We start from the raw sequence: 144179 nt of genomic DNA, 5'->3' as shown, positions 1-144179 counted from the left end.
ATGCCTACGCTATTTTTAATATAGTTTTTATTTAATTATATTAACGTTATTAAGAACATATAATAGATACTTGGGCTATTATTATGGGTTATATACGTATTTATCGCTTATATAATAGTAATAATAGCTAGACTATTAATTAGTCTCGGCGAATAATAGACTAAAATCTATTGGTGATAATACTAGGTTTCGTCGAAGGAAATTATTTTAAAGTAAACGAAGCGCTGTCCGAGTACCGAGTAACCACCTTCTCAAGTGAGTGCATGGTCACTTTCATCTTACGCATAGATATGAAGTATTTTAATATAAATTGCGTGATGTGTGTGCATATTGTCTGAATACTTGTTGTCTATGTTGGGTGAAAGATTTTTATACATGTTTTAAATGATTTAAACTGTATATGTATTTTATATCTACAAAATGTGTTGGGTAAAACATGGGTAGATGAAATAGTTGTTTTGTGATAACACGATGGGAGACATCAGTGTTGTCAGTGATCCAGTCATCTAGTGGAGTATAGATGATGACTATGGACGATACTAGACGGTCCAGTGGAACGATAGTAGGTTCGTAACATGTAGGTATTTTTGAACTAGGTGCTCATTAGGTATTTTTGAACTAAGTGTGTTCACTACGTATCTTTGAACTGAGTGTGTTCACTAGGTATTTTGAACTAAGTGTGTTCACTAGTTACTTTTGAACTAAGTGTTTACCAGATGTTTCGGACTACGTGTTCACCAGATGTATTCTATAAGCCTTGGTAATGATGGAATTCTTGTCGATTCCTTAGGATGATCCTTAGGAATAAATAAACGAGGAATAGTTGATTCTTATGGTAGATCCTTAAGACTAAAGAAGATAATGGGGATGGGTAATTGGGTTGGTTGTTTGATTGTTTAAACATAATAATTATATTATTGTGGGTTGAAAACCCCATGTACTCACCAGGTTTCCCAACCTGACCCACTCAGTTTATTTATATCACAGGTGTTGATACGAAGTCACTTTACACTGAGAGATTTAAAGAGATGTAGATCACTAGTGTAAATAAATGTAAGTTCTGTTTATGTTTATGTTCCTGTATTGATGATGACATCCCAAACGTTTTAAAATGAATAAAGTACGTTTCTTCGGAAATGTTTTAATAACGTATTTATCATGTTTTTCTGGGAACAAATTCCGCAACATTTTTATTAAAAGAAGAACTCTGATTTTTATAAAGCATACACAAAATCTGTCTTTTCTGGCCGTGAAAATGGGGATATCACAAGCGATGTCCGCTGCATCCTTCGCGACTTCCAGTGTCATTTGGAAAGCTCTCGCCTTCGGCTTTGGTGGGATATTGGGCCTTGCTGCCTCTTTCTTATTCGGGAAGTCCCTCGAGATGTGCCCATCCTTATTACACCCATAACATACTTTCTTGTTGAAGGTACACTAATTGGCAAAGTGCCCAAGCTTTCCACACTTAAAACAATTTACTTCCCCGTCATGTTTCCCATGGTAGTTTGCTTTCATAATATACTTTGTAAGGTATAAAACAGGAGCATTAAATATGATTAAAGTTGATAGAGAAAGAAGAAGCTATGAAACTTCAATTTAATCTTTGTCACGAAGCAAACAATACATATGATGGGAATCAGGACTTTCATTCATTAGAGGGTCCCCCAACCAATCAATTTAAAATAAAAATTTTCACTTTTCACACCATTTTGCTTCGCCTCCTCCTCCTCTAGAACCAGACTTGAGAATTTACTTTTCTTGTTGGATCTCAAAGATCCATCGAACTTTCTTTTCTCACCAACCTTAGTTCTCTCCACACCCCTTTCCTTTAACTGGGTCTCACCTTCTTGGATGCTCTAATGGCTACCGTCAATGTGCTTTCCATTTTGATTGTTGGGCCAAAGTCTGATGGAAATCCGTAAGCAAATTTCTCTATCTTGGCAAGTTCATTCGACACCAAGTAAGGAAATAACTTCATCTTCTCGATGAACGCAATAGTATAGTCATCAATGCTCATTTCCCTATCTTTAAGTTCTAGAACTCATTGTTTAGATCTATCAAATATATTTTGGAGAAGTACTGCATTTTCAATTGCTCTATGAACGCTTCCCAAGACATTTTCAGAGCTTCTCCTCATGGCATCGTATCAGCTAATAACTTCCACCAGCTTAAAACTCTGGTCTTCAGTTGTCTGACCGCAAAGACGGTTTTCTGCTTGTCGCCACAGTTACAGCTTTCAAATACCATTTCCATTTTGGAGATCCAATCCATAATCTCTACAGGATTTGGGCTTCTGGATAGACTTGGTGGTTTGGCGCCCAAGAAATTATTATACATACGTCCATCTCTGTTGATTCCCCTCTCCGGGTCATTCCTTTCTGCCACTAGGGGTTCCACTTGACTGATAGTATCATTCCTCTAATTGTCTGTCATTTATTTTAGGGTTTTCAATAGGCATCAAATGTTCATCCCTATTATTCAGCAATAGTTGTCTCATCTCTTCCCTTTGTGCAGCCATCATTTCCCGAATCATGGCTTGTACTCCAGCCATAGTGACTGGCTCTTGTGCAGCTTCTACTATTGGCACGTGCTCAATCACTTGGAGACGAGGCTACTGATTCATGTTTTCATTTGCGTTTCCAGCTCCATTTCGGGTTCTTGCTATTTTGATCTATACACCAAATTAGGAAAATTTAGATCTTTATTCACGATAGACGTTTAAATCCTCCTTATCACTTCGGAATGTTACATGCTAGTTCTAATATCGTAGTCGTACGCTTAGAATCTTAAACAAATAAGGTTTCCAGATCCAGTCCACAACAGACCACATACTCGAAAAAATAATAGCATATACGACAATCATATAGCATTTAGCACATAAAAGCATTTTAGGCATTTTTCCTAAAATAAACTAGTGCTCGTGTCTAAAATATGGTAGACACTCATCTCACTATCATTGCTTAGCATTCTACGTTTAAGTCTAGAAATCCTACAAATTCCTAGTTCGCTTAAAATAATGCTCTGATACCAACTGTGATATCCCCATTTTCACGGCCAGGAAAACCAATTTTGTTTATCCCTTTATAATAAAATCAAAGTAATCTTTCAAAGAAAAGTGTTGCAGAATTTGTTTCCAAAACAAAATATGATAAAATTTTATCAAAGCATTTCTTAAAGAAATGTATTTTCATTATATTACAAAACTCGGGATGTCATCGTCAATACAGATCAAAAGCAAAAACAAAACATCATAAGCCATAAGACAAAATTGGCCTTGAATACAATATAGGCCTTTACAATATTCTATATATTTTCTACTGGCCTATAAATCCATAACCTCTCGTTAGATCATCCAACTATGCTCCTGCCACTACCTGTAATACAAGAAATTGAGTGGGTCAGGTTGGGAATCCTGGTGAGCATATAGGGTTTTTAACCCATAATAAATAAGTTTATTAATTTCATCAAACCAAACAAATCCTGATTACTCGTTCTCGTTATCCTCACTTTACGTCCCTAAAGCATCTATTAATAGGGACCTAGCCTAAGGATCATCATCGGGTGGACTCCACTGTTGAGGGTATTCCTCCGTCATAAATGTCCTTAAGGTAACCATGAGGGTGATGGAGTACACCGGTGAACACATCGTTCACAAACACTATAGGTAGCGAGCCTGCTAGCGTTCCACTGGACTGTTTAAAAAAGTCTGTGGTTGTCATCTATAATCCACTAGATGACCGGAACATTGTTAACGTAGAGGCCTCTCATCATTTTATTTCATCACAAGTCAAATATTTCATCTACGCATGTTTTACCCAACATATTTGTAGATTATATATATATATATATATATATATATATATATATATATATATATATATATAGTTCTGAAAAACGAAGTTTAAATCTTTCACCCGTCATACATCTCAGGTAAACAGACAATATATATACACATAACACGTAATTTATATAAAATAGTTCATATCTATGTGTAAGATGAAAGTGACTACACACTCACATGATAATATGGTGATTCAGGCAACACTTCGCTTCTTAAAATATTCTTCTTTGATGAAAAAGGGAGGTTTGCTTAAAAACCGAGCTCTGCGGGGGCAAAGTTTCTAAACCGAAAAACCCTTTTTCTTGGAGCCTTTGGGCGATCCGGGGCTTTCTTCTAGTGCTAGGGAGGTTCTGTAGGCTTTAGGGTGATTTACGGTGGCTAGAGAGAGAGTAGAGAGAGAAAGATGGTGTAAAATGTGTAAAGGAAGAAGGCTGCCTCGCGCTCCCTTTTATAGGGCCGAAGCCTCACTGTACGTTGGGCATACTTCGGATCTATGCGGGGCGTAGTGGATACGCGCCCGATATTCGGTGGTGCATCGTGGCTACTTCGGGACAACAGAATGAAAGGAGACAGTGGAGTGTACCAACTTCGTACGCAGGGCGTACTTCGATATACAGGGCGTACGCTTACACGTGAGGCATTCCCCTTTAGATAACCTTGAAATGCATACCTCTTACTTCAAATTCATAACTTTCGCATATGAGCTCCATTTTTTACGATCTTTATATCCACACATAGGTGAGACCATACTCTACAACTTTTGATTAGACTCCGTTGGCTAATTTTGAATTTATTTTTAAAGTTATATCTTTAATATGTCAGAACAGGAAAAGTGCGTTAAAAATTCGTAAGTTCTTTATCTGATGTCCGTTTTTTTGTCTTTTTACCGTTGAACTACTATTGACGAGATCTTCGATTCTCGTTTAGGTTGTGTTGGTTAAAAATGACTTGATCTAAAATTTGAACTCCAAGCTGCACACTGCTCTGCCAAATCTTAGAAAATTTATAACTTCCTCATAAAAAGTCATATTTGGATGTTCTTTGTATGCACACTCTTGGTTTAATGTATACTACGACTTTCATTTAGATCACTAAGGCTAAATAGCACTTTATCAAAAATTCACTTTTTACGTCACGCAATGCCGTATCGGTTCTGTCACGAAATTTCGACAGGTCATAACTTCTTCGTTATAACTTGGATTTCGGTTCTTTATATCTCCAGAATCCTTGTGACAACCACTACAATTTTTTTCATGGATATCAGGCTTATCTAACATTTTATTTTTTACTCTTATTTTTATTATATATTTACAAACAAGTATATAACCACATAATTCACATAATATTCAAGTAATTCGTCTTTTTTAGTTTAAAATAGGCTACAATGGTTGACCTAGACTTTTACATCATCATACTAATGCTTAGCATAGAAACACAGGCGTTACATGGGCTTAAACACCTAATCGAACACTTCTTTCAATGATCTCCATATTTATTCACCTTTTTATTTACCAAGAAAAAATATCTCCATTATAACTTTCCAGTGATCATACTCTTCAACAATTAGCAATGGGGAACGCGTTGGGAAACCCACGATATTTTTTTTTTTTGCATTGAATACATTTGTTGAGATTGATTATAAGCAGAAATAGAAGTTAAGATATTAGAGCTGAAGTGATATATAGAATAACTTTTATCCTTAACATAGAAATGATTGAGATACCAATGTAATCTACAACAAACTTTAATCTCTTCTTATGGATTCAAAGGACAGCTACTTAGGCTCTCATACCAATTAAGAAAGAAAAGAACAACACGGGCAAGGTTTGAGAACTTAAACCTTGAATTAACTTAAAATCAATGTCTACTAATGTGACAACCAGAAAAAAAGTTGCTTTGTAAGTCCAACAGTCAACTCAACTAAGTGTCAAACTCGACTCTACTATCGTTTAGTCTTGTTTAGAGTCTGTTCAAAGGTTCAAAGCTCAGTACATTCAAGCATTGAGTAAAGGATTGGATCGCGTACACTTTAAACACCAAAATCTAGCCATACACTACGTTTGAGGGAGTGTACGGCCGTACACCCACGTTGGGTCGTACACACCCCTCCCTAAGTATGTATTCCCTTCATTTTCAAGTCATTCTTCAGTTTCCCAAGTCAAGAACATCGATTTCTCTCTCAACTATCATCTCGTTCTTTAACTTGATCTTCAAAAAGTGGTAAGTGATTCTTACATCTTTCTTGTTACCCTTCCTAGCCTTGTAATCACGTCTTGATTCATCCATGAAAACATCTATTTTGGCTAGATCTTCAAGTCTCACCAATAACACACGCTTGATATTGGTGATTGTGAACCCTTTTGAGCCTACATATTGTAAAAACTCTTTCACAATGCTTAAATCTTGTTTAGAACACTGGTTTAAGCCCTTGAAAACGCCCAGAACTTATGATGAAAAGGTGTGTACGACCGTGCAACCATGTGTGGTCGTACACCCCTCAGAACACCCTCAAACACCCATCAAAACACCCCTAAAGGCTTCCATATTGTAAGTACCATCCCCTAAGCTTGTTACTTACTAGATATGAGCCTTATAAAACGTCTAAACCAAGTTCATCAAGGAGTTTACACCCCTTTGTTTAGTTCTTAAGGGCCTCCAAAGTTCCTTTCTAGCTTCAAGACTTGATGAGCAATTATCCCACAAGCATCCCTACCTTGGAAAATGTTATTATGCACTCATTACCATGAGTGTGCGGTCGCACACTCCTCTTATTGGCCGTACACTCCCCTTAGTTCAATCACATGTGATTCCAGCACTTGATCAAAGTGTTTCCTAGTCCCGTGAAGTGTTTCCTTGCATTTGGTTGTTTCTAAACACTATATTTATGCCAAGATATGTCATTATATGTCATTTAGGACTTGTTAAGTCTCGGGACTTCATTCGTGGAACTTCTCATCCTAACACGCTTATTCGTTTGAATCACCCACATCAGGTGAGTTCACACCCCGTAATTTATCTTTTAAACTGTTTTAAATACTTTATAATGGGAGAATACAAGTTGAACACAATGATAATTGTGTTAATGTTTTTTATAAATATCTTTCAAAAGATTGCTTATGTCTTTTATAAGTGGTCAAAACATTTCCAAGGCTATTTTCAAGTTACGATACTTTATAGTTTAACAAAACTCCATTTTTAAAGTACAAGCATAACTTAGTAGTAAAATGAGTCTCTTCAATAACAGTTCAAGTACATACTAGTAAACTATTATAGCTATAGCTTAGGGGTTCAGTTCATGCTATAACAGGTACAGAGATAAAAATGCGATAAAAAGTACAAAGAGGAACATATTATAACAAGTACTAGGAAAAACACATTAATATATCTTTTCGGGTTTACGTTGACACCAATATGATTTCACGTACCAGGGTTAGCAGACACGATGTGATAAAACTTAATAATATATATTTCCGGGTTTGCGTTGACACCAGTACGATTTCAAGTACCAGGGCTAGCAGGCACGAGGTGATAGTTATATCCAACCTAAGTTATTTGTAACAGGTACATCTGTAAAGTACCCAACGATAATAAACAAGATACATAACGTATTCGTAACATGAACATTCAGTAGAAAGGGACCTATAATGCTAACCTTATGATTCCTCAATGTATATAGTAAGGGATATATATTAATAGGATCCGACAAGTAATAGGATGTGTGCTTTCCGCTTCATTTCCTGTTCCTTGTTTGGTTGTGGGCTTAGAGCAGATTCACCCAGCCTATTATCCATTAGATCTTAGTTATATATATATTCCGTATACATTAAGTCATCATGAGGGGTAACAGTTATGGTTCAGCTCATAAGACAGTAACTCAATGCACAGTTTTCTAGTACGAAACATACTTTTCAAATAGAACTTATGATATACAAAACTAGAAACTTACCAGTAAAGGGTTTAATCCATTTTATTAGACCACCATAACTTAAAGGACCTTAAGTGGTTAACTCCATAATACCTTAGTGATGGGTTTTAGCCATAAGAACTTTCCTATGTGCGCATGCAAAACCCTAATGCTTGGATCTAGGCTTTCTAATTAAACATGCTTTGAATCCAAGACTTCTAATGGCTAATTAGAATAAATTACAACATTGAAATAGATCTAGAATCATACCTTTGGATTCCTTGTTGATCTTGTTGTCTTGGAGCTCCTAGAGTCACAAATGTCACTCCTCTAATGGCTTACAAACACCAATAGCAAGAAGGATGATTTAGGAGAGAGGAGAGGGGAGGAATTCGGCCAGAGTATCTCTACTTTAGATGATGTGTAGAATTCTCTCACCCCTAGGGTCTATTTATACTTGTAGACTCCTTAAGGATTACAGCTTTAACCCTAATTGGATAACTTAGACTTTAAGTTAATCCATATCCTTTCCTTGATAACCCTATGGACGATTTTGGCTTATCCAAGCCCTAGAAATCGTCCATCCTATCTTGGATAAGGATTTATAGTCTAAAGTGTAACTATCAAACAATTGACAGTTTATACCCTCTTATTTAATTAATCTCTTTAAGTCACCAAATTAATTCCAATTAATCTATGACTTATATTAATCAAATAACAATATATTATTCCTTATAATATTTACTCTCTCTTAACAAATCATCCATCAAGTTGCTATGGTGAAGGCAACCCAAAAGGACCATGCACAACCGGGTCAAATACTTGCCTAATATAGTTGTAGCCTTAGACACTATTCCAACAGTCTCCCACTTGGATAAGTCTAGTAAATATACAAGTACAATTCGGTTTGCAATCGTAGCTCTCAAAGACGCTATCAAACTCTGATCTAATCAATCTTGTCCTTTAGATAAGGGATCGTACAGTCCTCTGTTAGATATCATGCTGACAATCCTATGGAATGGTTAGTCTAGCATTTGATTTCTCGATCTCCGATTTATTTGACATAGAACTTAATCAAACACATCAATTCAGTTCTGACCGGGCCCGGCACATAAGTCAAATCAAATCATCGAGTGGCCAAGATATCTCTTCTACCCTCTTAGGATAAAATTTACAGATAAACTTCGACTTATATGCATTTACTTATTCATTAACCAACTATACACAACAATGCGTTTTATAACACCAAGTTACTGATGCGTTTTCGCATTATCAATGTACAATCAATTAACAAATAATAAACCATATATCTAGGTTTTAAGACTATATGATATTATCGTCTTGCGATCACCTTTTATATCGTATTCCATAAAGTGATTTCAGCAAGCGCGGGTTTGTTCCAATGCTCAAAACCAGTTCATAAGCACTCATGAACATTGCAGCAACCCTTGCTATGTCTAACACCATTTAGACAATCTACACACCAATTCATGACAATCTTCATTCATATATACTTCCAACATATGAACGATTGTGGACAATTTTGAATAATTCGATTATTCCTAATAAATTCAATTATTCTGGAAGTCAAAACATGCAAAGTGAAACAATAGTTAAACAATTAACATATGACAGTAACTTTAATTATAAATAAAACTCCTTTATTTAATCAATAAATGTTAATTACATTTATCTATTATACGTTTCTAATACTATCTAATTTATACTAATATCATCCTTCAGCCCAATACTCCTAGCATGCTGCAAGTGCTTAACCCTACTCAGTCCCTTCGTAAGCGGATCTGATGGGTTATCTTCTGATGATATCCTCTTAACTATGAGTTGTCCTTGTTCTACACGATGTCTAATGAAGTGATATTTTCTGTCGATATGTCTTGATCTACCATGATCCCTCGGTTCCTTGGTCAAGGCAACCGCACCTTCGTTATCACAGAAAATCTCCATGGGCTCCTTTATGGCAGGCACAACTCCAAGATCACCAATGAAGTTCTTTAGACATATTACCTCCTTCGACGCTTCGCTCGCTGCGATGTACTCTGATTCGCACGTTGAATCAGCTACGGTTTCTTGCTTGGAACTCTTCCAAGTTACTGCTCCTCCATTTAGGGTAAAGACCCAGCCCGACTGCGAACGGTAGTTGTCCCTATCGGTCTGAAAACTGGCATCACTATACCCTCGCACCTTCAAGTCATCACTCCCTCCAAGGACTAAGAACCATTCTTTCGTCCTCCGAAGGTACTTAAGGATGTTCTTTACCGCAATCCAATGTGCTTTGCCAAGGTTCCCTTGATATCTGCTAACCATGCTCAAAGCGAAAGCTACATCAGGGCGAGTACAAGTCATAGCGTACATGATTGAGCCAACTGCGGAAGCATATGGTATTCGGCTCATTTCTGCTATTTCAACTTCAGTACTCGGACTTTGAGTCTTACTCAACTTGGCATTTCCTTGTATCGGTAGTTCTCCCTTCTTTGAGTTTTCCATACTAAAACGTTTTAGTACCTTCTCTAAGTAAGTATTCTGACTAAGTCCAATTAGTCTCTTACTTCTTTCTCTTACTATCCTTATTCCCAAAATGTAAGAAGCCTCTCCGAGGTCCTTCATAGCGAAACACTTCCCGAGCCAGGACTTGACTTCCTGCAGAGTCGGGACGTCGTTTCCTATGAGTAATATGTCATCGACATATAGAACGAGGAAGCTTACTATACTCCCACTGGCTTTGACATATACACAAGATTCGTCTTCGCTTCGTACAAATCCAAACTCTTTGACTTTCTCATCGAAGCAAAGATTCCATCTGCGAGACGCTTGCTTCAGTCCATAAATGGACTTTTCAAGCTTACACACTCTATTTGGATGCTTTGGATTCACAAACCCCTCTGGCTGAGCCATGTAAACATCCTCAGCCAACTTTCCGTTAAGGAAGGCGGTCTTGACATCCATTTGCCAAATTTCATAATCATGAAACACAGGCGTTACATGGGCTTAAACACCTAATCGAACACTTCTTTCAATGATCTCCATATTTATTCACCTTTTTATTTACCAAGAAAAAATATCTCCATTATAACTTTCCAGTGATCATACTCTTCAACAATTAGCAATGGGGAACGCGTTGGGAAACCCACGATATTTTTTTTTTTTGCATTGAATACATTTGTTGAGATTGATTATAAGCAGAAATAGAAGTTAAGATATTAGAGCTGAAGTGATATATAGAATAACTTTTATCCTTAACATAGAAATGATTGAGATACCAATGTAATCTACAACAAACTTTAATCTCTTCTTATGGATTCAAAGGACAGCTACTTAGGCTCTCATACCAATTAAGAAAGAAAAGAACAACACGGGCAAGGTTTGAGAACTTAAACCTTGAATTAACTTAAAATCAATGTCTACTAATGTGACAACCAGAAAAAAAGTTGCTTTGTAAGTCCAACAGTCAACTCAACTAAGTGTCAAACTCGACTCTACTATCGTTTAGTCTTGTTTAGAGTCTGTTCAAAGGTTCAAAGCTCAGTACATTCAAGCATTGAGTAAAGGATTGGATCGCGTACACTTTAAACACCAAAATCTAGCCATACACTACGTTTGAGGGAGTGTACGGCCGTACACCCACGTTGGGTCGTACACACCCCTCCCTAAGTATGTATTCCCTTCATTTTCAAGTCATTCTTCAGTTTCCCAAGTCAAGAACATCGATTTCTCTCTCAACTATCATCTCGTTCTTTAACTTGATCTTCAAAAAGTGGTAAGTGATTCTTACATCTTTCTTGTTACCCTTCCTAGCCTTGTAATCACGTCTTGATTCATCCATGAAAACATCTATTTTGGCTAGATCTTCAAGTCTCACCAATAACACACGCTTGATATTGGTGATTGTGAACCCTTTTGAGCCTACATATTGTAAAAACTCTTTCACAATGCTTAAATCTTGTTTAGAACACTGGTTTAAGCCCTTGAAAACGCCCAGAACTTATGATGAAAAGGTGTGTACGACCGTGCAACCATGTGTGGTCGTACACCCCTCAGAACACCCTCAAACACCCATCAAAACACCCCTAAAGGCTTCCATATTGTAAGTACCATCCCCTAAGCTTGTTACTTACTAGATATGAGCCTTATAAAACGTCTAAACCAAGTTCATCAAGGAGTTTACACCCCTTTGTTTAGTTCTTAAGGGCCTCCAAAGTTCCTTTCTAGCTTCAAGACTTGATGAGCAATTATCCCACAAGCATCCCTACCTTGGAAAATGTTATTATGCACTCATTACCATGAGTGTGCGGTCGCACACTCCTCTTATTGGCCGTACACTCCCCTTAGTTCAATCACATGTGATTCCAGCACTTGATCAAAGTGTTTCCTAGTCCCGTGAAGTGTTTCCTTGCATTTGGTTGTTTCTAAACACTATATTTATGCCAAGATATGTCATTATATGTCATTTAGGACTTGTTAAGTCTCGGGACTTCATTCGTGGAACTTCTCATCCTAACACGCTTATTCGTTTGAATCACCCACATCAGGTGAGTTCACACCCCGTAATTTATCTTTTAAACTGTTTTAAATACTTTATAATGGGAGAATACAAGTTGAACACAATGATAATTGTGTTAATGTTTTTTATAAATATCTTTCAAAAGATTGCTTATGTCTTTTATAAGTGGTCAAAACATTTCCAAGGCTATTTTCAAGTTACGATACTTTATAGTTTAACAAAACTCCATTTTTAAAGTACAAGCATAACTTAGTAGTAAAATGAGTCTCTTCAATAACAGTTCAAGTACATACTAGTAAACTATTATAGCTATAGCTTAGGGGTTCAGTTCATGCTATAACAGGTACAGAGATAAAAATGCGATAAAAAGTACAAAGAGGAACATATTATAACAAGTACTAGGAAAAACACATTAATATATCTTTTCGGGTTTACGTTGACACCAATATGATTTCACGTACCAGGGTTAGCAGACACGATGTGATAAAACTTAATAATATATATTTCCGGGTTTGCGTTGACACCAGTACGATTTCAAGTACCAGGGCTAGCAGGCACGAGGTGATAGTTATATCCAACCTAAGTTATTTGTAACAGGTACATCTGTAAAGTACCCAACGATAATAAACAAGATACATAACGTATTCGTAACATGAACATTCAGTAGAAAGGGACCTATAATGCTAACCTTATGATTCCTCAATGTATATAGTAAGGGATATATATTAATAGGATCCGACAAGTAATAGGATGTGTGCTTTCCGCTTCATTTCCTGTTCCTTGTTTGGTTGTGGGCTTAGAGCAGATTCACCCAGCCTATTATCCATTAGATCTTAGTTATATATATATTCCGTATACATTAAGTCATCATGAGGGGTAACAGTTATGGTTCAGCTCATAAGACAGTAACTCAATGCACAGTTTTCTAGTACGAAACATACTTTTCAAATAGAACTTATGATATACAAAACTAGAAACTTACCAGTAAAGGGTTTAATCCATTTTATTAGACCACCATAACTTAAAGGACCTTAAGTGGTTAACTCCATAATACCTTAGTGATGGGTTTTAGCCATAAGAACTTTCCTATGTGCGCATGCAAAACCCTAATGCTTGGATCTAGGCTTTCTAATTAAACATGCTTTGAATCCAAGACTTCTAATGGCTAATTAGAATAAATTACAACATTGAAATAGATCTAGAATCATACCTTTGGATTCCTTGTTGATCTTGTTGTCTTGGAGCTCCTAGAGTCACAAATGTCACTCCTCTAATGGCTTACAAACACCAATAGCAAGAAGGATGATTTAGGAGAGAGGAGAGGGGAGGAATTCGGCCAGAGTATCTCTACTTTAGATGATGTGTAGAATTCTCTCACCCCTAGGGTCTATTTATACTTGTAGACTCCTTAAGGATTACAGCTTTAACCCTAATTGGATAACTTAGACTTTAAGTTAATCCATATCCTTTCCTTGATAACCCTATGGACGATTTTGGCTTATCCAAGCCCTAGAAATCGTCCATCCTATCTTGGATAAGGATTTATAGTCTAAAGTGTAACTATCAAACAATTGACAGTTTATACCCTCTTATTTAATTAATCTCTTTAAGTCACCAAATTAATTCCAATTAATCTATGACTTATATTAATCAAATAACAATATATTATTCCTTATAATATTTACTCTCTCTTAACAAATCATCCATCAAGTTGCTATGGTGAAGGCAACCCAAAAGGACCATGCACAACCGGGTCAAATACTTGCCTAATATAGTTGTAGCCTTAGACACTATTCCAACAGTCTCCCACTTGGATAAGTCTAGTAAATATACAAGTACAATTCGGTTTGCAATCGTAGCTCTCAAAGACGCTATCAAACTCTGATCTAATCAATCTTGTCCTTTAGATAAGGGATCGTACAGTCCTCTGTTAGATATCATGCTGACAATCCTATGGAATGGTTAGTCTAGCATTTGATTTCTCGATCTCCGATTTATTTGACATAGAACTTAATCAAACACATCAATTCAGTTCTGACCGGGCCCGGCACATAAGTCAAATCAAATCATCGAGTGGCCAAGATATCTCTTCTACCCTCTTAGGATAAAATTTACAGATAAACTTCGACTTATATGCATTTACTTATTCATTAACCAACTATACACAACAATGCGTTTTATAACACCAAGTTACTGATGCGTTTTCGCATTATCAATGTACAATCAATTAACAAATAATAAACCATATATCTAGGTTTTAAGACTATATGATATTATCGTCTTGCGATCACCTTTTATATCGTATTCCATAAAGTGATTTCAGCAAGCGCGGGTTTGTTCCAATGCTCAAAACCAGTTCATAAGCACTCATGAACATTGCAGCAACCCTTGCTATGTCTAACACCATTTAGACAATCTACACACCAATTCATGACAATCTTCATTCATATATACTTCCAACATATGAACGATTGTGGACAATTTTGAATAATTCGATTATTCCTAATAAATTCAATTATTCTGGAAGTCAAAACATGCAAAGTGAAACAATAGTTAAACAATTAACATATGACAGTAACTTTAATTATAAATAAAACTCCTTTATTTAATCAATAAATGTTAATTACATTTATCTATTATACGTTTCTAATACTATCTAATTTATACTAATATCATCCTTCAGCCCAATACTCCTAGCATGCTGCAAGTGCTTAACCCTACTCAGTCCCTTCGTAAGCGGATCTGATGGGTTATCTTCTGATGATATCCTCTTAACTATGAGTTGTCCTTGTTCTACACGATGTCTAATGAAGTGATATTTTCTGTCGATATGTCTTGATCTACCATGATCCCTCGGTTCCTTGGTCAAGGCAACCGCACCTTCGTTATCACAGAAAATCTCCATGGGCTCCTTTATGGCAGGCACAACTCCAAGATCACCAATGAAGTTCTTTAGACATATTACCTCCTTCGACGCTTCGCTCGCTGCGATGTACTCTGATTCGCACGTTGAATCAGCTACGGTTTCTTGCTTGGAACTCTTCCAAGTTACTGCTCCTCCATTTAAGGTAAAGACCCAGCCCGACTGCGAACGGTAGTTGTCCCTATCGGTCTGAAAACTGGCATCACTATACCCTCGCACCTTCAAGTCATCACTCCCTCCAAGGACTAAGAACCATTCTTTCGTCCTCCGAAGGTACTTAAGGATGTTCTTTACCGCAATCCAATGTGCTTTGCCAAGGTTCCCTTGATATCTGCTAACCATGCTCAAAGCGAAAGCTACATCAGGGCGAGTACAAGTCATAGCGTACATGATTGAGCCAACTGCGGAAGCATATGGTATTCGGCTCATTTCTGCTATTTCAACTTCAGTACTCGGACTTTGAGTCTTACTCAACTTGGCATTTCCTTGTATCGGTAGTTCTCCCTTCTTTGAGTTTTCCATACTAAAACGTTTTAGTACCTTCTCTAAGTAAGTATTCTGACTAAGTCCAATTAGTCTCTTACTTCTTTCTCTTACTATCCTTATTCCCAAAATGTAAGAAGCCTCTCCGAGGTCCTTCATAGCGAAACACTTCCCGAGCCAGGACTTGACTTCCTGCAGAGTCGGGACGTCGTTTCCTATGAGTAATATGTCATCGACATATAGAACGAGGAAGCTTACTATACTCCCACTGGCTTTGACATATACACAAGATTCGTCTTCGCTTCGTACAAATCCAAACTCTTTGACTTTCTCATCGAAGCAAAGATTCCATCTGCGAGACGCTTGCTTCAGTCCATAAATGGACTTTTCAAGCTTACACACTCTATTTGGATGCTTTGGATTCACAAACCCCTCTGGCTGAGCCATGTAAACATCCTCAGCCAACTTTCCGTTAAGGAAGGCGGTCTTGACATCCATTTGCCAAATTTCATAATCATGAAATGCGGCAATTGCTAGCATCACTCTAATAGATTTAATCTTCGCAACTGGTGAGAAGGTCTCATCATAGTCAACTCCTGGAGTTTGAGTAAAGCCCTTCGCAACCAATCGCGCTTTATACGTGTGTACATTCCCATCCACATCGATCTTCTTCTTGAAGATCCACTTGCACCCAACGGTCTTACGTCCGGGCACATAATCAACCAAATTCCAAACTTGGTTATCGTACATGGATTGGATCTCGCTATCTATTGCCTCTTTCCATTTCGCAGACTCTGGGCCTGCCATGGCTTCCTTATAGCTATTAGGTTCATCAAGATTTACTAGTGTACCATCACTAATATACGTGTCCCCTTCGGTAGTAATATGAAAACCATAAAACTGGGGATGAACTCTAACTCTATCGGAACGTCTAAGAGGTAAGGACTCGTCAATCGGTTCAACCGGAGTTTCCTCCTCGGGTTGAATGCCAGCGGTAGAGGTTCCTTCATCTATCGACTCTTGAATCTCTTTAAGTTCGATTTGCCTCCCACTGTCTCCTTGGCTTATGAGTTCTCGCTCTCGGAAAACTCCTCTCCTCGCAACAAAGACAACATTATCTTTCGGTCTAGAGAAGAGATATCTAAAGGATGTCTGCGGGTAGCTGATGAAAATACATCGCTCACTTCGAGGTTCAAGCTTGTCGTGAGTATCTCGTCTTACGAAAGCCTCGCAACCCCAAACCTTGATGTGTGCCAACAAGGGAGCTTTCCCCGTCCACATCTTGTGAGGTGTTTTAGCAACCTTCTTAGTAGGGACTTAGTTAAGGATATGGGCGGCAGTCTCTAAGGCATACCCCCAAAAGAAGATAGGTAGTGAAGCACGACTCATCATAGAGCGAACCATATCCAATAAGGTTCGATTACGCCTTTCTGTCACACCATTCAACTGTGGTGTCCTAGGAGGCGTCAATTCCGAAACTATTCCACACTCCTTGAGATAATCGTGGAATTCAAGACTTAGGTACTCTCCTCCTCGATCGGATCGAAGCATCTTGATTTTCCTGCCCAATTGATTCTCCACTTCATTCTTGAACTCTTTGAACTTTTCAAAGGTTTCTTACTTTTGCTTGATTAAATAGATATACCCGTATCTACTATAATCATCGGTAAAAGTCACATAGAAGCGGTTCCCATCCTTCGTGGTTGATCTAAAGGGTCCACATACATCGGTATGTATTAGGTCCAATAGCCCCTCACCCCTTTCACAAGTATTTGTGAAGGGTGACTTAGTCATCTTTCCAAGTAAACAAGACTCGCATGTGTCATCTTCCCCAAGGTCGAATGACTCCAACACTCCATCCTTTTGGAGTTGGGCTATGCGTTTCTTGTTGACATGTCCAAGACGGCAATGCCACAAAGATGCTTTATCCAAACTAGTGGAAGAATCAATATTCAAAACATCATTTCCTAAGTTATCAACAATCATAACAGTTTCATATATTCCATTACATGGTATAGCTTCAAAGTAAAAGACACTATTTAGATAAGCCATAATAGAACCATTCTCATTATTAAAAGAAAATCTAAATCCTTGTCTATATAAACCATGAAATGAAATGATGTTTCTAGCCATTTCTGGCGAATAGCAAAAATTGTTCAAATCTAAACATAAATTATTCCTAAGCACTAAAGAATACACTCCAATCTTGGTAACAGGCGACGATCATCTTTTTTCCCCTTGATTAGATTGATCCTTCCTTGCTCTACATCCCTACTTCTTCTTAGTCCCTGCACATTTGAACAAATGTGATAACCACAACCGGTGTCAACAACCCGAGAAATAGCATGATTAGAATCATTAGATTTAATTGTGTATATACCTGCGAAAGATGGCTTGATCTTTCCTTCTTTGATTGCTTGCAGGTATTCTGGGCAGCTTCTCTTCCAATGTCCTATCTTGTGGAAGTGGTGGCACTCTGCCTCCTTCGGGTTAGGATAGGGCTTAGAGGGATCAACTTTGGTCCCACTAGAAGAGGCACCATCTCGGGCTTTAACCTTGCGATAGTTCTTTGATGAAGCCTTCCTCTTCTTTCCCTTTCCTTGACCAATTGCCAAGACAGGAGCAGCAGATGGATTGGGAGTAGGTGCAACAGACTTGTCTTTGAAGTTGCTCTCAGCGACCCTCAAAAGACCTTGGAGTTTGCTTAGGGTGACCTCCTCTTTGTTCATGTGGTAGGTCATCCTAAATTGGTTGTACATCGGAGGCAAAGAGTGAAGCACCATGTTGATCACCAAGTCTTCCCCAAAGTCAACATTTAACTTGCGAAGGCGATCGACATACCTTTGCATCTTTTGCAGGTGCACGGTAAGAGATTCTCCATGACCCATCTTAGCGGAAATCATGTTAGTGAAAATCTCATAACGCTCTTGTCTCGCGTTTTTGTGGTATCTCTCCAATAAGTCTTGATGCATCTCGTATGGATACATGTCCTCGTAGGACTTTTGGAATTCGGAGTTCATGGTGGCAATCATGATGCAATGTACCTTCGTTGCATCTCGCTCATGAGTCTCAAAAGCGGTGATTTCGGCCAAAGTAGCGATTTCGAGGTTGATTTTCTCAAGCTTTTTATCGAGGACATACTCCTTATCCTCATAGAGAGCAATGGTGCGAATGTATCTTATCCATTCGCTAAAGTTCGTTCCATCGAAGGTGACCTTTTGGCAAAGGCTCATCAACGTGAAAGAACTCGCAGCAGCGTTGTTTGTGTTTGACATCTATAGAAAGGACAAAGATAGATTAGAATAAGAATCCCTAATTATCACCCAATAAAAAAAATTAGGGTTAGGATCCAACAATAACATTTTCATATTAGAAAAGGGATGCCGTAATCTAACATGAAAATAAATTGAAGGTAAGTGAATGACGATTCACTAATTCTCCATTACAAAACCTAGACTATTAGTCCTAAGTGTATTGAGAATTCCTAGGTTCGGATGAGATTCATTGAAACTATTCAATGGCATGTTTAAATCTCGATATGCCCCTCTTGTTTGTGACTGGGATGCCGAGGATCACAAAGCGGGTGTGAATTACCATGCAAATTCACATGGTGCCTTCATTGTAACGATCACCTATTCGATGTGCCCGTAAACCACACACGCTCCATCGAACTATGATAAACAATGAATCACCCTTTGCCACCTTTGCTTAGAACCAATTAGTGTGCCGGTAAACCACACACGCTCCATTAACTTCTTAGCAAGGGTGCAAAGTGTAATTTCATGGGATTGCATCAATTCACTTTTCCTAAAGTAACTAAGATTGGGAAATTTTTAAAACGTGTAGTTACTTTGTATTTCTTATTATACTTTTAATGAGAGGATGAGGTTGCCCTATCCTACCCGTTCGGCTAACGACCCTCCACCAATCAAGCAAGCGGTGGGTGTGAGTGTACACCCATTAAGCACCATTTTATAGGCCGCAACCTTATACCCACCTTATAGATCGGCTTCGTGAATGAGGCCTACTAACGGTAAGACTAGCATTTAGTTATACATATATATATTATTCTAGTAATATCATATTAGTATAAGGTTGTGTTTTAAACCTTTTAAAACGTAGGGTTTGAAATTTAAGTTGTCTAAATTAAAACTTTTAATCACAAATATAAATTTCAAAACTTGAGGGCAAGTTTTAAACATTTAAAACATGGAGGATCAAATAACAAATAATTCCAATTAACAATTAATATCCTAATTATCTTTATTTGATTTATCCAAGATTTCTTTTAAGATAATTATCAAAATAATTAATCAATTATCATATAAGTAAATTAAATATTTTATTAGATGATAAATATCTTTAATTAGATCAAGATTATAGTCATATATATCAAAAAATCGAATTAGGGTTGATCTAATATGATTAAGGTAAGTTTCCATAAGATAAACATGAAAAAATCCCGGTTTTGCCTAATCCTGACGCCCGGACTCGCCGAGTCAGGCCTACTCGCCGAGTCCACTTTGGAACTCGCCGAGTCCATGACTCAGAAACCCAAAAATCGAATTTTGCAGGTTTGTTTCAGTTAATCAAGCAACAATTTAAAGAAAACCAAGCTGGGCTCTGATACCACTGATGGGTTTTAGCCATAAGAACTTTCCTATGTGCGCATGCAAAACCCTAATGCTTGGATCTAGGCTTTCTAATTAAACATGCTTTGAATCCAAGACTTCTAATGGCTAATTAGAATAAATTACAACATTGAAATAGATCTAGAATCATACCTTTGGATTCCTTGTTGATCTTGTTGTCTTGGAGCTCCTAGAGTCACAAATGTCACTCCTCTAATGGCTTACAAACACCAATAGCAAGAAGGATGATTTAGGAGAGAGGAGAGGGGAGGAATTCGGCCAGAGTATTTCTAATTTAGATGATGTGTAGAATTCTCTCACCCCTAGGGTCTATTTATACTTGTAGACTCCTTAAGAATTACAGCTTTAACCCTAATTGGATAACTTAGACTTTAAGTTAATCCATATCCTTTCCTTGATAACCCTATGGACGATTTTGGCTTATCCAAGCCCTAGAAATCGTCCATCCTATCTTGGATAAGGATTTATAGTCTAAAGTGTAACTATCAAACAATTGACAGTTTATACCCTCTTATTTAATTAATCTCTTTAAGTCACCAAATTAATTCCAATTAATCTATGACTTATATTAATCAAATAACCATATATTATTCCTTATAATATTTACTCTCTCTTAACAAATCATCCATCAAGTTGCTATGGTGAAGGCAACCCAAAAGGACCATGCACAACCGGGTCAAATACTTGCCTAATATAGTTGCAGCCTTAGACACTATTCCAACACTTAGTTTATACATAAGGGTTATATATAATTAATACCCGATAGGTAGTTGGATGTGTGTCTTCCGCCTCATTTCCTGTTCCTTGTTTGGTTGTGGACTTAGGGCAGATCCACACAACTAACTATCTGTTTAATATTAAATTATATATATAACCAGTATAAACTAAGTGATTATAGAAGGAAACACTGTGGTTACTATTTTTATTATAACAAATAAGGGTTTTCTTAACGAATATTTTCATCAAATATAAAGGAACTATTATAGTTAACTCCGTGAGTACCAAGTGAATACACCAGGGTTACATACAAAATGATCTAACAACCAATGGGATGTGTGCCATCCGCTTCATTCCATGTTCCTTGTTTGGTTGTGGGCTTAGGGCAGATACACACAATCCATTGTTTTTTTACTCTGAGTTATATATAACTTTATCCATTTAGTACTCATAGAAAGGATTATAGAATCATTTTTACTTATCTTTCAACAAAGCAAGAAATATAATATTTTCTGGAGGAACATGCGAACTTTTCTGAACATAACTTACAAGTTACTAAACTTTTTTTACAACATACTTACATCACTAAAATCTTATAAACTCACCAGCTTAATTGCTGATAAACTCTTTCAAAATAACTTGTATTCTCAAGGAACTAGTAGACAGGTACTTGCGCTGGGAATTCAGAAGATGGAGCAGTATAGCTTCAAGTCTTGTTTTGTTATTTCCTTATGTAATCTATGTTTTGTGAACACACACTTTGTAAAAACTCTCTTTCTAATGAAATGGTTGTTTACACTACTAGAAAAATAACCTTTTACGACGTGCGAACCATGACACGCAGTGATTTATGATACGTAAAGGTGAGTGTCTAAAAAATAATGTCATCTCTTCCAAAATTTAAAGGATTTCAGACGCGCATTTTTGCGGGCCCTAAAATTAGTGTCTAAAAAAAAACACGGAGGGCACCTGCGTGTCGTCTACGACCGTCGCTTTATAAATTTTAATAGAACGCGCGCGTTCCATCCGGGGAAAATGAAATCCCAAAAACTTAAAATCCCTGCCTTCCTTTTTTTTCTCCCTCCACTTTAATTTCCCTAGTAGCTAGGGCTTTTTTTTTAAGAACTTGCCCCGATTATGCCCTCCTGTACTGCTCATTCTCTCTTCAACTTCCCTTTCTCGCCTTCTCACTTCGACAAACCCTTTCTCTTCTTCTCAGTTCTCGACGTCGACAGCTTCTCCCACCTCCGACGTTTCTCTTGGTGTTGGCGCCTCCCACCTCTGACCTCCGTCTAGCCCCGCCCCACCGTCCAATGCTTTCCAGCGTCACCCAGCCGATGGAGCCCCTCATCTCCGACAATCTCACCTCGCCTGCCCTTGCCAGCAACATTAGGTCTGGTGACCTAGACTGAGAAAACTCAGAGCCTTCGGAGGAGTGGTGGCACTACTCAAATCCCAGCGACGGAAGGAAACTCTCTATGACAGCAACAGAAAGTCAGAGACTGGAATGGGAGAAAGAGAAATAGAAATCGAGAAATCGACTTATACAGTAAATGGGGAAGAATCGATGATGCACGCAACATGTTTGATAAAATTCCTCATCCGCCATGGTCTTAATCTACAAGTCTCTCTCTCTCTCTCTCTCTCTCCCCCATACTGCTCGACAACCACCCAGGCACCCACCACCCTTCGTCTTCTCTCTGGTTCACCACACTTCTCCTTCCTATGTTTGTTAGATTCGTCATCTGATTGGCGAGTGTTCTGTAAAAAATGATTTTTCCGTTTCATATTTTATGGATACCTCAATCTTCTATGATGATTATGAATGTAGTCATAGAGTACTCGCTCCACTATCATTTTCAATCATTTTAGGGCATGGAGAGGTAATTTTTCTAGTCGGGGAGGGTTTCAATTATATATCTACTATATCTATTTCTAACTTTTTTACATAGGATCGTTATGATTTAGGTTTCAGTTTAGCTTCCGAGACACCTCACATGATAAGTGCAGCTGCTAAAGGCATAACTCCATTGAGTTATGAGTTTACTTATCTTGTATCCGTTGCTTTTAGTGTTTTTCAAGTTCTAGTTGTTGACAATTATCAATATTTTTTTATGTAACCCAATAAGTGTATTCCACCTGGCCGATAAATAATCCATCCAAAATTCAATCCCCCTTTTTTACCCGGGCTAATTCAGTAACCCAAGTACTCTGGGGACTGGGGGGTTCGCCACTGGAACAAAACTGTAGGGACAATTCCAATCTCTCATAAGTTTCGTTAATTTGAATATTTGATTTGTTGTGATGTGGCTTAGATCTTAATTACACTCGGATGCTCGCTTAGAAATAGATAATTTTTACAATTCGATTCACCCTTAATCTGTCATTTCGTTGTTGTAATGCGGCTTAGATCTTAATTACACTCGGATGCTCGCTTAGAAATAGATAATTTTTAGAATTCGATTCACCCTTAATCTGTCATTTCGTTTTTGAAATCATTGATCCATCGTGATTGGGCTTTATGTGAGCATCTTCGTTTTCTAGATTTGAACTTTGTGGAATATCTAATATTACGTTAGATTTGCCATTAATTCGATAATTTTTTGAAATTTCAATTAGGCTTAGCATTTTAGGGCATGACCGTTTGGAATCTGTGTTTCTGTTTGGTGTTTTGGTTTCGTTGCCTTTATTTGTTTCGTGTTTTCATGATGCATCTGAACTGTACTGGTTTTAGGTGTCTGATAATATACTGTACATATGAAGTGATATAGCTGTATTTTTCTTTAGCATGCCAGATGTGGCGTCTAATTTTATATCTAACTGTAACTTCTGTAATTGTGATTGATGATTTTGGGATTTTAGGCTTACCATCCGGGTTGATTACTAGATATGGGGATTTACCTAAGCACACCTAAAACTGATAAAACATCCGACGATGGTGAGAATGAGAAACTGAGATATGGAGTCTCATCCATGCAAGGATGGCGCACATCAATGGAAGATGCTGTAAGTCCCTAGTATAGGCTACTTGTTAGTTATATAAGCTATTGTTCCTGTTTGGATTTTCTATATTCTAAAAAGGTATGATAGTTTAATGCTCTTGTAATCTTGTTGAATTTTCTCTATATCTCTCTATGATACAACTTTCAGTCAGCCCAAACATTGATCACTATAGTAATTAACCAAGATTTTATGTGTCAATATGAGGTGTTTGGTAGCATGCTGCTTTACTTGACTTGGACAACTCCACATCTTTCTTTGGCGTTTATGATGGCCATGGAGGTAAGCATATGGATATAGATTATATACACACATGTTTGTTTCTTCATATATAAGGTGTCCTCACTAAGCTTTTTTTTTATCTTTCAGGGCAGACAGTCTCTAAGTTCTGTGCCAAGTATCTTCACTAGCAACTCCTGAAGCAGGAAGCTTATGCTGCTGGTGATATTGGAACTGCTGCCCAGAAATCTTTTCTCAGGTTACTCTTCTATGTTATCTATTCACACTAACCAAATACATGGCTGTTTTGTCTTGTCTGTTATCTGAAGAAATTGGTATCATTATGCAGAATGGATGAGATGATGTGTGGACAACATGGCTGGAGAGAGTTGGCTATATTGGGAAATAAAATGGATCAATTCAGTGGCATGATAGAGGGACTAATTTGGTCACCAAAGGGTAACGATTTAAAAGGTCTAAATGATAATTGGTCTACTGATATTGGGAAATAAAATGGATCAATTCAGTGGCTTGTTAAGCTCTTTCAATTTGTTAGGACATACAACACCTATCCAGGCTGGGTCCCTTCTACTTGTGGGCCCATTTCTTGATTACTGGTTAACTGGAAAAGAGAGTCAACATGTTTAAATATGATATTTCCTCTATGGTGAGTAAGAGTATATTTATACAACTAAAAACCAGTAATTGTTAACAGAATCATGGTTTTATTTGTGTAGGATTTCTTGGTGTTATTGATAGAGGATAAGGAATTGGTCGAAAATCCTATGATTGATGCTTGGTTGCTGACGAATAGAAAAAGTCCTTGGGTTGGGAAGAAAGAAGGGTTACAGGGATGTTGGATCTTTTATTGAACTCACTCCTTATGCATCTGAAGTGGTAAGTCTATTTGTTCCCTGGAGGATAATATTGTAATTGTTCTACTTGTTCTAAAGCTACATCCCTATCATATACACACAGTTAAATTTTACGAATTTATCCCAACCTAATACCCATACGCATATGTCCATTTTAACACACGCCTACATTCAACTATCTGCAATAGAAAACCATCATTTAGAATAACAAAAATATATTAAAATTTAAATATAAGTAAGCATATACCTGCAACCTAACTTCTAGAATAAATTTCAACTGTGTCTTGGGTTGGCATTACCTCTCACTAAGTTTTGCAAGCTGAAATTTTACCAGATGTTAATAAACCTAATAAAATACTAAAAAAAATACTTTTTAGTTTTTAATATAATATTACCAAAAAAAATATTGGAATTCTAACTTACATGAACTATTTGCATATGCAGTAAATCCGCAAGTGCTCCTTGCCTCGACTGTTAATGTGAAAAAAAGAATCAAAGTATTATGTATCAGAAACATAAATTTAAAAATATATAGAAAATTACAATTATGCCCTTGTATACTGATTGGTTAGTAGCCCAACGTTCATAATAGTGAGTATATCTCTCTAAAGAATTCTTTGCCATTTCACTTCTGTGTTCAGATTTATCATACTACAAATAGAAGTGGAATGAATTACAAGATTAAAGATTTGAGACTTTAAAAAATGAATAATTGTAATGTTTTATTGAATTTAGAGTAAAATACAATTAGTTTTATTACATGATGTTTATAATTCATGCATGTTTACAGCTGCATTTGCAACCTTGTTCTAACAACAAACCCACATGTAGTATTTAATTGTTTACTTACGGTTGTGCCCCTGAACTATTATGTATTAACATCCATAAGCCTTTTGTTCTCATGTTAGTTAAGATTCATAAAGATACTTATGTTCTAGCTGAATATAAATAAGTCTTTCTAGTAGCCCCACCCTTATCCTTAGCAACATAATTAATTACATTAGCATCTAATGTAATTCGGTTCTGCTTACAGTAACGAGGAAGAAGCAAGCCATTGTATCTAGTAGTTTTGGAGGAAACGAGACTCAAGAAAAAAGCAAACACACGGAGAGTTGTTGGCAGATAGTAAGCTAGATAATGCAATTGTATATTCTGCTTCTCTTGAGTTCATTTTTTTATAACATTTACTCACTATTGGAATAATTATTTGTATTTGACATATTAGTGAAATGAATTATCTTTGTTATTTATGGTATTTTATTTGTATGACATTAAATTTTATGCAATGGATTGTATTTTTTGTATATGATATTTATTTTCTATTATGAGACATTAAATACAAATTTAATTTGAAAATTAGTAAATCTGTAAATATTTTTCTTAAACATTTAAATTTATGATACGCAAAAATGTGTGTCATCTTCATTTATGACGTGGCCTTTCTTGACAGGGGCTTTCTTGATACGCATTGCGTGTCATTAACACGCGTGTCATAAGGTTACGACACGCGAATGCGTGTCGTCTTCCTTTATGATAGGGCCTTCCTTGATACGCATTGCGTGTCGTAAATGAGCGTCATAAATGCGTCGTCTATAGACGACGCGCAAAAGCGCGTCGTTTCTCTTTATGACAGGGCCTTCCTTGACACGCATTTGCGCATCGTCTGAGCCTTTTACGACGCGCAATGAGCGTCGTAAAAGGCTGTTTTTCTAGTAGTGTTATTAGTTTGATTACTATGATGCATGTCTTGTGATATTAAACATAACGTCTTCCACCCCCGAACGTTTCTGCCGTTCCGGTTTTGGGGTGTGCCAGATTGGTATCAGAGCATTGTTTATAGTGAACTAAGTATATCAACCGATAAAATATATACAACTATAAATACAATGAGGATTAAGTGCTCTGAATAATAATATATTTTAAGAATATAACAATAAGTTATAAAAATATACCTACTTGCTTATACATGCATACATACTGGAACAAGTATCACAAGAAGAACATAAAAAAAAGTATTTAAAGGTTGAATATTGAGGTCAAACCTGGGCAGTTATGTAAACGTGTCTAGGATCAATATATCATGATCAACTATGTTCATTTGAGATGTGACCGACATGTGCTTGGGAGTGATGTGGTGTTGCAACGATGTTAAAACTTACCTAACTCAATACAAAGGATCTATAGATCAGAACATGAAAGTTAGAATACTATGGGAGTATTCTATGACACTATAACATGATAACAAGTTTGAAACATACTAAGTACATTACAATAAAATACTTTAGGAGTATTTTAGGAACTATAAAAATAACTTGAGTGATAACTTAAAAGACCCTTACTGATAGGTCTATAATCTTGCAATGTATACTCCCAAGGTTTTATGTAATTGAGATTTTATAGAATTAGAATTTGTGATCTACGCTTCACTACCTGTTCCTTGTTTAGTTGTGGTTTTGGAGTAGGATCATTTATTCGAAGGTCTATTTAATCTTGAATCATATACAACTTGTATACATTGTATAATTATAGAACGACTCTGTAAGGATCACCCCATAAAGTTACCCTAAAATATCATAGATTCTTTAGACACCTCCATTCTCGCACGACAAACCCAGATATATGTAACCACTTCCTCATAGTAGCCAGCAGAAGAGTCAAGGAGGAACAAGAGCAAGTTCATGAGAAGTTTGCAAAGAAGGATCAACCGAAGTAACCAAAATGTCATATACATCACACTAATAAATAATAATCTTGGTTAGCTTAATGAGTTAGTGAAAACACTACTCACCCTATGTGTTAGGATTATTTTCTTTACATCCAACTAGTAACAGTTATTCAGGTCACATATATTCATTTGAGGATAGCCATTTCTAATTCATAAAGTTTATTCAGTATAGAATCTATTATGAATTGTTTCCAGAACCCTGTGGAAGTCAGGATCAGATACACTCAGAACTAGGATAAACTTATCTCTTAGCTTTCGATTTTATCCACTGCTATAGACTTATTCCATCTCATCTTTGTATTCTTAGCAAAAGATGCTTCGTGGTAGACCGGTAAGGCGCGTAGTCAACAGCACGACATAGAATCCGCCACCGCAGTTCGACGTAGCTTCTTTTTCAGGAAGCGGTAATAGTAGCAGTGGCAGCCTCCCTAACCCAAATTCATGCAAGTGGTATCAGTGGATCTAATAGCGTTGCTCACCCAACCAACCACGGAGATACCCATGGGAATGTTCGTATAAGGACTTCATGAGCTGCAAACCTAAATCCTTCAATGGAGATGGAGGAGTCAGCGCTCTGATGCGATGGTTCGAGAAAACAGATTCGGTCTTCGAAATCTGTTTATGCCCAGAAGGGAGCAAAATCAAGTTTGCTGCCTACATCTTCTCTGGCAGAGCCCTAACATGGTGGATGTACCAATGTAAATTTTCAAAAGAAAGTTTTCATTTAAAATCATATAAATCCTCATGACACATTTTATTAAAATCTCATTTGTTCAATCCACAAAACATAACTCCATGTTTTTGTAATTAAAAATCCAGGATTCTTATAACTATTTATCTGGTGTGTACAATCAACCGGTGCCGTCTCGCGATCCTGAGAACCTGAAACACATAACACATAACACGGTAAGCACGAAGCTTAGTGAGTTCCCCAAGATACCACATAAAACACATATTAGCCACTCGAGGCTATAACTCTATAGACCCTCTGGTCCTAACTCTGTGGACCTTTCGGTTCTAACTCTGTAAACTATGGAACACACACACAACATAAATCACATAGAAATAATGTAGTGCATCACATCATATATATATATATAGCATAGAAAATACTCTGCCACATAACTCTAATTACCACTCTTGGTAAAGTATAGTGAGAAGACTCACCTGGAAATCAGAAAGCATCTGTCCTCACACTTGAATCTTGAACTCGCCACTGTAAGATCTGAAGCTTGAAATGAAGATGAGATTGATCTACCAAATCTCCTCTGAGATCCTTGCAACTCCTTTGATCTTCTTCTCTAAGAAATGGCCTCCAAGAAGCCTCTTTCCTCTCTAACTCATAAATAACTCTAGGGTTTCTCTCAAGGGACGAAGACACTGTTGGGAAGGGGCCAAGGAGGCTATAAGTGCCTTTAAATACGTCCCAAACCCCAAAAATTAGGGTTTCTCTGCCCAACACTTACTCGGTGAGTCCCTCCTTGGACTCGTCGAGTCCACTCATTAAATCCATGGGAGAAACCCGACTCGACTCGGTGAGTTGGACCCTCAACTCGTCGAGTCTCTCCTTTAAATCACAAGATTAACCTACACCAGAATACCTATGAAAATCTGGATGTTACAGTGGAATGGTCATGTTAAGTCACTAACTCTATCAGTGGCTAACTCGATAGGCTAGGAAAACTTGAAGGAAATGATGATGGGAGAGTACTGCCCAAGGGGCGAAGTACAAAAGCTGGAACAAGAACTATGGGAGATCAAGATGGTCGGCTCAGACATAATGGCCTATACTGAAAGGTTTAGCGACCTGGCCATACTGTGCCCCGGGATGGTTACCCCGAAGAGCAAGAAGATAGAAACATACATCTGGGACCTAACTGCCCCGATCCAATGAGATGTGTTGTCTTCTAACCCAGCCACATTCGATATTGCCAAACGCCTGACTCAGCAGCTCATCGACCATGGAGTCTGCCATGGTATAGAAGTCCCAGTTCCCGAGCCATCAAAGCAAGAGGACTATGAACGGAATTCGGGGAACAAAAGGAAGAACAAGTGAACAACACAGGAACCCCCACAAGAGCAACAAACGAGTACTATGTATGCCACTACAATGCATGCTGCTCTAGAATCTGTCAGTCGATATGCTGGAACCCTCCCGAAGTGTGGGAAGTGCGACTATCACCACAGCAGAGTATGCTGGGAAATGCAATGTCTAAACCGCCACTGAAAGGGACACACAGTCCGTTTCTATAGGGAACCGGCTCAACCAATCTGCCAAGTCCTCGGAGTTAAAGTAAACCAAGCCTATTATGGTTGTGGTGAAACTGGACACTACCAGAAGGACTGTCTGAAAATGAAGAACTCAGGAGCGGTTGGACGAATTCTGATGATCACCGCAGGAGAATCAACCTCGGAGTCGCCTGCGAGCAGTGGTACGTTTCTGAAATAGTAATTATTTTAAAAATTAATTTAATCTTATATATAAGATTAAAAATTAGGGAAAATACTTAAAAGTAACTATAATAACTCACCTATGGAAACAAGTCAGAGGATTCAAGAGAACTAAAAGATCCATCCAGAGAAGCTATGATGGCTTAGCATATACATCAGGGTTGTGCATAGTTAAGATGTTGTAGAATTAGAGTGAGTGATTCCGTCTTAATTCCTGTTCCTTTTTTGGTTGTGGATTTGAGGCAGAGTTACTCAGTCGACTCTCTTATTCATCTTAATTATTCATAACTTATATATGACAGGCGATCGTAGTGGTACCAAGGAGGATCGTAGTATAAACTATCGATACTAGTTATCAAAGCACTTTCATTGTATGTAATCGCTCATCACGGTACGATACATGGAAGTGTTAACATCAAGGGAAAACAGAGAGCACTAAGAAAAGTTACAAAGAGTACATTATCGAACATACTAGGAGTAAATTGTCAAACACTCTAGGAGTACATTGTCGAACATGTTGGATTAGTGTCTAAGTCCGTAACAATATTTGGTATGTACTTGACCCGAATGTGCATGGTCCTTTTGGGTTGCCTTCACCAAAGCAACTTGACAAGGTAATTTAATATGAGAGAGGAGATATTATGATTTATTAATATATTATAAGAATAATATATTAAAAGAGAAATCATATTTATTTGATTAGTATTAGTCATAAATTAATTAGGAATTAATTTGGTGACTAAAAGAGACAAATTAAATAAAGGGGTATAAACTGTCAAACGTGTGATAGTTGAGTTTTGGACTAGGAAACCTAATGGACTAAGGGGGAACGAAATTATGATGAAGGATCATCATATTTTCGTCCAAGGCCTCATTCCAGAAGGTTCCTTGGGCTGCTTGGTGGCTAAGCTGTCCATTAGGGTTTTGACTGAAACCCTAGCACCCCATAGTATAAATACATACCCTATGTTTCAATTTAAGGCCACTTGATTCCAAGGAAACCCTAGGGCCGAAATTAGCATCATTCCTCTCTCTCCCTTAGTTTCCTTCTTGCTTCAAGGTGTTTGTGAGCCATTAGAGGCACTACAATTGTGGTGCTTGCTTTCAAGAGTTCAAGAGAGTTCAAGAGATCAAGGAAACTAGTTGTTATTGCTATATAACAACAAAGGTATGTTTTCTACACTTCTATGTAAATTTCGAAAATTATAGAAGCATGCCAGGGTTTATTTTGTGTTCATATAGTTGTATGTCTTATAGTGAAAACATAGATCCAAACTAGGGTTGCATGCACACATAGGATTGTTTGTAAAAAACATAACAGTGGTATCAGAGCCATTGGTTTTTTGTTTTCAATTGGATTTGATGCATATTATGAACTTGACAAATTAGGGTTTAAGGCAAGTAAACCCTAAGGCTTGGTGATTTTCGCAAATTAGGGTTGCAAAACCCTAGTTGGCGATTTTTTTGATAGGGTTCTTAAACTTTTTTTTGCCTAGCCTCCAAATTTCGAAATTAGGGTCATGAAACCCTAGGGATTTCGAAAATCCCTTGTCCCCAAGATAAGATCCCAAGATTTTAGGGATATGGATAATACTATCTTTGTGATTATCAATTTAATTGTTTAAACTAGATAATTGAAGATCTTGTATTATCTTTTCCATATATTTAAAAATAAAAGGATTAAATAAATTAATAGTTTAATTTTATGATAATCCCTAAAGATTTAATACTTCAAATTAATTGTTTGATTTTGATAATTATTAAATTAAAGATTTTTGGTGTTTAAAATTTTAAATTAAATAGCCTTAATTCCGAAAATTTTAAATACACATTAAGATACTAGTATTTTTGAAATGTTTTAAAATACACCCTTATACAATTATGATATTATACGATTAATTATTATATATGTATAAGAATAAGCTAGTCTTATCGCTAGTAGGCCTCATTCACGAAGCCAGTCTATAAGGTGGGTATAAGGTTGCTGCCTATAAAATGGCGCTTAATGGATGTACACTCACATCTACCGCTTGCTTGACTGGTGGAGGGTCGTTAGCCGAACGGATAGGATAGGGCACTTAATTCCTCATTAAAAGTATAATGGAAATATTAAAGTAACTACATTGTTTTACAAATTCCCACTCTTAGTTACTTTAGGGTAAAATGTGAAAATGATGCTAATCCATGGAATTACACTTCGTACCCTTGTCAAACGTTGATGGAGTGTGTGTGGTTAACCGGAACATCAATTTGGGGATGACATTAGTAGCGAAGGGTAACTCGATGTTTGTCATAGATCAATGGAGCGTGTGTGGTTTACCGGCACATTGATTAGGTGATAAAGACATTGAGTGCACCACGTTGATTCGCATGGTTATTCACAAATTTGTTTGCGATCCTCGGCATCCCAGTCGCAAATTTGAAATGCATATCGAGATTTAAACATGCCATTGAAAAGTTCAATGAATCTCAAAGACCTAGGAGTTTTCAATACATTTAAAACCTAAATTGCTTTTTCGTTTTTCATGGTGAGAATTAGTGAATCGTCATTCACTTACCTTCAAATTATTTACTTTTAGAGTACGGCATCCCTTTCTAAGTTGTAAATAATGTTGTTGGATCCTAGCCCTAATTACTCATTTGGGTGTTTAATTAGGGATTCATTTCTAATCAAACTTTGTTCCTTTCCTTTTTCAGATGTCTGCAAACAACAACAACAACAACGCTTCTGGGCCATTCTCGTTGATGAACTTGTGTCAGAAAGTGACATTTGATGGTTCAAACTTCAACGAGTGGATGAGGTATATCCGCATGATCACACGCTACGAGGACAAAGAATATGTCCTCGATGAAAAGCTTGAGAAGATCATCCTAGATGTTGCTACTCTTGAGGAATTGGCCGCCTTTGAGGTCCACGAGCGTGATGCCACGAAAGTTCACTGCATCATGCTGGCCACCATGAACCTCGAACTCCAAAAGTCCTATGAGGACATGTATCCATATGAAATGCATCAGGATTTGCTGGACAGGTATCACCAGAGCGCGAGGCAAGAGCGCTATGAGATCATTACTAACATGATCACCGCTAAGATGGGGAGTGGAGAATCCCTAACCTCTCATTTGCAAAAAATGCAAAGGTATGTTGATCGTCTTCTCAAACTTAATGTTAAGTTTGATGAGGATTTGGCTATCGACATAATCCTCCACTCCTTGCCCTCCTACTACAATCAGTTTAGGATGACCTACCATATGAACAAAGAGGAGGTCTCCTTGAGCAAGCTCCAAGGACTCTTGAGGACTGCTGAGAGCAACCTCAAAGACAAATCCGTTGCACCGTCCCCTGCTGTGGCCGCTCCTGTGATGGCGATAGGTCAAGGAAAGGGTAAAAAGAGGAAGGCTCCATGTAAGAGCCACCATAAGGGGAAACCCCGTGATGGTTCGTCCTCAAGTGGGACCAAAGTAGGCCCCGCTAAACCCTCTTCCGATCCTAAAGAAGCAGAGTGCTTCTATTGCCACCAAAAGGGCCACTGGAAGCGAAGCTGCCCACAATATCTGCAGGACATAAGAGATGGGAAGATCAAGCCCACATTTGCAGGTATGTATTCTATTAAATCTAATAACTCATCATTTGCTACTTCATGGGTTCTTGATACAGGATGTGGTTACCACATTTGTTCTGATTTGCAGGGCCTAAAAAGAAGTAGGGAGATGGAGCATGGGAAGATGAACCTGATTATAGGAAACAGAAGATCGTCGCCTGTGACCAAAGTCGGTGTTTATTCTTTAGTGTTAAGTAATGGGTTAGGAATAGATTTAGAGAATTGTTGTTATTCGCCAGAGATGGCAAGAAACATTATTTCTTTTCACGGGTTGTTTAGACAAGGTTTCAGATATTCTTTTGATAATAGTAATGGTTCTATTAATGTTTATTTGAATGGTGTCTTTTATTTCAATGCATTACCTTGTAATGGAATTTATGAATCAGTGATGATTGTTGATAATTTTGGAAATAATGTTTTGAATATTGATTCGTCTACTAGTCTAGACAAAGCATGCTTGTGGCACTGTCGCCTTGGCCATGTCAACAAGAAACGCATAGCCCAACTCCAAAAGGATGGAGTGTTGGAGTCATTCGACCTTAGGGACGATGACACGTGTGAGTCTTGTTTACTTGGGAAGATGACCAAGTCACCCTTTACTGGCACTTGTGAAAGGGGTAAGGATTTATTGGATCTCATACACACCGATGTGTGGGGGCCCTTTAGATCCACCACAAGGGATGCTTGCCGCTTCTACGTGACTTTTACAGATGATTATAGCAGATATGGATATATCTACTTGATCAAGCAAAAGTCGGAAACCTTTGAAAAGTTCAAAGAGTTTAAGAATGAAGTGGAGAATCAGTTGGGCAGGAAAATCAAGATGCTTCGGTCAGACCGAGGAGGAGAGTACCTAAGTCTTGAGTTTCACAACTATCTAAAAGAATGTGGAATCGTTTCATAATTGACGCCTCCAAGAACGCCACAATTGAACGGTGTGGCTGAGAGACGTAATCGGACCTTGTTGGACATGGTTCGTTCTATGATGAGTCGGACTTTGTTACCAATAGCTTTCTGGGGGTATGCCTTAGAGACTGCCACCCATATACTTAACTTAGTTCCCACTAAGAAGGTTTCCAAGACTCCTCACGAGATGTGGACAGGGAAGGCTCCCTCGTTGGCACATATTAAGGTTTGGGGTTGCGAGGTTTTCGTACGAAGAGAGACTCACAACAAACTAGAACCTCGTAGTGAGAAGTGTTATTTCATCGGCTATCCGCAGAAGTCTTTTGGCGACCTTTTCTATAGACCAAGTGACAATGTTGTTTTCGTTGCTAGAAGAGGAGTTTTCCGAGAAAAGGAATTGATAGGCCAAGAAGACAGTGGGAGGCAAATTGAACTTGAAGAAATTCAAGATCAAAGTGATGAAGGAACCTCTGACACTGGCACTCAACTTGAGGAGGAAACTCCTGTTGAACCTGTTGACGTGTCCTTACCTCTTCGACGTTCCTCTAGGGCTAGTGTTCCACCCCAGTTTTATGGTTTTCATATTACTACTGAAGGGGATACGTTTATTAGTGATAGTACACTAGTAAATTTGGATGAACCTAGCAACTATAAGGAATCCATGGTAGGCCCAGAGTCTGCAAAATGGAAAGAGGCTATGGACAGCGAGATTCAGTCCATGTACGACAACCAAGTTTGGAATTTGGTTGATAATGTACCAGGTCGTAAGACAGTCGGGTGCAAGTGGATCTTCAAGAAGAAGACGGACATGGATGGGAAAGTGCATACTTATAAAGCACGATTGGTTGCGAAGGGCTTTACTCAAACTCCCGGAGTTGACTATGAAGAGACCTTCTCGCCAGTTGCAAAGATAAAGTCTATTAGGGTGATGCTTTCCATAGCTGCGTTTCATGATTATGAAATATGGCAGATGGACGTGAAAACCGCTTTCCTTAATGGAAAGTTGGCTGAGGATGTCTACATGAATTAGCCAGAGGGTTTTGTCGATGTGAAGCATCCAAATAGAGTATGCAAGCTTGAGAAATCTATTTATGGATTGAAACAAGCATCTCACAGATGGAATCTTTGTTTTGATGAGAAGGTTAAAGAGTTTGGCTTTCTACGAAGCGAAGATGAATCTTGTGTGTATGTCAAAGCTAGTGGGAGTATAGTAAGCTTTCTCGTATTGTATGTCGACGACATACTACTCATAGGAAACGATGTCCCAACCTTGCAGGAAGTCAAGTCCTGGCTTGGGAAATGTTTTGCTATGAAGGACCTCGGAGAAGCCGCTTATATTATGGGAATAAGAATAGTAAGAAACAGGGAAAAGAGACTGATAGGACTCAGTCAGGATACATACTTGGAAAAGGTGCTAAAGCGTTTTAGTATGGAAAATTCCAAGAAAGGGGAGTTGCCAATCCAAAGCAATACCAAGTTGAGTAAGACTCAAAGCCCGAGTACAGAAACAGAGATAGCAGATATGAGCCGAGTACCTTACGCTTCCGCAGTAGGCTCTATCATGTACGCTATGACTTGTACTCGCCTTGATGTGGCCTTCGCTTTAAGCATGGTCAGCAGATATCAAGGGAATCCTGGTAAAGCACATTGGATTGCAGTTAAGAACATTCTTAAGTACCTTCGGAGGACCAAGGAATGGTTTCTAGTCCTCGGTGGGAGTGATGACTTAAGGGTACAAGGGTACAGTGATGCTAGTTTTCAGACAGATCGGGATAACTTCCGATCGCAGTCGGGCTGGGTCTTTACCCTAAATGGAGGAGCAGTGACTTGGAAAAGTTCCAAGCAAGAGACCGTAGCTGATTCAACGTGCGAATCAGAGTATATTGCAGCGAGCGAAGCGTCAAAGGAGGCTATATGGTTGAAAAACTTCATTGGAGACCTTGGAGTTGTGCCATCCATAAAGGAGCCCGTGGAAATTTTCTGTGATAATGAAGGAGCGGTTGCCTTAACCAAGGAACCAAGGGATCATGGCAGATCTCGACATATCGACAGGAAATACCACTTTATTAGACATCGGGTGGAAGAGGGACTCCTCGTTGTGAAGAGGGTATCGTCAGAGGATAACCCAGCAGATCCCCTTACGAAGGGACTGAGTAGGGTCAAGCACTTGCAGCATGCTAGGAGCGTAGGGCTGAAGGACGATATTAGTTTAGATTAGATAGGTAGGAAACTTGTAATAGATAATGTTATATTCAACAATGGATGGTTAAATAAATGAGTGTTATTTATAAGAAAGTTTCTATCTTGTGTTGATTATTTATCTATTGTTTCGATTTTGCATGTTTTGACTTCCTGAATAATAAGATTATTCGAACAGTCCACAATCGCTCATATGTTGGAAGTAGATATGAAGGAAGATTGTCATAAATTTGTTTGTGGATTGTCTGAAAAGTTTTAGACATAGCAAAGGTTTGCTGCAAAGTTTATGAGTGCTTATGAAATTTGTATTGAGCATTGGAATAGACCCACAATTGCTGTATCACTTCATGAATGTTGTCACAAGTGATTGCAAGATGATAATATCATATAATCTTTAAACATAGAGATATGGTTATTGTTTGCTAGTTGATTATACATTGATAATGCGAAAAACCGCATCAGTCACTTGATGTTATAAAACGTATTGTTGTGAGTGGTTTAACTAGTAAATGATAAAGGCATATTAGTCAACGTTTTTCTGTTCCTTTTATTCTATGAGGATAAAAGTGATATCTTGGCCACTTGATGATTTGTTTTGACTTATGTGCCGGGCCCGGTCAAGATGAAGTTGATGTGTTCAACTGAGTTTTATGTCGAACAAATCAGAGATCAAGAAATAAAATACTAGACAATAAGTATTGTTAGCATGATATCTAGAACAGAGGATTATACGATCCCTTATCTAAAGGACAGATTATTGGTCAGAGTTGACAGCGGCTATTGGAAGCTACGATTGCTATCGGGTACAGAAGTCATATGTGAGATATAGTTACTAGACTTATCCAAGTGGGAGACTGTTGGATTAGTGTCTAAGTCCGTAACAATATTTGGTATGTACTTGACCCGAATGTGCATGGTCCTTTTGGGTTGCCTTCACCAAAGCAACTTGACAAGGTAATTTAATATGAGAGAGGAGATATTATGATTTATTAATATATTATAAGAATAATATATTAAAAGAGAAATCATATTTATTTGATTAGTATTAGTCATAAATTAATTAGGAATTAATTTGGTGACTAAAAGAGACAAATTAAATAAAGGGGTATAAACTGTCAAATGTGTGATAGTTGAGTTTTGGGCTAGGAAACCTAATGGACTAAGGGGGAACGAAATTATGATGAAGGATCATCATATTTTCGTCCAAGGCCTCATTCCAGAAGGTTCCTTGGGCTGCTTGGTGGCTAAGCTGTCCATTAGGGTTTTAACTGAAACCCTAGCACCCCATAGTATAAATACATACCCTATGTTTCAATTTAAGGCCACTTGATTCCAAGGAAACCCTAGGGCCAAAATTAGCATCATTCCTCTCTTTCCCTTAGTTGCCTTCTTGCTTCAAGGTGTTTGTGAGCCATTAGAGGCACTACAATTGTGGTGCTTGCTTTCAAGAGTTCAAGAGAGTTCAAGAGATCAAGGAAACTAGTTTTTATTGCTATATAACAACAAAGGTATGTTTTCTACACTTCTATGTAAATTTCGAAAATTATAGAAGCATGCTAGGGTTTATTTTGTGTTCATATAGTTGTATGTCTTATAGTGAAAACATAGATCCAAACTAGGGTTGCATGCACACATAGGATTGTTTGTATAAAACATAACAAAACACACTAGGAGTACATTGTCGAACATACTAGGAGTACATTGTCGAAAACATTAGGAGTACAACATCGAATATCTGACGTTTCTTTCAAATCGGCCGAAACTTTTGTTCCGTAAAGAGTTTGTTACTATCATTCGTCATGAATTGGCGTGGTCCTCACCATACTAAGTTCATATGTTTCCAACGCCTCGATCGTCAGTTCGCGAAACCTTTGTCGTTCGTATCGATAGTCCGACCTAAAACTCAGTTTTTTCTTTCGTATTCTAAACCATGAAGTACTCACGCAAAGAGTACCTTGCCTTCTGAAGCCTTGTCACCTTATACTCCACAGGACTTTCCGAAATACCACTCGTCCAATAGACCAAGTTCGAGCACAGAGGCTAAGGATGAATACAGCCCACCTATCACTATTCAGTGTATACGTGAGGGTGGTATATGATTACAATTACACATATTTAGTATGTGTGTTTCCGTCCTATCTCATGTTCCTTGTTTGGTTGTGGACTTGGGGCAGAGTCGTACTTCCAACCGTCTAACTAATCTTAATTATATACGACTTGTATACACGAGGTAATGATAGATGGACCAAGTATGAATCCTATCATGGATATTAGGGCAAAGTTGCCAGGTCTACGAGTGAGTATCCTGCACATCAAAGGAGCGCAACCTTAGTAGTACTTATAAGAAAGCTAATTTCGGGAAGAAATTCATTCTAACGGAAGGATGATGTGACAACCCGAATTTTTTTTGCTTTTTAAGTCCAACAGTGAACTCAACTGAGTGTCAGACTCATTTCTGCTATCATTTAGTCTTGTTTAGAGTCCATTCAAAGGTTCAAAGCTCAGTAGATTCAAGCATTGAGTAAAGGATTGGATCACATACACTTTAAACACCGAAATCCAGCCGTACACTCCATTTGAGGGAGTGTACGGCCGTACACCCATGTTGGGCCGTACACACCCCTCCCTAAGTATGTATTCCCTTCATTTTCAAGTCATTCTTCAGTTTCCCAAGTCAAGAACATCGATTTCTCTCTCAACTATCATCCCGTTCTTCAACTTGATCTTCAAAAAATGGTAAGTGATTCTTACATCTTTATTGTTACCCTTCCTAGCCTTGTAATCACCTCTTGATTCATCCATGAAAACATCTGTTTTGGATAGATCTTCAAATCTTACCAAGAACACCAAGAGCACACATTTATTCTTGGTGGTTGTGAAACCTTTTGAACCTTCATATCGTAAGTACTCTTTCCCAATGCTTAAATCTTGTTTAGAACACTAGTTTAAGCCCTTGAAAATGGCCAGAACTTATGATGATAAGGTGTGTATGGCCGTGCACCCATGTGTGGCCGTAAACCCCTCAAAACACCCCTAAAGGCTTCCATATTGTAAGTACCATCCCCTAAGCTTGTTACTTACTAGATACGAGCCTTAGAAAACGTCCAAATCAAGTTCATCAAGGAGTGTGTGGCCGCACACACTCCATGTGGTCGTACACCCCTTTGTTTTGTGCTTAAGGGCCTCCAAAGTGCCTTCCTTGCTTCAAGACTTGATAAGAAATTGTCCCACGTGATGGGTTTCGAGCAATACATCATTCCTATGGTGTACATGCAAACCCTAATATCTTTTGGATCTAGTTTGTCTAATGAACATGCAGTTGAATATCCAAATCCATAAACCCTAGATCTAACATATTATGAATCGAAATAAGGTTTAGAGATTACCTTTGATTGTTATATAGCAATAACAATTAATTCCTTGGCTTCAGAAATCTTAGTGCCTCAAGTGTTGCACCTTTAATGGAGTCGCAAACACCACTAAGCAACTAGATGAAGAAGAAGGAAAGAGGAGGCACCCAAAACGACTAGAAACCCTAGAGGATTCATTCCCCATGTTTTTGGATCCTTAGGGGTCTTTATATACTTAGGTTATTAGGGTTTTGAACTTAGGAAACCCTAATTTGACTACTTAGGCCCTAAGCAGTCCATGGATTCCTTTAATTATATCCCTTGGACGAATTCCTTATGGGTTTCCCATATAATTCGTCCAACCTATATTATTAGGTGATCCATCACTACTAGAAAAACAACCTTTTATGACGCTCATTGCGCGTCGTAAAACGCTCATACGACGCGCAAATGCGCGTCAAGGAAGGCCCTGTCATAAAGAGAGACGACGCGCATTTATGATGCGCATTTACGATGCGCGGTTATGGCACGCAATGCGTATCAAGGAAGGCCCTATCATAAAGGAAGACAACACACATTTGTGTGTCGTAACCTTACGACACGCGTGTTTATGACACGCAATGCGTATCAAGGAAGCCCCTGTCAAGAAAGGCCATGTCATAAATGAAGACGACATACATATTTGCGTATCGTAATTTTAATTTTTTTTATAAAAAAAGTATTTATAGATTTACTGATTTTCAAATTAAATTTGCATTTCACGTCTCATAATAGAAAATAAAATACCATATACAAAAATATAATACATTGTAATACATTGATATTAAAGGGATCTGATTGTACACTGTTATTAAAAGGTTTTCCCTAACTATATAACCTAATACTACATTATTATAAAGGGCACCTTCTTTTTTAAGTAACTTATCATTAAGCTGTCATAAGAAGCTTTGAAACCCTTCATGTATCCAACCAATGATCATGTCTATTAGCTTAAATATGAATCCCAATTCTTAATGAAGAACAACACAGAAATCCTACACAATAATCATGTCAGTTGTACAATATCAATATCAATTAATTAATAATACACATGGTATGTATGTATGAGAGTGGAATCAAAATGATCTACCAATAAGAGTTGTGTATTGCCTTGAATCAAAGTATTTTTGATGGCCTCAAGGGCAACTCCCAAAGGACACTCCTTACCTGTGCCATCTTCCTTTGGAATTTGCAGGAGTGTCTGGCAGTTCAAATTAGAAAAGAAAACCAACCAAACCATTACACTTTTATCCTTGTTCATGTTAAAAAATTCCTTTCTATACATATACATATCTAGAGAGAGACAATTAATCAGCACAAAACATACCACCAGACCTGGAAGGCTGCCCTGGCACATAACTAATTGATATTATGCACGACTTGAATTCCATAATGGAGATGAGTAATTGAAGGGAACCAATAGTATATAAACAGCTCAAGACAGAAAACTTACCGTTGACGTGACAAAATATAATAAACCAAAGTGCCATATGCTTTAAGAAAGATTTGTAAAAACCTAATCATTGGTTCAAAAACAAAATATATTGAACAAAATTCATTTCATTTGATCACGAAATGAAAAGGGTCAGCAACATAAATACTTGGGAACCCATAATTAATTAGAGCTGATGATGGATTTTATCAACAAATTGTGAGCTTTCAGTTTCACACCTATTATTAACAACAACAATGAAATCAAGAAGATATAATATTTACAAATATAATCAATAATGAAAGAAAAGTAAAAACCTTTCTAAAGTACAAGTCCTGCCAGACTTTGAATGATTCAAGACTATAGCAGCCACAAGAGGTGCACTCTGTGCTACTGCTGCTTCTTTATCTGCTTGTGGTTTCTTTGTTTCTTTTCTGCTTTTTTCTTCAACAATAATACTTCCTTTATCATCAGTTTTTGGCAGTTTACTTTCTTTATTGATTAGGGATTCAGATGGGACAACTTCATCACTGAAGGAAAAACAGTTAAACATTAAATACTAATATAAAAAGAACAACAAAATTAAGAATAATTTGTAAATAAAACTTACAGGATAAACATCGACCTAGATTCAATGTCGCTTGTGGAATGTTTGCCAATAGTAGTAGCCTTCGAATTGGATGCTTCCTATAACAGAGAAAAGTTAACATTCCAAAGTTTAGATAATATTATAATATATATATATATATATATATATATATATGTATGTATGTATCTATCCTTACATTATTGGCAAATGAAGTTGAATCTACATCATGGTCCCTGATATCTTGAATTTCGTCATCATCTTGCACCTCCGTTGAATATGAACAATCGAACATTTCAGTTATAGTCGATTATTTAACAGTTACCATATAAAGGATGTAAATTTGAAAAAGAAAAAACAATATCTATGATAATTAAGATGAATACCAAGGATGCTTTGAATTTTAAATCTTCAAGGTCAAAAATCCAAGCACCAACACCTTGCTGATACTCACCCTGTTTATCATCATCAACAAGAAAAAAGAATTAGACACACAAAAACTATAATTAGATAAGAAAATAAAAAAAACAAAAATGATTCTTGTAACCATTGATATGATTTCTTGCTCGGCTGAAGGCATCTTTTTAAGTGCCAGTTGGGCAGCATCTTTTGGCTGCAGATGGATATTTATGAATTATATATAAATAAATGTGAAAATACAGTTTTATAAATTATACGGTGGATGCATACATGGGGGGCTTTGACACGATGCCAAAGTCGTGGCAAGTCACCAAATAATTTCTTGGTAGAGAGTTCTGGAGCTTTAGCTTTCTTAAAAAAAGAAAGGTTTAACAACTTCTCAACATTGCCACCATTTCTTTAAAATAGTATTTTTTTCACAATTGGGCCCTACTGGATGGCTTTGGAAGAAAGCTTCTTCAGATGCAAGTGCATCATGTATTCCACGATTAAGCTTAATATCCTGTGAGCATAGAAATGATGTTAGAAGATTGTATACAATTCACAACCTTTCTCAAATCATGTATTCCATGATTAAGCTTACTATGTTTTCAGAATTCAAATATATGGGGATTTGTTGTTTCAAGCACTAGGGAGATGACAACTGGATCTGCTTCTGTTTGGTGGTTTGATATCAAAATCACATATTCTCCCTAATGGTTTATTAATAATTATTAGGATTTGAACTAATCATATTCATATAATGTAGAATAATAGAAACAAGTATAAGAATGAGAATGAGGAACCTAATTAAGTTGTTGTTCTATTTTAGTGAAAAGGGAGAGTGAGTGGGCCCCATTTCAGTTATGACTTCATAGCTCTGATCCACATTGACTTCTGGTTGGACATTCCTTAGACGAGAACTTTCCTTTGTCATGGTTGTTTCCATCTGAGCAACATGAACAGATCCACCAATTTTTTCAGGCAGAGTGAGTGGGCCCCCGTTTTCTGCTATTTTTCACAATAACTCACCAATGCGGGGTCCATCTGTGATAGCATTCCATGCACCTGTAACCCCAAAAACACTTCAATCACACCAAAACTTTGATCTTTTGTATGTGCAGAGGACATAATTGCCCTTGTCATCAAGAGTAGTCTTAGAAAGCTTTGTAATTAAGTAAAAGAAAAAGGGCCAAATTAATTCCTTTTCATATCTTTATAGTGTTATCACAGGTCGCAAATTGTTAACATTTCTATAAATCAAAGAAAAGCTTCAAAAGCCAAGCTTCAATTTTCAGTGAGCCATCTTGAAAGACAATAATGAAACAGAATATTACCTCAAATTTAGCTCATCTTTCCTCATCATTAAGTTTAGCTCAGAAGCCATATGTCGCAAGACACAAGTCCTAATTTTTATAACAAATTAATTCCAAATCAAATAAATTAATTTGATCAGAATGTTAAAGAAGTACAAAAAATGAAGCTGAAATTAATAAAATTGATTATATATACTATTATTTATACTTACAAGAGCCTTCCAAAAGCATCAATTATGTGGTTCGCACCTCCTCCACCACCACCGTTGTTAATGGAACCCATGATTGATTGAGGTTACTTATCTAAATTTGATGAGTAGAGACTTGGAAGTGTAATGTCAGTGCATCCCATCTACTTCAGTAGCAGGGTACGAGGTTGCACCGTGTGAACTCAGGGATGGGGTCTGCAAGTCCAGTAAAGCTAACGCCACCCAGAGGCATATAAAAGTCAAACAAAAACATTTAGAATGTCATATATATATATATATATATATATATATATATATGTATGTTGTACCAAATTTAAGGAGATACAAGAGATTTATAATTATTAATCACAATGCATGATACTTATAACTCCAACTAAAAGTATCCATGATATTTCTCCCACTGAACACATTAACTAAATCTTGGTTACGAGTACTATCAGACATCACCTAAATTCAAAACGAAATTGGTATTAATGTTAGTAAACAAATGAAGTTAAATCTAGATTTCGCAAGTGTAACCATTCATCTGAAACAACAGTTCTCATTAAATATTTGAAGAAAGTTTCTTGTCATTTTTTCCATTAACCATTTGCATAACTCTCTTACTAAAGATATAATAATATTATTTAAAAAAAGTCACCTGCCCAAGCATTAAACTGTTGCCAAATCAACATGAAAATGAAGTCGATTTTCTACTACTCATGTCACAAGAGAATGATTTCCAGCCAAAACTTCAAAGGATGAAGGGGCTATTATACCCTTTGGAAGCAAAGGCTCTAAAATCTTTAGTTTTTGGATAAAGAAACATGGTTTAAAACATTCCAAGATATAAACTTTATTAAGGAAGTCACATTGACACCTATAGTTTAGTATCGGGGAAAGAGAGGGGCAGAAAAGTAAATTTAGTTGGGAGTTTTAATGGCTGCAAACAATGGTCAATGGATACCTCATTCATTTGCCAATAACTGTAATACAAAGTCAGCTTGCATCTCACAAGTTCAAATGGTGATCTTGTTAAGCACGCCTGAAGAAAACAGATGATAAAACACATATAATAAGCTCATGAATCGGGAAAAGATAAGTTGGAATGAATACCTTAATTGCCTTAGGCATTTCATCAAATGACTTATAGGCGGCCGGGGTTTGGATAGGCTATCACTGGCGGATCGATGATGGCTACTGCCGATAGGACTACCAGATAAACACTGAAAACATAAACATAAACACAGGATATTTAATATTCAAAATTTCATATGTCTGTCGAACTAGATTACTCACCCTCTCAGGAACATGAGAGCTTAGCAACGAGGAAATAACTCCTGTTATCTTCTCTATCCAATCCATCTGATCAAGGTCGTGTTCCCCTTATTTCCTGAACGGATGAAGAAAAAGGACCAAGGCTAGAAGTGCAACTGGACTAGGGTTTGTAAATTTGAGGAGTCGTTGTAGATGGAGTAGGGTAGAGGTGGAGAGGAGTTCAGTTACCAATTTTATGTTGAGATTATTGTGTCTAAATTTCGCCATAAAGATACGATCGAGAGAGAATGGTCTTCGGTTTCTGGAAGAAAGTGAGGGTGTTACAGAGAGGGGGTATCAGACTCGCATGGAGATCTAAGGAGGGAGTGAGCGGTCTTTGATCCGATCGAGAGAGAATCATCGCCATAAAGATACGATCGAGGAAAATCGTCTTGACAGGGGAAGTTATTTGGGAAGAACTTGAAGCATTTGAAACCCTAGATCTTGATTCGATGTAACTTGACAGTGGCCATTTAGATTGATAGATTGAAGACCTGGAGCGATCCCTTGTGAAGAAAGTTGCGCAATTACAGAGAGTCCTTGTTGACCGGATCCAAAGATTTTGTCAATGGCTCTATCGGGTTTGGTTAAATCCCTAATTTGGAATGTGCTACATCTGGTTCATGAACTTGCCAAGTCAATTAGGGTTTTTTTAATGAAAAATGAAAGGGGTTAATGGATTAGGATGATTTCGTACCTGAGAAAACAAAGAAAAAGAAGGAGACCTCGTAGATCAATTACGATTCACCTTCGAGGTTTACAGAGAGACGGGAGGTAGAGAATGAAGGGAGATCTAGAGGAGAGAGTATTAGAGAGGAGAGAGTGGATTGCAAGGATGAAAAATAGATAGAAGATAGAAAAAACAAGGTGGGTTTTCAAAATTTTGGGGATTTCGTTTCCCCCTTCATTAACTAAAAGCGTGTTTCATTAAAATTATAAAGTGACATGTACAAACGACGTGCATTTAAGATAAAGCGCCCTCCGTGTTTCTATTTTTTTTTTCTTGAGACACTAAATTAAGGGTACGCAATAATGCGTGACGTAAATCCTTAAATTTTTTGGAGAGATAACACTATTTTAAGGGCACGTCCTTGTGCGTATCGTTAATCAGCGTGTGTCATAAAAAGGGCATCATTAAAGGTCTATTTTCTAGTAGTGCATAGCCCAATTGCAATTATCTTATAATTACAAATCGAGTCCCCTAAGTTTAATTAATCTCTTTTAGTCACAAAATTAATTCTTAATTAGTTCTTGACCAGTATTAATTAAACTATATGGTTTCACCTTTAATATATTATTCTCATAATATATTAATAAATCATAATTAAACCTTTTTCTCCTTAATTCATCCTATATATTGCTATGGTGAAGGCAACCCAAAAGGACCATGTTCATAATCGAGTCAAGTACATACCAAAATAGTTATGGACTTTGACACCAATCCAACAGTCTCCCACTTGGATAAGTCTAATAACTATTTTGCATAACTTCAGAAGCTGATCAGTAATCGTAGCTTTCAAAAGCCGATGTCAACTCTGATCTTATCAGATATGCGTGTCCTTTAGATAAGGGATCATATATTCCTCCATTCTAGATATCATATAGACTGAGACGTGAATTTCGATCATTTTCTCTATACTATTTCCCGACATCCGATTTATGATGACTGACAACAAACTACAATTTAACACATAACTTAGTCCCAGCTTGACCAAGTGCTTAGGTGTCATCACTAAGTCATCAAGGGGCCCAAAGATATCCCTTTTATCCCACTTTGGGTAAAAGGAATGGACAAACTTTGACTCAAATGCTTGCTTGCTCTTACTCATAAAATCACACACAATAATATGTTTTATAACACCAAGTTACTGGTGCGTTTACATATTATCAATGTGCAACCGAATTGTAATTACAACTCACATGTCCCGGTTTCAAGAATATACAATATTATTGTCTCACAATCACTCGTGATAAAAACCATGAAGTAATTCAAGTGAGTGTGGGTTTAATCCAATAATATAATCTTATCAAAGCACTCATGAACTCTGCAGCAAACTTGTGCTATGTCTAAGCACTCTAGATAATCTACAGACAGATTCATGACAGTCTTCCTTCGTACCTACTTCCAATGTATGACCGACTGTGGAGGTTCGAATGACCCAGTTATTCTGGAAGTCAAAACATGCAGAGTGAAACGCAATAATAATATTTAATCCTATATGACCCCAAACCTTTTGAGCGTAAATAAAACACTTTCATTCAAACACCATATTGTTTACTCATTATTCATTGTTTACTGTTTTAGAAAATCAACTAATTACTTGAATTACAACCATAGTTGCCCATGCTCCAAGCATTCACACTATGTTTCCTATGGTCCAGGCTTTGTGAAATAGATCAATTGAAAACTTTTCCAATGATGCTCATTTCACAATTCCTAATCCTCAACGATAGTGTAAGAATACAACGTTCTTGCCATTACTAGAATATGTTAGATTCTAAAATTTTATGGAACGATCCTTTCGTAAAGTCATAGCACAAAAGTCACCTAGACTTTACCAATGAAAATACAAGGTTCTCTATCAGAAAATGTTACAAAACAATTCTATAGAGGTGATGTCTCTCACTCAAAGTACATTCCTTTGAACATCCTTTTATGCATTAAATTTTCTAATCTAGACATAAATTCTTAATTTACAACTCCCAATATCGAAACATTTCCATATTTGCCATACGACAACTCATTCTTAATAGAATCTTATCTATTCACAATAATGTCGATATGGTCCATCCAACACTATACTTCCAACTACTCACAAGCAACAAATCCTTGGTGAAACTTAGATCATCCTTTGATAGTTGTTTAATAGTTTCAGTCAAAAACCGTTCTAGTCCCTTTTCCCTCTTAATGCGCTAAGCATTTGGAAAATTTTAGAATGATCAAACATTATAGCATATGCAATCGATCCTATACCCGAAGCGTATGGGACACAATTCATAATGTCTTACATAAAGACGTGATACTTTGCTAATCTTTTGCTATAATATTTCTAATTGCCATGTTCTCACAATTTTGATTATGAAAAGGGATGTCGTAATCATAACCAAATTTTGAGAATGCAATTATCCTTTCCATATATATAATTTCCTAATGTTGAACTATTCCAACACAACATTCATATATATTTGACTAAATCTGATTAAAATTCCACAACCTAAGCCTTTAGATTTGAAATGAAGTATAATATTCTCTCCCTTAATTATAGAAAAACAACTTTTCAACCCTTGCAACTTTGCAAAGTATAACTCTTGTTTTCTATAATTAATATTGCTAACTTTCAATACTTACCTTAATAACCATGCTTCCACTAACATGATGATTATTTCCTTATTGGCATAACACTTATGCTCCCATTAGCTTTGACATGTATTCAGAAAACAATGGAACTTCCAGAAGATAATGCTTATTGAATTCCTTAAGTTCATATTTCTAATACCTGATGCTTTGATAAGCCTTTATCTAAGCTTCTTAACTTCATACACCTTTGGCTTAGAAAGCTTACATGTGTGTCTAAACAAATTCAGAACTTATGTTACTAAGTCCCAAATGTTCAGACTAATTGCCAAATCTCACAATTCGAACTATGAAGAGGGATGCCGTAATCATAATCGAATTTTAGAATATAATATACACAACTACCATCTCCTTAAAATCTCTCTTAGTGAAAGCATTTCCTCACAATCATTTTCATGAAGGAGGGAAACCTTATATCAGTTAGATTTTGTAGTGTGTGTGTTCCTATCCATATGAATTTTGCCAAAACCAAGGTTTGCGACAAATTTAAGCTCATATGGACTGAAGTTGTTCAATTTTGATTCCTTGCCTCATGGTAGCATGAATGCCTACCATGTCTTCCAAGCAACTCACCTCTACATATCAATGTACTTTCCATTGATCAAGGTGCATTCTCTTTATGCCTTCAAATGAGAACTCATATAACTCACATGCATAATTAACTCAACTGCAATGGCATAGAAATAAGAGTATGACATGTTATAAACCTCAAGTCACGTGTTAGTGCTGATCAACTAGGTTTACTCTTGATTTGTTCGTGAACCTTTTCAAGACCATTAAGACTCCCACTGACTCCTTGACATATAAGATTCTCTTGTCAAGAAGCATTCCTTGACAAAACAAATATTCAAGAGTTAGTGTAGCTTCTTATCAAGTCTAACCTTTTCAATTTCAAATGTACAAGAATAAGAAACTTTCTTATTCTACATTTGATAAGTGTTACAAACCTACTTCATACTTGGCACTCAAGTCACAATCTTGGAGTATGACTCTAAGGCTTGATTTTGGAACGAAGTATGATTGACTTCTTGATTTAACCATTTCCACAATTCTCGATTCCTCTTCTTAGACATACAAGTGCACTAAGACTCACTTAGAGGATCAATCGTGATATGGTTCTCAATCATTAAGACGATTATAAAACAAAAGTACTCTCCCTTCTTCTTAGAATATAGAAACTTTTATCTTTCTGCCTACTTGATTCTTCTTATTCGTTCTGCTATTCATTGAAACTCTTCCAATCAACGCAGAATTACACTTATTTTTATAAGTATAATCATATTTACTAAACTTTAGTAAATTATGATGAATATCTTTATCACTCTTGTGGTGGACTTGATCAACGCACAACCAAGTGTACTTGATCTCCTCGTCCTTCACTTGACACTTTGTCAAAGAATTAGTCTAATTTCCAAATATGAAAGTTTTTCATTCATCATACAATACATGTTGTATGATTCCAAGTTTCTGTCCAATTGAAATTTGGGTGATGAGAATATTTCCATATTTGGTAAATTCTCGACATTTCCACAAACAGCAAAACAAGAATCATATCCAACTCAACATTGCTAAAATACAAACATCCATTTTCACACATGCCATTGCAAGGATAAATAAATAAGATAAAACTCAAAATTTATTTTATTGCGGAAAAAATTGTCCTTACAGTGCAATTCAACTGAAAACTATGCTATTGCACATTCCTAAGAAATTTATTCCAACTCTAAAGTAGCAGCTCAAAAATCTGATCTTTGAATCTATGCGATTGAAATCCATTTCTTCATAATCATATTCAACACATTTCTTTCTTAAGCTTCCTTTCTTTTCTTCGATCTTGCAAAACATCAAAATGCAATCTTATCACATCATGTATTAAGAATCTAGAATAGGAACTTAAATGGAGCTAGATAGTGAATTTTACCTGAAGTAGAGCCATATACCATGACTATCCCATCTCTTAGATACCTCATGTAGTTTGTGCAGCTCCGTCTCCAATGTCCCTTCTCTTGGCAATAAAATCAAATGGTCATATTTGGCACATTACAATGTTGCTCAATCCTTTCTGGACAATCTCATGCTCAATCCTTTATGGACTTCCAATGTTGCTAGTGTCTATTAAATCGTTGGAGTTTGACTTACCAGACAAATTTTCTTGACCAGCACGCCAAACCATTTCTGATTCAGCAGCTATAAGCAAATAAGTGAGATCAATTAGGGCCACGTTGTGTCCTATCATATAGTACTCTCTTACGAACTCACTATATGATTCAGGAAGTGACTGGAGAACCCAATCAACAGCCAACTCACCTGAAATCTCGACTCCCAACATCCTTAACCTACCAATGTGTGACTTCATCTCTAAGACGTGTGCACACACATGTTTCTCATCTTCGTGTTTACTTACCAAAAGGGATTGAGTGAGCTTAAACTTTTCAAGCCTTCAAACTTGTGGGTTAGGGAGAACAATTGGAGGAGGTGGAGGAAGTGAAGCATGACTCTCATTTCCTTGATCATATCTTGGACCGTCATCTTCATTTGGAAAGCTTGTTCCAAGGGATTTAGGAAGACCATTGTAAGATTTAGACATCTACAAAACAGGATAAAATTCAAGTCAGTTGATAATAATCATTGATGTAACACCCAAGATCAAGGCTAGGATCCAACACAATACTCTACAACCTAGAAAAGGGATAATGTAATCTAGTTGCAGAATATTTGAAGGTAGGTAAATGACGATTTACCAATTTCCACCATGAAAACGAAAATGAGGTTTAAGTTTTAAATGAATTGAAACTCCTAGATCTTTTGAGATTCATTGAACTTTTCTACATTGAGTGACACTAACAATCAAGTTAAACTTTTCTACCCTCTATCTCATCTAAAGCATATCTCCTAGCATTTCTACATTGAGTGACACTAACAATCAAGTTAAACTTTGTACTCACTTTGGCCTTCATTTTCCTTATGCTCATTTTAGGGTTCTTCAGAAGTTGATTCTTAAAATGCATTCCAATCCATTTATATGTTATAATGGAACCAAGTTTGAAGACTCTTGAACAGTTATGTTCATCAACTAATGACTTAATTTGGAAAGACCTTTCACTGCTCATCCAGGAAGCCCACAGTCTAAAAGGACAAGAAGGGTTCTTGTTCTCTTTACAACATCTCACTAATAACCTCTGACTATCATTTTTCTCAAAATAAAGGTTGTACCCATTCTTCACTGCATAGTTAGTCAAACAATTTTTCAATTCCATGGGGTTAGAGAATCTCATACCTAGAATTGGCACCATTTTGTCCCATTTCTGGTTCTCATTATGGACAGGGTACACTAGTTTGTCATCTCCATTCTTGGTTTCAACCTCATCAGTTTCAGCCTCATCATTTATATCCTTACACATACCTGACACCCGATGTAAGAATTCATCACCAATAGTCTTGTCAAGAGAAGGAATGTAATCATCTGCTTCATGCTCATATGGAATATCATCAGAAAGTTGTGAATCTTTATCATCATCCAGGTCTTCCTCAGAATAATGCCCTTCATCATCAGCCCAATCAAGTACAGGTTCATTTTCGTGGTCTATATACACATTCATTCTTAGACCGGCTTCATCACTATAACCCGTTTTAATAAACTCAAAGTAGTCAGCATCATTCGTAATTCTCCTAATACCCTCTGCCAATGGTTCATTTCTAGTGCAATAATATACATTATCACAACTGCCTTCAATCAACTTTGCAATGAACAAGTTAAAGTCTTTGAAATCCATTGCACCAAAATCGACATCACAGATTGAAACAACAACAGCGTTCAAGTACACTAATGGTTTTGGTGCGAATAAACCATTATAATGTAAATAAACTGTTAAATACTTACTTTGTTTGGAATCGGAGGCCATCTTCTTCACTATAACACTCGCATTCACCAGTTCTCTTCAATTTCCTAACCGTATGCTTCGATTGAACTTTTTCTTCCCTCAATTAAAAAGAACCCTAACTGTAAGGACAAACGGGTGAAAGAGAAACGGTAATTAAATGTGTTCTAATTCCACGTAATAAGACATGTCATCTCTAATTAAATGTGGTAACCGGTAAAACAGGTGATAACTGGTCACGGTGGCTTTGGTGAGCAGGGATTATAACTTCAATGGTATAATAAAGACAAAAAAAAGATAAGGGACCTAATGAATACAAGACAAATACTTTATTACCCTCAAAGGTCATTTTCCCTTTATAAAATCCTCTACAAATAGTGCCAAATGGATTCAAGGCGGGATAAGGCTAAAAAAAACGGGTTCAAACAGTAAATTACGGATTCACAAGGTTGACCACATCTTTGACCAATATCATACACAATATAACATAATATCTCTGTTACCACAATTTCAATATCAAACTCAATACCTTGGCAATCAATTCCAACACAACATTTTTATAATTAATTTTAGGAAAATGACCTTTGAGGGTAATAAAATATTCGTCTTGTATTCATTAGGTCCCTTATCTTTTTTTGTCTTTATTATACCATTGAACTTATAATCCCTGTTCACCAAAGCCCTTGATACCGGTTGTTGTAGGTTACTACTTATGTGGATATTACGCGGCATTATGTGCCATAAACTGGGCTTATTAATTGCAAAGTTACAGTACTGCATCTTCTTGCCCGTTCTTGCCCTAGATCGACATGTCTTCTTCTTCTTCTTCTATTTCTTCCAAACAAAATGTTGAATTTCAACCTGAAAATCCTTGTTACTGTGGGTTACCATCTCGTGTACGAACTTCACGAACTAAAGACAATCCAGGAAAAAAATTCAGATTGTGCCCTAACTCCATGGTAAAGCAATTGTTTTTTACTTTTCATTTAATCTTCTTTATTTAACCAATTTGTTACTTTTTTCAAGAATGAAGGACCACAATGCAAGTTCTGGGAATGGTTGGAGCCTGAAACCCCTTAAAATGAAGTCAATTCTAGGAAGGACAAAAAAGAACCGTGCAATTTAACCCTCAAAGTTTCTATATTGGAAAACGAGATCAGGATATGTAAGATGAAGATGGAACAAGAAAATTTGGTTGTTAGACAAGAGTTTGAAAAACTCAAATGGAAGCTATTTACTCATAAAGTTGTGATGATTGTGTTGTTTCTGTTGTTTGTGTTTAAGAAGTAGTTTAGCCCTTAATTTAACCCTTAGTTTAGCTGTATTCAAAGACTAAATGTAATCCTTAATGTTGTAATTTGTTTGATGTATTATGACTAAATCTTTTTGATTAATGATAGTTTGATGTTTTGAGTGCTTTCCAAGAAGTATTAATGTGTTTAAAAGGTTAATGAATTGGACATGATGCATGGGTAAAATGGTCCAGATTAAATTTGGCAGTCAATGGTTATTGTGTTGATGTGATCCAAGGGTAAAATGCTCCAGATTAACCACATTGGATACATCAAACATTTCTTAATGTATTAAGACTAAATCTTGGCATTAATCAATTGTTAATGTCTTGATGTGATCCAAGGGTAAAATGGTCCATAGCCCAATTTCAATTATCTTATAATTACAAATCCAGTCCCCTAAGTTTAATTAATCTCTTTTAGCCACAAAATTAATTCTTAATTAATTCTTTACTAATATTAATTAAACTATATGATTTCTCCTTTAATATATTATTCTCATAATATATTAATAAATCATAATTAAACCTTTCTCTCTTTAATTCATCCTACATATTTCTATGGCGAAGGCTACCCAAAAGGACCATGCTGATAATTGGGTCAACTACATACCAAAATAGTTATGGACTTAGACACCAATCCAACACCACAATCATCCCTACCCCTGGAAAATGTTATTGTGCACTCATTACCATGAATGTGCGGCCGCACACTCCCTAACTGTACACCCATGGCCACACATTCCTCATATTGGTCGTACACTCCCCTTAGTTCAATCACATGTGATTCCAAAACTTGATCAAAGTGTTTCCTAGTCCCGTGAAGTGTTTCCTTGCGTTTGGTTGCTTTTAAACACTATATTTATACCAATATGTCATTATATATGTTATTTATGACTTTTTAAGACTCGGGACTTCATTCGTGGAACTTCTCATCCTTACACGCATCTTTTTTTGAGTCACCCACATCAGGTGAGTTCATACCCCGTAATTTATCTTTTAAACTGTTTTAAATGCTTTTAAGGGGGGGGGGGGGAATACAAGTTCAACAAAATGATAATTATGTTAATTTTTGTTATAAATATCTTTCAAAAGATTCCTTATGTCTTTTATAAGTGGTCAAAACATTTCAAAGGCTCTTTTCAAGTTAAGATACTTTATAGTTTAACAAAACTCCATTTTTAAAGTACAATCATAACTTAGTAGTAAAATGAGTCTTTTCAATAACAGTTCAAGTACATACTAGTAAACTATAATAGGTATAGTTTAAGGGTTCAGTTCATGCCTATAACAAGTACATAGATAAATATGCGATAACAAGTACAGAGAGGAACATACTATAACAAGTACCAGGAAGAACATGTTAATATATCTTTCTGGGTTTTCATTGACACCAGTACGATTTCACGTACCAGGGTTAGTAGACACGAGGTGATAAACTTAATAATATATCTTTATGGGTTTTCATTGACACCAGTACGATTTCACATACCAGGGTTAGCAGGCACGAGGTGATAGTTATATCCAACCTAAGTTATTTGTAACGGGTACATCTGTGAAGTACCCGACGATAATAAACAAGATACATAACGTATGCATAACATGAAAATTCAGTAGAAAGGGACTTATAATGCTAACCTTATTATTCCTCAATGTATACATAATGGGATATATATTAATAGGATCCAACAGGTAATATGCTTTCCACTTCATTTCATGTTTCTTGTTTGGTTGTGGGCTTAGAGCAGATTCACCCAGCCTATTATCCATTCGATCTTAGTTATATATATTCCGTATACATTAAGTCATCATGAGGGGTAACAGTTATGGTTCAGGTCATAAGACAGTAACTCAATGCACAGTTTTCTAGTATGAAACATACTTTTCAAATAGAACTTATGATATACAAAACTAGAAACTTACCAGTAAAGGGTTTAATCCATTTTATTAAACCACCATAACTTAAAGGACCTTAAGTGGTTAACTCCATAATACCTTAGTTTATACATAAGGGTTATATATAATTAATACCCGATAGGTAGTTGTATGTGTGTCTTCCGCCTCATTTCCTGTTCCTTGTTTGGTTGTGGACTTAGGGCAGATCCACACAACTAACTATCTGTTCGATATTAGATTATATATATAGCCAGTATAAACTAAGTGATTATAGAAAGAAACATTGTGGTTACTATTTTTATTATAAGAAATAAGGGTTTTCTTAAAGAATATTTTCATCAAATATAAAGGAACTATTACAGTTAACTCCGTGAGTACCAAGTGAGTGCACCAGGGTTATATACAAAATGATCTAACAACCAATGGGATGTGTGTCATCTGCTTCATTCCCTGTTCCTTGTTTGGTTGTGGGCTTAGGGAAGATACACACAATCGATTGTTTGTTTACTCTGAGTTATATATAACTTGTATCCATTTAGTACTCATAGAAAGGATTATAGAATCAGTTTTACTTATCTTTCAACAAAGCAAGAAATATAAGATTTTCTGGAGGAACATACGAACTTTTCTGAACATAACTTACAAGTTACTAAACTTTTTTTACAACATACTTACATCACCAAAATCTTATGAACTCACCAACTTAATTGCTGATAAACTCTTTCAAAATAACTTGTATTCTCAGGGTACTAGTAGACAGGTACTCGCGTTGGGAGTTCAGAAGATGGAGCAGTATAGCTTCAAGTCTTGTTTTGTTATTTGGTTATGTATTCTATGTTTTGTGAACACACACTTTGTAAACACTTTCTTTCTAATGAAATGGTTGTTTATTACTTTGATTACTATGATGCATGTCTTGTGATACTAAACATGACGTCCTCCACCCTCGAACGTTTTCGTCGTTCCGGTTTTAGGGCGTGGCAATTATTAATAAAGATCCATTCAAGTCTGGTAAACTAGTCTTGTCTCGAAATTAAGATAATAAACAAAGTGCTCAAAGTATAAATAATTAATAAGTATGAACAATGTAAAGTGATTCAAGAACAAAAAGAATGTAAGAGAGAATGGTTGACTGAATGACTCTTGATATAAGTGAAAAAGGTGCATATTCCACACTTTGATACAAAGATGACTACACCTTAAATAGTAAAGGAGTAACTACAAGACAAATCTGATAAAGTGTGCATGGACTGTGAGACTTATGAAGATGAATAGACTGACATAGTCATTGTTGTTGATCTTGTCTCTTATACTATACTATAAGACAATAAGAACAATACAAAATAGTACTTGCAATAATAAATGCATATTACAGACACAAAATATTTCAACACAAAGCATCTCGGACTAATATTGACTTCGGAATGGACTTCACTTCGGAAGGCTTTCACCTCAAACATGCTTCAACTCGGATTTCTTAAGGATCATTTTTCATGTTCTAACAAACATAAGTTCAAAAAAAATTTGGAACACTTTCTCCGGAATCCTACTCTGGCATCCGTAGTTCACTCTGGAATGCCCTGTTCCAGATATACTGGTAATTTTATAAAAATTAAAAAATATTGGTTATTTTTTTCAAAGTTTTCATTTATATGGGTTAGATTACTCAATTTCCCAATATATTAACCTATCTTCTTTTATCTTAATAAACAAATACATGAATCTCAAAACTAAAAAAAACCCTACTTGCTATTCATATTAATGGTTACTCCCTTGTTCTTGAGCTTGAATAGTTTGAATCCTCCTTATTCAAACAAGTTCTACAAGACTATAGGAATTCAATCGGATCACATTGCATCTCATTATAGCACCACATAATCAAATACATAACAACAATCCACAATATTCATTGTGACGTGTCTTTAACCCTCCACATCCTTTCCGATACCATATAAATGAGAAATCAACAAAGCTATTTGAATTTTCTTAACAAAAATTAAAAAATTAACAGAGTTATCATCTATCAGAGTAGAAAATAGCATGACTTCACAAAATCAATTTCATAAATAAAAAACAAACCTGGTGATGGGGAAAGAAGCTCTAGCGAAGTAAAAGAATCAACGCAGGACGGAAAACAGCAGCGTTGGATCTCACGACGAGGCAGCCGGCCATAACAACCAATGATGGAGAAGATGAAAGGAGACTGCAATGGAGGCTGAAAGGATATGCGATGAAGGTAAAAGGAAGCTTCGATGAAGGCAAAAGGAAGCAACGTCGGAAAGAAAGCAATAGCAGCGGTGGCTCACGACATGGGAGTTGGCATCGACGGTCAGTAATGATCAGGGTGGAAGGCTGGAAGCTAAGATGGAAGAGAAATGAGGTTGTCTGCGATAGTTCTTAGGGTTGGGGTGTCTGAAAATTTGAATGGAACCTTTTTGTGTGTTTGTCTATATATATATATATATATATATATATATATATATATATATATATATATATATATATATATATATTTGTGTGACCTTTTTTAGTCTAAAAGAATATGCGAGAAACATATTCTCGTTCCTAGACTTTCATATATTTCTTTTTGGGAAGAGGATGTGCAAATGTTTTAACGTACGTGGTCTTTTAAAAAGCAAGCGGTCTATGAGAATGTGCAAACATAAATTTATTATCGCTCGCAGACATAAATGTTTAAAGTAGTTTTTTCAAAAAAAAACAAACAAACAAACAAACACCACCTAATATCGCATATTCTCTTTGAAAGTTTGGTAACTTTTCTATATTTTACAGTCTCGCTAATAAAACAAAATTTGAAGAATTAGGTTTCTTTCGCATCATTATTATAAATAAATAAATAAATAAATAAATAAATAAATAAATAAATAAATAAATAAAAAGTCGTTAGTGTGTATTTAGCCACGACTTAAATACGATACCAAAGATTCATACAGCGAAACTAATAATGATAGTGTGTTTAACATGTTAGACTCATACCAATGGCGCATAAGACCTTCCCATTAAATATCCCATAGCGTGTGGTTCTAGATACATGGGACCTTCCCATAAATATGGAAATTTTATTATTCATTAATCCAGCAGTTTTCACATTCACATATAATGCATGGTTGCGAATAAACGTTATAATTTTGTCAAATATATATAATTATCGTTAAATGTTATATTTATATATGAATAAAACGTGTATTAGTTATCGTCATATCTTATATTCATATATTAATAAAATATTTATAAGATTTCTATAAGATTTTTTTACAGTTCATTTGTTATTCATATACAAAATAAGTAGTATGTTAAAAAAAAAAAGTGTTTTGACAATTTGAACTATTTATTCATATAAGAATAACAAATGAACTGTAATAAAATTATGATAAATATGTTCTTCATATATTAATATAATTTGTGAGGAAAATCAATACACGTTTTATTAATATGTGAATATAAATATGACGAGAGTTGATGTAACTAGTAAAGAGTTTATTATATATTATATTTATATATGAATCATACTTAATTTGTAAAATAAATCATATTTTTTATTCATAAATGAATAACGAATGTACTGTACTAAAAATCTGATATATTTTTATTCACATATAAATAACGATAGCTGAAAAAATACAAAAATAATATTTTTTTTTATTTTATCATAAACCTATATCAATATGGATCTCTATTTGTAGGGAATAAAATATCATGAAATTTGGTATATTTAAAATCATTTTTCAATAAAAATAGCTTTTTAAAAATTAAGAAAATGAAAAAAGAAAAAAAAAAAAAAAAAAAAAACTATGTTTTGTATATATTAAGGTAATGATTAGCTTAGTTTAAGGAAACATGTCTCACTTCTCTATTCATACGGGAGCCACCAAGATGTACTGGGATTTGAGTTTGAGTTACTGGTGGCCGTGCATGCAGCGAGAAGTCATTGGGTACGTCGAGAGGTGCTTGACCTGCAGGATGGTCAAGGCCGAACATCAGAGACCATATGGCAAGCTGCAGCCTCTAGAGATTCTCATGTAGAAATGGGAACATATCATTATGGACTTCATTACCAAGTTGTCAAGGACGACAAAGGGATTTGATGCTATATAGGTCATCGTGGATCAATTGACTAAGAGTGCCCATTTCCTGGCTATACGGGAGAGTTCGTCGGCCGAGAAGCTGGCCGACGTGTATGTCTGCGAGATCATTGCTTGCCATGGAGTTCCGGTCTCTATTGTTTCTGATCGAGATGTTAGATTCACCTCCTGCTTCTAACAAAAGTTCCACGAGGAGCTAGGCATGAGGCTGCATTTTAGCATATTATATCATCCGCAGACCGACGGCCATAGCAAATGGATTATATAGACCCTCGAGGACATGTTGAGGGTTTGTGTCATCGACTACGATGGGAGACGGGATTCCCACTTACCCCTTGCAGAGTTTACCTACAACAACAGCTATCATTCCAATATTGGTGCCCTACCTTTTGATTTGTTGTACGGGCGGAGATGTCGCACCCCGGTCTGTTGGGGTGAGGTTGGTCACAAATTGATGGGGGCAGACAGAGGTAGTTTTACAAACTACTAAGAAGACTCGACAGATTAGACAGCGGTTGCAGACTGCACAGAGTAGACATAACATCTACGACGACCGACGCTAATCAGAGTTAGAGTTCCAGGTCGGTGTCATGGTACTCCTGAAGGTCTCGCCATGGAAGGGTGTGATCCACTTCAAGAAGAGGGGGAAATTAAGGCCTCGTTATATTGGGCCGTTCAGGGTCATTGCTAGGGTTGGCAAGGTAGCTTACAGACTAGATCTTCCTGAGGAGCTCAGTCAGATCCACAACACTTTTCATGTTTCGCAATTGTGAAAGTGCATTCTGGATGAGGAGGCAGTAGTATCATTGGATGATATTCAGGTCAATGAGCACCTGAATTATATGGAGAGGCACGTGGCCATTCTAGAGAGGAAGGTGGAGGTTCTGCAGAACAACAAAATACCTTTGGTAAAGCTACAATGGGTGAACCGTAAAGGGTCTGAGTGGACATGGGAGTCAGAGGCTGAGATGTGGGTGCATTATCCGAAGATGTTCACTGCAGCGGACTTTGAGGACGTGGTCTAGTTCAAGTGGAGGAGAATTGTAACGCCCCGACTCTCAGGTATTAATTTTACATCTTTCTTTTTCATATTGAAAGGTCAAATCGACGAGTCGAATTTCGTGACTTGTCGAGTAGGAACGTTTTCGGCCACATGTTTTAGTGACCAACTCGACGAGTCGGAGGACACGACTCGATGAGTTGGAACTGAACAATGAAAACCTAATTTCCGGGATTTTGCACCCTATTTAAAGGATCATTTGCCTCCTTAGCCTCCCCTTACAACCCCTTGTGAGTCCAGAAACCCTAATTCGTGTGTGTGCTCCATTCTTGTGTGATTTTCAAGCTTGGAAGGTGATTTTCAAGGAGAATACATGAAGTATAAGAGGAGTAGTGCAAGAGGAGCTAGTGGATCTGAATCTTCTGCTTCTTGGCATCACATTGAAGGTAACAAGTCGTTACCTTGACCTTCCCTCTTTCTAGATCTCTTTATGTTGAAGAGTAAGGCTTTCTAGCATATATATATATATATATATATATATATATATATATATATATATATATATATATATATATATATATATATATATATATTAGCCAATTTTGGGTGTGGGCTAGGATCTGAAGTTACAACGTCATATCTGAGCTTATCTTGGTCTCTATAGCTATAAAGTCTCTAGTTTTTGCAAGTATGAACCTTCCCTTTTGAGTTAAACCTTATTATAAGCTTGGATTTGACATTCTAAGCCTTTAGAGCCTTGCATGCATGTAAAGTTTGCATCTTTACGTGATAAACATGCCTTGGGAAGCTTGATCTGCAATATGGAGCTTTGGAGTGGCTTAAAAAGCATATGAGTGGAGAAAGGACTGAAGGGACTCGACTAGTCCAATGAAGATTGTCGTGCAAGGATTTCTACATGGACTCGGTGAGTCAGTAGGATAACTCGGCAAGTCAACTAAGGTTTTCTAGACATTTGGACATGCATGAACTCGGCGAGTTTCAAGGAAACTCGACGAGTTAACTGAGCATTTCATGATTTCTCGAGTTCAGGAAGGACTTGATGAGTCGGTGAACTGCACTCGACGATTCGGGTCAACATGGACTGTTGACCTTGACCATTGACTTGGACTTTGACCAAAGGTTGACTAGTTGGGTTTTGGGGTATTTTGGTAAATTAGAAATTTATGGAAATGGTCTTGTGGTATATATAGGTGGTGGAGTTTGTGGCCGTGGTTCGAGAGTTTGAGTTTATCACTTCGATTCAACAATTGAGAGGTGAGTTATCCTCACTATACTAAGGGGCCGAAGGAACCAATGTCAGCCCATTGGATATGTTATCCTAGCAGTTGGTATTTTGTCGAGTATGAGTTAGTTTTGCATGCTAGTTGCTACGCCAGTTTGGTAGATTTGTAGAACTACTTGTATTATTATGTGATTATCTGTATGTGCCTTAGTTATGTTATATCTCGACATATTATGTGGGTTGGGTTGAGGTTATATTGCTCCGTGCGGTAGCCAACAAACCCTGGAGTATTCCAGATATGAGTTAAGGGTCGGACGGGGCATGCCAGACTCATACTGAGTACTCGGGAGCGTTCCAGATACGAGCTGAGGGCTGGGTAGGCCATGCCAGACTCGTACTGTGGGCTCAGGAGCATTCCATATACAAGGTAAGGGTTGAGTAGGGCATACCAGACACATACTTTGGGCTCGGTGGAAATCCAGATGTGAGCTGTGGGCCTAGAAGGCAATCCAGACTCATATTGTGGGCCTAGGGGTAATCCAGTCTGTAAAGTTGTGGATCCAGTACATGTTGTTATTTGTATATGTGTTATTTGCAGTGTATCGGTATTTTAGGGGAACTCACTAAGCTTTGACTTACAATTTCAGTTTTTGTTTCAGGTACATCAAATGATCGCGGGAAGGCAAAGACGTGATCGTACAACTCCTCTTATTTATGACTTGTTTCTATGATACCCTCATATTATACTATTTTGAAAACAATTTTTGTAATAATTAATGGTTTTGAAAAAGTTTAAATTTGGCATGATTTTTTTATGGATGTTACAAAATTAAATATAATATCTGGTTTAATGTTATTTATAGTTGTTGTTATTATTAATTAATTTTTTAAAATTTATTTGCTTAACGTTTTAATTTCTATCATTATAATTATTTAAAACAACAAACATTGTTTTTTTTATTTGAAATGTAACAATATAATCATTTATATAGATTTATTTTAACTATTGTTATTGTAACTTATTTTAAACTATTTATTTGAAAACTTTTAACGATTATTAAAATATCTTTAGAAACATTTTAGTTAAATTGAGATTATCATTTAGTTTTGCATTTAGCACTACAATTTATCATTTTTAGTTATTCACAAAAATTGATGAGGTTTTTAAGTGGGAATAAAATTTATATTTATGTTGACATTGTAATATTATATTTAAATTAGCAATTTAAGTCTTTTGTCCAAACTGTTCAAAAGTTGTGGCTTTAAACTGATAATGGTTTACATACAACAACATATTAAATATAACAAATTAAGTATAATATGTTAAAAGTTACATAAATAAATTCATAATTAGAAGTAAAGATATTATTTTAATATTCAAATTTAGTTTATTTGCAATTACACTTTAGGTTTGATATTTATTTAACCTTATTAACCAACTTATAATTATTATTACAAAGACACAATAATTTATCACTTTTAACTATTTACAAAATATTCTTGGGTTGTTTAAGTTAAACTAAAATTTATACTTAAGTTGGTCATGTAATGTTATATTCAAATTTATAATTTAAGTATTTTATACAAACTGTTCAAAAGTTGTTGCTTTAAAATGATAATGGTTTACATTCAACAATATATTAAAACCAATAAATTATGTATAATATGTTAAAGTTAAAAAAAAAAACATAACTTTATAAGCAGAATTAAAATTTATCATTTAATATTAAAATTTAGTTTATATATGATTACACCTTAGGTTTGATATTTATTTAATCTTATTAACCAAATTATAATCATTATTGGAAAGAAATTAAAAAGTCATGGAAGTTTCATATAAATGTGGTGAAAAAAAATGCATGAGAGTTTCAAATGAATGTAGTGAAAGAAAAAAATGCTTACTTTGAAATTGTGTGTGTGTGTGTGTGTGTGTATATATATATATATATATATATATATATATATATATATATATATATATATTATTCACCAAATTTTTTTTTTGAACTATAATCATCCAACTAAGAATAATCTTAGCTATCAACGTACAACGTACTCTTTTTTCGGAGAGCACCCCTTAAAACAATTGAAAAAAAATAAAATAAAAATCATAAAATTTAGTATAATACTAAATTGGATAGAAAATTTTCGAAAAAAAATTATGAATTATTAAAATTGAATCATGGATCATAAAACGTTAATCATGTATCATAAAACTGATCAATTATTAAATTTTAATGATTCAAAATTTTTTATCTAACTTTTTTCTCCAATATAATACTATGCTCCATTTTATGATTTCTATTTTTTTTTAACTTTTTAAGGTGTCCTCACAAGTTCTCACCGAAAAAAGAGTCATCAGATGATCCTGTTTATATATATATATATATATATATATATATATATATATATATATATATATATATATATATATATATATATATATATATATGATCATTTGAGATCATGCTAACTTTGTGAGACATGGGGATGCGGTCCTAGTAACTCATCCTGGAAATTAAAAAAAAATTATAAATTTCAAAATATAAAGAAAAATCCAAAAAAAAAAAGTTTAATGTAACATTCCAAGATTTTTCAGGTATTTTCGAATCTTTCCTTCATTATTATCATTGTTATTTTTAGTCCTTGGGTTTGGGAGGATATAACCATGAGATGCCCTAATGACTAATAACACAATTTTGGATCAGGAGGAGTAACCTACGCATACATAAGGGTACGTTGAGCATACTAGGCACGCCCTAGTACACTAGGCGTGCTCACGTCAGGAGAAAACCCTAATATTTAGGGTTTGGGTGCTAGATAAGTGTCCTTATGAACTTATCACCCTCTATCATTTCAGCCTCCGTAGCTTTGAGCCATTTTCCACAAACCCTAACCTTTCTCTTGAGTGTATGAGCTAAAACTGTGTGTTTTGAGTAATTGAAGAATAGGAAATTGCATCAAGGTGTTGGAGAAGTTAGATATAACCACAATATATAAGCAAACAACATGCATAATGAACCTTCAGCCTGACTGGACCACCTCGTAGGCCTTCAGCCTATCTAGATCGCTCTCCGAGCCTTCAACATGTCTGGACCGCCTCACAAGGCCCACAGCCTATCCGGACCGCTCGATGGGCCTTCGGCCTAACTGAACCCCTTTGGAGGGCCTTCAGTTTATCCGGACCGCCCTGGGTATGTTGGCCTTCAACACAAAGAAGGACCACCTCTACACAAACCCCAATCAACAAACATGTGCACATACATATCATACTCTAGCATTTATATTATAGTCAAACCGATCTAACAGATCACTAATTATAGCAACATCCTATTACTAGGATACAGACCTATCAGGTAACTAACATAGCATCATCCTTTATAACATAATACCGACCTAACCAAGTCATTAAGCATATCATCATCCTAACTACTATGATGTAAATCAATCAGAATATCATGCATTAAACCCATATACAAATCTGATAAGGGCCAGTATTGGTGCCTTCAACCCTGTTAGTATAGCGAGGATAACTCACCTCTCAACTATCGAATCAAAGTGATAACTTAAAATCTCAAACCACGACCATGAACTCCACCACCTATATTTACCATAGAACCTTTTCCATAAATTTCCAATTTACCATAATACCCCAGAAGTCAACTAGTCAACCCATGGTCAATGTCCAAGTCAATGGTCAAGGTCAACATTGCATGTTGACCTGAATCGTCCAGTGCAGTTCATTGACTCGTCGAGTCCTTCCTAAACTCGAGAAGTCATAAAATCCCCAGTTGACTAGTCGAGTTTCCCTGAAACTCGCCGAGTTCATGCATAGTCATAAAATCCCCAGTTGACTAGTTGAGTTTCCCTGAAACTCGCCGAGTTCATGCATGTCCAAATGTCGGGGAAACCCTAGTTGACTCGCCGAGTCACCCTACTGACTCGCTGAGTCCATGCAGAAGTCCTTTCATGACAATCTTCATTGGACTTGCCAAGTTGACCATGCAGCTCGTCGAGTCCCTTCAATCCTTTCTCCATTCAGATGCTTTTTAATCCATTCCAAAGCTCCATATTGCATATCAAGCTTCCTAAGGCATGTTTATCACGTAAAGTTGAAAACTTTACGTGCATGCAAGGCTCTGAAGGCTTAGAATGTCAAATCCAAGCTTTTAATGGGGTTTAACTCACAAGAGAAGGTTCATACTTGCTAAAGCTAGAGACTTTATAGACTAAGAGACTAAGGTAAGTTCAGATATGAAGTTTCAACTTCAGATCCTAGCCCATACCCAAAATGGCTAACATAAATATGCTAGAAAAGCCCTAATCTTCAACATAATGAGATCTAGAAGGAAAGAAGGTCAAAGTAACGACTTGTTACCTTCAAAATTATGCCAAGAAGCATAAGAGTCAGATCCAGTAGCTCCTCTTGCACTAGTCCTCTTATACTTCAAGTCTTCTTCTTGCAAAACACCTTCTAAGCTTGAAAATCACATAAGAATGGAGCACACACACGAATTAAGGTTTATGGACTCACAAAGGGCTGTAAGGGAGGCTAAGGGAGACTAATGACACTTTAAATATGGTGCAAAACCTTGGAAATTAGGGTTTCATCCTCCAGTTGCAACTCATCGAGTCATGTCTCCGACTCGACGAGTTGGTCATTTTAAACACGTGACCTCAAAATTTCCTACTCGACGAGTCAGAGCATGAACTTGTCGAGTAGACCTTTCGATATGAAAAATAAAGCTGTGAAAATTAATACCCGAGAGTCGAGGCGTTACACTAGGCAAGGAGTTCATTTATCCAAGCAGTTCTCCATGGGTAGCGCCAATTCTCTTTGTTAGGAAGAAGGATGGTTCACACCGGATGTGCATTGACTACCGAGAGTTGAACTAGTTGACGGTCAAGAACCGTTATCCCCTCCATGGATAGATGATCTCTTCGATCAGTTAAAGGGAGCATCTTGGTTTTCCAAGATAGATTTGAGGTCCAGTTATCATCAGGTTAGGGTGAGGGAGGAGGACGTGGAGAAGACCGCGTTCTGGACTCGTTATGGACATTATTTCGTGGTGATGCCATTTGGGCTCACCAACGCGCCGACAATATTTATGGACCTGATGTATTAGGTATGCAGGTCGATGCTCGATCGCTCGGTTATTGTGTTCATAGATGATATCTTGGTGTATTCCAAAACCAGGGAGCAACATGAGTGTGACATCCCCATTTTCACGGCCAGAAAAGACCGATTTTGTTTATGCTTTGTTTGAAAATCAGAGTAACATTTTAAAGAAAAGTGTTGCGAAATTTGTCCCAAAACAAAATATGATAAAGTTTTATCAAAAGAATTTCCAAAGAAATGTATTTCATTAAAAGACTCGGGATGTGATGTTCGATACAGATCAAAAGCATAAACAGTACAACATAATCCTTACTACATTATTTCGTATTTACAGGCCTATAATTCCTTATCTCTCATCCAAACATCTATGCTCATGCACCACTACCTGTAATGCAAGAAACTAAGTGGGTCAGGCTTGGGAGCCTGGTGAGCACATAGGTTTTCAACCCACAATAAATAAGTTTATTAACTTTATCAAATTAAACAAACCCGATTACCTATTCCCGTTATCCTCACATTACGTCCCTAAACACTTATCATAAGGGACCTAGACTAAGGATCAACATAAGGATGGACACTCCTGCCAAGGGGATTCCTTAGCAATAAATGTCCTATAGGCAACCATGTGGGGGATGGATTACACCTGGTGAGCACACATTTCAAATAAACACCTACATGTTGCGAGCCCGCTAGCGTTCCACTAGACTGTCCAGAATAGTCCATGGTCGTCATCTATACTCCGCTAGATGACTGGATCATCAATAACATCTATAACAAGGCCTCTCATTATTTTATTTGGTCACACAGTAACTATTACCTCCACCCATGTTTTACCCAACACATTTTGTAGATATAAAATACATATACAGTTTAAATCATTTAAAACATGTATAAAATCGTTCATCCAGCATAGATAGCAAGTATACAGATAATACACACACACACACATCACGTAATTTATATAAAATACTTCATATCTATGTATAAGATGAAAGTAACTATGCACCCACTTAAAAGGTGGTGACTCTGCACTTGAACAGTGCTTCGTTATCTCAAAATAATTTTCCCTCGACGAAACCTAGTATCAATACCACTAGGGTTTAGTCTAATGTTAATCGCGACTAATTAATAGTCTAGCTATTATTATTATTATATAAGCGTTAAAAACACTCTATATAACTCATAATAATAGCCTAAGTACTCGTTATAAGTTCCTAATAACGTTACTATAATTATTTAAAGGATATATTAAAAGTTGTGTAGGCGTAGCTCACTTACATCGGGTTTTAAAGAAAACCGGGCTTTGCTCGGAGCAGCGTTTTGAAACCAAAAGACCCTTTTTCTCGGGACTCCGGGAGCCTTGGGGCTTCCTTGGGGTGCTAGGGGTTCACCTAGACTTTAGGGAGGGTTAAAACATTTAGAGCAAGAAAGTAATGAGGGAAAGATGAGAGAAATGTGTAAGAATCCGAGCAACTTTGCATTCTATTTATAGCTTCCCAGCCTCGGTTACGCTGGGCGTTCGGATGAGGCTACGTTGGGCATAGTCTCCGGATAAGGATGCTAGCTCGCATCTAGTTGTCGCGCATGATCCATTCTCGGAAGTGGATAAAGAGGGAAGGTACATGGGGCGTACCAACTTCTGACGCAGGGCGTAGCGAAGGGCTATGTGGCTTCATCCGAAGCGATGCCTGATCCGCGATGAATGGTCCAGATGTTGCCACATCATCGATTCATGCCTCAGCTTCGCAAATCCGACTCTAAACTACAAAAGATCGTATCTTACTCATACAAGCTTCATTTTTAACATTCTTTATATCCACGCGAAGGCGGGAACGTACTCTACAACTTTCGTTTAGACTCCGTCGGCTAATTTTGAATAATTTTAAAAGTTATATTATTAACAGGCTGTGACAGGTTTTGGTCTGTTAAAAATTCAAAACTTCTTCATACGACGTCCGTTTTCTTCCATCTTTTTATTGTTAATCTACTCTTAACGAGATCTTCGATTCTCGTTTAGGTTGTGTTGGCTAAAAACCGATCGATCTAATATTCAAACTTCAAGCTGTACACCGCTAAGTCGAAACTTTGAAAAATCATAACTTCCTCATACGAAGTCAGATTTTGGCATTGTTTTTATGGAATTTCTCGGTTTAACATAGTTTATGAATTTGGTTTAGATTACTAAGGCAAAAAATTCTTCTATCGTAAATTCACTTTTTACGCTTCCCAGTGTCGTGCCGGTTCCATTGCGAAACTTCGACGTGTCATAACTTCTTCGTTATAACTCGGATTTCGGCGTTCTTTATATCCTCGGAATCCTTGTTTCGGCCACTACAACTTTATGTAAAGATATCAGACTTATCTCATACTTTAATTTTGACGTTTGTTTTTATTCTTGATTAATTATATCTTTATAATTAATTAATAAGCATACAAATACATAGAATTCAAATATTTCATCTTTATAAAAAGAGTTACAATAGTTGACCTAGACTATTACATTGCCCAAAAATGATTAGCCTTGAAACTCGTGTGTTATGCCAAGTTTTGAGGCGAGAACAACTTTATGCCAAGTTATCAAAGTGCGATTTTTGGTTGCGAGAGGTTCAGTTCCTTGGACATCTCATTAACCATGATGGGATTTTGGTCGACCCGGCTAAAGTTGAGGCATTGTTGCAATGGGAGGTCCCAAGATCTCCCTCAGATATCAGGAGTTTACTGGGTTTAGCAGGGTACTACCAAAGATTTATCTAGGATTTCTCCAAGATTGATGTACCCCTCACACATCTGACGAGGAAGGGGGTATATTTCCGATGGGGCCCTGAGCAGAAGACGATGTTTATGACCCTTTGGAAACAGCTGTGCGAGGCTCCAATCTTGACCCTCCCGGAGGGTATGGGGGATATCGTGGTTTTCTGTGATGCATCCATCACCGGACTGGGAACAGTCCTCATGCAGAGAGGAAGTGTGATAGTCTATGTGTCGTGGCAGTTGAAGCCGCATGAGACGAGATATCCTACAAATGATCTGGATTTGGGGGCGGTGGTGTTCACTCTCAAGATCTGGAGGCATTACCTCTATGAGGTCTATTGTATCATCTACACGAACCACAAGAGCCTGAGACACATTATGGATCAATCAATCCTCAACATGAGGCAGTGCGGGTGGTTGGACATTGTCAAGGATAATGACTACGAGATCCTTTACTGTAACAATGTAAATTTTCAAAAAAAAATCATTTTTAAAACACCTAAAAACTTATAATATATTTCTCAAAAACATAATTTTTTCAAGTTTCAACACAAATCCACATAAAAATGTCATTATCCTAGAATCATCCACGTAGTCTCGAATCGGTGTGTACAATCAAGTCAACGCCTTCCCGCGATCCTGAAAAGTACCTGAAAAACATATCACACAACACGATATGCATAAAGCTTAGTGATTCCCTTAAATACCATATACACAAATAATAAGCCTTTCATGGCTATAACTTGTCATGGACCCTCCGGTCTCATGTGTCTCGGTGAAGACCCTCTAGTACCACAGCTCAGTGTGGACCCTCCGGTCATGTATCTTAGTAAGGACTCTCCGGTCCCATAGGTTGGGTTGGACCCTCCAGTCTCACAACTCAATTTGGACCTTCCAATATGGTCTCAGTAAAACATAGAATAACATATCATATATCACAAAGACAGAAATACATAATATCACATAACTCAATATAAGCACATAGGACCCTCTGGTCGATAACTTAAATAAGACCCTCCGGGTACTCGGTATTACCACTTAGGTAAGTATAGTGAAAAGACTCACCTTGTAAGCAAATAAGGAAACTGGATACCCCTCGAACAACCTAATCTCCGCTTACATGTAATAAGCATCTCTAATTAACACTTAAAGATCACAACTTTATATAAACTCATGCTAATCCCTCTCTAACTCTTGGGATGAGTGAAAGACCATTTTACCCCTCCATGCTGCCCCATAATCCCTACCTGGTCCAAACCCTAAAGTCAACAGAAGTCAACACTCGAGTCAACTGTCCATGTTGACCTGACTCGCCGAGTCCATATATGTGACTCGCCAAGTCCCCATTGTGTTGGATTAGTGTCTAAGTCCATAACTATTTTGGTATATACTTAACCCGATTGTACATGTTCCTTTTGGGTTGCCTTCACACTGGTGACCAGACATGATGATTGTTGAGGAGAAAGGCTAGTTTATTGTTAAGAATAATAAATTAGGGTATAAATATGATTTGTTAATATATTATATGAATAATATATTAATTTGGAATCATATTATTAATTAGTATTTAATCATAAATTAATTTAGAATTAATTTTAGGATTAAAGGAAATGACTGAAAGTGCAGGGGCTATTTTGTAATTATTGAATAGTTGAGGCTTTGGGGGAGGAGCTGGTAGAAGTTTCTAGTATCGGGACTTCGATAATACGAATCCCCCTACCTTTGATGGAGTTCAGGACCCAATTGTTGCTATAAGATGGTTGTCAGACGTGGAAGGGTGTTTCTTCACGTGTTCATGCCCTGCTGATCAGAGTGTGAGGTGTGCTCTGAACCTGTTGAGGCTTGGGGCGAAGGATTGGTGGAGATTAACCACGGGGTCATATTCGGATGCACAGAGGGCTGCGGTTTCATGGGATCAGTTCCGAGAGATGTTCAACACTCGTTATGTTCCGCGGGTTGAGAGAGAGAGATTGGCTCAGGACTTCCTTGAGCTGAAGCAGGATTCGGAGTCGGTGACGTAGTTCACCAGGATGTTCACTGAGAGGGTGATGTTTTGCCCCGAGTTTGCTTCGGAGCAGGCTCAGATGTCCTGATATCTGAGTATGCTCAAGAGGGATATCAGGCAGTTTATGTCCACGTAGAGGTGCGAGACCTTGTTAGAGTTGCAGGAGGCCGCCAGGCGGCGTGATTTGGAGATTGAGTTGCACTTGCGAGAGTAGAGGCAGGCTCCGGTGCAGTCGCAGCCGACGCTGAAACGGTCTAAGACCGTCGATTCTAGATTGGGAGATCAGAGCAGCCATACTTGTGGGAAGTGTAGGAAGGGTCACACCGGAGTTTGTAGGTCCGGTGGTACATGCCGCAAGTGCGAAAAGGAGGGGCACTATGCGAGGGATTGTCGACATGCAGCCCCGGGTCGGGATTTGAGGATCTGTTATCATTGTCATCAGGTTGGGCACTTGAGGGTCAACTGTCCACAAGTTGCCGCGGGACCGGTGCAGGCTCCAGCACCGGCCACATTGAGGATCACGGGTGGAGGTCAGGGTGGAACGGAGCCCTGAAGGGCTCAGGGTCGTGCTTTTCAGCTTATCGCAGAGGAGGTCAGGGCAGTACCGGATGCTGCTGCGGGTATGTTTCTTTCTTGATGTCTTGTTATTTTATGATTATTGTGGAGTATCGTTTATATGCTAGTCTCGCTGTGTGGTTTTCAGTATTGTATTCGTTGTTTTGAGGGTTATGGTATGATTATGGATTTAGTGTTGGGAATTTCGTTGATTATCATTCATGAGGGTTACTAGTGGAAATCTGGTGTCTGGTCTGAATGTCGGGTAGCATCTGTAGTCTGAGGAGTGGTTAGCCGAAGATCGAGTTCTTTCGAGCCCGGGATGATCAGTGTTGATATGCGGTTTTGTGAAGGTTGCTCGTTCTAGTGGGAATCAGGTCGCGTGTAAGTGTTTGTGTTGTGTAGGGGTGCTGAGGGAGATCGGTGATGGCGACCGGTGGTTGATAGTCAGTGCCCTAAGTGGGGGAGAATTGGAGAATTCTCTAGAAGATCGATGAGCATGAGAGGTTGTTTAGCTACATGGGATTCAACAGTGTTTTTGTCAGCCAAAAGCGTAGGCTGGTATGAGTAAGTGGCAGGCGTGCGGGGCGGAATACAGACCAAGGGTGATTGATTGTGGAAGGCCTGGGATCGGGTCGGGATTGAGTATGTAGGATGGAGGTAGAGTTCGGAACCCTAGAGGGCTAGAACAGTATGCATGGGAGATTTTCCCGGAGGGATAACTCGGAATGTTGATTGCTAGTTGAGCGGTCCGGATAGACTGAAGGCCGGTAGGCGTACCAGTCAGGTTGAAGGCTCGGAGAACGGTCCAGCTAGGCTAAAGGCCCTGTAGGGCGGTCCAGATCTGCTGAATTTTTTTAGAGTGGTCCAGATTGGATGAAGGCCTAGTAAGGCGGTCCAGTCATGCTGAAGACTCTGCATGTGTCGTTAGATCGGTACGAGGAAATAGATTGAGTATGTCGCGATATGTTAGCGTTAGAAGGTCTGGCCCCGGGTATTGATCATGGTGGGTGGAAGGTAGAGCATGGACTTGAGAATCCTTGAGAGCGGATCCAGAGTATGTGTGGTGCATAGGATAGCGGTTATGCTATAAGAGAATGGTGTAGTATTGAGTAAGAACCGTGGCACTTGTGGTAGTGTCAAGGCAGCCAAGTGGATTTCCTTGGTAAGGGAAAGGAAAGGAATGTAGAACCGAGAGGGAGTGTAAGTTCAGGGAATTGAAAGCAGTAGTGCAGAGTTATGATTGGGGTGTTCCAATAATGGTTGATGAGCAGTGTGTCGGCGACTGTGGTATGGAATCACATCCGGGTTGGATGTTTGCTAAGGCTTGTAAGGAATGCAGGGATGGAATCTTGGATCTCCAGTTTGATTTTGATTTATGTGGTGGAAATTCAGCCTGGGGATGTTTGAAGGTGTCGTCAGTGTATCGGGTTTTTCCCAACCCGAAGATGCTAGAGCCAGATCCACATAGGTATGAAATTGCGGCGGAGAACTCTTGGGAGTTGCTCTGAGGCTGAAGGATGTGTCGTCCTGTCAGCATGGAGTGGATAAAGTTGGGCTCAAACCGGGGAATTCCAGTGGTTTATGGATTATTCTAGCTCGTATGGGTTGAGCTATCATTGTGTTAAGAGCAAGTGATGTATCATGGAGTGGTACTCAATTGATAAGTGTGGTTATCAGAGGATGAGGTCGGTGACCGGCTTGAAGCGGTGGTCATAACACCGCAAGAAAAGGGAAAGTTGGGTTTCGGGTTTCGATGGTTGTGTCTTGAGGAACCAGGTCTGGTGAATGTTAGGTGGTGCATTGCAGGAGAAGTTATGGAGTCGAGTTGCCGCAGGCTTCGAGGGCGAAGCCTAATTTAAGTGGGGGAGAATTGTAACGCCCCGTTCTTAAAGTACTTATTTATGAGCCCCTGGGATTTAAGAGGATGGGTATTTTGGTCCTTTTATGGGAAATGGGTTTCATCCGAGAAAGTTTCGAACCAGGGCATGTATCTAGAAGGGTAGGGCTTCTCGCCACCTCTTCGTGGATATAAAGTTCATCGAAAACGAAGCTAGAATGATGGAGTTATGGCACTTTGAAGATTTTGGCATTTATGGCCCTTAATGGAAAAGGTTGGCAATGTAACCCATGCATGCATGAGGCACACGTGTGGGTACGCCCAGCGTAGGCTGGGTTACGCCCAGCGTAATGGGTAAATGGACGCGAGTGCAAGGTCGAGTACGCCCAGTGTATTAGAGGTACGCCCAGCGTACTCTCAGAGTCCTAAAACCCTAAAATTAGAGTCAGCCACTATATAAGGAACATAATGGTTCTTACCCTAGCCTCCATAAGGACTCTCTTAACCTCTGAAACCCTAGATAGCCGTTCCACCTCCATTGTTGGGTGTGTTTGGCCTTGGAAAGCTTGTTTTGGCAAAAGAGAGGCTAGAAGAAGAAAGAGGAAGTTGTCAAAGAAGGAGTTGAGTGGCTGGAGCTTTTAGATCTGGAAAGACATCATCCTTTGGAGCCTATCTGAGGTATAAAGTTTATTGCTTGGCATTTATATCGTGTAGATCTATGTGTTGTGAAGCTTTGACACCATTCTTGTCCCAAAAGTCCTCATCTAGATGCATGTTTCGAGTTGGTCGAGATTATCTATCCTTTCAGACCTTAGGAGAGGTCTTGAGTGAGAAAAATGAGGTCCCAATGGTTGTGGTTGTTCCATGTGTGAGATAAGTAGGTCTTAATGGATTAAGACCTTGGGTTAAGAGCTTATTAGACATCCCAAGCAATAAAGTTTAAGACCTTGGGTCGAGATTATCTGAAGCTTGGACTTAAGAGCTAAAGCCATTAAGATGTTATGAGATGTTATAGTCCAGCGGAGTTACGCCCAACGTAAGTTGAGAGTACGCCCAGCATAGCGGGTCTGTGTCCCGATTCTGTTTTGCGAGCATCGTGGTACGCCCAGCGTACTCCCTCTGTTGGGTTTTCATTTTAGGCCTTAGAGATTGGGCTATTATTGGGCTGCTGGATTTTGGGCCATGACTGGACATTATGGATGGTGTATTGTGGACTCATTAATTATTATAGACCATGGGTCTAGACCCATTTGGTGAGGTGGTCCCAATTTAGTAATTTGGGCCAATATTGGGCTTTGCTTCGGATTTTTGGTCTTTGGGCCATTAGTGGGCTTGAGAGCTTATCTAGTGTTGGGCCTTTCATAATTTGATTGTGGGTCTTAGTCATGGGTCGGATTGAGTTAAGGGTAAATTGGTCAATTTACCCTTGGAAGGATATTGTGCTTGGTCTAATGGTTATTTTTTCTTCTTCGGTTAGTTCGGGCTTTTCGGTGAGGCGGTGATTCGGGAATCTGCTTCTTCAGTTCAGAGTTTCGGCAGTTGCAAGGTGAGTTATCCTCACTATATCAACAGGGTCTAAGGCACCAAGGTCGGCCCTTTATCGGATTGTAATCCGGGTATTGTTGTTATGTTGCTGTTTTACTATGTTTGCATCCTGGTAGTTAGGATGGTATATGTTAGAGACCTGGTTAAGGTCGGTATCCTGGTATATAGGATGATGCTATGCTAGTGACCAGTTAGGTCGGTATCCTGCTTAGAGTATGTTATGTTATGTGATATGCTAGATCGGTTTGATTGGATGTGAATTGTTATATGATTGTATGTTTATGTGCACATGGTTGCTTGAATGGGGTCGAGTTGAGGAGGGTCCTGCTTTGTGCTGTAGGCCAACATACCCAGGGCGGACCGGTTGTCCTGAAGGCCCAACGAGCGGTCCGGATAGGTTGTAGGCCCCACGAGGGCGGACCAGACGTACCGAGGCTCGGAGAGTGGACCAGGCCGATTGAAGGCCCGGTGCGGGCGGACCAGTCATACTGTAGACTCAGAGTGTGGACCAGGTAGGTTGAAGGCCCAGTGCGGGCGGACCAACCATACTGCAGACTCGATGGATAAGGCTAGACTCGGAGGGTGGACCAGGTGGACTGAAGGCCCGGTGTGGCGGACCAGTCACACAGTAGACCTGAAGTGCATGTCTATTCCGTTTGGTTATGACATGTTATGCGTGGTATATGTGGTTGGTATTTTGGGGATATCTCACTAAGCTTTCGGGCTTACAGTTGTGGTTTAATGTTTTTCAGGTTCTTCAGGAGACCATGGCAAGGCAAAGGCGTGATCGTACCGCTCCTCATGATTATTTTTTATGATGTGGTTCTGGGAAGCCTCTGATAATAATTGTATTGAAAACCTTTTTGTAATAACATTATGAAAATAGGTTGTTTTTGAAAAGTTAAAATTTGTTGAAATTTTATGGTCGTTACAATGTGGGGGCACCATGTAAGTTTGCATGGTTATTCACACCCGCTTTGTGATCCTCGATATCCCGGTCACAAACTAGAGGGGCATATCGAGATTTAAACATGCATTGAAAAGTTCAATGAATCTCAAAGAATCTAGGAGTTTTCATAGATTTAAAACTTAAATTTCTTTTTTGTTTTTCATGGTGGAAATTGGTAAATCATCATTTACCTACCTTCAAATATTCTGCAACTAGATTACATCATCCCTTTTCTAGGTTGTAGCGTATTGTGTTGGGTCCTAGCCATAATATCTCATTTGGGTGATTTATTAAGGACTCAATCAATCAACTAACTTGAATTTAGTTTCTCCCATTTTGTAGATGTCAAAGTACGACAACTATGGTATTCCCAAATCCCGTGGAACAAGCTTTTCACATGAAGATGATATTCCACAATTCGATCGAGGAACAAGAGATCATGCTTCACTTCCTCCACCTCCTCCCATTATTCACCCTAACCCACAAGTTCTAAGGCTTGAAAAGTTCAAGCTCACTCAAGCCCTTTTGGCAAGTAAAATGGGAAACCTGTGTGTGTACATGTCTTAGAGATGAAGTCACACATTGAAAGGTTAAGGATGTTTGGTGTCAAGATTTCAGGTAAGTTGGCTATTGACTGGGTTCTTCAGTCGATTCCTGAATCATATAGTGAGTTCGCAAGAGAGTACTATATGATGGATCATGACGTGACCCTCATTGACTTGATCTATTTTCTTATAGCTGCTGAATCAGAAATGATTTGGCGAGCTGGTCGAGCAAATTTGTCTGGTAAATCAAACTCCCAAACTTCAATGGATATTGAAAATGGTGACATTGGAGATCCAGAAAAGGTAGATTCTGAGATAGTTTCATGTTCCATTCCAAAGGAATCCATTTGCTTTTATTGCCAAAAGAAGGGGCATTGGAGACGAAGCTGCCCTATTTACCTAAGAGATCTAAGAGATGGGAGAGTCAAAACGTATCGCTCTAATTTAGGTAAAATCTATTAACTAACTCTTTTAAGTTCCTATTCTAGATTCTTAATACATGATGTGATAAGATTACATTAGATGTTTTGTAGAATCGAAGAAAAGAGAGGAAGCTTAAGGGAAAAAGTGAGCGGAATCTAATCGTGAAGAAATGGATTTCGATCGCATTACTTGAAGATTAGATTCTTGAGCTACTACTTAGAGTTAGAATAAGAGTGCTAAGAAATATGTATTAGCATAGTTTTTCAATGAATTGCATTGTAAGGACAAATTTTTCCGCAATAAAATAAAAAATTGATTTTATATTATTTATTTATCCTTGCGATGGCATGTATGAAAAATTGATGTTTCTATTATTAGCGATAATGGATTTGATTCTTAATTATGCGGAAATGTCGAGAATTTACCAAATAGGGAGAGTTTCTCATCACTCAAGTTTCAATTGGACAGAAACTTGGAATCATGCAACTTGGTTGCATGATGAATGAGAAATTTCATATTTGGAAATTAGACTAATTCGTTGACAAAGTGTCAAGTGAAGGACTAGGAGATCGGGTACACAAAGTTGTATGTTGATCAAGTCCACCACAAGAGTAACAAAGATATTCGTCATGATTTAATAAAGGTTTAGTAAATATGATTATGCTTATGAGATTAAGTGTGACACCGAATTGCTTGAAAGAGTTTAAATCAATAGCTGAACGAATAAAAAGAATCAAGTAGGCAGAAAGATAAAAGTTTCTCTATTCTAAGAAGAAGGTAGAGTACCTATTATTATGTTTTATTATATGTCTCAATGATTAAGAACTATATCTCAATTGATTCTCTAAGTGAGTCTTAGTACAATTGTATGTCTGAGAGGAGGAATCAAGAATTAAAGAAATGGTTAAATCACGAAGTCAATCATACTTCGTTCCAAAAGCAAGTCTTAGAGTTAAGATTGTGACATTAAGTGACAAGTCTTAAGAAGGTTTATAACATTCACCAAATGTGGAAAGTTGTGATGTCTTGGATAAGACAAAGACCAACTAGGACCAATTTTGTGAAGTGTTTTGTCTTGATAAAAGCTACACTAACTCTTGAATATTTGTTTGTCGAGAAATGTTTATTGATAAGAGAATCTTATATGTCAAGGAGTCAGTGGGAGTCTTAATGGTATTGAAAGGTTTCAAGAACAAATCAAGAATAAACCTTATCGATCATCACTGGCACACGACTTGAGGTTTATAACCTATCGTGTTGATGTTATTTTGTTTCTGTGCCATTCCAATTGAGTTAATTATGCATGTGAGTTCTATGAGTTCTCATTTGAATGCATAAAAGGCAAGGACCTTGATCAATGAAAAGTACATTGATATGAAAGGCTGAGCTGCTTAACTGCTTGGAAGACATGGTGGGCACTCGTGTTACCATAAGGCAAGAAATCAAGATTAAGAGTTCGGTTCATATGAGTTTGGATTTATCGCAAACTTTGGTTTTGACAAATTTGCATGGATAGGAACACATATACCATTAAAATCTAAGTGTCATAAGATTCCCTCCTTTATGAAAATGACTATGAGGAAATGCTTTCACTAAGCGAGATTTTAAGAAGATAGTGATTGTGAAAATTGCATTCTTAAATTCGATTATGGTTACGGTATCCCTTTCCATGATTCGAATTGTGAGATTTGGCAATTAGTCTAAATTGTTTAGAGACACATATGAGCTATCTAAGGCAAAGGTGTATAAGCTTAGATAAAGGATTATTAAAGCATTAGGTATTAAAAATATGAACTTAAGAAATTCAATAGGTATTGTTTTTCTGGAAGTTAAGCTGTTTTCTCGATACATGTCAAAGATAGTGGGAGCATAAAAGTTGTGCTTGTATGATTATTATGGCAAGTATTGCAAGTTAGCAACATTAATTATAGAAAACAAGAGTTATACTTTGCAAAGTCGCAAGGGTTGAAAAGTTGTTTTGCTATAATTAAGGGAGATAATATTATGCTTCATTTCAAATCTAAAGGCTTAGGTTGTGGAATGTTAATAAATTTAGTCAAGGATACATAGTGCGTTCTCAAAAATTCGATTATGATTATGGCATCCCTCTTCATAGTTCGAATTCTAAGAACAAGACACATAAAATATTATGGCGGAAGATTGATAAAGTATCATATATTTATGTAAGACATTATGCATCGTGTCCCATACACTTCGGGTATAGGATCGATTGCAAGTGCTATAATATTTGACCATTCTAAAATTTTCCAAATGTCTAGCGCATTTAGAGGGAAAAACGACAAGAATCGGTTTTTACTAAGATAATTAAACAACTATCAAAGGACGATCCAAAGATCGCTGAGGATTGGTCGCTTGTGAGTAGTTGGAAGTATGGTATTGGATGGAACATATCGACATTATTATGAATAAATAATATTCTATTAAGAATGAGTTGTCATATGGCAAATATGGAAATGTTTCCATATTGGGAGTTGGATATTGAGAATCTGTATCTAGATTAGAAACTTTTATGCAAGAAAGGATGTTCAAAGGAATGTACTTTGAGTGAGAGACATCCTATCTATAGAATTGTTTCTTATAGATATTGGCAAAGTCTTGATGATTTTGAGCTATGACTTTACGAAAGAATCATTGCATAAAATGTTAGAATCTTGCATAAGTAACAAGAATTTGATATGCTTACACTTGTGATAGGGATTGGGAGTTGTGAAATGAGTATGATTGGAAATATGTTCATTTGATCTATTTCACAAAGTAAGGACCATAGGTAAACATTGTGTGCATGCTAAGAGCATGGGAAAAGTGTAGTAATAATTCAAGAAAGAAGTTGATTACCCAAAACAACAAATAATGAGTAATCAATATGGTGATTAAATAAAATGTTTTATTTATACCCAGAGTTTGGGGCCGTATGAGATTAATATTATTCTTGTGTTTCACTTTGCATGTTTTGACTTCCTGAGTAATTAATTATTCCAGAATAATCAAATTATTTGAATGGACCACAGTCGTTCATATGTTGGAAGTAGGTATGAATGAAGATTGTCGTGAATTGGTGTGTGGATTGTCTAAAGTGTATTAGACATAAGAAAATGTTTGCTGCAACGTTTATGAGTGCTTATGAATATGATTTGAGCATTGGATTAAACCCACGCTTACTTGGATCACTTCATGGATTTTATCACGAGTGATTGGTGAGACGATAATATCTTATATTCTTGAAACCGAGATGTGTGAATTGTATCTTGCGAGTCGGTTACACATTGATAATATGTAAACGCACCAGTAACTTGGTGTCATAAAACATATTGTTGTGTGTAATTCGGTGAGTGAGTGCAAGCAAGCATTGAATCAAAGTTTATTCGTACCTTTTATCCTAAGTAGGATGACAGCGATATATGTGGGCCCCTCGATGATTTAGTGATGACACATAAGCGCTTGGCCAAGCCGGGACTAATTTGATGTGTTCAATTGTAGTCTGTTGTCAGTCGTCGTAAATCGGAAATCGGGAAACAACACATAGACAGATAGAATGATTTAAATCCATGTCTCAATCTATACAATATCTAGAATGGAGGAATATATGATCCCTTATCTAAAGGACGTGTATCTGATAAGATCAGAGTTGACAGCGGCTTTTGAAAGCTACGATTGCTAATCAGGATCTGAGGTTATACACAGAATAGTTATTAGACTTATCCAAGTGGGAGACTGTTGGATTAGTGTCTAAGTCCATAACTATTTTGGTATGTACTTGACCCGATTGTACATGGTCCTTTTGGGTTGCCTTCACACTGGTGACTAGACAGGATGATTGTTGAGGAGAGAGGCTAGTTTATTGTTAAGAATAATAAATTAGGGTATAAATATGATTTGTTAATATATTATATGTATAATATATTAATTTGGAATCATATTATTAATTAGTATTTAATCAGAAATTAATTTAGAATTAATTTTAGGATTAAAGGAACTGACTGAAAGTGCAGGGGCTATTTTGTAATTATTCAATAGTTGAGGCTTTGGGCCATTGGATCATCTTTATTAAGGCTTGAACGAAAATCCTAGAAGGATCTAGGAGTTTTCGTCCAAGGGCTTAAGGAAAGGAGTCCATGGACTTGCTTAGGCTCTAAGCTAAGGGATTAGGGTTTACACCTTGAAACCCTAGTTAGCCTTAAGTATAAATAGCACTCCAAGGCACTGAGATTTCATCCAAGCCTTGGGAAACCCTAAAAGGGACGAAATATAGGGAAAGATACCCTTCTCTCCTCTCTCCCATATTCATCCTTTCACCTAGTGTGTTTGTGAGCCATTAGAGGTACTACACTTGTGGTACTTGATTTCAAGAGCTAAGGAGATTCAAGGAACTAGTTGTTATTACTATATAACAACAAAAGGTATGTATTCTAATCTTCTTGGTAAATTCGAAAATAGTATGACTCATTAGGGTTTTATTATGTGTTCATAATGTTGTATAACTAATAGTGAAAGCATAGATCCAACTCTAGGGTTGCATGCACACATAGGATTGTTTGTATAAAACCCATCACATTGTTCCTCAAAACATCGCAAAAACCTAACTTAACTCATCGAGTTGTCTCATCAACTCACCGAGTTACCCTTGTCCAGACTCATCGGGAGAAAACCCTAGCCGACTCGTCGAGACAGCTCATTGACACGATGAGTCCATTCAGTCTATATTCTCATTCAAACATTTTAAGGTAGATCCACTACTCTAAACTCACAGGACCTCCTACAATCCAGATCTGAGGTTTCAACCTCAAATCATGCTCAAAGGACTCAATGACACAAAAAGAACGGGATAAAACCCAAGAAACTCCCTAAACCAATATCTCATAAGGAAATGACCAAGTTAACATCTTTTTACCTCCAACTAAAGCAAAACCCTGGTGAACCTCTAGATCCTAAGCCTCCTCTTGATCCAAGCTTTGATGCTCTCCACTTCTCCTTCAAAAGTGCACTAATATCCACCATATTAGCTTCTCTCTCACTCTCTAGCTCAAGTGGATGGTTAGGGTTTCTCTCAAGGATGTAAGGTGGCTGGTGAGGCGGAAATGAGGGCTTAAGGCCCCTTAGATAGGTCACAAACCTGAGGATTTAGGGTTTCCTCACACAGCACCAACTCGGCGAGTCGGCTCTCTTACTCATCGAGTTGGTCATTAAACCCATGTGACCAATCCAACCCCTACTCGATGAGTCAGGCACACAACTCACTGAGTCACTCATTAAATCTCAAAATAAATATATAAATGTAATACCTGAGAGTCAGGATGTTACATTTACCATCCGGGTAAAGCGAACGTGATGACGGGTGCCTTGAGCCGCAAGTTGGCTTGATCTTCTATTCTGACATCATGTATAAGGATTTTCGTGGACTCCCCACTAGTAGGATTGATCAAAGAGGATTAGGATGAGGGAGTGCGAGAGGAAAATTATAATATTGAGAGAACAGTCGTGGGTTGTTGACCTACTGCAGTCGGGTATGGGTTCTGATGTTTGGAGGGATTAGGCAGATCGTGATGGAGGAGGCTCATAAGTCTCGTTTCTCTATTCACCCGAGGGCCACCAAGATGTAGTGGGATATGAGTTTGAGTTACTGGTGACCGTGCATGAAGCGAGAGATCACTTGGTATGTCGATAGGCGCTTGATCTGCAGGGTGGTAAAGGCTGAACATCAGAGGGCGCATGGGAAAGATGCAACCTCTAGAGATACCATGTGGAAATGGGAGCACATTACGATGGACTTTATCACTAAGTTGCCGAGGACGACGAAGGGATATGATGCAATATGGGTCATCGTAGATCGATTGAACAAGAGTTCCCATTTTCTGGAGATTTGGGAGAGTTCATTAGCCGAGAAGTTGGCCGATGTGTATATTCACGAGATTGTTGCTCGCCACGAGGTTCCGGTCTCTATTGTTTCAGACCGCTATGTTCGGTTCACCTCCTGATTCTGGAAAACATTCCATGAGGAACTGGGCACGAGAATTCATTTTAGCACCTCTTACAATCCACAAACAGACGGCCCGAGCGAGCAAACCATTCAAACCCTCGAGGATATGTTGAGGGCCTATATAATTGATTTCGGCAGGATTTGGGACTCCCACCTCCCCCTTGCAGAGTTCTCCTACAACAACAACTTTCACTCCTAGGGGTGCAAACGAGCCAAGCTACTCGTTAGCTACTCAAGATCGGATCGTTAAAAGCTCGTCTCGAAACCGGTTTTAAACGAGCCCGAGCCGAGCTTGAGCTTAATATTAAGCTTGTTTATTAAACGAGCTCGACCTCAAGCCTATATCACAAAGCTCGATTAGGCTCGCGAACCTAAACGAGCCTTTATATAATACTATTTATTATTATTTATATATATTAAAATAAAAGCATATTACGGGAATTATGAATTTCGGGTATTAGTAAACGAGCTTTTTAACAAACTCGACCCAAGCTTAAGCTTATTTAGGCACGCCTGATAAAAACGAGTTGAGCCCGAGCCCAAGCCGAGCTTGTATAAATTTTTATGAGCTCGAGCTGAGCTCAGTAAAAAAAGCTCGAATCGAGTCGAGCTCGAGCTCGAGCTTCATATAACTTAAACGAGCCCGAGCCGAGCTTGGCCAGGCGCGGGTTCGACTCGGCTCGTTTGCACCCCTATTCACTCCTACATTGGTGCTCCACCTTTCGAGTTGTTGTATGGGCGGAGATGTCGTACCACAGTCTATTGGGGAGATGTTGGACACCGGGTCATGGGTCGGACAAGGTGGTTCTGCCGAATACCAAGAAGATTTAGTAGATCAAGCAGCTATTACAGACAGCTCAGAGTCGGCAGAAAAGTTATGTCGACCAGCATTGATTCGAGTTGGAGTTTCATGTCGGCTATATGGTATTGCTGAAGGTCTCACCCTGTAAGGGTGTGATCCTTTTCAGGAAGAGGGGAAAGTTGGGTCCCCGATATATTGTATTGTTTCGGATTATTGCCAGGTTTGGAAAGGTAGAGTATAGACTGAACCTTCTGGAGGAGCTCCGTCAGATTCATAACACTTTCCACATTTTGCAATTGCAGAAGTGCATATAAGAAAAGGATGTGGTGGTATCCTTTGATGACATTTAGGTCGACGAACGCCTGAATTATGTTGAGCAACCAGTGGCTATATTGGATAGGAAGATAAGAGTTTTGCGCAACAAGGAGATACCTCTGGTAAAGGTATAATGGTAGCATTAGAAGGGATCCGAGTGGACTTGGGAGCTGGAGGTCAAGATGTGAGAGAATTATCCAGATATGTTTGCTACACTAGACTTTGAGGACGCAGTCTAGGTTAAGTGGGGGAGAGTTATAACATCTTGAGATTTTGTAGGTATTCTCGAATCTTTCCTTCATTATTATCATTGTCATTTTTAGTCCTTGGGGTTGAGAGGATATAACCATGAGATGCCCTAATGACTAATAACACAATTTTGAATCAGGAGGAGTACGCTACATGTACATAAGGGTACACTGAGCATACTATGTGCGCCCTAGTACGCTGGGCGTACTCATGTCAGGACAAAACCCTAATATTTAGGGTTTGGGTGCTATATAAGTATCCTTATGAGCTTATAACCCTCTATCATTTCAGCCTCCATAGCTTTGATCCATTTTCCCCAAACCCTAAACTCTCTCTTTAGTGTATGAGCTGAAAGTCTGTGTTTTGAGTAGTTGAAGAAGAGGAAATTGCATCAAGGTGTTGGAGAAGTAAGGCAAGCTTGAAGATCTGAGATTATCTTATTCTCTAGAAGCTCCAGGAGGTCAAAAGATTTTGCCCTTATGTTTGTATGATGTATAACTTTCCTTGTATCTTTAGGACACCATTCTTGTCCCAAAAAGTCCCAATATTGTGCATGTTATGATTTGGACGTGTTAAGTTGTCCTTACATTCCCTAGGAAGGGTTCTAAATGGTAAAAATGAAGTCCCAATGGCTAGAAGTGTCCAATGCAAGTATTAGAAAGGTCTAAATGGATTAAGACCATGTATTAAGGGCTTTTTGTACGTCCAAACTCTTAAAGTTTGAGACTTTATGGTCATGAGGTACATTTAGTCAATGGATCTAGAATACAGGCTTAAGTGCTTAAGCCAATAAGCACTTATCATGATTTTAGACTTAACGAGCGTATGCCCCGCATAAGCCATTGTACGCCCCGCGTACAGAGTCAACCACCCCAATTGAGGTTAACGCAAGGCGAAGTACGCCCATCATACGCCCTGTGATGGGCTTTTGCGATTTGGGTTTCAGATTGAGCTACCTTTGGGCCAGCATAGTTTGGGCCTTTTTGGACTTTCTGAATAGATGTTTTTTGGGCCAAATATGGAAATGGACCTTAGGGTGAGGCTTAATTAAAGATTTGGGCCCAATATGGAAAATTCGGCCAATTATGAGCCTTGTATTTTGGGCTTTGGATTAAGGAATTGGAGTTGGGCCTTGGCCCATGTGACATCCCCATTTTCACAGCCAAAAAAGACTAATTTTGTTTAAGCTTTATAAAAATCAGAGTATCTCTTTCAATAAAAATGTTACGGAATATGTTCCCAGAAAAACATGATAATTTCATTATCAAAGCATTTTCGAAGAAATGTATTTTTATTCCTTTTAAAACATTTGGGATGTCATCGTCGATACAGAAACATAAGCATAAATAGAACTTACATTCATTTACACTAATCATCTATATCTCCTTAATCTCTCAGTGTAATGTAACTTCACATCATCACCTGTGATACAAGTAAACTGAGTGGGCCAGGTTGAGAAACCTGGTGAGTGCATAGGGTTTTCAACCCACAATAATATAATTATTATGTTTAATCATCAAAAAACTAACCCAATTACTCATCCCTATTATCTTCTTTATTCCTAAGTACCTTCCCTAAGGATTTATCCTACAGGTCGTCTCCTACATCATATTTACCTCCCATCTTCTTACATCACATTTCCTTATATGTTTGTTCCTAAGGACTCTCCTTAAGGATCATTGCCTACATCGCATAAACAATATTGATTCAGGGTTTACTCCCTCAATACGTGCCCAATAAGGGATATGGTATCATCACATGAATATGTAGTTACAACATCGCATGAGCTCGTAATTCATAGTAAGGGGTTAGAGTATCATCGCATGAATACGTAGTTACAATATCGCCTGAACTCGTAATTCATCACCTACAGGTTATGAGCCCGCTAGTGTTTCCACGGGGATGCATATAATAGTCCGTGGTCGCCATCTATACTTTGGTAGATGACTACATCTCCAAATTTTCGGACAAGGCTATAATATCTTTCATCCTACAACACCGATTCATCATTACCTATCTATCCTCACCTAATTATCATCACCTATCTCTCATCATTTTATTTCATCACACATCAACTATTTCATCTACCCATGTTTTATCCCAATATATTTGTAGATATAAAATAAATATATAGTTTAAATCATTTAAACATGTATAAAATCATTCATCCAACATAGACAGTAAGTATCCAGATAATATGCACACATGACATGTAATTTATATAAAATACTTCATATCTATCCTCACCTAATTATCATCACATATCTCTCATCATTTTATATCATCACACATCAACTATTTCATCTACCCATGTTTTATCCCAACATATTTGAAGATATAAAATAAATATATAGTTTAAATCATTTAAAACATGTATAAAATCATTCATCCAACATAGACAGCAAGTATCGAGATAATATGCACACAAGACACATAATTTATATAAAATACTTCATATCTATGTGTAAGATGAAAGTGACCATGCACTCACTTGTTCAAGTGATGATTCCAAACTAGGACAACGCTTCGCTTCTTAACAATATAATTTCCCTTGGTCAAGATTGATATCCTAATTGTTGACTTAGTAACTGTTATTTTGGATAGTTCGGGATTTTCGGTGAGACAACGGTCACAGACTTCTAGTCCAGTTCAACATTACATGTGAGGTGAGTTTCCTCACTATACTAAAGGGTCGAAGACACCAAGGCCGACCCTTTAGATTGTTATCCTGGTTATAGTATGCTTGTATGCAGTTATGATCTGTTAGTTCGATATCCTGGTAGATAAGATGTTGTTATGCTATTATGATATGTTAGATCAGTAGCCTGGTAGATAGGATGATGTTATGCTTCATGATCTGTATGAATAGTGCTTGTCTGTTGATTGTTTTTGTGTTATGAGTATGTCGACATATGTGTGCGTATGATTGGTTTAAGGCAATCATGTTTTGTGCTGATGGCTAACAGACCCAGGGCGGCCCGAATAGACTGAAGGCCTTGCGAGACGGTCCAGTCAGGACGAAGGCCCATCGAGCGGTCCGGATAGGCTGTAGGCCATGCGAGGCGGTCCAGACAGGCTAATAACTCATTATGTGTGTTGTTATGTTATCTGTTTGGGTGTTGGTACTTTGGGGGAACTCACTAAGCTTAGGACTTACAGTTTTGTTTATGGTTTCAGGTACTTTAGAGGATTGCAGGAAGGCGAATGCATGATCGTGCACCTCTTCATGTTTTGTGTTGTGATTTCTGGGATTTACTCTAATGACAAACTATTTTGAAAACACTTTGTAATAAATGGTGTTTTTGGATTTTTGAAAAAGTTTAAATTTTTTGTGGAATTTATGGATGTTACATTAAATATTATCTTTGTTATTTAATTTATACAAAAAAATAAAAAATAATAAAAATAATACAAAAAATCACCCTTTGTTTCTAAATATGAGTGAAATGTTCTAATAAAATATTATATTATAAATAATCAAATCAAATTTTTAGAATGTTAGAATATTTTAATATTCTATTAAATTTTGTGGATATGTTTAGATATTACAATATTCTATTTGAATTGGTAGATTTGTTAGAATATTCTAATATTCTATTAGCCTTTTTAAATATTTATAGTTTAACATTCTAATAGAATATTATAACATTTTAAAATTTTAATTTGAATATTTACAGTCTAGTATTATATTAGAATATTTCTCGTATATTAGGAAAAAAATATGGTAGTTTTATTAAAAAAAAAAATTTAAATTTAAATTTTTAATTTGAATATTTATAGTCTAGTATTTATCTTCAAAATGAATGACTAGAATTGCTTCTTCATGTCTTACAAAATAAGTTGGTCTCTTTTATATATATATATATATATATATATATATATATATATATATATATATATATATATATATATATATATATATATATATATATATAAAACCAATCCTGAGCGTCAAAATTTAAAGCGATCAACGGCCAAAAAAGTGGAAGTTCACTTGTACATTGGACGCATATATACCAGATTATACCATAAAACCCACATTTTACCAAAATAATCCACCTCTTTTTTTCTTTTAATTTTTTTATGTCATGTCTTTTATCGAAAAAAAAACCAAATATACTGTTGTTCATGATTTTCCGTCCTCTTTCCATAGAGATCGATGCTGATATAAAAAACAGACATTTTTTTTCGAAACAAAACCACTTCATTTAGTTGTTTTTTTTCCAGTATTTAAGTTTATTTTAATCCAAAAAACTAATTATACCAAAAAATTCAATTTTTAGTCGTCTGTTAATTAACACCAACATCGATTAAAAAAAAACTCGATCAGTTTAGATTTACAGTGTGAATCTAAACTATAAATATTCTAATTTTAAAATTTACAATGTGAATCTGACCTAGTATTATTCACATTGTAAATTTGTTCATATTCACAATGTGTAACATCCCGAAATACCAAGAGTACAGTTGATGAGCAAAAAGGGGAAATTGGAAAAGAGGAACCCGGCGAGTCCATGGGTCGACTCGGCGAGTAGGGTCGCGAATTGGTCGCGTGTTAATTGGCCAACTCGGCGAGTCGGCGGCTGGACTCGGTGAGTTGGTGCTGGGTGAAGAAAACCCTAACCTTCGGGGTTTGCCCCCTATTTAAAGGATGTTATGCATCCTTTTCAGCCTCTATACCCCCCCTGAGAGTTCCAGAGAACACCCCCAAACGTAATAACTTCATTATTGAGAGGATTGAAGCTTGGAAGAAAGGGTTTGTGAAGAGAAGTGGGAGGAATTCGAGGATAGATTCAAGAGGGCTTGGAGATCTAGAGTCTACATCAGTTTAGGCTCATCTTTGGGGTAAGGATCCTCTGTCTTGAGCTCTTTTCCCCCTTGTTGTCTTCTTTGGGGGTTGTTTTGGGGTTTTTGGGTGTATTTCATGAGTTATTCGGGATTGGAAGATGGATCTGAGGATGCTACCTCAGATCTGGAGTGGTGATGGTGATGGTCCAAATGTGCATAAAGTCCCTGTGTTGAGTGAAGCTATCTTGTCCCAAACCTTAGCCGTAATGTGTATTATGCCTAGATCTTCATGGATTCACGTAAAGTTTGCCACTTTACGTGATGGATGGGTTGTAGGAGGCTAGATCTATGTTTTGGATCAATTGCATGGCCTGGAATGCTTCTGTATGGATTCAGACCGGTGGTACTCGGCGAGTCACAAGGGTGGACTCGACGAGTTGCTTGAAGATGAGCTGGAACTCGGCGAGTTGGATGAACAACTCGGCGTGTAGGTTGAAGATAGCCTTAGACTCGGCGAGTCTGTTCTTGGACTCGGCGAGTCTTGTCGAAGAGTCCCAATATTTTCTGGTTGAGTCGAGAATCGGTGAGTCAAGGGATGACTCGGTGAGTTGAGTGCGAGTAGACTCAGAGTGGTTGGACTCGGCGAGTCTCGGGGTGACTCGGCGAGTCAAGTCGCGGATTGAGGGAAGTTCTGAACTTGGGGACTCGGCGAGTCATCGGGTTGACTCGGCGAGTAGAGTCAGTCATGGGTTGACTTTGACCTTGTCCAAGGGTTGACCAGTTGTCTTCCAGGGGTATTTTGGTAAATAAGGGTATATATTGAATTGAGTGTTTTGGTGTTCAGTGGAGGAGTTCGTGTCGGAGTTCGGAGCAGCGGGATCTTATCCTTACAGCCGGCAGTTTCGAGGTGAGTTATCCTCACTATATCAACAGCGTCTAAGGCACCAAGGCCGGCCCTTTATTGGATTGAGATTCAGATATGGTTGTTATGTTATTGTTTGATATGTCTGCATACGGGTAGCTAGGATAGTATATGCTGGAGACATAGTTAAGGTCAGTTTCCCGATATGTAGAGTGATGCTATGCTAGTGACCGGTTAGGTCGGTAACCTAGTTAGGGTAATGATATGCTATGTGATCTGCTTGCTCGGTTTGTTGACTATGACTGTTATATGATTGTATGTTATGTGCACATGGTTGTTTGGACTGGAGATGGGTTGAGGTTGGTCCTGCTTTGTGCTATAAGCCAAGATACCCAGGGCGGACCGGTTATTTCGAAGGCCCAACGAGCGGTCCGGATAGGCTGTAGGCCCCACGAGGGCGGACCAGACGTGCCGAGGCTCGGAGAGTGGACCAGGCCGACTGAAGGCCCGATGCGGGCGGACCAGTCACACTGTAGACTCAGAGAGTGGACCAGGTGGGTTGAAGGCCTGGTGCGGGCGGACCAACCACACTGTAGACTGAAAGGACATGACTAGACTCGGAGGGTGGATCCGACAGACTGAAGGCCCGATACGGCGGACCAGTCACACAGTAGACCCGATATGCATGGTTGTTCTATGTTCTGTTATGTTATGTTTGCTTTTTATGCTATGGGCCGGAAGGCAATATGTTATGGGCTGGAAGGCAATATGTTTTGGACCGGAAGGTCGTAGCCTGGAAGGGCATATATGTGGTTGGTATTTTGGGGGTATCTCACTAAGCTTTCGGACTTACAGTTGTGGTTTAATGTTTTTCAGGTTCTTCGGGAGACTGTGGCAAGGCAAAGGCGTGATCGTACCGTCCCTCGCGTTTATGTTTTATGAAATGGACCTGGGAATATTCTGATAAATAATGTATTGAAAACCTTTTTGTAATAATTTAATGAAATCTGATTGTTTTTGAAAAATTTAAATTAGTTGGACTTTTCGATCGTTACACAATGTAAATCTAGGCATATTCACAATGTGAAACAAATTTACAATGTGAATTTATATTGAAACTTCGTTTTTTTTACATTAATATGAATCTATATTTTAAAAGTACAAAAAAATATGAATTTTGATATATTTATTAAAATCTTTTGATAAAAAATAGGACTTAACTTTTCAAAAAACAAAAAAATGAAGTGGGTTTTTAAAAAAATTATTTTTTATATATTAATATAAATCTCTAGGAAAATAGGACGAAAAATCTTGACCAATTGTATATTCGTTTTTTTTTTTTTGATAAAAAACATCGGCTAAAAAAATTTAAACCGAAAAAAAGGATGTCGATTTTGTTATAATGCGGTGCATATGCATCCATTGTAAAACTTTACGGCCCTTACTTTTGTCATTGATCGTTTTAAATTCCAACGTTATATATATATATATATATATATATATATATATATATATATATATATATATATATATATATATATATGTTGTTGCTATTAAGACACCATTTAAACACCCTATAGACATTTTTATTAAAAATCAATCAATTGGTTACAATTTTTAATTATCTTTTTCAAAAAACAATATAATTTTAGCCAACCCCTATATATATATATATATATATATATATATATATATATATATATATATATATATATATATATATATATATATATATATATATATATATATAGGGATAATGACTTGAAAGGGTAACTAACTTTCGACTTTTGTCACATTTAGTCACTAAACTTTATTTCGTTATCTATTTGCCATTGAACTATTGAAACTGTTCACATTTTACCCTTATGACCGGCTGTTACCGGTCATAAGGGTAAAATGTGAACAGTTTCAATAGTTCAATGGCAAATAAATAACGAAAAAAAGCTTAGTGACTAGATATGAACAAAATCGAAAATTTGTTTCCCTCTAAAAAGTTCAATGAATAAATGTGAACAAACCTCCTCTTGTATTATGTTTTAGCAAATTATTTATTTTTGTTAAATTGTAGCAACATTTGTTGATGAAGAAATCTATGAAATAAAAAAAAATTAAAAAAAAAACAAAACAAAAACAAAACCCTGAGAATATATTTAAAAAAAACAAAACAAAACAAAAAAACCAAAACCGAAATAAAAAACCAATGGTTTGATATTTTCCAAAATAAAAAATCCAAAATTCCAATCTGATTTTGGTATTACAAAAAAATAAACAATTATCACTGATGTGAATTATGACCATTGGTTTGGCATACGAAATTTGTGACATGCCATGAATATGTAGTTATAATATCTTCTGAACTCGTAATTCATAGTAAGTTGTTAATGTATCATCACATGAATACGTAGTTACAACATCGCCTGAACTCGTAATTCATCACCTACAGGTTATGGGCCTGCTGGTGTTTCCACTGGATTGTCTAGAATAGTCCGTGGTCGCCATCTATACTCTGTTAGATGACTAAATCGCCACATTGCTGGTTAAGGTTATGGTATCTCCTTCCATCCTACATCACATATTCATCATCATCTATTTACCTAATTATCACCACCTTTCTATCATCACCTATCTCTCATCATTTTATTTCATCACACACCAACTATTTCATCTACCCATGTTCCATCCGCAACATATTTGTAAATATAAATTAAATATACCGTTTAAATCTTTTAAAACATGTATAAAATCGTTCATCCAACATAGACAACAAGTATTCAAATAATATGCACACATAACACGTAAATTATATAAAATAGTTCATATCTATGTGTAAGATGAAAGTAACTATATATACCATAAATGCTTCCTAACTTTGAACCCCAAGGTTTACTCTACTAAAGCTTCATATTCTCGGCTCTCTGAACCTAGAAGGGTCCAAATCTATCACACCAAAAAGCTCAAGATAGCTCTTCCTCTCACTCTACACACTCAAGCTCGCTAGGGTTCTCACTTATGGGAAATGTAGTCGCAATTGAAGGCCATAAGTGCCTTTAAATATGGCTCGAGCCCAAAGATTTAGGGTTTCTGCCAACAGCGCGAACTCGTCGAGTCGCCTCACCGACTCGTCGAGTCCATTCATTAATCTGAGTCATCAATCGCGACCTTACACGACGAGTTGAGGCGTCAACTCGTCGAGTCTCTCTTCTTAACTCAAAAGAAAAATACTTAAATGATGATGCCTGGAAATCCGGATGTTACATTTTGTTTTTTTATTTCATAGATTTCTTCATCAACAAATGTTGCTACAATTAAACAAAAATAAATAATTTTGCTAAACATAATACAATAGGAAGTTTGTTCACATTTAGTCATTGAACTTTTTAAAGGGAAACGAACTTTCGATTTTGTTCACATTTAGTCACTAAACTTTTTTTCATTATCTATTTGCCACTAAACTATTGAAACTGTTCACATTTTACCCTTATGACCGGTAACATCCGGTCATAAGGGTAAAATCTGAACAATTTCAATAGTTCAATGGCAAATAGATAACGAAAAAAAGTTTAGTGATTAAATGTGACAAAAGTCGAAAGTTCGTTACCCTTTCAAGCCATTATCCCATATATATATATATATATATATATATATATATATATATATATATATATATATATATATATATACAAAGAGAGAGAGAGAGAGAGAGAGAGAGAGAGAGAGAGATTTGTTATATGTTTTTAATAGATTAAACAGTTATAGAGGTAAAACAAAAGATAAAATTACAAGAATGGTCCCTGTGGTATATCAAAACTAGCACCTTTGGTCCAAAATGGGTTTGGCTCGCAAGGATGGTCCAATAGTTTCGTTTTGTTGCGAGTTTTGTCCAATTTCCTATGAAGTTTTTTATAATGACGGATTTGCCTTTATATTTTAATTTTCCATTTTTATTTTATTATCAGTAATTAAAAAACAATAAAAAATAAAACAAAAATAAAATACTCTCTCTCCCCCTCTCTCTTTCTCTTTCTCTTTCTCTCTCTTTCTCTCTCTCTCTCTCTCTCTCTCTCTCTATATATATATATATATATATATATATATATATATATATATATATATATATATATATATACACACACACATACACACACACAAACAAAATTAATACAGATCTGGTAGTGGATTTGTAAAATGAAGAACCCTAACTTTTATCAATTTTGTTCAACTCATTGTATGAAGTCTAATAGACTAAACACATACACACTCATATATGCATATGAATCTCAAGAACACTTGGTTTTTCCTGAGTTCAAGAACAAGAACATCATATTCACGAACTAAGAAATCGATTTCTGATGAAGTGCCATCACCACCATCGGAATCAATTTTTTCTATGAATTTCTCGATTCAAACGCACAAGCACACAAACAACTTAAGAAACATAAAGATGAAGGTAAATTGCACCCCTTTTATCCCTCTCCCTGAATCGCAGACACCATATACCCTAAATCAGTACAGGTTAAAGAGATTAGGATTTACAGATGAAAGGGATTACGATTTACAACCTAGAAATTTTTGTGTCCTTTCCAATTATTGAATCAAATGCCAATCATGTCCCTCTCTCTTGTTCTTCTCTGAATCGGTGTGTATCAATTTTAGGCGTAGAAGATGACTCTTGTAGAAGAACAACGATAAAAGTGGCATTGTAGCTCTAAACGACAATGAGAGAAAAGCGAGGTATAGTGGTTTGACCTAGGAGGCAATGGTGTTGTTGGTATTCGTCGGAGATGTTACATAGTTTAGGTGATGGGCAGGGTACGATGGATTATGGCCAGATATAATAGGTGATGTTGAGGGTCAAGCGGGTGGGCCAGGCAAGAGAAAAGATGTGTTTTCCGGCGATTGTATTCTCACATAGGTCACTAAGAGGTTGCAACATGTTTGATTTTGAAATTGTTTTGAACTGATTTCTTTGAACTTGTCGAAGAAGACATATCAGATAGGCAGGGGAGGGATGAAGAAGATGAACTGTTCTTGAGTAAAAAGAAAAAAAAATATATGGGGGAATACGGTAGCGAGAGAGAGAGAGAGAGAGAGAGAGAGAGAGAGAGAGAGAGTATTTTATTTTTGTTTTATTTTTAATTACTGATAATAAAATAAAAATGGAAAATTAAAATATAAGGGCAAATTTGTCATTATAAAAAAATTCATAGGAAATTGGACCAAACTCGCAACAAAACGAAACTATTGGACCATCTTTGCAAATCGAACACATTTTGGACCAAAGGTGCTAGTTGTGACATACCACATGGATCATTCTTGCAATTTTGTCAAAACAAAATGATAATTGAAAACAATGATTATAAGTGGAATATTTAATAAATTCATTTAACCAAAGTAACTTCTAAATTATAATCGTGCTAGAAAAAAATTCCAAACTAAATTACCTAGATTTGTATATAAATTTACTTCGCATGTAAATATGAATATTTATTTAAGTTCACATGTAAACGTGAAAAATTTAGTTTTGTATTTTCTTAAAGTTCAAGTTTGAATAGCTAAAAATTTTAAATAGTATAAATAATAAAATTTGCAGTTGAAGTCATCAAGGGTGGAGCTTTATTAGTATAATATTTATTATATTTGATATCTTATACATATAATATAAGTATAAGTATTATCCGATTTTTTAATTTTAAAATTTAAAAAAGAAGAAAATATAAACTTATTATTTATTGAAAAAATGTCACAAAAATATAATATTTATTACATTTGATATTTTATATATATAACTATAAATATTATTTGACTTTTTAATTTTAAAAATTGAAAAAAAAAAAAAAAAAACATAGAATATTATTTATTGAAAAAATATCACAAAAATGAGAAGTATTAAAATTTATTAAAAATTTAACATATGATAAAATTATATTTATTTATTATAGTAATTTATTACAGTATATTAAAATTCACCTACCAAATTGTTTGGCCATCTTGGTTGTAACCCCTAGATATGTTGCTATATTCTTGGAGTCTTGGCCTATATAATATATAAACCAAGTCTTAAGTTTTCCACAATAAGAAAGCTTTAATTAGCATATATCGACATGGAAACTTTCCCTCAATTTCTTCCATTGATGGGGCTCTTTATTTCTGTTCTAATCTTAACTTACAAAAGAAGCAGAAGAAACAATACAAGAAACATCACCAAACTAGCAGCTCCAGAACCACCAGGGGCATTACCTTTTGTAGGCCACCTTCATCGTTTACAAGGCAAAGCTCCTATAGCCAGGATACTAGCAAAAATGGCTGATGACTATGGGCCAGCATACTCTCTACAATTAGGTAGCCATCGAGCATTAGTTGTTAGCAGTTGGCAGATGGTGAAAGATTGCTTCACAACCAATGACAGAAATTTCGCAACAAGACCGAATATGACAGTCAGCAGGTACATGGGCTACGATAGTGCTGTTTTCGCCCTGGCACCATATGGACCGTATTGGCGCGAAATCCGAAAACTGGTTACTTTGCAGCTCTTGACTAGTCAAAGGCTTGAAAAGCTCAAGAATGTTCGTGATTCCGAAGTGAAGTACCTCATTAACGAGCTCTCTAAGAATGGAGATCAAGCATCTGTAGTTGACATGACCAAGCGGTTCGAGCACGTAACGTTTAATATAATTGTAAGAATGTTGGCCGGGAAAAGATTTTCCGATGGTGGTAATGACGAAGATTCACAGGTAAAAGAAGCCATAAAGAAAGGGTTGTACCTTAGTGGCGTTTTCGTCGTGTCTGATCTAATCCCGAATTTGGAATGGATGGACATTGGAGGGCATGTGAAAGCGATGAAGGAAGCTGCGAAAGAGCTCGATAGTGTCCTTGGGAAGTGGCTGGACGAACATGTTGATAAGAGAGTAGAACATGATGCCGATAAAGAATCCGATTTCATCGATGTGATGCTGTCAAACCTGTCAAAAGATGCCGAAATATATGGCCATCAGCGCGAAACCATTATCAAGGCAACAACACTGGTTCGTAACTCAGTTTTTCCTATATCTCTATTTCAAGATTTAATCATCCTCTAACTACAATTCAAATAATTTTCCTAGATTCTGATCTTGACCGGTTCAGAAAGCACGGCGGAGACGCTGACATGGGGGCTTTCTTTGCTATTGAACAATCCCGACGTCATGAAAAAAGCCCAGAAGGAGGTTGACATCCATGTAGGTAGAGAGAAATGGGTCGAAGAATCAGATATAAAAAATTTACATTATCTACAAGCTATAGTGAAGGAAACACTCCGAATGTACCCACCAGGTCCATTAGCAGGACCTCGTGAGGCCATTGATGACTGTTATATCGGGGACTATCATGTCTCCAAAGGGACTCGACTGATTGTGAACGTATGGAAGCTACATCGCGACCCACAAATCTGGTCGGATCCTGATGAGTTTCGACCCGAAAGGTTTCTTAATGAACACTCGGACGTAGGCTATCAGGGTCAGAATTTTGAGTACATTCCGTTCAGTTCAGGAAGGAGAATGTGCCCTGCAAGTACGTTCGCTTTGCAAGTAATTCATTTGACGCTTGCTAGGTTACTTCAAGGGTTTGACTTGTCAACGCCAATGGGGAAACTTGTGGACATGACAGAAGGCTTAGGGATTGCGTTGCCGAAGGTGACACCACTTCAAGTCATCATCGCTCCAAGGCTTTCTCAAGAGCTCTATCTAATCGGTTAAATTATTCACGGGTTGCGATGAAGCCGCTAGTGGTGTTTTAATCTGCTACGTGGAGTACATTGTTATTGAATAATTGTTGAAAATGGGATTTTGTTGCTAATTTATGGTATAATCTATGTTTAATAAAATGATTTGAAATAAAATATATGCAATAAATCTGGTTGACCATAACTTTGTAGTTGTTAAAGTCTTATTATTTTATTTTATTTTATTTTAAGAATAAATCTAAAACTAAAATTTATTTACACAAAAACATAAGTTACCGATAAAAGTAACGATCCAACTTTTTATTTATTTATTTATTTATCGGTTTCATTATTGATATAGAGGTGTAGTCAATATACGAGCCGAAGAAATCTCCATTAAAGTCTCATTATGTTATCTTAATTTATGAATAAGTAAGTCTAAAACTAAAATTTATTTACGAAAAAACATAAATTCCTGGTAAAAGTGATGATTTAACAATTTTTTCTTTGTAAAATATATTTTATTGGATTCATTGTTGACCTGGATGTTTAATCATTAAATAAGGAGATGAAATGCATATAATGGGTTATATAATGTTAAGTTTATCGTAAAACGTGATATCCATCTCATCAAGTCATTTAATGAATAAATTTTAAAGTCATCAATAAAACCGATAAAATGTGTATTATCGGGAAAAAATGGTTAGAAATTAGTTGATCATATGGATATATTGGATTACATAAAATTAGATTAGACGATTTGAAATTTTTTTTAAAAATTTCAAAAACAGCAAAGTTGTTACTAGTATATGTAATTAATAATTATATCTCCAGGTCATAAATGAAACCGGTAAAATGTATGTTAAATGGAAAAAAAATGACCAAATCATCATTTTTACTGGTAATTCATATTTTTTCTTAAATAATTTAATTTTGGGATTTATTCGTAATTTAGAGTCAAATAATAAGATTTTAATATAGATTTTATCAGTTCGTTTAATGACCAAACATCAATGTCAACAATTAAATCGATAAAATGGAAAAAATAACAAAATCATCACTTTTATAGGTAATTTATATTTTTTCATAAATAAATTTTCAGTCGGGACTATTCATAAATTATAATAAACTAATAGTACTTTAACAAAGATTTCACATATATTTCATAATATTTCATAAAATAAATAAGGTTGTAACATTTCCACGTACACCACAATGAGCTCTATATTTCGTACACCACTCATTCACGACTTTTTGGAAGCGCTTTGAATTTCTACAAAAAGCCATATTTGTGAAAGACCTAATAGGATGAAAAGTGTTTTGATAGTATTTTGATATAAAAGTTATATTTGTTGGAGATGTTCTTATCTATTTAAAGTTGCCAATAGACATGATAAATTCATATTATATTGGTGAAAGAAACGAGCAAATCATGGATGTAAATCCCTCATGTTGAACTGTCTCTTATTTTCAAATAATCAGAACCTAAGCTATCAATTGTGCGTTATTGCGGCGTTATAGCGTTTTGTGGAGGTCAAGAACCGCTATTTTCAACTTAGCGTTTTCATTTCGCGGTACCGCTATTAGCGGCGCTATTCACCGCTATTTCAATAACCGCTATACCAGCGTTGCGGGCGCTATTCCATTTTCGTTCACATTTTGGGTCATTTGGTTCTTTGTCAATGAAAAACTCGTTTTAATGATCTCACTACACTTTCATTTTAAAATGCCCAAACAACTAACATAACTAAAAGCATTCAAAGCAACTACGTCTACCGACAACTCTCTTTCTCATCTCTTTCTGTACTCATGACAACTTGAACTGCTATGGTCGGACTTCATTAATGTTTTTTGTAAATCGAACCACACCTATGAGGTTACGACTTGGGACTTAACTCTTTATATCAACCATGATCTACTAATACGATATTGAACACGAGCAATACAATTAAACTCTATTTGACACTACCTAGTTTCCATATTACCATAATAGAATATTATGTTATGTTTTTATATGATTTTTTAGGTTTATGATATTAATTCTATATAGACTTATAGTATTAATACTCAAATATATATAACTTCTATATAAATATAATATAAAATTATAAATTATACGTAATATTAAAAAACCACTATATCACCGTTATACCACCGCGATCTCAAATAGCGGCATGTGACTGCTATTGAATTTTTTACCGCGATAACTGCATAGATCAGAACAATTAAAAATATAAGAAATAAAAATAAAAGGTCAATAGTCTTTTGAAGTTAAAGAAGACGAAATGCATAAGCAAAATAGGATAAAAAGGCAAAATCCACAATTTCAAAAGTATAAAAATCACCAAATTTTATCCAAAGAAATCAACAAGTCATAGTTAAAATTTGCAATTTACTCAAAAATGTAAAACCAAAATCTATGAATTTTTGTAAAACATATAAACCATTTAATGAATTTAGTATTGCAAAAATTAGCCAACATACGCCCTTTAAAAATCCAACATTTTCTTGATTCAACGCTCATAATATTAATATTCATAATCGATAAAACCAAAATATAAATTAACCAAGGGTCAACTAAGAGAAATTTACGATTTTTGGATTATTTTCATCATCAACCCAATCCAATTCTCTACAAATATTATCAATTAAGAGCAAGCAAACATTTTATTTAAAGAAATATATTAGTATTAGTCAGCAAATGATATATATTTTCAATTAATATTCTATCTATATTAATCAATTAAAGTTTATTGGAATAAATAAATAAGACTAAACTCTAAATTTGGTCCATATGATTAGCGAAAAAGTGTGGATAATGTTCAAAATATTTTCAACTTGCATAGATGGTCCAAAATCAAAAACATTTTGTAGTTTTGATCTGATAAAATTAAAATGACCATTTTGCCCTTTTAATTTTATTTTCATATTTTTAATAGCTTTTAGTATTTTATAGTTTTGATCTGATAAAATTAAAATGACCATTTTGCCCTTTTAATTTTATTTTCATATTTTTAATAGCTTTTAGTATTATATAATTCAAAAATAAAAAAGAATTATCAAACCCGGTACCCCTACCCCTCCAACTCTCTCTCTCTCACACACACATTCACACACACCTACCCCTCCAACTCTCTCTCTCTCACACACACATTCACACACACCGGCAAAATAAACATTCCACACACATTATTAAACAGCATATGACCCTATAGCTCACCCCACCCTCTTCCTTGAAACTTGACAGGCTCACCCTTTTTCTGGCGACTTCCTAGCCCTCTAATCCCTCTCTTATCTAGAAAATTGGATCCTCCAGCACTGTCCTCACCCTCTTTCATACATTCTAATTCTCTATCTCCCTCTCATTAGCACACAAATACAATCTCAGTTGCAAATACAAACACATTCATACATAATTAAAACATATAACTGATCAAACATAACTCATATATATATATATATATATATATATATATATATATATATATATATATATATATATATATATATATATATATATATATATATATATATATATACACACACACACAGAAAATTAAACATTCACACACATGTGTATACATAAACTCATTGAAAACCTGCAATTCGCACACATACCCGTTTGGATTTTCATCACGAAACATCTCAAACGAAATTTGATGGCAGCTGCATATACGAATCATGATCTAGAAGTACTGGTATGAAACCATATGAGAACAAAAATACGAGTAAAAATAAAATTACGGTGGTGGGGTGTTTAATTCGACACTCATAATCTCCATCAATCATTCAAGGATTTACTATTGCCGGTGATCACAACATGTTGCTTTATCTGCAAACAAAACAAGGTTGTGAAGTCTAACTCGAATTTCAATTATCTCTAGGTGTATGTACTTTGTCTCTGTTTCTCACTCTTTATTTACTGGCCTAGGATCATCCTAAAACCACCATGGTTGCTTCAATTGAAGCTTTGCAGAAGAACAAACTGAGCCATAAATCCAAACCTCTCACTCACTTCCTTTAAGGCTATCAGAAGCCAAACTATTGAGAATAGTTCACCCCCTCCCGCTCTCTTGTCTCGCCTTTGAAGTATGAAGAACGAATGTAAGCTAACACATATCTCTCTATTTTTACACCTCTACACTCTCTTCCTCTAAACTTTCGAGATGAACATCAGCCATCGAAGAAATAAGATCAATGTCGACAAATAACCTCAGACACTAACATTATCTCCGGAGAATTTGCTTTCAAACCATACCTGGTTGTGTCCTCTTTATTCATCCTACTATGCCCTGTATAACACAACATCGAAAATAATAAAATCCTATAATACCAACGTCATGAATCACCCATTGACGCCTCTCTTAGTGGTGAATGTATACCCTTATGTTAATTTCTTTCCACAACCTAATTAGATAACAAATGAACCATCAATTTCAAGCTTCTTTAAACTGTGACAAGTCCGAGTTGAACCAGAAGGTGGGCTTGTAATTTTGAGATCTCGGATAGGCATTTCGTACAATTCTCTACAACTGATTTTAGGGTAAATCCAACATTTTCTTAATTCAACTCTCATAATATTAATATTCATAATGATAAAACCAAAATAAAATTAACCAAGGGAAAACTAAGACAAATTTACGAGTTTTGGATTATTTTCATCATTAACCCAATCCAATTCTCTACACATATTATTAATCAAGAGCAAACAAACATTTTATTTAAAGAAATATATCGATATTAGTCTATTTTGTAGAGGAAAGGATACATATTTTAGTGTATATTTATAATTTTAATTAATATTACATCTATATTTGAAGGTTTGAAGGGATAATGACTTAAAATGGTAGTATATTTTTCGATTTATACATTTGGTCATTGAGTTTTTTTTCGTCCATATTTACCCCTTCAACTTGCTAAACTGTACAAAGTCAGTCCTTATGACCGGTTACTCCAGGTTAGCCGGGAAAAATGACTTAATATGGTAATACACTTCTCATTTTGTACACATTTAGTCTTTAATATTTTTGTACATGTTTAGTCCTTAATATTTTTTTGTTTCAAAATAAGTCCCTTTTGTTTTTGTACTTATTCAGTACTTATGAATGATGTATTTAGGTTGTTGATGCTTATGTACATCGCAATCTCGACTACTTCGTTGCGTAGTTCTTATGGTTTGGCTTAGGTATTGTGTTCTGAACGTCGTAACTTCATCATACGATATCAGATTTTAACGATATTTATATCCACATATTCGTTTTTTTGAGTCTTCTACAATATTTGTTAAGATTACTCTCATTAAAATGTAATATATTTTTACTTACGATCTTATAAAAAAAGCATCAATACAAGCATTCATAAAAATGGTATGGATATAAAGATCATAAGTAAAAATATATTATTTCTTACTGGGAGTAATTTAAACGAATTTTGTAGTAGACTAAAACACGAACGTATGAATATAAAAGTTGTTAAAATATAAGATCGTATGAAGAGGTTATGAATTTCAGAATACATGACCTAAGCAACCAAGTAGTCGAGATTGTGATGGATATAAGCATCGAAAGCCTCAAACACCTCATTAATTATTGTCCCACATAAGATGTCATGAGAAAAACCTAAAAAATATCATTTAAAAGTACTGAATGAGTACAAAAACAAAAATAACTTATTTTGCAACAAAAAAAATTACTAAGGACTAAATGTGTACAGAAATATTAAGGACTAAATATGTATAAAGTGATAAATATATTACCCAATAAAGTTATTTTTACCAGCTAACTTGGAGTAGTCGGTCATAAGGGCTGAATGTGTATAATTTAATAAGTTGAAGGGGTAAATGTGGACAAAAAACACACAGTGACCAAATGTGTACAAATCAAAAAATATATTACCCTTTTAAGTCATTATCCCATATTTTAATCAACTAAAGTGTATTGGAATAAAGAAATAAAATAGTAACCAGAATGGTTGTGGGGTCCTCTACTCATGCAAGATTGGCCACTTAATTTCAGTTTTCTTTTAAAAAAATTATATCATAGATAGGGCAATGAGAGTGTATGGTATGGGTCCGTTAGGAATTATGGCTGACGTGGATATAGCGTAACGTTGTTACTACGGCTTGAACACCGTCCTCCGGTGACATTATGTGATCCCTCATGGTAACGCGAAAGGCTTGCGACAGGAGAAAGTTTGTATTGATTGACAAGAGGTTTTGTTGAAACATTCGGTGACATTTATTTGTGAAAACTTTCGTTGAATGATATGCAACAACTATATATGTGGTACATGAAGAAAGACATGGTTTTCCAGGTATGCGTGGAAGTATTGATTGCACATAGTGGAACTAGAGAAATTGTCAAGTGGTGTGGAAAGGTCAGTATGCAAGTGGTAATCATGGAGCATCATCATTAGTGCTAGAGGTTCTTGCTTCCCAAGATTTATGGATTTCTCATGCTTTTTTTGGGTTGTGGGTTCCAACATTGACGTTTACATTCCTGATCAGTCACCAATATTCAACGATCTTTTGTCAGGAAATCCATCGGATGCTCCTTTCACAGCGAATGGAAATGAATATAAGTTTGGGTACTACCTTATTGATGGAATATATCATGAATAATCCACATTTGTGAAGACATTTCGAAACCTAGTAGAACCAAGAGGCAATTTTTAATGGGGAGACAATAAAGAGCACTTAAGGATGTGGAACATGCGTTTGGAGTTCCAAAGTTGAAATGACACATAGTTGAACATGTGGCACGATCATAGATCTAGGAACTCTGCATGATATTATGTGTAAATGTATCATAATGCATAACATGGTGACGGAAGATAAAGGATGAAATATTACAGAATATATGGCTGTGCAACCTATACCCGTTGTGGGTTCCAGCAACGACATTTACATTCCTGATCAGTCACCAATACTTAACGATCTTTTGAAAGGAAATCCACCGGATGCTCCTTTTACAGTGAATGGAATCGAATATAAGCTTGGGTACTACCTTACGGATGGAATATATCATGAACATTCCACATTTGTGAAGACATTTCGACACCTAGTAGAACCCATAGACATTTTGTTAAGAGGAGACAATAAAGATTACTTAAGGATGTGGAACGTGCTTTTGGAGTTCTAAATTCGAATTGTCACATAGTTGAACATGTGACACGATCATAGATCCAGGAACTCTACGTGATCTTATGTATGAATGTATCATAATGCATAACATGGTGATGGAAGATAAATGACGAAATATTACAAAATATATGGTTGTGGAACCTAGACACATACCATTTCAACCAGTGGCAACATAATATTTACATAAAGTCATTGATATTCAAGACGCGTGAAAACATATGCAACTCCAAAAAGATTTGGTGGATTATATGTACAATGGTAATAATGAATAGTGAATTTAGGAAAAAATGTATTTTTTTCGTCTTCTAATGTTTTTTTTTCTTTTTAAATGTTATGTTTAATTTAAAATTTAGGTTTTATTTAAATAGCATGTTTTATTAAATTACACTTTTTATAAATACTAAAAAATCGAAAAATAAATAATGATGACATGGAAATTAGTGGGTGTTGTAACATGTTTGTAACTTCCCAAAAATCAACCTTGAAATATTTGAAAATTATAGTGTAGGTTTTATCCCCAACCATTATTAAATCATAAAATTATTTTTTTTACATTACATTAAGATATTCGTAGTAAAATGCGGAAGCTAAGTCTTGTTTTGAAAACTATATCATGACATAGAGTAGATAACTGGATGCCATGCCCATCCGAGAATGTCCATATATCCCAATCATTCCAAATCCTTGCCATTCTAACTTAAAGGACCTGCAACTAAAAACATAAAGTAGCAACTATAAGCCTAAGGGTTAGTAAGTAATCACAACACTCGCCCATTATAAAAATCATATACAATACACATAATACATATAAACATCAAGTAATAAATCAAATATTACTTACATCCTATGACATAAATGCTAGCATACATACTCCAGATGGTACCACTAGATTCCCATCCTGACCACTAACCCACATTGGGACCTTCAATGGTCAATCGCATACCCACACTGAGACCTTCAGTGGTCTTCACCATTAAACCACCTATCTACACTAGGGCCTTCAATGGTGTCACATACACATATAACATCACATAGTCCATATAATAAGTAAGTTTATGAGAACTCACCTTACTAGAAGACAAATAGAGTCCACATGCTTAAGTTGGAGGTATCAATTCTTCTCCAAAAACTACACAATAAGTAACCCTTATTTAATAATTAAGGTAGAATCTATATTTATACTTCTTTATCGTGTCTACGTCAATTGCAAAGCTAATATAGGAGTAAAAGGCCATTTTTCCCCCACAAGACTCAAACCCAAACCAACTTGTATTACATAATGTGGGTTATGTTTTTAACACTAAGACCTAGACAAAAGTTAGGTTTCTTGGGCTGTGACATCCCCATTTTTCTCATCCAGAAAAAACCATTTTATTTATGCTTATTTTAAAAAACAGAGTTTGTTTATAAATGCAGAATTTATCCCATAAAAAGAATTTTTGGAGAAAATGTTTTTTTTGTTGATTACTAAAACTTGGGATGTCATTACGTAATCATTACAAAACTTACATTAAACGTTGGTCTAAAATCCTTGAATCTATCAGTGGATTGTACCTTCGTAGTGCTACCTGTGATGCAAAGAAACTGAGTGGGTCAAGCTTGGGAGCGTAGTAAGCAAATAGAGTTTTCAACCCAAAATATTATTATTATATTGTTTTTTGGTAACCATGAGGGGGATAGAGTACTCGAATGAACACACAATCCATACTCCCAGATAGTATGATTCATTAATACCTACAAATTACGAGTCTGCTAGTATTCCACTGGAGTGTCTAGAAGAGTCTATGTTTTTCACCAATAGTTTGCTAGATGACTGCTCTTAGTTGGGCATGGTCTCTCACCATTATATTATCTATGGGATGGTCTCTCACCACTATTCTATCTTTGGCATGGTCTCTAACCATTATATTATCTCTGGTATGGTTTCTTACCATTATTCTATCTCTGGCATTGTAACTCACCATTATATTATCTATGTTCTCTCTCTACCCTTTTTACCCGTTACAATATAAGTATGATAAAATACATATATATTATGAGTAAAATCATGACCTCATTTAGCACATGATAGTTTCATTTATTTACTTCTTTTTATAGTTTTTTTTAGCATATTTCATTCATAATTTAGCTAATCTTCATGCATATTTTCCTTTTTTTATTTTATGACTTTTTCGGGTACTTTCTAATTTCGTGAACATAATTGTAGATTTTAAGGAGACTAGCGGAGTGGGATCTTTGGGAAGAAAATTGACTTGGAGGAAAACAAGGATTATATAATTAATGGAGATGTTGCATGGAGTGGGCTTGTGATCATGGAGTGTTGAAGAAGATGGGCTTGTGCTTAAAAGAAAAGTGGAGGAACATGTGTGCATTCACAATTAAAATGATCGGGTGAGTACGTAAGCTATGGGTGATTTGTGAGAAGCCAAATTGGGCTTAAATTAAAGAAAACTTGAAGAAAAATGGGCTAGGAATTGATTGGACTCGATCTAGGCCAGTGGGCTAAGCTTTGGAAGCCCAAAAACCTAAACTATCCAACATCGGGAGCCACCCGCACAAGGCACTCGCGCAGGCATGCGCAACCTGTGCACAGATGTGCATGGGTAATTTTGGAATTTCATTTTGAGTGTTATTTGAGGAAGGTTGGTGTGCATCTTTTACACACTTCTACACATCCTAATTTTGGTCAATTCTCTAGAGATTTGGGAGGTATTGGAGCACTTGAAGAACATCAAAAATACCATCTTTTTGCTCTTTATTATTGCTACATGTTGGTTACTTTTAACTTTTTTCTTGAGTTTAGCCATGATAGGCTAAACCAATATTGGTTGATTTTGGTGAAATCCATGGACGCTTAGTTATTTGAAGACTATTATGAACTTGTGGTGATTTTTATGAAAGTGTTTTGCATTTGAACATCTTACCATATATATATGTCTTTATTCATGAGTTTAGATGTATGTTTGGTAATTAGTTGGTTAATTTCTTGATTAATTAATACATATTCAAATTAGCAAGCACCAAATGATTCTTATGTTAGTTTTCACTTCACACACTCATAAAAACACTTTCTCGAACATGGTAGTGAAAGAATATTTACTCCTCTTGGATTTGGTGATTTTTAGTCCTTAATGCTAGTTAATTTCCACTAATTACATGCTTCATGAGAATTTTGGCTTTAACTAATGAAATATGTTATGATTTTCTCTAGTTATTTTACTAAATAAGAACAGTCTAGGTGACCTCAAGCTTCTTGAACCATAATGTCTAATGATAATCATCTAATTGTCCATGTGATGAAAACCAAAGTTAACCATCTTTCTCTCATTAATTTTACATCAAACTCTTGCTTTTGTTGATTTGTGTCTTTAAATCTTAGTTTAATTCTTGTTTCCTTTTAAATAGTTCAAAAGACAAAAAAAAACACCTATTTTTACTTTTATCATCATTTTACAAGTATTTTTACAAAGAGGTTTACATTGAGTAACAAGTTGAACCAATCTCCATAGATTCGAACCCTTTACCACTATACACTATTTTAGTGTACAACATTTAGGGTTATTTATTTTGTTGGCCTCGACAACCACCAACACAAATATCAAGAACATAGATAATATGCGCATAAGGCATCTAACCAAATTAAATACTTGATAATAATGTGTAATTTGAAAGTAACTATGCACTCACTTAATAAAAGTAGATGCCTCGGAATTCATACAGAATTTTACCTTGGTACTTTATATTTTCTTCTAATGTAACCAAGTTTCACATTACTAAGTCCCAGTCTTATATTACTGGTGACTAATGATAGTCTAGATTCCTCACTAATCGCAATGTCTACAACAAGATCTATCAAGTAAGGAACAAGCAAGTAGGATTATATCGGAGGTAGGGTCTATTTGGTATACAAAGTATATTGTTTGGAAATCCCACTTTAAACACCTAACTATATCCAATCTACCCGTAAGTACATCTATCTATATATTGACTTGGAACTACTGATAAATCTTAATTATAGGTTCATAATAATGATTATGACTATAGTTAAAAGTTACACTTGACTACATATAAGTTTAGCTTAACTTACATAGTTTCTTAGAGAAAACTAGGAAATTGCATGGGCAGAATCTCGACCTAAAGGTTATATATCTCAGACGCTCTAGGGCCTCGCTAAAGTAGTCAAAAACTAGAAAGTATCGGGACTAGAGGGTGGAAGGTATTCCAGAGGATTTGAGTGGAAATGGTGTCAGGAGAATGTTGAAATCAAAGGTATATATAGGGGAGTTTTGACTATGCGCTGCACACTTGGTTAGGGTTGGTGACGTAGTTGCAGTCGCTACTCGACAGATGATGGATAACGAGTGGAGTGTCAGTGTAAGTTGTACGCCCTGTCGTTAAGCACAAACGCACACATGGATTTTCAGTTTCTTCAAAAATGCATGTCTTCTTCATACAAGCTCCGTCTACCATGGTCGACTAATTCTCAGTTTATTTTTAAAGCTGTATTTTTAACAAGCTTAGACTATTAAAGTCCGTATAAAATCATAACTTTTTCATACGACATCTATTCTCGACTGCCTTTATATCGACGGATAGGTATTTACGGGATCTTCAAATCTCATTTATATTGTTTTTCCTAACAATCAACCGATTTCAAGTTTTGTTTCTAAGCCATATACTGCTATGCTAAAACTTTGAAAAATCATAACTTCCTCTTAAGAAATCAAATTTATGCATTCTTTCTATGTTTGGAATCCTTGTCATTTATACTATAAGTTCAGTTAAGGTCATTTATCCTAAATAACCTTCAAAATGTTGTTTTTTTCGCTTATAATATCTTAAGCGTCTAGCCCGAATTTGTGGGTGTTACAATTATCTCCCCCTTAGGATGATTATGTCCTAAAATCATTAGCAAAACAGGGCTTGTATAATGACTCTACATGTTACCTTTTTATCCTAGGTAATAAATGTAATCTATTGTTTCCTTTCTATTTAGTTTCGAAGTTTTGGACTTATTGACTGCTGGTGTTTCTCATGTAACATCTCGATGATAAGGTACTTCTAATTTAACCCTATAATTTAATTGTGTTTCATTTTGGTCCCTAAGTATAAGGAACTCCGCATTGGAAGCCCTAGTGGCAATTTTATAATTTGGGAAGTTTAGGAGTACGCTATGCGTACATGTGTACGCTTAGCGTACTAAGGCGCGCCTTAGTACGTAGGGCGTAAATAGCTACGTAGGGCGTACTTTCCAGACATGCAAAACCTAATTGTTAGGGTATGGCTCATATATAAACCCCATTATGGCTTCATTTTCCCTTACCTCATCAGCCTCCATCCCTCTAGTGACGTTTTGAAACCCTAGTTCAACTTGAGAAGCTATTTCAAGCCTAAGAGTGTGTATTTTTATGTTTAGAATAAGAATGAAGGAAGCCAATCTCATCTTGGAAGAGTGAAGCACTTTGGATCTGGGGTTTCTACATAATTTGCAACCTTTCTAAGGTATAAAGCTTGCAACTATACCCCTCTATCATATAGATCTAGGTTTGGACGTCTTTATGAAGCTTTTTGTTCCCAAAATGTTAGATCTTGAGAATAGCATGTTCTTGACCATTACATTGTCCTTTCATACCCTAGGAGGGGTCTTAAGTCATAAAAATGAAGTCCCAATGGTTGGTTTTGTCCCGTGCATGTTATGAAGGGTCTTAAGGCATTAAGATGTTGGGTTTTTATGGACTAAGCACTTATTGAGCATGCAAGGTCATAAAGTTGGAAACTTTATGACTCTTAATGACATTTTGACCTTGGATCTACATTTGGATGTGTTAAGACATTGTATTAAGCATTTAATGATGAAACAAGAGATTTTGGGATTACGCTGTATGTACCTGGGTGTACGCCCAGTGTACGCGGTCAACGACCCCGTTTTTTGGTCAAGAAGAGGAGTATGCACAACATACCTCCAGAGTACGCCATGTGTATGATTGTTGAGTTGACTCGGATGGGTTGACTTGGTTGGGTTGAGTAAGTTGATTTATGGAGTTTGACCAAGTTTAAACTTAATGGTATTTTGTAGGTGTCAGTTAGAGAGCTGAGATTCGGAGTCGATACCTCATCAACTTTTTTCTGGTTTGTTGGGTGAGTTTTCCTCACTATACTTGCGAGTCTAAGGCACTAAGGCTGGTAATTTGGATTTGATATCCTGTTATGTATGTTAGCATGTTGTAGTGCTTTGTTAGATTAGTATCCTGGTATATAGGATGATGTTATGCTTAATGATATGTAGATATTCCTAAATATCTGTAGACAGATATTATATGTTATCTATTATATGTGCACATATTTGGTCGGTGGTTGAGGCTTTACTACTTTGTGTGTAAGGCTGTAAGCCAACATGATGGAGGCATACCAGCCCGATGGTTGATTTTGGCCCGAGGGTATTCTATCCCACGGACGACAAGACCCGTTGTATATTGGCATTCAACCAGATGTTTGATGGGGCTAGGGTATTCTAACCCGATGGTTAACTGAACCCAGAGTATATTGGCATTCCAACCCAATGGTTGATTGTGCCTGGGGGTATTCCAACTTGATGGTTGATTGGAACCGACATGTTGTTATTGTGTGTGTGTATATATATATATATATATATATATATATATATATGTTATCTGTGATGGGTTTAATACAAAAGAACATTCCTGTGTGCTCACACAAAACCCTAAATTCTTGGATCTAGGTTTCTCTATTGTACAAGCAATTCATCACAGACTTGAAACCCTAATCTAACATACATAGAAATCAAAATGTTTAATAAACTAGTTTAGATGATACCTTTCAATGGTTGCAAGAATCCTTTGATCTTCAAGAAGCTTAGTGTCACAAGTGTAACACCTCTAATGGCTCACAAACACCATAAGCAAGAGAATGATGTAGAGGAGAGAGAATGAGAGGCAAAAATCGGCTTCTAGGGTTCCAAGGAATCAAGTGTACTATTTTCTAAGCCTTAGGGGTCTTTAAATACTTGAGTTTCTAAGGTTTCAGTCAAAACCCTAATTGGATGACTTAGGCCCTAATCAACTTGAGAACCTTCTAGAATAAGGCCTCCTTGGACGATTTAAGATGGACTCCACCTTAATTTCGTCCATGCCCTAATCCATAAGGATTCTCAGCCTAATATTCAACTATCACATAGCTGACAGTTCTAGTCCACTTTATTTAATTAATGTCTTTTAGCCACAAAACTAACTCTTCATTAATTCTTGTCTAATATTAATTAAACTATATGATTTGTCTTTTAATATATTATTCATATAATATATTAATAAACCATAATAACATCTCTCTTGATAAATCATCTTGTCAAGTTGCTTTGGTGAAGGCAACCCAAAAGGACCATGCACAACTGAGTCAAGTACATACCAAATATAGTTACGAGCTTAGACACTAATCCAATAGTCTCTCACTTGGATAAGTCTAGTAACTACAGTGCAAGTACAATCCGATTAGCAATCGTAGCTCTCAAAGACGTTGTCGAACTCTGATCTTATCAATAACGTGTCCTTTAGATAAGGAATCGTATAGTCCTCCATTCTAGATATCGTGCGGATAATTACATGGAACATAGTCATACTTATTGTCCAGCAGTTTGTTTCTCGATCTCTGATTCGTCTGACATGGAACTTAATTGAACACATCAATTTAGTCCTGACCGGGCCCGACACATAAGTCAAACCAAATCATCAAGGGGACCATATATCACTTTTACCCTCTTAGGATAAAAGGAACAGATAAACTTTGACTTATACGCATTTATCATTCACTCATCAAATCATACACAACAATGCGTTTTATAACATCAAGTTACTGATGCGTTTATGCATTATCAATGCACAACCAACTTGCAAACAATAAACCATATATCTAGGTTTTAAGACCATATGATCTTATCGTCTTGCGGTCACTCGAGATAAATTCAACGAAGTGATACCAGCAAGTGTGGGTCTAATTCAATGCTCAAATCTTATTCATAAGCACTCATGAACATTGTAGCAAACTTTTGCCCTGTCTAATGTACTTTAGACAATCTACACACCAATTCATGACAATCTTCTGTCATACCTACTCCCAAAGTATGAGCGACTGTGGAACGTTCATATAATCTTATTATTTAGGAAGTCAAAATATGCAATGTGAAACAATAGGTAAACAATGAACATTAGACAACAACTTTACTTATAAATAATACTCTATTTAATCATCAAATGTCAATTACATTTATCTATTACACGTTTCGAAGCAATCTAATCTAAACTAATATTGTCCTTCAGCCCAATGCTCTTAGCATGCTGCAAGTGCTTAACCCTACTCAGTCTCTTTGTAAGGGTATATGTTGGGTTATCCTCCGATGATACCGTCTTCACTACGAGGAGTCCCTCTTCCACCCGATGTCGAATAAAATGATATTTCCTATCGATATGTCGAGATCTACCATGATCTCTCGGTTCCTTGGTCAAGGCAACCACTCCTTCATTATCATAGAAAAACTCCATAGGCTCCTTTATGGATGGTACAACTCGAAGGTCTCCTATGAAGTTCTTCAACCATATTTCCTCCTTTTATGCTTCGCTCGCCGCTATGTACTCTGATTCACACGTTGAATCAGCTACCATATCCTACTTGGAACTTTTCCAAGTTACCGTTCCTCCGTTTAGGGTAAATACCCAGCCTGACTGAGAACGATAATTGTCTCGGTTGATTTGAAAACTGGTGTCAATGTACCCTTGCACCTTTAAGTCATTACTCCCACCGAGGACTAGAAGCCATTCCTTGGTCCTTCGAAGGTACTTAAGAATATTCTTGACTGCAGTCCAATGTGCTTTGCCAGGGTTCCCTTGATATCTGCTGACCATGCTCAAAGCGAAGGCCACATCAAGGTGAGTATAAGTCATCACGTACATGATCGAGCCAACTGCAGAAGCGTAAGGTACTCGACTCATCTCTGCTATCTCGAGTTCGATACTCGGGCTTTGAGTCTTACTCAAATTGGCATTACTTTGGATTAGTAAATCCCCCTTCTTGTAATTCTCCATACTAAAACGTTTTAGTACCTTGTCCAAGTAAGTTTTATGACTAAGTCCTATTAGTCTTTTACTCTTGTTTCTTACTATCCATATTCCCAGAATATAGGTAGCCTCTCCGAGGTCCTTCATAGCGAAACACTTCCCAAGCCAGGACTTAACTTCCTGCAACGTGGGGATGTCGATTCCTATGAGTAGTATGTCATCAACATACAATACGAGGAAGCTAACTATACTCCCACTGGCTTTGACATATACACATGATTCATCCTTGTGACATTCCCATTTTCACGGCCAGAAAAGACCGATTTTGTTTATTCTTTATAAAAATCAGAGTACTTCATTTTATAAAAAGGTTGCGGAATTTGTTCCCAGAAAAACATGATAAATACGTTATTAAAATATTTTCGAAGAAACGTATTTTTATTCATCTTAAAACGTTTGGGATGTCATCGTTAATACATAAACATAAGCATAAACAAAACTTACATGTATTTACACTAGTGATCTACATCTCTTTAAATCTCTCAGTGTAAAGTGACTTCGTATCAACACCTGTGATATAAATAAACTGAGTGGGTCAGGTTGGGAAACCTGGTGAGTACATAGGGTTTTCAACCCACAATAATATAATTATTATGTTCAATCAAAGAATCAACCCAATTAACCATCCCCATTATCTTTTTTTTACTCTTTAAGGATTTATCCTAAGAGTCATCTATTCTTCATTCGTTTATTCCGAAGTCCCTTACTTCCAGGGTTCTAGGACTGGCACTAAATCCATAGCTGCCAATGTTCGTTCATAAAGCACTAATTCCATAGCTGCTATAGTCTATTCATCGGGTACTAAATCCATAGCTACCAGTCTTTATCTAATAGGTACTAAGTCCATAGCTACCAATGTTCAACAGGTACTAAATCCATAGCTACCAACGTCTAACAGGTACTAAGTCCATAGCTACCGGTGTTTGTCCCATAGGCACTAAGTCTATAGCTGCCAATGTATACTCACATCATCTTCTATCTCTCATCATTTATCTACCCATCATCATACCCAACATATTCGTATATATAAAATACGTATACAGTTTAAATCCTTTAAAACATGTATAAAACGTTCATCCAGCATAGACAGCAAGTATTCAGATAATATGCACACATAGCACGTAGTTTATATAAAATACTTCATATCTATGTGTAAGATGAAAGGGACTATGCACTCACAACACGTAAATTATATAATAAATACTTCATATCTATGTGTAAGATGAAAGGGACCATGCACTCACAACACATAAATTATATAATAAATACTTCATATCTATGTGTAAGATGAAAGGGACCATGCACTCACAACACGTAAATTATATAATAAAGACTTCATATCTATGTGTAAGATGAAAGGGACCATGCACTCACCTGAGAAGGTGGTGACTCGGTACTCGGACAGCGCTTCGTTTACTTTAAAATAATTTCCTTCGACGAAACCTAGTATTATCACCAATAGATTTTAGTCTATTATTCGCCGAGGCTAATTAATAGTCTAGCTATTATTACTATTATATAAGCGTTAAAAAAATTATATAACCCATAATAATAGCCCAAGTATTTATTATATGTTCTTAATAACGTTAATATAATTAAATAAAAACTATATTAAAAATAGCGTAGGCGTAGCTCACTTACAGCGGGTTTTATAGAAAACCAGGCTTTGCTTGGAGCAGCATTTCCGAGCCGGAAATCTCTTCTTCTCGGAGCCGTCGAGCACTCTGGGGCTTCCGCCTCGTGCTAGGGAGGTTCCCTAGGCTTTTCGGGGGATTTCGGGGCTAGAGAGAAGTTTTAGAGAGAGAGTAAAGAGAAGAAAGAATGGGAAAGGTGTGAAGAAAATGAGGGGGGGAGAGGTGGTATTTATAGGGTGAAAATGGCTGAAGTTGGTGTCACATGTCACCATCTAGTGGTAAGACTTGGGGAGAAAGCAATGGCCAAGATTGTGCCACATCAACCATTTTGGCACAGCACACTTCCGACTTCTAAAATTCGTAACTTTCACATACGACCTCCGTTTTTGACGTTCTTTATATCTACGCATAGGTAAAAATAATATCTACAACTTTCATTTTGACTCCGTCGGCTAATTCTCGACCGATCTTAAATTTAACAGTACGAGGCGTTTAGACTGTTAAATGACCGCGAAGAATCTGTAACTCCTTCATACGGACTCTGTTTTCGTCTGTCTTTTTACCGTTGAGTTCCTATTAATGAGATCTTCAACTCTCATTTAGGTCGCATAAGCCAAAAACCGCTCGAACTAAAATTCGAGTTTCGGGCTGTACACTGCTAAGCCGAATCTTAGAAAAATCATAACTTCTTCATACGAAGTCAGATTTGGGCGTTCTTTTTATGGATTTTCTCGGTTTAACATATTATACAACTTTCGTTTAGATCACTAAGGCTAAATATCGCTCTGTTGTAAATTCACTTTTTACGCTTCCCGGTGCCGTGCCGGTTCCGTCGCGAAACTTCGACGGGTCATAACTTCTTCGTTATAACTCGGATTTCGGCGTTCTTTATATGTACGGAAATCTTGTGACATATACTACAACTTGGTTCAAATTATTTATTCTAAATAATATTTTGTCAAAAAGTCATTTTCGACCCCTATTATCTCTAAATTGACTAGACCAGATCTACAAGCGTTACAATCCTCGTTTCTCAAAAAACCAAAATCTTTGACTTTCTCATCAAAACAAAGATTCCATCTGCGAGATGCTTATTTTAGTCCACAAATGGACTTCTCAAGCTTACACACTCTATTGGGATGCTTCGCATCAACAAAACCCTCTGACAGAATCATGTAAACATCCCCAACCAACTTTTCGCTCACCGCTATGTACTCTGATTCACACGTAGAATTAGCTACTGTCTCCTATATGGAACTTTTCCAAGTCACCGCTCCTCCGTTTAGGGTAAAGACCCAGCCTGACTGAGAACGATAGTTGTCTCGGTCGATCTGAAAACTGGTGTCAATGTACCCTTGCACCTTTAAGTCATTACTCCTACCGAGGACTAGAAGCCATTCCTTGGTCCTTCGAAGGTAGTAAAGAATATTCATGACTGTAGTCCAATGTGCTTTGCCAGGGTTCCCTTGATATCTGCTGACCATGCTCAAAGCAAAGGCCACATCAGGGTGACTATAAGTGATCACGTACATGATCGAGCCAACTGCAGAAGCGTAAGGTACTCGTCTCATCTCTGCTATCTCGACTTCGATACTCGGGCTTTGAGTCTTACTCAAATTGGCATTACTTTGGATTAGTAAATCCCCCTTCTTGTAATTCTCCATACTAAAACGTTTTAGTACCTTGTCCAAGTAAGTTTTCTAACTTAGTCCTACTCGTCTTTTACTCTTGCTTCTCACTATCCTTATTCCCAGAATATAGGCAGCCTCTCCGAGGTCCTTCATAGCGAAACACTTCCCAATCCAGGACTTAACTTCCTGCAGCGCGAGGATGTCATTTCCTATGAGTAGTATGTCATCAACATACAATACGAGGAAGCTAGCTATACTCCCACTGGCTTTGACATATACACATGATTCATCCTCGTTTCTCAAAAAAGCAAAATCTTTGACTTTCTCATCAAAACAAAGATTCCATCTGCGAGATGCTTATTTTAGTCCATAAATGGACTTCTCAAGCTTACACACTCTATTGGGATGCTTCACATCAACAAAACCCTCTGACAGATTCATGTAAACATCCCCAGCCAACTTTTCGCTCGCCGCTATGTACTCTGATTCACACGTAGAATTAGCTACTGTCTCCTACTTGGAACTTTTCCGAGTCACCGCTCCTCCGTTTAGGGTAAAGACCCAGCCTGACTGAGAATGATGGTTGTCTCGGTCGATCTGAAAACTGGTGTCAATGTACGCTTGCACCTTTAAGTCATTACTCCCACCGAGGACTAGAAGCCATTCCTTGGTCCTTCGAAGGTAGTTAAGAATATTCTTGACTGTAGTCTAATGTGCTTTGCCAGGGTTCCCTTGATATCTGCTGGCCATGCTCAAAGCAAAGGCCACATCAGGGTGAGTATAAGTCATCACGTACATGATCGAGCCAACTGCAGAAGCGTAAGGTACTCGGCTCATCTCTACTATCTCGACTTAGATACTCGGGCTTTAAGTCTTACTCAAATTGGCATTACTTTGGATTAGTAAATCCCCTTCTTGTAATTCTCTATACTAAAACATTTTAGTACCTTGTCCAAGTAAGTTTTCTTACTTAGTCCTATTAGTCTTTTACTCTTGTTTCTCACTATCCTTATTCCCAAAAAATAGGCAGCCTCTCCGAGGTCCTTCATAGCAAAACACTTCCCAAGCCAGGACCTAACTTCCTGCAGTGTGGGAAGGTCGTTTCCTATGAGTAGTATGTCATCAACATACAATACGAGGAAGCTAACTATACTCCCACTGGCTTTGACATATACACATGATTCATCCTCGTTTCTCAAAAAACCAAAATATTTTACTTTTTCATCAAAACAATGATTCCATCTGCGAGATGCTTATTTTAGTCCATAAATGGACTTCTCAAGCTTACACACTCTATTGGGATGCTTCGCATCAACAAAACCCTCTGACAGAATCATGTAAACATCCCCAGCCAACTTTTCGCTCACAACTATGTACTCTGATTCACACGTAGAATTAGCTACTGTCTCCTACTTGGAACTTTTCCAAGTCAACGCTCCTCCGTTTAGGGTAAAGACCCAGCCTGACTGAGAACGATAGTTGTCTCGGTCTATTTGAAAACTGGTGTCAATGTACCCTTGCACCTTTAAGTCATTACTCCCACCGAGGACTAGAAGCCATTCCTTGGTCCTTCGAATGTACTTAAGAATATTCTTGACCGCAGTCCAATGTGCTTTGTCAGGGTTCCCTTGATATCTGCTGACCATGCTCAAAGCGAAGGCCACATCAGGGTGACTATAAGTGATCATGTACATGATCGAGCCAACTGCAGAAGCGTAAGGTACTCGTCTCATCTCTGCTATCTCGACTTCGATACTCAGGCTTTGAGTCTTACTCAAATTGGCATTACTTTGGATTAGTAAATCCCCCTTCTTGTAATTCTCCATACTAAAACGTTTTAGTACCTTGTCCAAGTAAGTTTTCTAACTTAGTCCTACTCGTCTTTTACTCTTGCTTCTCACTATCCTTATTCCCAGAATATAGGCAGCCTCTCCGAGGTCCTTCATAGCGAAACACTTCCCAATCCAGGACTTAACTTCCTGCAGCGCGAGGATGTCATTTCCTATGAGTAGTATGTCATCAACATACAATACGAGGAAGCTAACTATACTCCCACTGGCTTTGACATATACACATGATTCATCCTCGTTTCTCAAAAAACCAAAATCTTCGACTTTCTCATGAAAACAAAGATTCCATCTGCGAGATGCTTATTTTAGTCCATAAATGGACTTCTCAAGCTTACACACTCTATTGGGGTGCTTTGCATCAACAAAACCCTCTGACAGATTCATGTAAACATCCCCAGCTAACTTTTCGCTCGCCGCTATGTACTCTGATTCACACGTAGAATTAGCTACTGTCTCCTACTTGGAACTTTTCCAAGTCACCGCTCCTCCGTTTAGGGTAAAGACCCAGCCTGACTGAGAACGATAGTTGTCTCGGTCGATCTGAAAACTGGTGTCAATGTACCCTTACACCTTTAAGTCATTACTCCCACCGAGGACTAGAAGCCATTCCTTGGTCCTTCGAAGGTACTTAAGAATATTCTTGACCGCAGTCCAATGTGCTTTGCCAGCGTTCCCTTGATATCTGCTGACCATGCTCAAAGCGAAGGCCACATCAGGGTGACTATAAGTGATCATGTACATGATCGAGCCAACTGCAGAAGCGTAACGTACTCGTCTCATCTCTGCTATCTCGACTTCGATACTCAGGCTTTGAGTCTTACTCAAATTGGCATTACTTTGGATTAGTAAATCCCCCTTCTTGTAATTCTCCATACTAAAACGTTTTAGTACCTTGTCCAAGTAAGTTTTCTGACTTAGTCCTATTCGTCTTTTACTCTTGTTTCTCACTATCCTTATTCCCACAATATAGGCAGCCTCTCCGAGGTCCTTCATAGCAAAAGACTTCCCAAGCTAGGACTTAACTTCCTGCAGCGTGGGGAGGTCGTTTCCTATGAGTAGTATGTCATCAACATACAATACGAGGAAGCTAACTATACTCCCACTGGCTTTGACATATACACATGATTCATCCTCGTTTCTCAAAAAACCAAAATCTTCGACTTTCTCATGAAAACAAAGATTCCATCTGCGAGATGCTTATTTTAGTCCATAAATGGACTTCTCAAGCTTACACACTCTATTGGGGTGCTTCGCATCAACAAAACCCTCTGACAGATTCATGTAAACATCGCCAGCTAACTTTTCGCTCGCCGCTATGTACTCTGATTCACACGTAGAATTAGCTACTGTCTCCTACTTGGAACTTTTCCAAGTCACCGCTCCTCCGTTTAGGGTAAAGACCCAGCCTGACTGAGAACGATAGTTGTCTCGGTCGATCTGAAAACTGGTGTCAATGTACGCTTGCACCTTTAAGTCATTACTCCCACCGAGGACTAGAAGCCATTCCTTGGTCCTTCGAAGGTAGTTAAGAATATTCTTGACTGCAGTCCAATGTGCTTTGCCAGGGTTCCCTTGATATCTGCTGGCCATGCTCAAAGCGAAGGCCACATCAGGGTGAGTATAAGTCATCACGTACATGATCGAGCCAACTGCAGAAGCATAAGGTACTCGGCTCATCTCTACTATCTCGACTTAGATACTCGGGCTTTAAGTCTTACTCAAATTGGCATTACTTTGGATTAGTAAATCTCCCTTCTTGTAATTCTCTATACTAAAACGTTTTAGTACCTTGTCCAAGTAAGTTTTCTGACTTAGTCCTATTAGTCTTTTACTCTTGTTTCTCACTATCCTTATTCCCAAAAAATAGGCAGCCTCTCCGAGGTCCTTCATAGCAAAACACTTCCCAAGCCAGGACTTAACTTCCTGTAGTGTGGGAAGGTTGTTTCCTATGAGTAGTATGTCATCAACATACAATACGAGGAAGCTAACTATACTCCCACTAGCTTTGACATATACACATGATTCATCTTCGTTTCTCAAAAAACCAAAATCTTTGACTTTTTCATCAAAACAATGATTCCATCTGCGAGATGCTTATTTTAGTCCATAAATGGACTTCTCAAGCTTACACAAACTATTGGGGTGCTTCTCAATAACAAAACCCTCTGATAGATTCATGTAAACATCCCCATCCAACTTTTCGCTCGCCGCTATGTACTCTGATTCACACGTAGAATTAGCTACCGTCTCCTACTTGGAACTTTTCCAAGTCACCGCTCCTCCGTTTAGGGTAAAGACCTAGCCTGACTGAGAACGATAGTTGTCTCGGTCGATCTGAAAACTGGTGTCAATGTACCCTTGCACCTTTAAGTCATTAATCCCACCGAGGACTAGAAGCCATTCCTTGGTCCTTCGAAGGTACTTAAGAATATTCTTGACTGCAGTCCAATGTGCTTTGCCAGGGTTCCCTTGATATCTGCTGACCATGCTCAAAGCGAAGGCCACATCAGGGTGACTATAAGTGATCACGTACATGATCGAGCCAACTGCAGAAGCGTAAGGTACTCGGCTCATCTCTGCTATCTCAACTTCGATACTCGGGCTTTGAGTCTTACTCAAATTAGCATTACTTTGGATTAGTAAATCCCCCTTCTTGTAATTCTCCTTACTAAAACGTTTTAGTACCTTGTCCAAGTAAGTTTTCTAACTAAGTCCTATTTGTCTTTTACTCTTGTTTCTCACTATCCTTATTCCCATAATGTAGGTAGCCTCTCCGAGGTCCTTCATAGCGAAACACTTCCCAAGCCTGGACTTAACTTCCTGCAGCGTGGGGATGTCGTTTCCTATGAGTAGTATGTCATCAACATACAATACGAGGAAGCTAACTATACTCCCATTGGCTTTGACATATACACATGATTCATCCTCGTTTCTCAAAAAACCAAAAGCTTTGACTTTCTCATCAAAACAAAGATTCCATCTGCGAGATGCGTATTTTATTCCATAAATGGAGTTCTCAAGCTTACACACTCTATTGGGGTGCTTCGCATCGACAAAACCCTCTGACAGATTCATGTAAACATCCCCAGCCAACTTTTCGTTAAAGAAAGTGGTTTTAACATCCATCTTCCATATCTCATAGTCAGGAAATGGAAGAATGGCTAGCATCACCCTAATAGACTTTATCTTCACAACTGGTGAGAAGGTCTCATCATAGTTAACTCCGGGATTTTGAGTAAAGCCCTTCGCAATCAATTGCGCCTTATAAGTGTGTACCTTCTTATTCATGTCAGTATTCTTCTTGAAGATCCACTTGCACTTGACCGTCTTACGACCTGACACATTGTCAACCAAATTCTATACTTGGTTGTCATACATGGACTGAATCTCGCTGTCCGTGGCCTCTTTCCATTTTGCAGACTTAGGGCTTGTCATGGCTTCATTGTAGCTATTAGGTTCATCCAAATTTATTAGTGTACTATCTCTAATAAACATATCACCCTCACTTGTTATATGAAAACCATACAACACGGGTGGAACACACTCTACTGGAATGTCTAAGAGGTAAGCATTCGTCAATCGGTTCAACCGTAGTTTCCTCATCGGGTTGAGTGCCATCATTAGAAGTTCCTTCATCGCTCGACTCTTGAATTTCTTCAAGATCGATTTGCCTCCCACTGTCCCCTTGGCTTATGAGTTCTCGTTCTGGGAAAAACCCTCTCCTCGCAACGAAGACAACATTGTCACTCGGTCTATAGAAGAGATATCCAAAGGACTTCAGCGGGTAGCCGATAAAAATACACCGCTCATTATGAGGTTCGAGCTTGTCATGAGTCTCTCATCTTATGAAAGCCTCACAACCCCAAACCTTGATATGTTCCATTCAACTACGGTGTCCTAGGTGGCATCAATTGCAAAACGATTCTGCATTCCTTGAGGTAGTCATAGATTTCAAGACTTAGGTACTCTCCTCCTTGATCGGTTTGAAGCATCTTGATTTTCCTGCCCAACTGATTCTCCATTTCCTGGTTAAACTCATTGAACTTTTCAAAGGTTTCTGAATTGTGCTTGATTAAGTAGATATACCCATATCTGCTATAATCATCGGTGAAAATCACATAGAAGTGGTTCGCATCCCTTGTGGTGGATCTGAAGGGTCCACAAACATCGGTGTGTATGAGATCCAATAAACCCTCACCCCTTTCATAAGTGCTAGTGAAGGGTGACTTGGTCATCTTTCCAAGTAAACAAGATTCACACACATCATCGTCCTTAAGGTCGAAAGACTCCAACACTCCATCCTTTTGGATTTGGGCTATGCGTTTCTTGTTGACATGTCTAAGACAACAATGCCACAAGCATGCTTTATCCCAACTATTGGAAGAATCGATACACAAAACCTCATTTCCTAAATTATCTACAACCATCACAGTTTCATATGTTCCATTACAAGACAATGCTTCAAAATAGAAAACACCATTAAGATAAGCATTAATAGAACCCTTTTCATTATCAAATGAATATGTAAATCCTTTTCTATATAAACCATGAAAAGAAATGATGTTTCTTGCCATATCTGGCAAATAGCAACAATTATTTAAATCTAGTCCTAATCCATTACTAAGCACAAAAGAGTTAACTCCAATCTTGGTGACAGGCGATGATCTTATGTTCCCCATGATCAAGTTTATCTTCCCATGCTCCACATCCCTATTTCTTCTTAGGCCCTGCAAATCAGAAAAAATGTGAAAACCACATCCTATATCAAGAACCCATGAAATAGCATGTGATGAATCATTAGATTTAATAGTGTAAATACCTACGAAGGACGGATTAATCTTTCCATCCTTGATATCTTGCAAATACTTTGGGCAACTTCATTTCCAATGCCCTATTTCGTGGCAGTGATGACACTCTGTATCCTTGGGCTGGAGTTGGTTTTAGCAGAACCAGCCTTGGTTCAACTAGAAGAGGTACCATTATGGGACATTCCCTTATGGTGGCCCTTTGAGGGAGCCTTCCTCTTCTTACCCTTTCCTTGCCCAATTGCCAAGACTGGGGAAGCACTAGGAGTAGGAGTTTGTGCAACGGACTTATCCTTGAGGTTACTCTCGGCAGTCCTCAATAGACCTTGCAGCTTACTCAATGTGACCTCCTCCTTGTTCATATGGTAGGTCATGCGAAACTGGTTGAAGTAGGGTGGCAGTGAATGCAAGATTATGTCAATTGCCAGCTCTTCATCGAAGTTAACATTTAACTTCAGCAAGCGGTCAACATACCTTTGCATCTTCTGTAGATGAGCAGTGACAGACTCTCTATCTCTCATCTTGGTCGTGATTATCGAAGTGATGATCTCGTACCTCTCCTGCCTCGCACTTTGGTGATACCTTTCAACCAAGTCCTGATGCATCTCGTAGGGATAGAAATCCTCATAGGACTTTTGGATTTCAGTAGTTATAGTCGCTAGCATGATGCAATAGACTTTCGTGGCATCACACTCATGGGCCTCGAAGGCAGCGATCTATTTGGGATTGACAATGTTGATGTTCACCTCTTTCAGCTCCTTGTTGGGGGCATATTCCTTGTCCTCGTAGCGGGTAACCATTCTTATGTTACGGATCCAATCATTGAAATTGTTTCCGTCAAAGATCACCCTCCCACACAAATTCATGAGTGAGAATGAGACGGAGGCTTTTGAGCCGGAAGCGTTGTTGTTCAAGTTCAACATATGAAAAGGAAAAGAGTCAAAGTTTGATTAGATAAGAATCCCCAATTAAACACCCAAAATGAGAAATTTGGGTTAGGATCCAACAACATTAATTGCAATTTAGAAGAGGGATGCCGTAATGTAAACAACAAATAATTTGAAGGCAAGTGAATGACGATTCACTAATTTCCACCATAAAAAACAAAAGAGAATTAATTTTTAAATGTATTGAAAACTCCTAGATCTTTTGAGATTCATTGAACTTTTCAATGGCATGTTTAAATCTCAATACGCCCCTCGAGTTTGTGACTGGGATACCGAGGATCACAAAACATGGTGTGATTAACCTTACAAATATACATGGTGCCCCCAATGTTACAGTCACCTAATCGACGTGTCGATTAACCACAAACACTCCATCGATTTATGACAAACATTGAGTCACCCTTTGCCAACTTTTCTTAGAGCCCAATTGGTGTGCCCGTTAACTACACACGCTCCACTAATGTCTTAGCAAGGGTGGTACAAAGTGTAATTTCATGGAATTGCATCAAATTCACTTTTGCCTAAAGTAACTAAGATTGGGAATTTTTTTGGAAAAAAATTTAGTTACTTTATAAATTCATTATAGTTTTAATGATGAAAGGTTTGCCATATCCTACCCCTCCGGCTAACGACCCTCCACCAATCAAGGAAGCGGTGGATGAGAGTGGACACCCATTAAAAGACTATTTTATAGGCCATAACCTTATACCCTCTTTATAGATCGGCTTCGTGAATGAGGTCTACTAACGGTAAGACTAGCAGTTTAAGTTATACATATATAATAAATTATTCTTATGATATTATAATAGTATAGGGTGAATTTTAAATTTGTAAAATTCTAGGTTTTGGAACTTAATAATTTCAAATTTAAAATTTTAATCCGAAAATTAAATTCCAAAACTTGAGGGCAAGTTTTTAAACATTTCAAAACTATCTAGAACAAAATTCAAATAAATAATTAAACAATTAATTATGTTGATTATCTAATTTTAACCAAATCCAATTTCATGCAAGATAATGACCAAATAATCCAAATAAATAACATTTATCATATAAGGAAGTAATTATTCAATTAATTTGAAATAATCTTTTATTTTGGCAATGATAATCATGCAATATCAATTAAATTCGTATTTTATTAATCAAAAATGATTTGGTAATTATCCCACAAGCAAAACAGGCACGAAATCTCGAAATACCCTCTATTTGACAGCCCGACTCGCCGAGTCCCCATATGGACTCATCGAGTTCATCCTACTCCTCGAGCCAACATTGGGACTCGACGAGTCCGTCATTCAGATGGCCGAAAAAAATTCAAGCATGAATGAAACACAAAGCATCAAATACAATAGAAACCAATCAAGGCTCTGATACCACTGATGGGTTTTATACAAAAGAACATTCTTATGTGTTCATACAAAACCCTAAATGTTTGGATATAGGTTTCTCTACTGTACATGCAATTCATCCAAGACATGAAACCCTAATCTAGCATACATAGAAATAGAAATCTATAATAAACTAGTTTAGAAGATACCTTTCAATGGTTGCAAGAATCCTTTGATCTTCAAGAAGCTTAGTGTCACAAGTGTAACACCTCTAATGGCTCACAAACACTACAAACAAGATAATGATGTAGAGGAGAAAGGATGAGAGGCAAAAATCAGCTTCTAGAGTTCCAAGGAATCAAGTGGCTGATTTTCTAAGCCTTAGGGGTCTTTAAATACTTGAGATTCTAAGGTTTCAGCCAAAAACCCTAATTGTATGACTTAGGCCCTAAGCAACTTTAGAACCTTCTGAAATAAGGCCTCCTTAGATGAATTTAAGATGGACTCCACCATAATTTCGTCCATGCCCTAATCCATAAGGATTCTTAGCCCAATATTCAACTATTAGACAATTGATAATTCTAGTCCCCTTTATTTACTTAATGTCTTTTAGGCACAGAACTAACTCTTAGTTAATTCTTGTCTAGTATTACTTAAACTATATGATTTCTCTTTTAATATATTATTCATATAATATATTAATAAACCATAATAACCTCTCTCTTCATAGATCATCCTGTCAAGTTGCTTTGGAGAAGGCAACCCAAAAGGACCATGCACAACCGGGTCAAGTACATACAAAATATAGTTAGGAGCTTACACACTAATCTAATAATCTGTTTATGCGTTGGTACTTTGGGGGACTCACTAAGCGTTGAATTATCGTTTTTGGGTTATGTTTCATGCAAGGTTGTAAAAAATGCTTGATGTTAGCTAGTCGGTGGACTACGGTTAAGGGATTAATCAGTTAGGTTGGGATTAATCGCGGTATTAAACGGGGACCATTAATTGTTGAATCATTATATTTTCAAAAATTAAATATGACTAATATCATAACAAAGTTTGTAAATACCACTAATATCATAATAAAATATGTTAATATGATTAATACAACATTAATCATTCCTCAAATGGTTTCGATTGAGATAGAATTTCTTCAAAGTGTTAAAAGCTCATCGTTTTCTAATATTTCAGTTATTTTATAGGCAAGGATTAATCGCTAAGCTCCCTTTAATAGGTCGGGTAGTGCCTAGGGATTAATCGGGATTTTACAACACTGGTTTTAGGTACTTTAGATGATCGAGGGAAGACGAAGGCATGACTGTACACATCCTCTTGTTTATGACTTATGATTTTGGGAGACTCTGATTTTTGAAATTTTTAAAAACAATGATTGTAAACAATTTATGAAATTGGCTTGGTTTTAAAAATTTAAATTTCTTGTGATTTTTATGGGTGTTACAAGTTGGTATCAGAGCCTTGGTTTGAGTGAATTCGAGAAACACTCGTGTGAATCCAACCTCAAACTTAGGAAACATATTTTTTTAAATGATTTTAATTTTTTTTTCAAAATAATCAAAGAGGATGTGATGTGTACGATCAGCCGGAGCCAGTAAGTAGATCCCAAATTACCACACTATTAATTGACACTATCATGTGTTAGAACATCATGCTAGTGATAGGCTATGGATCTTTAGGAATTGCTTGACAGAATTGCCTGATTATATGATGCCTGATAGCCTAGGGTTTTTCCTTATATGAAATTGACATCATTACTGTAATTGCTTTGTGTATGCATCATGGTTATACATAACTAAGATTCTATAGCCTAAGAATGTTTGGTTTGGCCATATTTCCTATTCTTGTTTGATGAAGGGCTTATGGTAGGATCATACATTCGATTGTCTATAGGGTCCAATGTTATGTATGACTAGCATACACGAGTGCTGCATGGTTGGTGGAAGTTTCCTAAATGGGTTGTGTGGGGTCAGCCTGCCAGTTCTGTAATGTTTAGCAATTCCTCTAGGAAGTGAGGATTGAGTGAATGTGTGTGCTTGTGTGTATTGTGAGGGTTGTTGTGATGATCCTCTAAGACAAATATGGGTAGGTGTGGAAGGTAGTATGGGTGCGTACTACTAGAAGCGTAGGACCCGTACGCTTAGCAGGCAAGTCACAACCCTTAGGGATTTGTTGGGAGTAAGTTCCCCTAGTATGATATGCATCTTATCTGATATCTCCTCGGTTTATTTTCAGTATGGTGATGAAGAGGCGATTTGAGGCAGGATCCAAATCAGGATCGAGAGCTGGTGGCCATGATAGGACAGCTTTGTCTGAGGAACGGGTGAGGGAGATCATGCATGTAACATGTAACAATTGGAATTCTGGTATGTTCAATATTTCCCCTTGTGTATTGATAAATTTCATTTTGGTCCTTGTGTTGTACGTGGGACGTACCACATGGTACGCCTGGCGTACAAGCTGCAAAGTGAGTACACGGGCTATACCACATGGTACACTTAGCGTACTCATGCGAGGCTTGGACGGGGTTCTGGAAACGTACGCGGGGTATCTATATATGCGGGGCGTACGTGTGCTTTACTGAAAATCCTATTTATGGATCATGAAACCCTCATTTCTCAGCCTCCAATGTCCTTATAGCATCATATACCACATGGGTTCCGCTTTTGAGATGTTACTCTAATTGATATGATGCTTGATTCAATTATTATTATTTGGTTTGTATGGATAATGTTTTTGGAATACTGTTTTAATTAAATTTAAAATGAAAATTTTGGATCATATTTTTGGGACGTTACAAGTTGGTATCAAAACCTTGGTTTGAGGGATTCGGGTACACTCTCGGGTGTTTCTAAACTCTAACTGAGGATTTGGTAAAGTTTTTCAAAAATAAATATATTTTTAAGCAAAGGGTTTTCTAAAATAAGAAAGGGTGTGGTGCATGCAATCAGTCGAGCCTAAGTAAGTTTCCCAAAATACCCATACTTGTTATCTGACATGTTTTGATCGGTGAATCTATGAATCGCATGCTATTTAGGGCTAAGGATCTGCTAATTTTTTGCATGATAGAATGCTAGGAGATTTGCCTTTGTATGCCTATTGTATGAGCTTGTAGACTCACATGCTAGTACTGATCAGTCAGTGATAGGATGGCCTGATTAGGTTATGCTTGGTTCTGGTTACTTGATGCTTGAATGTTGCTTGCTTTGTGCTTTTAGGAGTTCTAACTATCTTCAATTAACTTGTATGCAAATATGCTAAGTTTCATATTATGGGAACTAAATAATCTTAGAAGGTTAGGTTTTAGCTCTATTGCGCAGCTCTTCTTTGAGTCCAACCGTTGTAGTGTGAGACCTCTCATTTGAATAATTATATGGTTTTAGTGATATGTAATTATATTCATGAGCTAGTTAGTGGGAATTCCTTCTGCAGCTGATGGCGGAGAGTAGTATGGAGTTTGCCCTAGGAAAACCTAGGATGAGATCTAGTGTTGGGATACTTATCTGTGAGCGAATGTTGTATAGATTTAAAGTAACTTGGTTGAGTCAAGGCAATTCTTGAGGAAAATACGAATAGATGTGGAAGATAGTATGGGCCCGTAGTACTGGAAGTAGAGAATTCGTACTCGATTCAAGGAGAGTTGCAATGAGACCAGGGATCTTGTGGAGTTGTGATTCCCCGATATATATTTTGATGGTTTATATGGTCTATTTTCAGTATGGTGACATTGAGAGGTAGACATGTTGACCGTTCTGGTGCTGCTGAGTGTTCAGGCTCAGGATTTGGAGTCGAGTAGCTCGATGAGCAGACTAAGGAGTTCATCTCATGTGATATTACTTGTTGCATTCTTGATCAGACTCCAGTGATATTCGACATGGTCAAGGAGGGTATTCTGGAGGTTTTGGATGAGCGGTTGAACTCGTTTGGTTCTTAGATAATGACACTAGCGGGAGCACGTTATTTAACATTCAGGCAGTTCCGAGCATCTGGAGCTACTGATTATCATGTGGAGAAGGACCCCATAGTGAGTCGACGGTGGTTCGCAGAAGTTGCTAACACCTTCCGCACCATCCATTGTCCTGAGAGGGACAAGGTCAGACTAACTTCCTTCTTTTTGAAGGATAGGTCACGAGATTGGTGGAAGGAGGTAGGACGTATAATGTGTGATGATGTGATGTCATGGGATGATTTCTCGATCAGGTTCTGAGCTGAGTTTGCACCGGTGATTGAGGTGCAACACTTGGCGCGAGAGTTTTGGGATCTCCGACAGACTACTGAGACGTTGGCTGAGATCACAGTGATGTTCTAGGAGAGGACGCTTCTATTTCTGCAGTATGTGGCGGATGAGGAGATGAAGAAGGATTGATATCTTGAGATGTTGAGGAGTGACATTCAGCAATTTGTGAGCTGATCCAGATACAAGACGCTGGAGGATATGATAGAACGAGCTAGGGACAGGGAGATTGACTTGGAGATGGAGAGGAAGAGGAATTCGGATGTCGTTCAAACATTATGGGGTTCAGAAAAGAGGCCCAAGGTATTGGATTCCAGATCGGGAGGTCATCAGGGTCGTAGCTGTTGTGGTAAGTGCGTTAAGACGCTCGAGGGACTGTGCAGGGCTGGTAGTTCTGGATGCTTCTAGTGCAACTGGACGGGTCCTTATAGCAGGGATTGTACTGCTACCACCACCTAGGAATCTTATCTGATTTGATTTCATTGCAAATAATAGGGGCCACAAGAAGGCCCTTTGTCCAAGTTTGGCTGCAACAGGACCAGTTTCAGCACCCGCTCCTGCAACTCTTTGGATTACTAACAGTCTCCAGGGTTGAGCATATGCGCCTGCGGTGAAGAGCATGACTTTCCAGCTAATGGTAGAGGAGGGGCGTACAGCTCCTGATGTGGTGATGGGTATGTATATACTCCTTATATTTTTATTTATATTCAATTGCTTGCTTATGTTTATATGTTTCATTTTAGGATCGTTCCTTGTGAACGATATTTCTACATTGGCATTGTTTGATTCGGGGGCTACCTGATCGTTTGTATCACTTACGCCGAGCAAGAGATTTGCTAGAGTTTCGGGGGAGCTGGATTGTCCTCTAGATGTCAAAATTTCTTATGATAGGTTTGTTCGGGTTGCGAGGGTTCATCGGGGCTGTACTCTCTAGTTATTCAGCAAGCAGTATTAGATTGATTTGGTTTCCATTCCTCTGCGTGGAAACAAGGTTATCATGGACATGATTTGGTTGGGCCCTAATGGGAAACTGATCGACTGTGAGCATTAGTTAGTTCAGGTTTGGACCCCAAGTGGGGGAGAGTTGGTGATTCATGGAGAGAGACCGCAACATGTGCTGATTTTATGTTCTACAGTAAGGGCCAGATGTTATCCTTAGCAAGGTTGCTGAGGTTATGTTGCATATGTCACGGATACCCAGGATAAGGGTAAGGTGACAGTGGATGATGTGTCGATTGTGCGGGATTACCCGGATGTGTTTTCGGAGGATTTTCCTGGGGTGCCTCCTGAGAGGCCGGTGGAGTTCATGATCGATCTGGATCTAGGTGCGACTCCGATAGCCAAATCACTGTATCTTTTGGCTCCTCGCGAGATGCAGGAATTGTCTACATAGATGCATGAGCTATTAGACAAGGGGTTTATTTGACCGAGCAATTCGAATTGGGGAGCATTGATTGTGTTTGTGAAGAAGAAAGATGGGTTTCATCGTATATGCATTGACTACCTGGAGTTGAATAAGGTAACGGTGAAGAACTGTCATCCACTTCCGAGGATTGATGATATTTTTGATCAACTTCAGGGTGGATCTTCATTCTCCAAGATTGATTTGTGATAGTATTTATTGATGATATCTTGGTTTATTCCAAGACTCGGGAGCAACATGAGGAGAACTTGAGGGAAGTGCTAGAAACATTAAGCAGGGAGAGACTTTTCGCAAATTTCTCCAAGTGTGAGTTTTGGTTATGCGAGGTGCAGTTTTTGCAGCACCTTGTCAACTAGAAGGGGATTCTCGTCGATCTGGAAAATGTCGAGGTCATGATGTAGTGGGAGGTTCCAAGATCTCCATCCGAGATTCGAAGTTTTCTTAGTTTGGTTGGTTACTATCAAAGATTCATCCAAGATTTCTCCAAGATAGTTGTCCCTTTGACCCTAATGACCAATAAGACGGTTACATGTCGATGGGGGCCTGAGTGGCAGGAAACTTTTGAGACTCCGAGATAGCAGTTGTGTGAGGCGTCGATTTTGACCCTGCCAGATGGTGTTGATGATTTTGTAGTTTATTATGATGCTTCGATCACATGTTTGGGGACAATGTTGATGCAGAGGGGTCTTGTGATCACTTACACTTCGAGGTAGCTTAAGCCTCATGAGACGAATTATCTGATTCATGATTTCGAATTGGGGGCCGTGGTTTTCTCCTTCAAGATATCTCGCATTACCTCTATGGGTTCCCTTGTACTATTTACACAGATCACAAGAGCATGAGGTATTTTATGGACCAACCGAATCTGAATATGAGGCATCATCGATGGTTGGATATGGTGAAGGATAATTATCGCAAGATCCTTTATCACCCGGGAAAGGCTAATGTGGTGGCCGATGCTATCAGCTGCATGGTGGTCGCGGCTCCGATCAGATTCATATGTTTGAGGATGATCCTGATTACTCCATTGTTGGAATGCATTCGTGAGGCTCGGGCCGAGGATATAAAGGAAGAGCACTGGAAGAGCAATCACATTGTGGGTCAGGTGGATTCCTTCGAATATGAAAGTCGTGGATTGTTGAATTTGCATCGATGAGTTTGGGTTCCATTTTGGGGCAGTGTACCCTAGATTCTGATGGATGAGGCACAAGTCGAGGTTCTCCATCCATCTAGGGATGATAAAGATGTATTGGGATCTTCATCCTGATTATTGGTGGTCTTGCATGAAGCAGGATGTGGCTTGATACGTGGAGTAGTGCTTGACTTGTACGAAAGTCAAGGCCAAGCATCAGCGTCCTCACGACATGATGCAGCCGTTGGAGATTAACGTGTGGAAATGGGAAGACATCACCATGGATTTTATAACGATGCTTCCCAAGACTATGCGTGGAGTGGATTCAATATGAGTCATCGTGCATCGTTTGACCAAGAGTGCGCATTTCATTTCGGTTTAGGAGAGTATTTCTGTCGAGAAATTGGTCGAGGTTTATATAAGAGAGGTGGTGGCACGTCATGGAATGTTGGTATCAGTGTTTTCTGACAGGGATGTCCGATTTACTTCCATGTTTTGGAAGAGGTTTCGTGACAAGTTGGGTACACGTCTCCATTTCAGTACAACATTCCATCCGCAGACTGATTGGTCAGAGTGAGCAGACTATTCAGACACTTGAGGATATGTTGCCGGGTTGTGTTTTGGATTTCGGTGGGAGTTGGGATACATATCTTCCGTTAGCAGAATTATCGTATAACAACAATTATCACGCAAGTATTAATCGACCTCGATCCTTTTGAGATGCTCTACGGGAGGAAGTGCAAGAGCCCAATTTGTTGGGGCGATGTCGGTCAGTTGGTTATGGGGAGTACTGAGGTGGTACTCAAGACCACTAAGCTGATTTAGCAGGCTCCAGATAGCTTAGAGTGAGCATAAGATTTCTGCCGACAGGAGCCAGTCAGACATAGAGTTCCAGGTGGGAGATATGGTTCTCCTGAAGGTGTAACCTTGGAAAGGTGCCATCTGGTTCAGGAAGCGGGGCAAGCTAGGCCATAGGTATATTGGTCCTTTCAGGGTTTTGGCTCGTGTGGATTGGGTTGCTTGTTGTTTGGATCTTCCAGATGAACTCAGTCAAATTCATAGCACGTTCAACATCTCTTAGATGCGGAAGTGCTTAGTGGATGATTCCGTAGTGGTGCCATTGAAGGATATTCAGATGGATGACCATCTAAATTATATTGAGAGACAAGTGTCGAATTCAGATCAGAAGACGAAAACCGTGAGGAACAAGGTTGTCGAGTTGGTAAAGGTGCAATGGCAGCACCGCAAGGGTTCGAAGTGGACTTGGAAGCCCAAGGATGAGATGAGAGAGCACTATCTGGAGTTGTTCGGTGCAGCAAACTTCCAGGACGAAGTCTGATTCAAGTGGGGGAGAATTATACTCTTAGAATCCTGGAATGTTCACTATTTCCCCTTGTGCATTGATAAATTGCATTTTGGTCCTTATGTTGTATGCGGGGCGTACCACATGGTACTTTTAGCGTACTCATGTGAGGCTTGGACTGGGTTCCAAACACGTGTGTGGGGCGTTTATCCATGTATGCGGGGCGTACGTGTGATTTAATGAAAACCCTAATTTTGGGGTTGGACACTATATAATCATCTTTATGGCTCATAAAATCCTCATTTCTCAACATCCACTATCCTTATAGCATCATGCACAAAACCCTAAGCCTCTCCTTTGTGTTTTGATCTCATTGTGTCCATTTATGTGTTTTTTGGTCCATATTCAAGAAGTTGAAGCTTGGTGCAAGATGGGGGATCAAGGAAGAGCTTGTGGATCTTAATTATCTACTTCATTTCTAGCTTGTTTGAGGAAAAAAGCTATAAACTTGATCATTAATGGCTTAGATCTAAAATTTATGAGTTTTGGTCCCGCTTTGGCTCCATGAATGAGATCTAGTGATTTAATACCACTCTAGGAGCTTTGATTTGCCACTCTTAGTGTTTTTGAGTTTCAAGGTCCATAAAGTTGGGACCTTTAGGGTTTAGAATCACACATGCATCATATTATGTCCATTAAGTGGAAGTAAAGTGCTATATTTTGATTTTGGTTTCTTTTGGGGCATGCAAAGTCACCACGTTAGTGACTTTATGGTTCTCGACACTTATTAGGACTCGGATATGTGGTTTGGACTTCTGGACTTAAGCATTAAGAGCTTAATGTAGAGTTTGGCTTAATGGGTGAGTACGTTGGGCATACAAGTCTCTACGCGTAGCGTACATGCATAATAGCATGTACGCTTAGCATACAACTGAGTACGCCCTACGTACTCAGTCAGATGGGTTGTGCACTTCGGGCTTCGAGTTTGGGATTTCTTTTGGGCTTGAGTGTGTGAGTTCTTGTTAGGCCTACATAGTGCAAGTGTTTTGGACTAGGAAAAGTTATTGGGCTTTAGGCTGAGGCCCATGTAAGGATTTGGGTCCAATTTGGAAAATGGGCCATATATGGGCCTTGGTTGATTATTTCGTTTTGGGCCTTTTAGATTGTGAGTTTGGGCCCTTTTCTTGGACCAAACTAGGTGAGGGGTAAAATGGTCTTTTTACCCCATGTATGGATTGTTGGATTTAGTTTGGTACCCAAATGTTTATTGGGTGTTATTTTGGTATTCATAGCTCGGGGATTCGTCGGACCAACAGCCTGGGATTTTCAATGAGAGTCAGCAGTCGAGGTGATTTTTCTCACTGGGTTTAGTGGGTTTAAGGCACCAATGTCGGTTTTTTTTTTTTGTGTTAGGATGCTAGGAGTCTGCGTGAATATTGCATGTGTTATGTGTTGCTATGTATATTGGGAGAGGCTCGATGTTGGGGGTGGGGGGATGACTAAAACGTATGATATTGTCTTATGATCATTCTATGTGATATGTATTGTCTGTGTATAGTGGACGAGGCCCGATGTCAGGCAGAGCGTAAGAATAACATATGGGTATACCGAGTGGGGCCCGATGGAGGGCGGGGGCCCAATATGTGATTTATTATGTATGGTATGGGGTAGTTTGGGGAACTCACTATAACACCCCGACTCCCAGGTATATGTTTTAATGAACTCTGTACATATTAATGGACCTACTCGGTGAGTTGGTTACCCCCAATTCTTCGTGTAGAGGAGGGTTAACCTGCATGGATTATTGGATCTACTCGACGAGTCAGAGGACCGGGACTCAACGAGTAGGAGCTGGAGATGAAACCCTAATTTTTAGGGTTTGCACCCTATTTAAAGGACTTTAAGTCCTTTCCTCCAGTCCCTTAACACCCCCTTGACGGGTAAGAGAAATCTTAATCGCTATAAACCTTGTTCTTGAGTGATTATGAGGCTTAAAGAGTATTTTGGTGCTTTGTGTGAAGAAGGAGTGAAGTCTAAGAAGCTTGGACCAAAAAGGAGTTTGTGGATCTGACTCTACTTCATCGTGGCATCATTTTGAAGGTAACAAGTTGTTACCTTGGTATATCTTTAGCTAAATCTCTTCAAGTTTGGGTTTAGGGATATCTTTAGCACATTTGGGAGTCATTTCAAGTAATGGGGCAAGATTTGAAGTTGTAACTTCAGATCTGGACTCCCTTTGGTCCCTATAGCTATAAAGTTATGAGATTTGGCAAGCTTGGGCCTTTCCCTTTGAGCTAACATTTCCCTTAGTCTAGTTTTGGCATTTAGGACTATACATATACGCTAAGTTTGCAACTTCACATGCAAACCATGTATTAGGAATCTGGATCTACAATTTGGAGCTTTGGGATAACTTAAAAACGTTTGAATGGGAAATGGACTAAAAGGACTCGACGAGTTGCATGGTCAACTTGGCGATTCCAATGAAGACTAATCATTGTTGGTTTCTTCAGGGACTCCCCACAGTCTTACGATACTCTCTCTCTCTCTCTCTCTCTCTCTCTCTCTCTCTCTTGCTGAGTACGAATGCTACATCTCCCTGCAGTCTTATGATACTCTCTCTCTCTCTCTAACTCACATATGCTATGACTCTCTGCAATCATATGATACCCTCTCTCTGACTCATGTATGCTATGGCTCCCCGCACTCATACCATACCCTCTCTCTGACTCATGTATGCTATGGCTCTCCATAGTCATACTCTCTCTCTTTCTGTCTCTGACTCATGAATGCTACAGCTCCCTATAGTATTATGATACTCTCTCATACAGACTCGTGAATGCTTCGGCTCCCCGTAGAATTATGATACTCTCTCGTACTGACATCGTGAATGCTATGGCCCCCCCGTAGTATTACAATACCCTATCTTTCTCTTCATGGGCTCACTCCACGGTCTCCCCGGATAGTCCAAAGTGATTACTCCCACCAGGATCCGTTCACTCTCTTATCACTCCACAATCTCATCCTCAAGTCATCACCATGGTCCAACATAGTTAGGTGCACACACCTACCCAGATTATGCATCACTACTCTTGACTTAAGTTCTTGTAGACAAGGCACTTTCCTTAGTACCATCACACTCTTGAACGATTCCCGTCTAGAGACAACTAGTTAATGACCTCACATATGGAAATATAGTGCCTTGATGTTCCACTTTCCGTCTGACATACCCAAGTCTCATAATAATCCAACAACCTAGGGAAGCATACTCGGTTATCTCGATACCATTACAAAATCTCACAATGTCTTGCCACAACCACTGATCTTCCCCTCACACAACTCGAAGCCTTGAAGTATTCCAACTCACAATTGGAAGCACGGAGAAATTGTCACGACTGAGAACACGTTCACAATAATCCCAAGCCCCGCCTGCCACGGATCAAGCCCATGCGAACTTCTAATATCGACCTTGTAGTTGATTGACAAATCAACAGTTTCCCCTCCCGGGGTACAAATAACAATCCATACGTCGAACTATTAGTCTCTCCGAAATCGAATCTCAACCTTGACAACCCAACCATCTCGAAACTCAAACATTGGCACACCCGAAGAAACACAAAGCATAATCAGATTCCTGTCTACCGGCCACCTGCTGTGGAGTCACTCATTTTCTCCTGAGAATATGCGACATGCATCATCTCACGTTTTACGCTGTCTCAGTTGTCACATGACTTTCATCTCATATACTCGTACCACATATCCTCATAACCCAAACTTCTGTTCCACATCAAATTGAGGATCCTCCCCCACATAATACCTATTTCTCCCCCACTTAGGGTTCGAACCATCGTCCATTGACATACCAAACAGACCATACTACAGGCTGGCTCACCAGATGTAACATTTCCGACTCATGGAATGTACCACGCAACACTCGATGATCTTCCAGATAATGACCAAATAACTCCAAGTATCGCGTATCTCAGACAAAAACCTTAGAATCCTCCCAACGTGACTGCCTCTACTCATTCCGAAATCTCATACCGACACACCGTCAGATATCCCAACTGCCTCGAATTAGTCACGACTCTCAATCTGGAAATAATGCAATATCACACACCTCGTCTCTGATTCCTCGACCAACATTCCATCGCGGGAATTATCATAGGAGCAAGAGACCTCACTCTCACAGTCGATACACAACGTAGGCAACGAGGGTCGTTGCCCCGATATACTATTCTTGATCACCTGGAACTACTGCTAAAAAGTATGCCTTACTCAACTAAGGCATCTCCTTGTCCTCATCCATCTCAGTCCCCACTGATGACTCTCTCACGGTATAAGAAATACCTCGCAGTAAAATATTCTAGTGAAAATATCGCAATTATGTGCTACCCTTCAGGGTTTACCACTAAAATCTGGAACCGGAAGCACGTTATCTCTTTCGCTCTACCCGAGAAGCAGAAATAGTGTAGTTCTCGTCATAGGAAGTGACATTCCAACCATCGGTTGATCACTCAACCCATACCACAATCCTCCACAGCGTATCATCTCCATTTTTCCTCAAGTCTCACGACTCCAACTGGCATCTCACCAGTCAAACTCCTTGGGATATAAACTCAATTTTTCCTCGCAAGGCACACTTTATAGACTCAACCGACATGGCCCTTTGGCCCCACAGTTTACCATATCCATTCTAAGTCTGAACACCCATTGTTGGATAACTGGTAAAGATGGAAACACACTCTGCTACGAATCATGGTACCCGAACCATGTTATCTCCCCTCAACATGCTATTTAGAACAGATGGAATTATCTCTATTTCGATTATGGGTCCTCTGCTTTCAGTAGTACAGGCCCATACTACCTGCCACTTCTACCCATACTTTCCACACGGATCGTCCCAAATTTCCTAAGTAGCTGATTAATCTTCTCGATTACCAATCCCGTTATACATGTTTTCTCTCCAGCGAATACTCTCGTCTATCAGTGTCACTCCCTAGGATCTTCCTAGGTTCTCACACTTCTCTGCCATTAGCTGCTGAAGAACTCCTCATGATGCCAGCCATCTACCTCTTGAATATTGGTATATTCACTTAGTAGCTGTCTCCCGTCATCAAGAGTTCCACAAAGCATAAAGCAAGTAGCATTCAAGCATCAAATCACCTCCACCAACACATAAATCCACTTTAGTATACAACTCCACTCGCTCTATCTGCAACTCTAAAAGGCATTACCGAACTCAGGCAACCTTACCTCTCGTGGGTATCTAAATACTCTCTTAGTAGATTCCTCAAATGCACATCTAGGTATCTCTCCTACATTACTCCTCTACTCCAAGCTCTCTCTAAAAGATTCTTCATAGGTACTCTTACTCAACACATACACAAATTAAATAGCAGTTAATATCAATCAATAGCATTCCCTACGCTAGGGCATCATGAATCAGGAAACCCTAGCCCTAATTTACGAAATACCTAGCCTATTCTCTAGCATGCAACTCTAATATCTCATAAATATCTCATAATGTAAACAAATAATTGTAGTTTGGGAAATCACCGCTCAGGCTCTGGCTGATTGTACACACTGCTCCCTCTCGTTTTCTCTTTAAACTCTTACTCATTTTAGGAAAATCATTTCTTTTTAGAAAATTTTCTCAAATCCCGAGTTTGAGTCCAGACATACTCGAGAGTACATCCAAATCCCTCAAACCAAAGCTCTGATACTAACTTGTAACACCGTAAATTTTCAAATAAATTTTTCATATTTAAAATCACATAACTCAATGTCACATTTTTCAAAAATCACAAAAATGTATAAGCTGTCAAAACACAAGTCAACAATGTTTGATAAAATCCCAGAATCCTAAAATCATGATCTCTAGCTGGTGTGTACAATCAAACTAGCACCTTCCCACAATTCTTAAAAGTACCTAAAACACGTATCACACACAACATGGTAAGCACGAAGGTTAGTTAGTTCCCCATAATACCATATACACAAATAATAAGCCTCTCATTGCTATAGCTTGGCATGCCCCCCCCCCCCCCCCCCCGCTATGCGTCTCGGTGAGGAGCCTCTAGTCTTACGGCTCTGTGTGGACCCTCTGGTCATGTGTCTTAGTGAAGACCCTCCGGTCCCACAAGTCGGGTGGACCCTCTGGTCCTAACTCAATAAAGCTTAGAATAATATACATCATAAATCACAAATACATAATGCATGATATCACAATACTCAATATAAACATACAAGATCCTCCGGTCACACAAAGTTACCACTCATGGTAAGTATAGTGAGAAAACTCACTTCGGATGATGAACAACTCTTATAAATGTTGCTACTGCACACCGACCTCTAACACTGAGCCAAACCCACAATGAATCCAGTTATGATCTAAGACCAAATCCTCACTCATTAGGTTTAAAGATAGTCCACTAACCAGCCCATAAACAACCCAAGCCCATTGGGCCTACCAAAGCCCAATACTAAATGGGCTCTACCAAGGCCCAACCCTTAAACTTAATTCCAAATGGCAAGCCCAACACAAGGTCCCAAGACATATATATATATATATATATATATATATATATTCCTCTGATCCAAAATCTCCAGTACAACAAGCCCAAAATCCAATCCGAATACTTAAGGCCCAATATGAGATTTAGCATAAAAAGCCCATAGCTAGATTACGTAGGGCGTACCTACCTTGGTACGCTCAACATACACACGAATCCTAATCAAGGACACTAGATTAGTACGTGGGGCGTAACGCTTAGGTTCACAAACTCCATTCTCGACTTAACCACTTCAGCCCAAAGCATCCAAACCTTAGGGAAGCTTTGTTACAAGCTCCTAACTCATAAAGTACGTGACATTATCAGTTTGCATGTCTTAATGGGACCCAACTTCCAGAATAACCATTAAGACTATCTTAAATCCTCTTAACACATGCATGAAGGAATCTAAACAACCAAGTTCTCATTTTTATGAATCAAGGCAACCCAATACACTTTAAAGGAGATTTGCTCTAGAGTTCAACAACTCATAAAGCTTCAAGCTTTGGGACCAAAAACCCTAAAATGGACCATAATATGAAAAAATCAAAAAGGATGAGAAAGCTCTAAGCTTTATACCTTCTAATGATGCTCCAACAATAGAAAAGTTCATATCCAAAGCCTAGACTCCAACTCTATTCTCTTCAATGCTCTTTCTTCACTCAAGAATCCCATAAGAACACTTAGAAGCTCACAAATGGTAACTCAAGATAAAGGGATGGAAGTTAGGGTTTTGATAGGGTTGAGGGTCTAGAAATGGTGGCCAGAAATAAGGCCATCATGTTCTTTAAATAGGATCACTTCAAATTATTAGGGTTTACATTCTCTGCCTAGTACGCCCAGCGTACCCTCTGGTATGACCAACATACTAGGTGGTCTTCGCGTTCTTTTTATGCATATAAGTACACCGTGTGTACACATACTTATGCCCTACGTACTCATTTTCCACCCATTTCACAATAAGGAGTAACCTTGTCAAAACTTTAAACTATCATGGCTTCTTTGTTATAAGTCTATTTCCAACAAACCTCATACCTAAAGATTAATGGTGAGAAGCCGTACACTTATAGAAGCTGGTCACAACCTCAAGACTTCTTCACGCCAGGGTTATAGACCACGAAACCTAAATCACATACGATCCGAAACAAGATCTTACAACTCACTAAGCTTCGGGCTTACAATTTCAATTTTGGTTTCAGGTACTTCATATGATCGCGAGAAGGGAAAGGTGTGATCGTACAACTCCTCACATTTTATGATTTTGTTTTTGGGATATTCTGATATGGAACTATTTTGAAAACAAATTTGTAATAACTGTTGGTTTTTAAATGATTTAAAAAGTTTTAATTTGGCATGATTTTTATGGATGTTACACTCACTAAGCTTTGTGCTTATGATTTCCATTTTATGTTTTAGGTACTTCTGGTTCCAAGGGGAAGAGCTTGGGATGACTGTATCACACACATCACATGGTTTATGCTTTTGAGATGTTAATCTGATTGATATGATGTTTGATACACTTATTTTTAGTTGGTTTGTAAGGATAACGTTTTTGGAATACTATTTTTTTAAAATATGAAGTTTTTGTATCATATTTTTGGGACGTTATATAACACTTGGATTTGGGTATCATCCTTATTTGCCATTTATCTTTATTTGTTGCATTATTGGTCCTTGGAGTAGTAATCGAGGCATACCACTTGGTATGCTTAGAGTACTAGCCAAGAAGCTAGTATGTGGGGTGTACCACATGGTACGCTTAGCGTACTAAGTCAGAGTTTGATCGTGGGTGCGATACCTCATACGTTGGGCGTACGAGGGTTACGCTTAGCGTACGTGGAGGATAAGAAACCCAAATTTTAGGGTGTTGCACACTATTTAAGGTCCTTGAGTCCCTAGGGATGGCCTCTTTACCAGCCTCCATACCTTCTAAACCCTAAATTTTGAGCCTTAGCCTCCATTATTGTGTCTTTAAGCTCTTGAGAAGAAGTTCGCGGTTATTTTGCTCATTTAAAGTTAGTGAAGAAGATTAAAGGTGCATTTCTTGGTATGAAGCTTAGAGATCCAAAATGATCACTCATTTTGCAAGTCTTTTGAGGTATAAAGTTCATGCCTTGTTTTCTCCTTGCTTAGATCTGTGGTCTTCTCCTTGCTTAGATATCTTCATGTCTTGGTTTTTATGCTTTTGGTCCCTTTTAGGTTAGCTTTA

General features: G+C 37.5%; 1 protein-coding gene across 1 annotated transcript; it reads left to right on the top strand.

Annotated features, from left to right (window-relative positions):
* The first annotated feature begins 97204 nt into the window (after positions 1 to 97204).
* LOC145015591 (xanthotoxin 5-hydroxylase CYP82C2-like) lies at positions 97205 to 99050 on the top strand. The gene is made up of 2 exons (XM_078974062.1): positions 97205 to 98171; positions 98250 to 99050. Exons 1-2 carry the CDS (start codon positions 97251 to 97253, stop codon positions 98877 to 98879), a joined length of 1551 nt encoding a protein of 516 aa, XP_078830188.1. The 5' UTR covers positions 97205 to 97250; the 3' UTR covers positions 98880 to 99050.
* Positions 99051 to 144179: the final 45129 nt, after the last annotated feature.

The sequence above is a fragment of the Lactuca saligna genome, chromosome 9, assembly GCF_052625555.1.
Source record: "Lactuca saligna cultivar CGN05327 chromosome 9, ASM5262555v1, whole genome shotgun sequence".
Classification (NCBI taxonomy): Eukaryota; Viridiplantae; Streptophyta; class Magnoliopsida; order Asterales; family Asteraceae; genus Lactuca; species Lactuca saligna.
This window is presented reverse-complemented; position numbering and strand designations above follow the sequence as displayed.

Bases quoted from the DNA above. Each gene is read 5' to 3' on its own strand.
- LOC145015591 (XM_078974062.1), top strand. From the start codon at position 97,251: ATGGAAACTTTCCCTCAATTTCTTCCATTGATGGGGCTCTTTATTTCT. The intron at 98,172-98,249 runs GTTCGTAACTCA...TAATTTTCCTAG, and splicing joins TTATCAAGGCAACAACACTG to ATTCTGATCTTGACCGGTTC.